Here is a 124,466-nt window from a genome sequence, read left to right on the forward strand (position 1 = left end):
ACGATGGCGTCTCTGACGTATCCCCACCCCCACCTACGCGATTTAGAACGCGTGACGGGAATTGGGTAAAGTTTGAAGAGGTGCTTTCCAAAAAGCTTGACAGGACATCTAGAACCCGTTTTCTGGACCTACACTCGGCCGCCTCACGACTGACTGCAGACATCACCGGATCAGCCGAAGCTTCACTCAGACGCTGCAAGCCCAAGCCACCAAGCCAGTCGCCGTGGTGGACGCAGCATGTTTCGCGCCTGCGTGACCTTTTCAGAAAAGCACGCAAGGCCCATCAACGTGCACGCCTGCGCAAGCAACCACCTGCATCCATCGATCCCCTTGCAAACATGGCCAAATCCACCCGAATGGAATACAAAAAAGCAATCACTCAAGCCAAGAAAGACTACTGGCGTAACTTCGTCACCGTCGAGGGAGGTTCGGACCCCTGGGGTCCTCCATACCGCGCATTGAGGCTGGGACTCAGACCGACGAGCCTGTTGTGCGGTATCGAGAAACCGGGTGGCGGATTCACCAGTACTGAGTCTGAAACGGCTGCGGTCCTACTCGAGACTCTCATCCCCCTGGATGATGTATCCAGGGATGATGACGCCATGAGGATGGCCCGCTTCGAGGCTTCTCTTCCCATCGACACGGATCACTCATCGTTGCCTTCCGAACAGGAGATCAACCACATCGTACGCACGTTGATTGTTGGATTGCCACAGGCCCGGACTGCATTGACAATTTACTTGTCAAACGCACATGGGCCATCGCCGCGCCAGAGATTACAGCCCTTTTCAGTGACTGCATCAGGAGTGGCACGTTCCCCGACTGCTGGAAGAGGGGCTTACTTAAGGTAATCCCCAAAACTGGCAGCCGAGAACCGTCTAGCCCCAAAGCCTACCGCCCTCTAACACTTCTGCCCGCTCTGGGCAAAGTGCTGGAGAAGCTACTGTGCCGCAGGATTGAAGCCCACCTGGAGACACACTCGCCGCTTTCCGATAAACAATTTGGATTCAGAAGAGGCAAATCAACAGTCGACTCCATAAAGAATGTGATTGCCATTGCTGAAAATTCCCGCCGTAAATACATCCTAGGAGTTTTGCTGGACATTGCAGGTGCGTTTGATAGTGCATCCTGGCCTCTTATACTTCAAAAGCTCCGGCTGAAGAGACTACCAGGAAATTTTTTCGCGTCAATTCAAAGTTATTTCACCAATAGATCGATCGAGTTTCGAGTTGGATCAACCAAAATAGAGAGGAACACCAGCATAGGATGTCCCCAGGGCTCAGTCCTCGGGCCCTTTCTCTGGAACGTACTCTTCGACGATCTCCTTAGAATTCCGCTTCCAACCGACTGTACTGTCATCGCTTACGCAGACGATGCGCTGCTGCTGGTCCAGGCCGACAGCAGGGCGAAGATTGAGAGCACCGTTGGCGAAGCCTTAGCATCAATTGAGGCTTGGGCTAGATTAACTAGACTATCATTCGCACTTTCCAAGACAGAAGCCATTGTCCTCAAAGGACCGAGACGTCTTAGCTGTTCGAGACTACCCACAGTCCGATTCGGTGACACGAGAGTGAAAGTGTCGAAGATCGTCACCTATCTAGGCGTCAAAATGGACACAATGTTAAATTTCCTACACCATGCCGAAACCCAAGTCCACAAGGCTGGGGTGGCCTTCCAGAGGATCGGCCGCATGGCTGGTGAAGGATGGGGCTTAAAATTAAGGGCGCTCAAGATCGCCTACGGCGCCATTTTTATGGGAATCGCGGCTTATGCCGCCAGTGCTTGGTGCCCGCGCATTCCCAAAAGTGTCAAACTTAGAATCTCTCTTTTAAGAGGATAGCGCATCGCGCTCCTGTCCATTACCAAGGCCTACCGTACTACCTCAACTGACGCGCTCCCGGTCCTGGCCGGCATTCTCCCACTTGACCTGCACATTCAGGTCAGCAGCGCTTCAATATTGCTCCTCAAGGGCGAGGAGGCCGACGTTGGTGATTTTCACCTCGTCCCCCCTCCTCGGCTAGCTGGCGAAGGAGTAGCATTATTGAGGCGCAGAATTAGACTCATGTCGCTCGATGCGGCCTTTAAGACCTAGCAGCGAAAGTGGAACGAATCGACCAAGGGCCGGCACACATATACGTTTTTTCCAGACATACAGTGGCGAATGGAGATAACCAAATACCTGACTCCAGACCATTACACCAGTCAATTTGTGACTGGTCATGGTGGATTCGCTGGCAAGCTCTTCGAGCTTGGACTTGCAAGCCGTCCGACATGTCCATGCGGAGGGGAAATACAGGATGCCAACCACATCCTATGGGAGTGTCTGAGTATGTGCTCCGAACGGGAGGAAATGCTCAGGTCGGTCCAACCAGCTGTTGGACCCATCGGCCCGTCCGACCTGGTTACTACTAAGGCCAATTATCTTGCTTTCAAAAAATTTGCGGCGTCTTACTACGGGCGTGAAGATCTCTTCACATAAATTTTGCTGCCTGTATGATTAGCTTCGTTCTTTAATTTAATAAACAAGTAGCTTCATTTTCTTTTTAGTAATTTCCATGTGCTTTTTCTCTCTCTGGCACTTTGCATTAGAGTAAACTCAGTAAACTCAGTCAGAGCTCACTTTGAGCGTAGCAATCTAAGTCTTGGGCATCTTCTCCAAGGACACTCCCAGGCCAATTCTTAGATGCTTCACATCACCAATTGACGGGCCCCGTGATACTCTCGATTAAGACCGAGGGTGGTACGGGGCGGGTTTGGTGGAGGGACTTTAACTTCTCTGTCATTGCTCGCTCATCGCTGGTCACCGCGTTTGACGTTTGTTCATACAATCAACACAATAAAAATGGCAGACGAGAGACTTCTCCTTTTTCGCGTTTGACGTTTGCCGCTAGGCAGATGTGCGAGGTTGTAGCATGCAACATTCGGCGGCGGTCTCGGAAGTTTTGATTTATGGCCGTCAGGCACACAAGGCGAGTTGTGATGTGCGAGCCGGCTTAGACACAGTGGAAAGTCACTTTTGAAGACATTATTCAGGCGGCCAAAAGCACTCCAGCCTAGCTTTACTCTGCGAACAATTTCATCAAATAATATACATCCATCTATAGACACTATTGTCCCCGATAGATGTAGTTTTTCACCTGTTCGAGCTGAGTGCCATTGATGAGGATCGCTTTTTGGCCCGCAAGGCAGTTGAACATGACTTTTGTCTTTGTTACATTTATTTTCAAGTCTACTTCGTTGCTTACTTCAGCGAGTTCCTGCATTCTAGTTTGGAGGTTTTCTGAGTCTTGTGAAAATATTACTATAAGATGACTCAGGTATTCTCCATTTATGGCGATCCCTTTGTCATTTTAGTCAAGTTGCCTGAATAAGTCTTCAAGGGTAGCTGTAAATAGTTTAGGTGAGATTGTATCACCTTGTCGGACACCTTTGCTGATATAAAATCTGCGCAATTGTTTAGGGAGATTTACAGATGCTGTTGCGCTACTGTATATATTATTGAGTATATATATATATTATATATATATATATATATATATATACTGTATATATTTTAGTATATATTATTTTAAATGGAAACTATATGGCTAATAAATGTCAGTTTATTCTCAAACGTAATGCCAAGGTCCCTTACAGATGATATTCGTGACAGAACTCTGCCATGCATCGAGTATTGGAAAAACAACACTTTTGAGGCTCTGGTAAACGACAAAAGATTTCATTTATCAATATTGAATTCTAGTTTGTTACGCCTGCCCCAATCTAATATTTATCGATATCAAGTTGGAGCTGACGACAATCATCCAAGGTGACAACTTCCAAAAAGAGTTTCAAGTCATCAGCGAAAAACAAAAATATAGCATTTTTTATTACTATGCTATGTCATTTATAAAAATCGTGAACAGCGGCCCCACGTTTGAGCCCTGAGGAATACCAGAAAATGTTTTAAATATTCGTGACTGATATAGGCCGTACGATACGTATTGTTGACGGCAGTGGCGAAGGCTCCATAGTAGGCGATTATTTGAATCCTACCTTCTAAGAAAAATAGTAAAAATTTGCGGGAACCAATTGAATATATCGTCAGAATAATAATTAATATTAAAATATATATATATAAATGAAAGCCGTCTATCGTCAGAATAATGTAGAATAAATAAATAATAAGTGACAAACCAGCGCCTCTAGCGAGTATTGAATTAATATCGATTCACTCGAGAATAATTTGCTGAGCTTATTTTATGAACTAAGTCTTAATGGCATTGGGGCAGTCTGCTTTTATTCATACGAATCTATAGGTTTTTAACGCAAAGCTTATATATTTAGTGTCGAGGACTGTCGCTTTGGCGCTTTATTTAAATAATAAATAATAATACGATAATTATAAAAAATCTATTTATTCAATCACGTCATATAAAGATAGAATATTTTTTTTCTAAATAATTAATAATCAGTTAATTCAGTCACAGAACATATAAGTATATTATTTTTTTGTTTAGTTGTTTGTCATATAATATTTACCGATGGTATATTTTTAGGCGTATGTTACGTGTAGGTATAGGAAAATACATAATTTACGTAAAAATACATAATTTACGTATATTCATCGCTATATCGTCAGTAAGCTATTGAAATTTCATCGATTTAGTGTGACGTTAACATTAGTGTGACTGTGTACCTATTCATCAGTAGTAATATCGTATTAGGTATCATCTTATTTCCCGTGAGTATACCTGACAAGTGTGCTCTTTTTGTTTGATCTCCACAGCCTACCTCTTTCCAAAAGTCACCCTTCGCCACTGGTTGACGGTTCCTAAAATAACTCCCGAATAACTTCAAACATCGATCCGACAATCCAATAAGTTGGCGTTTTTCCATCAGGATGTCATGGTTAGGGAATCCGATCCCGAGCCAAAATTCTGATCCCGGGAGTTCGGGATTACAATTTAACAATCCCGGGATCCCGGGACTGGTCCCGGGATTGGCATTTTTTCCATTGTTAATATAAAATTTTTATATTTACAAATAACATTGATAAAATCGGTCAAAAATAAATCTAGTATAATTTATAGTATTTAAGACATTTATTGTTAATATTGTATACGTTCAATCTTGGAAATACACAATTTTAATGGAGTAAATAATATTGTGATATAAAAAATAATGTGAATTTAATAGGAGATTGCTGTTTCTTATAGTAAAGACTTAACGAATGGATTAGCGAGATTTAAAATAGTAAAGCAAATAATCATGGCGTACTTATGGCCTTTCCGCTACATTAATCTAATTAGTCAGCCAAATATGAAACTGCCGTAAAACGTATGATATCATGGTGGAATTACTTTGTTAAAAGTGCGAAGCATTGTTTTTTTCCAATCTTTCCATTTTTAATAATTTATATGAAAAAGTAAAATGAATCGGCAACCTACACATGGGTATAAATCAAACTTCATTCAAACTCAGTTTATTTCTAATGTAGTTATTTTTTATTAAAAGTATTTTTTCTGATATATTTTCGCTTTTTTTTTATTTTCCATAAAAATTGATAAAGAAATCAATCCCGAAATCTCGGGATTATGTTTATCAATCCCGGGATTCATAGGTATCGAAAATAGCTCGGGATCCCGGGATTGGAATCGCTAGTCATGATCAACTTTTTCAAATGCTTTCGAGAAGTCATTGTAAGAACAGTCAACCTGGTGGCCTCTATCCAGTGCCGGTGACACATAATCGGTAAATACCATCACGTTAGTTTCCGTTGATCGGCCTGCTCTAAATCCATGCTGTTCATTTATTGTAAATGATTCAAATTTTTGAGAAATCATGTTGTGCATGATCATCTCAAGAACTTTTGCTGGTGCAGAAAGAATAGCTACTGGCCTGTAATTCTCCACTGATGACTCTATACCACTCTTATGGATTTGAGTAACCTTCAACATCTTCCACGTTTCCGGAAAGATACCCGTCTCCATTGTGAGATGAAATATATATGAAAGCGGACCTTTGATAATGTCAATACAACCCTTTGTAGCGACGTAATCAGGTCCCAAAGAGCGAGTATTCTTTAGTTTTTTAATAAACCTAAATACATCGCCCTCATTAATTGAAAGAATATCTATGGATTGGGTACCACATGACGGTTTTCCTGACGTTGAGGCAACATCCAGATTCGGAATACTACTTGCGTAGACAGACTTGAAATAATCAGCAAATGCTCCCGCCACTCCATGTCCGGTCACCTTTTCGCCTTTCCAACTCATCCTATCGGTAAACCCACCATCTCTTCTTAATGATTTAAGACATACGAATGTACCTAATTAAAAAAATTATATTGCCTTTTTTGAGATCTTCATAGAGTACCTATAGTGGCGTTTCCTTAACCGATTGCTATTCAATGGATGTTGATGTTGCCATAGATTATATTGACGACGTAAGCTTCGAATGTTCTCCTCACTGGAAGAGTAAGCTCCCTTCATCACCATGCAGCGGTGGTACAAAAGCGATCTACACTCTGCAGATCTGGCATGGCGGGGGGCGCGAAAGTTGGCGATAGACCGAGAGAAGTGGCACAAACTTTTGCGTGTCTTATGTCACAATTCTGGGGCGTGACAGGGTGCAAGAAAAAAGAAGAGTAAGCTCAGCACCGCGATTTCCTAACTATCGTCTCGTGTGGCACCAGACGACATGACGTAATTGTGACGTCACGCTCGAGGCATGCCGCCCGCGCACAGTGCCACCATAGAAAATATTATGATAAAACACCTATATGTGTATGGTGACAATGAATAGCGCCACTGTCTGAGTAGCGTTATATTCTCGAGTGCTATTATCACTCCGGTAGTACGTCATAATGATGTCATATGACGTCATGTCGACCCGGCAGCTGGCACTCGCAAGTTCGAACATAGGGGGCCAGGTGTTTCTTCGTCTGAATCCATATTAAATATTTCACCTATCCTTGGAGAAGCGCTTCTAAAATTGCTAGTTTATAAGGGCTCTAAATGAACATTATAATTATTGCAAATTGGTCCTACACATTTTTCAAGTCACAATGTTTCAGTCGTATACTAGTTGTAAATGAGTAAATGTTGTAAAGTACCAAACAATGATCATTGCATTTGACTGCGCCTAGTGACATAATAATATCTTGGGTGAGAAAATTTAATAAGACGTCATGTTATAGCAGGTACATAATTATTTTTACAAATAATAATTATAAGATATTGTGTTGTCTTGTTACTAAGTTTTATGCGATCTTAATCGGTATAACATAAATTTTGGATAATAAGAATTTGGTACCATTACATTATATGATTCGGTTTTAGTATTCTAGGATTCGCCCTTCGACATTTTCGATGTGTGTGGATATCGTATGATATTACTAATTGATATAGTGAAACGATCGTGAATAATACATTATTTGTATGAACAAAACAATAAAGTCCTGCGGCGCTAGAAAAACTATGCACTGCTTAAATACGGCAGATAAAGGAAGGGAAATTCTAATATCATTTTTACGGCATATTTCGTATAAAAATTAGTATTTTCGTCTGTGGCGCTAAAAAACCTTGCCTTCCCAAATATGTATCAATAGTACGTATCAGATGTCATCGCATAGACTATTATTGTTTGTCCGTCTAAGGTAAATGCGTGGATATAAGGTATATACAAAAAATCGTGTTGGAAAATTATCCAGCGCTCCGGTTTAAAAACTTTTCAATTTCGAGCGCTGGAATTATGTAAATAATATAAAAATGTAGTGGCACCTTATGGAGCGATTGGAACTGTATGATGCCAAATTTCAGTTCAATATCTCGGAGCGAATTTCGGGTTGGAGAACATGGCGAATTTAAGATTTTTTTGAAATGAACATTTAGTTTGTTTCGTTAAGCGTTCACCTGTTGTTTTGTCGGATAAAAGCAGGAGTCACCCGATGTACCGAATAATTAATTCAAACAAACAAGTCGCGTCATTTGTGTCAGTATTGGCCCAGCAAAGATACGGCCAAACAAAGAGAGTAAATAATTTCTTAAGGGGTTTTTCTGGCTTACCGTTTGTTTGCACGAGTCAAAATGTGACGAGCGCGCTATCACAACTATTATTACGGAGTGCAAATTATTATTTTAAAACAGAAAGGGGAAACGAAAAATAGATAATATATACTTACATGACTTGGAAAACTTGGTGACTCTTAAATGGATGTAAATATGATATTCAGTTTTAATAAAAAAAAATAGGGACGTTCATTTCACATGTCTTCTTGGTGAAAATAGTGGACATTATAATTATAAATAGTGGTCATTTAGTAATCCCAGACTTCGGTGGTTGGACGGTGATAGAGTAGAACACCTGATAGGGTAGGATAGGAGAAGATGTAAGAAGTTGTTGGCCCTTCGGGGAGGCAAAGACCCGCCCTGGGTTTTTGAGCGTTTCAACAACAGATCGATCGAGTTTCGGGTTCGATCATTTGTAGACTGTCCTTCGCACCTTCCAAAACAGCAGCCATTGTCCTAAAAGGACCAGTGGGTTTATTCTATACTTATCTACCGCTAAAGTGATAAAGTGATAAATATTATCAAACTTAGGGTAGGTTTGTATCAAAATATTAGCACTTATTGTAACAATTACACGAAGTTGGTTTTTATTGTTGCAATAAGTGCAATATTTTGACAGCACCTATCTTGCTGCTGTTAAAATATCGCACTTATTGCAACAATAAAAACCAACTTCGTGTAATTGTTACAATAAGTGCTAATATTTTGATACAAACCTACCCTAAGTTTAATACTATTTGTCACTTTAGTGTTCGATAAGTATAGAATAGACCCAATGTAGACTTAAATGTAGGTGAAGACCCACAGTCCGCTTTGGTAAAGTTCAAAGATCTCGGCATTCAATTGGACACTATGTTGAATTTCGATCACCGTACCGGGACCCAGGTCTATAAAGCTGGGATGACCTTCCAGAGTGTCGGCCGTATGAATGGTTATGGATGGGGCTACGATTACGTGCCATATTCATGGACGCTGCTAGCATTTGGTATACGCGTATCCACAGAAGTGTCAAAATTAGGAATATTCTTTTTAGTTGGCAGAGCGCAGTGCATTGTTATCTATCTCAAAGGTCTACCTCACAACTTCCACGAACGCGCTCCCTGTCCTAGACGGAATCTTTCCTCTTGACCTGCACAAACAGGTATGCGGTGCATCCATGATGCTCCTCAAAGGTGAGAAAGCCGTTGTTGGTGCGTCGAAAACCTAGCCACCAAAAGTGGGATGCTTCTACCAAGTGCATAATATATACACATATTTTTGTTCTTTCCGAATTTACATACCATGGCGATTGGAGATAACTAAATTGACTCCTGACCACACACCAGTCAGTTTTTGGCAGACCCATGCTCAATGATTTTGGACTTGTTACCCGGCCAACATGTCCATGTAGCGGAGAACTACGGGATGCATACCACATCCTCTGGGAATGTCCGAGAATGTGCACCGAGAAGGAAGAGATATTGTTTAAGTTGGTCCAATCAGCTGTTGGGCCCATTGGGCCGTCAGAGCTGATCGCCACAAAAGCCAATTATATTGCATTTAAAAAGTTTGCCGCGTCATATTGTGGACGTGAAGATCTCTTGACATAGTATTGTTTGTCCGTGTTGCTTTAGCTTTGTTTTTTGTATCTTATATAATATCATTAAATTCAATTATTTTTAATATCAATACTATCAACTTGGTGGAATTTGAATTTAAATTCTAATAAATTTAAATGTTGTACTATTTCTTTTGGGTTGTTTTTTGCGACCCAGATTTCACCTTTCGGCATCTGCAGGCACTATGTGTACTCACTTATTTTTGTTAAGTCTCCATGCCTTTCTCTCCTTTTCTCCGACGATGTCCGATCCTAATAGGATCATATGGGCCTCCACATAGTGAAGGTTTGTATTAACAGATTTTTACGAGAAATGGATGTCAGCCATTTACTCAACCTAGTAGGTCCATACTCTGGCTCATATACAAATTGAAAAACAATATGTGTACTTGCCAGACCCAGGATTCGAACCTGGGACCCACGACGCCGCGACTTAAGCCGCGCGGCCATCGTGGGTGTCTATGGCACTTTTATTAAATTTCGTCTTTCAGTAAACTCAATTAAAGCTCACTCGAGCTTTGAGTATCTGCTCCTTAGACATTCCCAGGCGTAAACAACTGCTGATGCTTCTCATTCAAACGTAGGGCCTCGTGATACGTTGGATTACGACCGAATGTGGTGCGGGACGGGTCGGTTTGGAGACTCCATGGTTGTGTTGTCGAGGGCCACTTATGATGATGCCCCAAAATATTTGCCACCGAATCTGTTTCGATTCAAAGTCAAGGGTTTTTTTTTAGTTTTTCATACCCAACATATGTTTACCGTCTAATTTATGTGAGTCCGTTTCAGTTCTAAGTCAAGTTTTTTAACCATTTCTCATTTCTCATTATTTCTCGAAACGAGAACACACGACACCTGTTTGCTCATGCAATTTGTGTCTCTCAAAATTCGTCCGCTTAGCTTAGACGACTTAGCATCAAAAACTTTCCAAGCCGAGTGACTTAGCTCCTTTCGTTGACGAGTTGACACGAGCCAATTTTAGTCGAAAAAGTCGGATGTCAGAATTCTTCATTTTTTAGCTACTTACTAACAGATAAAATTGCAAGACAGCAAAATAATTGGTCGCTTTTGTTCCGCACACGATGCTAATAAACTCATTTTGAATATTATTTTGTCCTGAGTATGTATCGTTATTATGATAATGTATAAGAAACATTTCAAGAAGTATAATATGCTTTTACTTCAATGAAAATATCGATTAAATTGAATAATTAACTTTTCTCTTGCTGTTTCATTATGTATTGTTTTTTTGTGACATCCGAAGTCACCTAAAGCGCAAAGACCCCTAGAATGTGAGCCCCGATTAGTACCAATCGGTCCGATTGCCATAAGACCGGGTCTGATTATCATAGGCAGACTTTGAAATGTATAAATAGATTATGTATTTCCTTATTGTATTCTAGTATCTTTTAGTTAGAGTATTTGGCGAAATATGAATATTCGATCTATTTTGGATTTTCCCGGACGGACCTCACAGCTCTCTATGGTACTGGTCGACATTCTCACACTATGGTAAAAGATGGTGTACATATATGTATACACGCAAACACCTTATTTGACATGCTAAGAAGTGTTATATACCCGTTGGTTTATGTACTACATAAGATTGACCTTGATACTACATAAGAACTCTGGGTTGCGATTTCACAAAACAGGTAAATTTTCCGCACGAACGTGTCAGTTTTAAAACAGAAACATCGTTAAAAGTAACAAGCATCCTTTGAGAAACTGCTCTGGATTTCCATTAAGAGCGTACATAAGTGAAACGGCAAATAATTTTCAACAGTATGTGGGACGTAATTTCGGGCGCGTTGCCAGTCGGAGAGCGATAGTCGACATGTGAGCACGTCAATTTGTTTTGTGATGGCGTCAGAGGAATATATTCTTAAATCGTATAAAGATGACTAAAAAACGTTCCGCATGTACTTGAAAAAGAAAACATGTCAATGAATATACTATTATTATTACGAATATAATAATAAACATAACATTAAAAGGACGCATGTTGAATTTTTATGACCAATTATATTTCGTTCGGCTCGCGTCATTTGCACAATCCGCGCATCGCCTAGTCACGATCTTTTTAGACCATGCCTCAGCTGAGGTATAGCCTTAATAATTATTTTCAAATAATTGTAGATGTTTTCTCCACACCACACTCTTAATTTCGAAGAGATAAAATAACTATTTTATATGTACTTACGGAAAATCCCATTCAACGCTTGTCAGTGTTTGTACGAGTAAATGTGCAATTTATAAATAATAAACTCTTTCTTTAAGCACCAAAGTGCATGGTTGCTACATCAGTCCCATGCGGCTTCATCTCGGGACAAGAATGTGTGGCACTAAAATCTTTTCATTGTGACACGTTTACAGTGTCATGGAAGGCGTTTTTCAAAAAAAAAACGGTTGCATATACATGCAGTAACTCAAATCATTGGGCGTTAAATTGAAGTTGTATGCCAACCGAAAATTGATGCGCCATATCGCAGCGGTTCAGTGTAACATTGAAATTTTAAAGCACACCGTCATAAACCTCGATTCGTTACATGTAAATACTTCATATTAGTCACTCTTCCAGTATTTCATTTATCTGTACGGTCCAGTTGTCCTATCGCCCAGTCAGCGGCGTCGAATCGTCTCATTCCCGATACCGGGATCCTTCCTTCACAGAGATTTCATGCATATATATTATTTTCTGAGAGTTCGAAAATCATTCGGAGTCATTCATCGCTCGGAGTATTGGTATTAAACGGTATGCAGCCAATGAGGTATCGACTGATTAATGTGGATTGGTTTTCAGTCAATGAGACTTTATATCGGGTGTGCCCAAACTGGTGGGCAATGTACGATTCTCGTTTGTGAGAACGTCTCCATTAGCGCAGTGAAAAAATCAAACCTCATCGGCCATACCCTTATAGTTAGAGCATTCCGGAATATAAACCTTCTTGTGAAGTGTGCAGATTACTTACGCTTTCCGATCAGTCGGGGCAGACTATGTTTCCCATACTTTTGCCATGATTACGTCAAGTATTGATCTCCACCGTATTTTAGCAACTCACTTCGGGTCTGGTTACACAGGGTGGTAAATAATAATACGAGGTGTCTGGAAACAAAAGTGGAAGTTGTTAAAAATCGATAGAAACATAAACGACAATATTCTGGTGGCAGCTGGTGAACAATTCCATTTTTGTTTGTTTCCAGACACCTCATATAGTCATGTGGCTTTTGCCATTATAACTCTGGACCATGTAAGTACATATATCTATTAATTAGTATCGACGCAGGGGGAAGAGAACACTATTACGTGTGGCTAATCCAAAATAGCATAATGGCACGTACGTCGTATAGGACACACTTCACCCGCATGATGTTTATAGAGTGTTCGGATGACCTCGGTTTAAATCTAAAATGTTTTGACTGTTAGTTTATTTGCATTGGTGAAAATTTTAGAACCATTACCTATGCACATAGATACTATTTATAGTAGAATGTTAAAAAATCCACGCCTAATATTTTCCATGTAAGGAGGCACTTAAAAGTAAATAAGTATAAAAATAGTCAAAGCGACAGTTGCTACTCACTGTGTTAGTTGGCAACAAGATTTAGAAGTAATAATTATCGTTAAATCAAACAAACAGCCGTCCGCTGACGCAATTTTCAACACAATCATTTAGTCGCTTTATAAAAGAGATTGTCGGAAGTGAACCATTCAGTTTACAATATAGCCTTATCGAGAATGTGCTGTGAATCTGAACACATTAATAAAGTTTGTGAACATGTTTGCTCGAATAATACTTTTTTAAAAACCAAACACATGAGCAAACTGAACTTTTCATTTGATAAGGGATTGGGAATTTCATTTCCTAATAATTTTTGAAATATCGTAGTGATTTAATATTGTATTCAATTTGACAAAAAAGTACAAGTAGGTACTCGGTTCTCCCAAAAATCAGTGCTGCGTTGTTAAATATATATTTTCCGGTACATAATATTACTGTAACGCAAGGGAAGCTTTCGAAAATGGTGGAAGTGATTAACTGCAAAGCGGGCGACGGTAACAGCGTCGCGAAAGCTCATCTTGACGACAATTCAAAAATGACTCAAGAAAAACCTGTCATTATCCACGTCGAGGATTCACGGCGAGATGTAGAAAACGGTAAGCATATTTTATTATTATAGCATAATAGATTTTTCCCTAATATAGCTTTATAAGTCAGGGTGTGTTTTGTCAATAAATATATTGGCTGGCTGAGGGAGAGGCATTTTCCGTCACATAGTTGAATGTGATGATTTAAGACAGTCGGGAGTAGGGAATCCAATCACGAGCCAAAATCTTGATCCCGGGATTTCAAGATTACAATTTGACGATCCCGGGATCCCGGGACTGGTCCTGCGATTGGCTTTTTTTCAATAGTTAATATGAAAATGTTATATACCTACACAAATAACGTTGATAAAATCGGTCAAAAATAAATCTAGTATAATTTATACTATTTAAAAAGTTTATTGTTAATATTGTATAAGTTCAATCTATGTGTACTTGCCAGACCCAGGATTCAAACCTGTGACCCACGGCCTTATAGTCCAAGTGGCTGACATCCATTTCTCGTAAAAAACAAAATCTGGCAATACAAACCTCCACTCTGTGGAGGCTCATATGATCCTATTAGGATCGGACATGGTCGAAAGAAGAAAAAAGGTTCAATCTTGGAAATACGAAGGTTTAATGGAGTAAATAATATTGTTATATAAATAATAATGTGAAAGTAAAACAGTTTTATTTATTTATGAAAATATAATATAATACGAGGGTGGGTCAATAATTCCTTAGAAAAAAGCATTAAAACAGTTTTTATTTTTGTATTTTTTTTTTATTTCTCAACATAATCTCCTTGGAGCTCAATACACTTGGTTAGACGTTTCTCAATTTTTTTTAAACCGTCAGAAAAATAAGTTTTCGGAAGGTCCTCAAAATAAGCATTTGTCCGATCGATGACTTCTTCATTTGAAAAAAAGCGTTGTCCACTTAGCCATTTTTTTAAGTTTGGGAAAAGGAAAAAGTCACTGGGGGCTAAATCTGGCGAATACGGTGGGTGGTCGACCAATTCGAACTTCAATTCTTCAATTTTAGCCATTGATCGTAAACATGTGTGAACACGGGCATTGTCCTGATGAAAGAGGATTTTTTTCCTGTTTAAATTAGGCCGTTTTTCTTCAATTTTGTTTTTTAGCTGGTCCAATAAAGATGCATAATAATCCCCTGTTATTGTTTTTCCTTTTTCCAAATAGTCAACGAAAATAATTCCACGTGCATCCCAAAATACTGTAGCCATAACCTTACTAGCTGATTTTACGGTTTTCGCCTTCTTTGGACATGGTTCGCCTTTCGCAATCCACTTCTTTGACTGACTCTCGGGAGTATAGTGGTGTATCCATGTTTCATCTACAGTCACAAAGCGACGAAAAAATTCATCCGGATTGCGTTGCATGAGCGACAACAGGGCTTTAGAGGCCACCACCCTACTGCGTTTATTGTCGACTGTGAGCAAACGCGGCACCCATCTTGCAGAAATATTTTTCATGCCCAATTTGTCATGTAAAATAGAAATGACGCTACCTTTTGAGATCCCTGTAACCTCAATTATCTCACTCAACTTTAAACTTCGGTCACTTAACACCATATCGTGGATTTTATTGATCATTTCTGGTGTAGTCACCTCTACAGGACGTCCTGAGCGTGGTTCATCCTTTGTTGATGTACGACCACGTTTAAATTCATTTAACCAGTTATAAATAGTTGCAAGTGAAGGAGCAGATATGCCGTGAACTAAATCCAACTCATTTTTTATTTCCTTTGCTGTTAACCCTTTTATATTAAAATGTTTAATAACAACTCTAAACTCAATTTTCTCCATTTTCCATTTTTCCATTTTCCACAAGCAATTTTTTTTTTAAATGTACGAGAAACACACAACAACCCGACCAATCTGATTGAAACTTCGCAGCATACTGAATCGATAGTGCCGCTGCATGAAAACAAACCGCTTACAGTACTAGTCGCGCCACCTGTCGGCTTTTCTAAGGACTTATTGACCCACCCTCGTAAGATCATTTCTAATCTATTTATATGTTATTAAAAGTATTTTTTCTGTTATATTTTCGTTTTTATTTTATTTTCCATAAAAATTGATAAAAAAAATCAATCCCGAAAGTTTCGGGATTATGTTTACCAATTCCGGGATTCATAAGTATCGAATTGGAATCCCTAGTCTAATGGAACTCCCCATATTATCAAAAACGTAAGAAGACAAGAACGTAGAGCCGGATGCTTCAGATTTTGATGTTAAACTGAAATACCTGATCACTTAGTATGACCTATTGGTGTTTTTGAGATTGAGTTGCCTCCCGGAGTCAATTGAATGTTTGCGCCTAATTGATTTACCGCCACTAAATCTTAGGCCTCACTGTCGGATACAGTGACCTATCGAAGCATGTCCCTGATGTTACATGTCATAGCAGACCTATGATATTCATTCATCCGTTGATTGGTGTTTCAAGACATATAAGTAGAACTTACTCTTGCCGTATGGTCTATTTTCTTTATCCATCATCCTTCACCCACTGAATTACTATGTCGGTTTCACAGGATACTCGAAGCGTTCGAAGGAGGCTGACTTCGAGGAGGCGATCGCTGCGGCCGGCTTCGGAAAATTCAACCTCATCCTGCTGCTGTGTGCGCTGCCTGGCTTCTCCACTTCCGTCTACGTCAGTTCTTCCCTGTCCTACATCATGACCAGCGCCGAGTGCGATCTGCAGATGGACATGGTAGACATGGGGAGGCTAAACACCATTACCTACGGTGGTAATTATGAGGAAGACTTATATTCTTTGCTCCGGGTAGAGTACCTATTGTGGACGTGGCCGCCTTCCATGACTGGGACGGGGTGCATACACTCGACCCAGTCGCGTACGGTCCGCATTCAAGAGATTAGAAGTCTCAGGATGGAGATGAGAACGACGTACAAACAAAATCTTCAGATGCACGCTGATATACAACATAATAGATGAACTCATCATATCGATGAAGATCTAGGCTAGGTCAACAATACTACTAATCCACAAAAATAACTAAGATTTTCACAAACTTGTGGAGATGTCGAAAGAATACCTAAACGAAAACTTAGACTACCTAACTTATATTACTTTGATGACCGTCATCATTTATGTTGAGTTATCATGTTAACTAATAAATAGTATTACTATTTTTATTTATATTTTAATTATTTCAAACATTTAAAATGGTACTTTAAATCCGAGCTCCTGAAATAACCATAAAACAATACAATATGTAAGCAACAAGGGATGCATTTAATGTGCACATTCCAGATCAATCGTAATAAAAAAAATGAAGATGGATACATAGACGGTAGTTGGTCCGACCACATATTCTCAGCTATGGATGCTGGAGATGACCGATGGTCGCACAGCAGTGCTGTTGAGAGAAACAAAATATAGGTACCTACCTAATACGTATTAGGTATTATTTATTATGGATTATAATAAAAATGAACCTTTTCTCCTGGCGGATACAAGGGTGCTGGTACCGATTGGAATATTATGCTCAAAAATTATAATTTGAAGCACGACTGTTTCAAAATACAGTGTAATTATAAAAAATATCCCTTCATGGTTTCATATTCAAATTATATTAATTAACATACAATGTCACCATGGATAATTATCTACTAGTCGAATGGTAACAAAAGAATGGAGGGTTCACATATTTTTTTATTATTTTTAGGGATTAATATGCTCCGCAAAGGACTATAGACATACGTAGGACTCGGTATTCCTCGGCACGTAAGTAGATTCAGTGCAATAAAATTCTTCCACCCTTCGCCCTGAACCGCAATGCGACGCGAACGTCTGCTTCTGGATGGCTTTCTCTGCAACTGGAACTACAACAAGACCGACGGGAGACAATAATATCATTTTAATACTTTCTATTTGTGAAGATACAATAATTTAATTTAATATGTTTTATTACAACATTATAATACTCCCTAAGGCAAATAAAAGGAACAGCTGGGCAGCTATAGTCTAGGTATAATTGAGTTATGCTACAATTAGGTAAATGAATAATATTTTGGTGTCGTCTTTTGTTGCAGGCATGATGGCGTCCGCAATTTTGTGGGGCTTCCTGTCCGACACGCTCGGCCGCAAGAAGATCATGGTTTGGGGCTTTTTGGCACTGTCGCTGTGCGAGCTGGTGGCCTCGCAGAGTCAAGTCTACTGGGTGCTGGTCGCCTCCAAATTCTTGGCTGGATTCATGTGAGCTGAACACTTTCTCGTCGCTAAGCTCGCTCGCTCCATAAATTGAAAAAATGTTTTTTTGTGCGAAGAGTTCTACACAACGATGATGACAGACATGAATGCAACAATGCAACAATGCAACAATGCAACAATGCAACAATGCAACAATGCAAGATGTCTATTTGGTCTATTTGACGACAGACACAAGCAATGGATAATGATATTTTGAAAAGTTGGAAACATGGCTCAACAAAACGGATAAACTGTAATTGGTATTAATATTATATCCGGATACCCTATGTCCTAGTAAGCATGTCGGTTTAACACTGGGGTTACCAACCGTCCCAGATTGGCCGGGATTGTCTCGGAGTTGGAATCGTTGTCCCGAATCCCGGATGAATGCTAAATTGTCCTGGAGATTTGGAGAAAACTATTCCAAAATTGAGATCGTGTCAATCCATTAAACGTTCTTCCAACGTACGTTCCCTCTCCCACTACTATTTAGACACGTCAGTATGTTCTGATGCTGATGAAAATTGTGTCTTTCATTTTGTCCATCCCTGCGAGTAATGCTTACCAGAAAGAATATTAGTCACATGAACAGTGTGTGGACGAAGACCAGGAGGAAATAACATGAATATCGACATAGTAAAAGCGGGATTGCAAATACGACTGCTGAATCGTGTGCAGAATCTGCGAACTTTTTAAATACGTACTCACTTGCGAAAGAATTGGTGATTGCAGCAAAAAGTGAGAAAAAATATTTCTATAATAGGTAGTTAAAATAAAAAATATTAGAAATAGAATAAAAAATAAGTATTAAAAACTGTATTTTAATATTTTCTTACATAAAAAGTTTCCTCAGAAAACTAGCTAATGGCTTGATGATGGTGTTCAGTTTTGAGCTAATTGTCCCGAAATCGTCACAGAAAAAGTTGATAACCCTTTTTGACACGCGTGTTCTTTGTTAACTATGTAGTTGTGACAATATAAGATCGTGATTATCACTAGTGTCCTAACACGGGGTAGTTCCTGACTTCCGCTGACAACTCTCCCTATCGAAAATGTTCACTGTGCTAGTCAACCATTGTTTTGTCCTGCCTCTTTCATATTTTTTGTTACCCGTTTGATTCAATTGCGTTCTTTCAGATAACGGTATGTTTTAAAGTCTCTTTTGAAGCATTTTGAATATAGTAATACAATTTGCGTAACCATTTTCAGTTTCAACGGTCCATTCGCAGTACTGATATCGTATATTTCGGAGCTGCACGCGGCATCGATGCGTGCCAAGGTCATCGTCTACATCGGCGCCTTCTATTCATTCGGCAACATGAATCTGCCGCTAGTGGCTTGGGGCATCATTCCACAGGACTTCAACATCTCCATCCTGGGAGGCACCTACGGTAACAAAACATTTTTTATGTATTTCCTAATTATTTAATGACTAACCATTGGCCAACAACACTAGGGTTTTATGCTCATTTTCGCTCGTTGAAAAGATCAAAACCGCGGCAACCTAATAATCATGATAAATATTAGAGAGCTTCTGAATAAAACCGATGAAAATTGCATTGCGGTCATTAATCTTACCCGTGACCGTTAAGACAACATGAATATTGTGCCGACAAACCTAACGAGCAACGAACCTAATGCTCCCAAATCGACTTCATCTTTAGTAAATATCCTTATCACGATCAATTCGTGATCATTTATATGGGCAGCGCAAGAAATGGACCAGAACGCACCGGAACGTAGCTCCGGTTCATAAAATTTTCGAGACTTGTGGAAAAAATAAAAATGGGGCTCCGGGTTCGGGAATTTATTTTAATAAAGTTTAATATGAAGCTTGTCGTACACACCTATTTATGCGTGTTATTAAGGCTCTTCAGCTGAGACATGATCTAAAAAGACTGTGAGTATGCGACGCGCAGGTTGTGCAAACGACGCGTGCCGAACAAAAGATAATTTGTCATAAAAATTCAACATGCGTCCATTTAATGTTACGTTTATTGTTATATTGGTAATAATAATCATATATTTATTGACATGTTTTCTTTTTATAGTCATCTTTACGTGATTTAAGAATATATTCCTCCGACGCCATCACAAAACAAATTGACGTGCTCACATCTAGACTACCGCTCTCTGATTGTGAAATTTCGTCCCACCTATTGTTGAAAATTATTTTCCGTTTCACTGACGTATGCTATTAAGTATTAATAAAAAGATTTAGACGATCTTAATATAATTTATGAATTCTGATTAATGATAATTTTGTACGATTCAACAGTATTTGGGATTACTATTCCGGGATTTGCTTTCCGACATTTTCAATGTCTGCGGATATTGTATGTAAATCTATGGTAATACTATTTGAACTAATTAAACGATCATAAATAGGCCCGCGGGTTAGAGAAACTATCCACCGTTTATATGCGGCATGCAAAGAAAAGAATATTGTATTACCATTTTTAACAGCATATTTTGTAAAAAAAATAGTTCTTTTAGCTTGCGGCATTGAAAAATTTACCTGTCTAAATCGTTAGTAGTAGTGCGTTTCGGAAAATTATCGAGCGCTCCGGTTCGTAAACTATTCCATTTCGAGCGCTGTATATAGCTGCATACCAATGCCTACTATAATACTCATGCCATGGCAGGAAACTATAAACTGTGATGGTAGTGGTAGTTATTCGTCATATTGCATGAATGAACTATTTATAGAAAATGATGATTGTTGCATATTGAAATAAATGGTAATAATTTAAACGATATATGCACTCGGAATTCTTCATTTATCTCGGATAGGTTACCGTACTGCATTCGAAAATAATAAATAACTATCACTTTCATCGGAATTCTCAATTCAGTACCATGTATACTGCCTGAACATAGTCGGCCTGCTAAGAAATTGATCACCGATGTACAATTAATACCAACGCGCGACTTTTTTGGACTCCAAAATATGATTGAAGGGGATTACAAATCCCTTAGCGCCTAGTTCATTAAAACAGTAACCAACGGCGCCAAAACGCCAAAATTTCAATCCAGTATGCTTCTTTTGTAGTACTTATAAATAATTCTAAAACATGTTATTGTGGCCTTGATGATTTTTAAAAAATGTTGTTGCCATGTTAACAGTATTCCATTCGTGGCACATCTTCCTCGCTCTGTTCAGCATCCCGCCGTTCATCAGCGGGTTAGCCCTGGCGCTGTTGCCGGAGAGCCCGAAGTTCTTGATGTCTCGCGGCAGGAACGAAGAGGCCCTCGGAGTCTTCAGGAGGATCTTTTCAATAAACACCGGTCTATCGCCAGATCAATATCCCGTAAGTGCGGCAAGCATTGATTAGAGTGAGATTTAAACGTTAAGAACATTTCTTTATGGTCGATTATTTGGAGGCACTAAATCTTGGCCAATATTTAGGTAAGATACTTTTTAAACTTGTCTACTTGAGCCTCACACGATAGGTAGCTGCTAGATACAACATGTAGCTTTATCCAACTGGTGTTCTATTGGGAGTGCGTACATAATATTATAATATGTTGTTTAAAAGAAAAATTATTTAGAGGTATGTTTTTACATTTATACGTGGTGTACATGAGAGCTCTGTCCAGTGACGTATCCTGGCAAAAAGCCACGCTTAGGCAGACTTCAAATATTGTCCATTTTACAACGTTTTTATTAGCTCGTATTCTTATTTGTCCGGTGGTTGTTTGTCCGGTACAAATCTTGCAATCGATTTTTAACTAACTTCCCGGCTAGCTAGACAGTTGAAACTTTTAGAATACATCAGAACACGATTCCAATGCATTTTTTAGCCATCTTTAAGTAGAATTGAATTCATTTTTAGTTAATTCTGTTTTGAAAAGTTATTTCGATACCATTATTGGTTGCTAGGGGGTCCTAGCAACTAAATTAATAAATAATATATACGTGCATTACTATGGAAATCAATATGGAATGACATTTCATTATTCAGTATTTCTATCGAGTACATTTTCTTTGATCGTTTAAGCTAGTCAAGTCAAGCTTATATGATTCAACAGAAAATTTAAAAACGTTTTATATAAAAAGTTCTTTTTATCTTATAATTATTTAGTCTCAAATTGTATACAAAATTGTTAGGCGAACTTACCTAATTTTAAACTGACAAAAATGCAACAAAAGCCTTGAAAAAAATGACCTACATAATATTCTGAAGATTGGCGCATTTCTGCGAAACCCTAGTACACCTAGGTACTAGTACGTAGTAAACCTTCGTGAAGGTCTCAGACACCGACACGTTTGGAGACCCCCTTGCGACTTCTTTAAACTAAGATGTCGATACTTTCTAACAAAGCGACCACATCTTCCACTCAATGGAAAACCGTCACTGTTTTCAAAAGTTGTAATGATAGTATTCTTTTTTAATTTGCCACCCGTGAGCGACGCATGGCCTACCTGCCCCCAAGAGACGACGCTGACTCTCTCATCTTATCAGTTGTTTGATGCTAATTGAGAGGTCGATAGCGATTGGCTATAGATGTATTCCACTTAAGTGACATGATTTTACTTTGTTTAAACTCACTTGATAGATTTCTCGCTTGTCCTATTGCATCTGTCACTACTCTTGCATTATATTTTATTAATAACCGTATTATTGACATTTTAACTTACTCTTTTTTGTTTTTGTAATGAAAACATCGAATGTCATATTGTGAAAGTATTGAACATGACGTATACACATACTTTGTAATATCCAAAATATAAATTGAAATTGAATATTTGCGAATACCTGTGGCTTCGGTAGTAAATAATGGATTATATTTTTCAGATTAACCATCTAGTGGAGGAGAGGGGTGAGGCGGGCGTTGCGGCGCCTAGAGGAATGGCCGCTCTGGCCGGAGGATACGCGCAATTGAAACCGCTGGCATTTCCCCCGCACCTGCAGCACATTATCCTAGTCTGCCTCATCCAAGGCACCGCCATGCTGGGGTGAGTGTTATGAATACAATTATAAATATTATTTTTTTTCACTGTTATTTCTTGTAGGAAAGATGTGACATTGGACAAATAATAAACATTGAATTGTGTTGACCACCTTAACTACCTATCACAACTAAGCGGTTTTTTTCGTAGATACCGTTACTACTTATGGAAAAGATTTTGCATACATTGAAGTTAAATTCCCTCCACCAAAACCCGCCCCGTACCACCCTCGGTCTTAATCGAGAGTATCACGGGACCCATCAATTGGTGATGTGAAGCATCTAAAAATTGGCCTGGGAGTGTCCTGGGAGAAGATGCCCAAGACTTAGGTTGCTACGCTCAAAGTGAGCTCTGACTGAGTTTACTGAGTTTACTCTAATGCAAAGTGCCAGGGAGAGAAAAAGCACATGGAATTTACTTTAAAGAAAAAGAAGCTACTATTTTAATATAACAAAGAACGAAGCTAATCATACAGGCAGCAAAATTTATGTGAAGAGATCTTCACGCCCGTAGTAAGACGCCGCAAATTTTTTGAATGCAAGATAGTTGGCCTTAGTAGCAACCAGGTCGGACGGGCCGATGGGTCCAACAGCTGGTTGGACCGACCTGAGCATTTCCTCCCGTTCGGAGCACATACTCAGACACTCCCATAGGATGTGATTGGCATCCTGTACCTCCCATCCGCATGGACATGTCGGATGGCTTACAAGTCCAAGCTCAAAGAGCCTGCCAGCGAAACCACCATGACCAGTCACAAATTGACTGGTGTAATGGTCTGGAGTCAAATACTTGGTTATCTCCATTCGCCACTGAATGTCTGGAAAAAAGCTGTATGTGTGCCGGCCCTTGGTGGATTCGTCCCATTTTCGCTGCCAGGTCTTAATGGCCGCATCTAGCGACATGAGTCTAATTTTGCGCTTCAGTAGTGCTAATCCCTCGCCGGCTCGTCGAGGGGGGGGGACGAGATGAAAATCACCAACGTCGGCCTCCTCACCTTTGAGGAGCAACACTGAAGCGCCGCTGACCTGAATGTGCAGGTCAAGTGGGAGAATACCGGCCAGGACCGGGAGCGCGTCGGTTGATGTCGTACGGTAGGCCTTGGTAATGGACAGGAGCGCGCTGCGCTGTCCTCTTAAAAGAGAGATTCTAAGTTTGACACTCTTGGGAATGCGCGGGCACCAGGCACTGGCGCCATAAGCCGCTATTCCCATAAAAATGGCGCCGTAGGCGATCTTGAGCGCCCTTACTTTTAAGCCCCATCCTTCACCAGCCATGCGGCCGATCCTCTGGAAGGCCGCCCCAGCCTTGTGGACTTGGGTTTCGGCATGGTGTAGGAAATTTAACATTGTGTCCATTTTGACGCCTAGATAGGTGACGATCTTCGACACTTTCACTCTCGTGTCACCGAATCGGACTGTGGGTAGTCTCGAACAGCTAAGTCGTCTCGGTCCTTTAAGGACAATGGCTTCTGTCTTGGAAGGTGCAAATGATAGTCTAGTTAATCTACCCCAAGCCTCAATTGATGCTAAAGCTTCGCCAACGGTGCTCTCAATCTTCGCCCTGCTGTCGGCCTCGACCAGCAGCAGCGCATCGTCTGCGTAGGCAATGACAGTACAGTCGGTTGGAAGCGGAATTCTAAGGAGATTGTCGAAGAGTACGTTCCAGAGAAGGGGCCCGAGGACTGAGCCCTGGGGACATCCCATGCTGGTTTTCCTCTCTATTGTTGTTGATCCAACACGAAACTCGATCGATCTATTCGTGAAATAGCTTTGAATTGACGCGAACAAATTTCCTGGTAGTCTCTTCAGCCGGAGCTTTCGAAGTATAAGAGGCCAGGACGCACTATCAAACGCACCTGCAATGTCCAGGAAAACTCCTAGGACGTATTTACGGCGAGAATTTTCAGCAATGGCAATCACGTTCCTAATGGCGTCGACTGTTGATTTGCCTCTTCTGAATCCAAATTGCTTATCGGAAAGCGGCGAGTGTGTCTCCAGGTGGGCTTCAATCCTGTGGCACAGTAGCTTCTCCAGCACTTTGCCCAGAGCGGGCAGAAGTGTTAGAGGGCGGTAGGCTTTAGGGCTAGACGGTTCTCGGCTGCCAGCTTTGGGGATTACCTTAAGTAAGCCCCTCTTCCAGCAGTCGGGGAACGTGCCGCTTCTGATGCAGTCACTGAAGAGGGCTGTAATCTCTGGCGCGGCGATGGCCCATGTGCGTTTGACAAGTAAATTGTCAATGCAGTCCGGGCCCGGGGCCTTGCCAGCAATCAACGAACGCACGATGTGATTGATCTCCTGTTCGGAAGGCAACGATGAGCGATCCGTGTCGATGGGAAGAGAAGCCTCAAAGCGGGCCATCCTCGTGGCGTCATCGTCCCTGGATTCATCATCCAGGGGGATGAGGGCCTCGAGTAGGACCGCAGCCGTTTCAGACTCGGTACTGGTGAATCCGCCACCCGGTTTCTCGATGCCGCACAAGAGGCTCGTCGGTCTGAGTCCCAGCCTCAGTGCGCGATATGGAGGGCCCCATCAGGTTGAAGTCCAGGGGCAGGCGCGGGTAGTAACGTGAAAACGGGATCGAAAACAGTAGAAAGCAGGGTCAGAAATAAGATATTGATAGTAAGCGGTGTGACGGCGTAAAAAGTTTGCGGAGAGAGGCGAAACACGTCTGCACTCTACAAGCAAGCGGACAGTTTTCAACTTGCATACAATTTTCAATTTTGCATACAAATCTTCTTCTATATTTGTACGTGAAGTGAAGTTGAAAAAAGCTAATAATGAATTAGGTAATATTGCAAATTCATTTGTAGCGTTCGCTGTCCACCACACATTGGTCGAACACTCGGCGCTTGTGTAATACGCCGAGTGATATAGATTTCTTAAGACGGTACTTCAGTGAAACGGCAAATAGTTTTCGACTATAGGTGCGACGAAATTTCTGACTGGCTGGCAATCGGAGAGCGACAGTCGAGCTGTGAACACGTAAATTTGTATTGTGATGGCGCCGGCGGAATTTATTCTTATATCATGTAAATATGTCTAAAAAACGTTACCATGTAAAAAGAAAACATGTCAATGAATATATTATTATTATTAGTCAATTAGAACAATAAACATAACATTAAATTGACGCATGTTGACTTTTTATGAGAAATTATGTTTTTTTCTGCACGCGTCATTTGCACATCTTTCGCGTTTTAAACCGTGCTCCAGCTGAAGTATAGCCTTAATAATTTATTTTTACATACATTGACAGGTCGAACACTTTGAGACTATGGTTTCCGCAAATGGCGACCATCATTGAGGACTACGAAGCGAAACAGGGCGAGTCGGCGCCGCTCTGTCACATCATATCTCATCACGTCTCCAACAAGACCATCGCACCCTTCCTGGTTGACGATCCTTTATTCGAGTGTGTCACGGTATAGTCTCCTCATATTATTATCCTAAGATATTTTGGAAAACGCACACATTTCTTATTTAAATGCCGTTTTGTTGATTTTTCAACGATTTCACTTCAATTTTTAGAGTCCGCAACTTAAGCACAATCTTATAAAACTCGACATAATCACAGAAAATATCACTTTTTTGATTTTGATTTGACGGTTTTTCTATCCGTCACCATAATTTTTCATGTCTTGCCGTCCATCTACCACAAATTAATTAAAATATCGATTAATACTTTATATATAATCGATATATCACAAATCACGATTATTATACTACAAAACTATTTAAATCTGAAATCGCCTCATTGGTGTGCGTGTGAGTTTTAACTTTAACAAGAAATTTTCAAATTTTGAATTGTTGAAAATCGGAAAAAACATCGAAAAATTGTGTATCATTTCTATTATCATTAACAATCAATTAAGACATGTTTGTATATGTATATTCATTACCAAAAGTAACAATACAGAATGCAATGTGCATTGAACGATGGCGGACAAAAATTGTACTTATAAACGGGATGCACTACCATACGATGATAGATAATTATTGAACTTTTCCGTGTATTAGTTGGAGACTGGCACGAGCACGTACGTGAATAGCGTAATAATCGGCGTGGGATCCCTCGTGGCTTACCTGGCGGGCGGCGTCCTCATCAACAAGGTGGGCAAGCGAAAGTTGGCGGCCATCGGACTGGTGCTGAGTGGGTTATCGGGTCTCGCGGTGTACTGGTCTGCTGGCCTGCCGGAGGTTGTGGCCCTCTTCACCGTCTGCATCTCCGTCTCCAGCGTCTCCGCCATCGTCCTCTCCACCATAGCCGTCGACATGTTCCCCACTTCTATACGGTGAGACAACAAACCATTTTCAAATCACAAACTCCAGCTAGTCGTGGATACTTGACAAATTTTGACGCACTGACAAAAGTGGGTGATAGGTATAATAAAATTATAATGGAATGCCATCAAAATGCGACATTCATTCGCTCGTGTTATGTCAATGTTTGATACAGAAATTCAATGGAAAATATACTGTTATTCTCTATGATGTATCTTCGACTTTACCATAGATAACGCAATAGAAAGGAATAACGAAACATTATTTCAATAAGTAGTAGGTATATGGAAGTCGACAGCTTTAACGTAGGCCGTAGATATTCAAATTCGGCGACCACGATATAATACGACGATGAAATGTGACACTACTGTCGCACTGACTGGATGTGGACCTTGGTGCTCAGACACACGACACTGCAATTTGCGTGCGTCGACGCAGGTTTTACTTGATTCCAAATTCATCAAATTAGAATCTCCAATTGGATTTTTTTATCCAATTGCAGGGTCGTATGTCTGAGCCCTCGCATCTCTCAGAGCAGTAATATCGTATATAGTTGTCGCATGTTTGCGTGACCGAGTTCGAAAGCCTAGCTTTATAACACAAAACACTAAGATATAATAATGTAGATAGGTAACGCTATCCGTTCGAGTACCGCGGCAGAGACTGCCGACAGCGAGTGTGCATCCTTATGCAATTATGTCTTGGCCGCAGCACTTAAACGGCTAACTTTAGGATAAATTTAAACTACATTCCTCTTAAGCAAAATAGGGGCTGGATCACCAAAAGAAGATCCCACACCCCTATAATCGATGGTGAACTTTTATGGTTCCTAACTAAAAAGGTTTTAGTAGCAGATTTAGATACGTGGAAGCCCGAGACTCTTAAAACGTGGGAGCTCCTCTTGCGAAGATTGCTTAGATTTTTTTACGCACAAGTCTGGAAAAATACGCATATTTTTAAGATGTTCATAATTTCTGACAAAGGAAAATCTTAAGTACTTAAACTTAACTATAAAACACTATAAAATTGTATAAATAAAATACTAACCTCTCCGTATATTTAACAATATGGTTTATTTCTGTATCCAGGGCGATGGCTGTGGCGATCCTGTTGATGTCGGGCAGGATGGGTACGGTGCTGGGCGGCTTCGTGTTCCCGCACCTGCTGGAAGCCGGATGCCTTGTACCTTTCGTCTTCATCGGCGTCGTCATGATATGTGAGAACTACCATTCTTTTCATTTGCGTTTTCTGCATCAACTAAACCACGATCGTATTTGACGTGGTGCACGCGATTGATGACTATTATTGTTGGCTTTCCAAGCCCGCTTGAATCCCTCACCTGTCAAATGCACACGGTGTCTTTTCAATGTATCCTCGTTTATTTTTAAATTGATTACTGATCAGTCCGAATCAAGAATTTCTTACGTTGTGGATCAGAAACCATCACACCGACATCTGTGCCGGATTGCAAATCGACGTGATGTTTTTCAAGGAATTTCATTTGGGACTGAACTGAACGAATTTTCATCTGGAAGCAAGACTGAAATGATAAGAAATGTATCTTACCATAAAGTACCAAAGCTTTACACTAGTCCCGAAGTGATTGGGCAATAGAGAAGTGCGGATTATAAAAATACACAATATTATATGGTTGTTAATCCTAATTTTTTATCGATTAAATAGATTCGTATTGTGGTTTTCTATCACTATTTCCGTGCTGTGATAAATAATGATTACGTTGGTTTAAAATCCATATTGTATAACGAGTAATTAAGTCATAGTTTATTTTACAACGTTTTTATTAGCTCGTATTCTTGTTTGTCCGGTAGTTGTTTGTCCAGTACAAATCTTGCAATCGATTTTTAACTAACTTCCCGACTAACTAGACATTTGAAACTTTTAGAATATATCAGAACACGATGCCAATGCATTCTTTTAATACTTTTAGCCATCTTTAAGCAGAATTGAATTCATTTTCAGTTAATTCTGTTTTGTATTGAAAGTCATTTCAGAAAAATCCGTAAAAAGTAAAAGACTATTATTGGTTGCTAAGGGGGTGGTCCTAGCAACTAAATTATTAATATATACGTGCGTTACTATGGAAATCAAAATGAAATGTCAAAATGACATTTCAATATTCTATATTTGTATGTTTGTTTTTTATTTACTTCATATCAAGTACAGGTTTGAGCATATTGAGCACAATAATCCAACAGAAAATGTAAAAACGTTGTATATTAATAGTTCTTTTTATCTTGTAATTATTAATTTAATAACGCTTAAATGCGTCGACCTTCTAATGTCTAATTAATCCGACTCAAGATTGAAAAGCTGATGTCTCGCGGAGTAATATTGTGTCTCGGCATGTATAATTTATATTTTAGCGATCGAATCAATAATATTATCCACATTAACACATATATCTTTCAAAAAAATCATAAGTAGGTACAGTAAAAACGAAACAATAATGCGGTCGGTCGATAGTGTGCGTGCGTATGGGGAGCCATGATAAATGCCTGGCAGTCGATGACCGCGTATTCGTACGTATACGTACATAATTATACAATCAACGAACCACATCATTGTTTCGTTTTTACTGTAAGTACCTATATTATAGATTTATTACTACGATATTAATTTTTTTATGAAAACAAGTGTCTCGAAAATTTGTTAAATTAAAAAAATTATGTATGTGTTTCACTCGTATATCCCTTAGCCGGTTCGTACATCAAAACTCGTCTCGTCTGCTACGTGTCGAATACGTCGATGTGACGTCATCATTATTCACAAAACACACGTTGCCAAATGGAGCTCCGCAGATTGGTCAAATGCGACTTTATCAACAAGTCGCATGCTTGTCGGTCTGCGAGTCGAACACGCCAGAATGCATATACATACATACGAATTGGTCATTCCTATACCGGCTCGCCGGTCACCACATCCATATATCTATACGTTTCGAGAGGTTACGTGCGACTGTCGCTAAGTAGATGTGCGCGGTCTTCATATGCAACATCGGATCGACGTTCCTAGAAAGTTTTGTTTACGGCTGTGCGGCAGACGAGGCGAGTTTTGATGTGGGAGCCGGCTTATGCTTAATTTATCTTAAGTGCTTCGGGCAGATGTACCTATATCTAATACATAAATAATTGTTGTTTTCAGTTGGAGGATTTCTTTGCTTCTTACTTCCCAAGACAACATTCAAGAAACTTGAATAATCTACTAAAATTGATTTTATGTACGTAGGTTTCTGAATACATGCGAGATATTATTTTTTTCATGTTTTTACTTGTACTGTGTTAATATAATATTAATGTAGTAAATCCTCGCACCATATGCATAAAAAAACTAGCTTTAACAGACAATATTATATAAATGGATACTCGGCAAATGTGATAGATATTATTATAAATAGTAATAATATATTAAGCCGTTATATAACCAATATTGAGCTAAAATTCAGACAAAAAATACAACGCATTGTAAGAAAGATTTAAAAAATATATAAATAGTAGAAGACATCGAATAAACGCAAGTGGACATGAATCTGTTGGTTTCAGCCACGTAAAAGTTTATACCAATCAATAGAGATAAGAACGTACATATTAAATAACGAAATAAACTTTCACGGCTCTTAATTTGTTATATTTTTTTTTTGTATTTGAGCTCATCTTGTGATCTTCCATAAGCCTTTCGAAAGAGGTAACAATAATTAATAAATGGTAAAGTGTACAGTGTACTATGTTTGGATGTGGAGATGCCCATATAACATATCGAAAAATGTTTTGACTAGGTGACGGCGAATGTCACTGGAATAAAAAGGGCTGCTAGTTCATGCCGAGCGGCTTATAATGTCGCGGATCCCAGGTTGGAACCTGGGTATGGCAAATACACATTGTTTTTCAATTTGTTTTTGGAGTCAGAGTATGGACCTACTAGGTTGAGCAAGTGATTAACATCCATTTCTCGTAAAAACAAAAATATGTTAATACAAACCTCCATTATGTGGAGGCCCATATGATGCTATTATGATCGGACATGGTCAAAAGAAAGAATAAGTTATTATCGCCTAATTAAATAATCCCGAAACCAAGTTTAGTATTGAATTGAAAAAGAAGGAAGAACACACGGTAAGAGACTGTAGTTCAAATAAATGCCTATTGAAAAAGCTAAAGATAGAGAAAAGTAGAAAGGGGTATTTTCGTGTAGTTTTAAATATGGCAGAATTCAGTGCGTCTGTTATGTTTCCCAGTAATGTATATACACTTGTGAAATATTGCTATTATTTGACTTTGGAAATTTAAAAATACCGTTGATAAAAAATGTGAGTTATGGTAAAGTTAAGTATTGTAAATAATATACCTAATACAATATCATTATCATGTAGATATAGCGTCAAGTTTTCACATAGTAGTGTGAGACGTGACTTGTGACGAATGTATTATTATAATTATTATTATGTGTAAAAATTAATAAAATTATTTATAGACAACGATAACTTAAAAAAAAATATTTGTATTGAACGCGTCGATGCATCTATTACAATATGGTTAGATTTTTTAATTTTGTCAATTTGACTTTTTATGTAAGTAACATAATAATTGCTGTATGCCTCTAGTGATTTTACAATAAAATGTGGCACGTGATATCATGTTTAAATTTAATTTAATTACCTATTATGTATGTCTTTCTTGCAAATTCTCATTAAATGACAAATTAATAATAAGTATGTATGTATGTAAATCAATGTAAATTTTGTGTTCACATGTTTAAATGTTGTAAATAAAGAAATGCATTTTATATGTAAGTACCTACTTGTTTTTTATGAATTCAACTGGCGTTTACGTAATTTGAACTCCATTGGAATGATTCATCAATTAATACTCGAGTTATGACATTTTTATTCACATAATAATATAGGGTTATCAAATTAGAATTATCGATTTTTAAAACATCATCAGACAAAAATTGATATTTGTGTTCAGTATTGTTTGGCAAATTATCATGGAAAGATACACAGTTGTACAGCGTATACATGCGGCAGCAGAGATGGCAACACCAGCGACATGCAGAAAATAGGAGCACAGGAAACCATAGCAACCAATCAACAACGATAATATACAACCATAGATAACAGACGTAGGTATCTTCTATACTATAATTTGAAGAATATATTTGGATGTTAGATTTCTGGGCGAGTTTGTCAGGAGAGTACCCCATTTTTTCAAAACAAGCTATTGTTTTACTTCCGTTTTGTACAACCTATACGCGAAGCGGGATTTTCTCTTTATGCTGCAACGAAGTCAAAGTGCAAGTACAGGCTCGACGCCACACTAGATATTAGAATGCAAATTACCAATATTGTGCCTGATATCAAGCAGATATCCAATTCAAGGACTCAAAATCATCAAAGTCATTAAGTGCTTTATTTATTCATATTTTATGTTTATATTATATTATAGTTTTATATTTAAAAATAATTACTAAATAAATTATGTGTTTGAACATTTTTTTTAAATTTTTACTAGTAGGAATTACCCAGCCTAAAAAATAAGCTAAATGTTCCGTTAAAATTTTCGGGTTTGCAAAGTGTTCCATTGCAGAAAATGGTTTGGGAAACCCTGCTCGGGATAATCGTGGTGTGTACACTGGGACTAGAGGATATACTGATACAATTAAGAATTATGGCGTCTCTGTTTTTCTTATGTCGGATACTAATTTTCGATACAGCACAGCTAATCGTGTTTATAAATCGACCATTAAACAATTATTTTATTTTTAGACAAAAAAAATTGTGTAATGTAATCATCACCGTTCAGCCAAACACCCCTAAAGTGATTTCACAGCAGTGAAATTTGGGCTAATGTTCTATTTTACTCCATTTCACTCTAACTTATATCTTTATCACCAATCGCTTCCGAAAACTTTCTCTGTCGCACTCACATGCCGATTTTAAACCAGCTGACACTTCGTCTAGATAGGTACCTACCTAAAATGTTAGATAAGTAGATATTACTTCTTTGGAGAATAAATAATTCAAAATACATACATTCAGTGGATGAGCGTTAAACGAGCATTTACCACAACATTATTTTATTTTATTTAGTACGTCCCAGGGCTCGAAATGGATCGGAGTGTACCGGAGCGCCATTCCGGTTCGTGAAATCGGTAAAATTATCGCTCCATCTCGTGGAAAAAATATTTTGACCGTCTGAGCTAGATATGCCAAATAATAGGAAATCTACTACACTTGTTTTTATAAAATACACATAAAATTTGATAACCATTGTCGAACAAGAACTTCTTTTCCACGTGTTAAAACTGTGAACTAACAAGCCCCTCCTATGCAGTTAATCGTACTTCCGTTTAAAATGAGCAACGCCCTTAAATTTATCATTTCATTTAAGCTTCCGTGGTGTACGGATCTATCAACTTACGTAATTTTATTCTTTTTATAATAAAAATATATATTAAACGATCAGAAGTGATACTAAAATTATTATTAGTAAGCTTTCGGTTTATTTTGTGAAGAATAAAGGGAGTCGCATCTAAAAAGTAAGTCGATACATTATTTAAACACGTGTTGCCGCCATGACAGGTGCGTCACTGAGAAGTCTTCCATATGCGACTACAGCGACTTCCGGTTGTCGATGAGATCTTGTTGTCGGACAGTGTGTAAATATCTTCAGAAAATGATCGAGCATTCCGGTTCGTAAACTTTTCCATTTCGAGCGCTGGTACATACTAAATCTTACTTGCCTCACTCACGTGGTCGTTTTACGTGTTCGTCGATCATCTTGTTGCTATTGATTTTGAACATTTATACGAGAGGAGAGTGGTCTCATTCGCTCACCATACATATTTTATTATTTATCAAATAATTTAATTAATATAGATATTTTAGCTTTATTTTCACTGCAGGCGTTGACCATTGTCTCTTCTTCTTCTTTCACCCTGTCACGTCCCAACATTGGGGCATAGGGCAAGCACAAGTTGGCGCCACTTCCCTCGGTCCATCGCCAACTCCTGTGCCTCCCGCCATGTCAGACCTGCAGCACGTAGGTCGCTTTTGTAGCATCGCTGCAGGGTGAGGGAGGGCCGGCCACGGCGACGGAACCCTTGAGGCTGTGCCACAAGGGTACGAAGTGCCGCACTCTTTGGCGGCATCCGGAATACATGTCCCAGCCACGTGAATCGTCTCTTCGTGATAACTTCAATCACCGAAGGCTGTTGTGTCTGCTCACGAACTCGGATATTTGTAGCGCGGTCGTACCAATGTACCCCTAAGATTCTGCGGAGACATCGATTCTCAAAGCTCAAAAGCCGTGACTCTTGAAGCTTAGTAAGATGCCATGTCTCACAGCCATACAGGAGCACAGGTAGCACGCACGCGTTAAACAAACGACATTTGGTCCTCACAGAATACAGCCTTGACCTCCATTGTCTACAACGATAAAAATGAAACCAATCAATTTCTAGCAAAAAAAAAGGTTTCATATATTATTTGGTCACATTTTATGGTGGATTTGGAAGCCTCTTGCGAAGGTAATCGTCAGTAATAGAATGGCTATTGTGCTTTAAATGGATACTACGAGTACCACCACTCCGGTTATCTTTCTAGACTATTAGACGGAAGTAGGTACATCTTATTCAAAATAGGTACTGACTAACCATCTCAAAATTAGGTATGTTACCATGCTCACTCTTATGTGAAGCAAATGGACCAAAACTGTTGAAGATTATCTTATATCTATAGAGATGGAGCTTAAACATTGTACCTACTATGAAAATGAGACAAAAAAAGCACTATCTTTTACACAAACTCTGAAAAGAGAGATAACGTGACAAAAATTGTAGGTATCTACACACACACGTCGAGTACATGATTCATAACTTTGCACTCCGGCACTAAGATGAAAATGATGTAATGTATTCTAAGATTTTTGTATTTACATATGTATTTATCTATTTATTTATTACTGCATATATTAATACAAATGAATAACATTTCATCTTATTGTATATTATAAAGAGGCGTATCAATGGCATTTGATATTATTGCCAGACGCGGAATTTAATCTGCCACAGTGTATATAGCTACGTACCGGTGGTTCAATGAAAACAAATACGCATGACTGACAAAGTGTAGTGTACTCTGTTTATATCGAATCTCCACAACCTACCTCCATCCCTCGCCACTGGCTATGTGTCAACTCATTGATACACCTTTACCCGTACGTACCGATAATATTGGATTTTTTTTAAATTCGGTGTGAGTTTAGCCCGCATTCCCCCGTCGCTTAATTGGAGGAACACGAGCCGAGAGATAGTTAATGGGTAATGTATGCATGATTTGTGTGCCAACTCTAAATATGTACGTACATAATAGTAGGCATCACTTATGTCGGTCTCTGGAGGACAAATTAAGAGCGACGCGTCTACCGATTTTCAGTAGCAGAAAGTCACCAAGACCTGTGCCGTCGCGAGTTCATAATAACATAACAGACAATAATTTAATTGTACCTAATCACCTAAACTTAATGTCAACCGATATGGCAATATTATCATAGTGGTGTGATCATATGTTCCACAAATATTTATAATATAGATATATTCCGCATCCCGCTTACAATAGTTGAAGCTGCAAGAGACCTTTATCAGATTGCTGAGTAGCTACTCAGAATTTAATAGCTGTCAAAACGTAGATATTCTATCTAACAGTGATAATTATTGGTTAGTACGAAATAATAATTCGGCCGTGTCCACGTGATGATGAAAGGTGGTGGTACCTACAAACAATTTACGGACAAATATCTTCATTCAATACATTAATTATTTTCCTAAATAGAGACAATATTTTGAACGAAATCCGTGGAAAGTTAACTCCGTTGAAGATGGAACTATACGGAATGTGCGCCGAAATATTAATTTATGTTATGTGAGTATAATAATAATTAGTAAATCATGTTTCAAATTTCATAAGTTCGAGGTATTGTTTCAGTTAAGACAACAGTATAAAGTATGGTGAGTATTTTTTAGGGAAAATCAGCGTGAAATAGTGATTGAAAATTCAGTCTGTGAATGCATTCCCTAAGTAGGGATGTCACAACCAAAAGCCTACGGTATTCCGATTGCTACTCATACCGAATGGTATAGGTTCATCCGGGATTTATAAAGTTTCTAAACCAGGGCTGTAGTGCCAAAATGATGAAGTCAGTAGGAACCTACAATGTACGTACTGTGGTTTTAACATTAATATACTGATAGTTTCAAATATACAAATAAGTACTATAATACTTAATCCTCCATATGTTGCCCCTTTTGCTGCTGACTACACATCCCCAGCCTTTACGAAACACCTCCAGTCTCTCTTTGTGCTAATCTACACGTCCCCAGACTCATCTTATGATAACTCTATAAAACTGGCGCTGAAAAGGTGGTGTGACGCATCTGCATGACATAGGTCGCCACGCATTGAAATTATTTTTAAAACGGTTGGTAGTAGAAGAGCAACGTAGAAAATGAGAAGGAAGGGAAAGGAAAGAAATAAAGAAAGACAAACGATCGAGCCGACAAGAGATGAGATCTTTTCGCTCTCCATATTATGACGCCGCATTTTTTTAAATTCCTACAGTAAAAGCAGAATAGTTATTTCCTTTCGGTTCAAGCTTTTAGTTATTTCCAGAGAACGTTATTAACATAATGCACTCTTTATATAGTCGCAGACTCACATAGACTTATAGGCCAATCTACAACGCCAAGCTGGAATATTTGACCAGTGAAGACGCCACTGCCACTCGAGAATAATTGACTCGTACGGTAGTCCAAAGTCGTAGCGATTATTTGGAAAGAACACGCGTCTTTTTAGAAGGCATACTCTATCTTCGCATACGAATGAGACGAAGCATAATATCTAACGTAGATAAAGCACAGTCTTGCACAATACACATTTCCCTACAATTGTTTCTATTTTCTTTGATTGACCCACAAAGGTGGGGGGGGGAGGTTTTCTTTCGAAGAACATAAAGTCGTGCTGGCGGGAAATTTTACCAAATTAATTAATAAAATATAATAATTATAGTAATATAATAAATATGCGCACTTTAATTATAACAACACTCCACGAGACCACGCGGCGCTAATTCGGGTGGAAGATGAAAAATTTTTCCACAAGGATGTCCGCACTTTTGACATTTTTATACAACTGGGTATTTTAAATATTTTTCTAGGAATGATTGCAAATATACTTTTTATACAGTGCTTATTTATTTATAGGCATAAATGCATGTTGGTCTATAACTAGGCTGTACTGTCCAGTTTTCGAATAAATACGTGGGTAACCTAAAAGAAATTAAATTCTTATTACAAAATATCACCTTTTTTATTTCAATGCTTAATTGCAAGTCACTAGTTGAATTGGTTTTACAGAAAAAACTAATATTCTCTGCTTTAATATTGTTTGTAAAAAAAATAGGTGGCCTAATACTGACGATTTGCGTTTCGTTACTTACATAAGTTTGTTGACCATGTCCGATCCTAATAAGATCATTTATTAAAACGTTTTTATTAGCTCGTATTCTTGTTTGTCCGGTGGTTGTTTGTTCAGTACAAATCTTGAAATCGATTTTTAACTCATTTCCCGACTAGCTAGACATTTGAAACTTTTAGAATATATCAGAACACGATGCCAATGCATTCTTTTAATACTTTTAGCCATCTTTAAGCAGAATTGAATTCATTTTCAGTTAATTCTGTTTTGTATGGAAAGTTATTTCAGAAAAATCCATAAAAAGCAAAATACTATTATTGGTTGCTAAGGGCGTGGTCCTAGCAACTAAATTATTAATATTATATACGTGCATTACTATGGAAATCAAAATGAAATGTCAAAATGACATTTAATATTCTATGTTTGTTTGTTTGTTTTTTATTCACTTCATATCAAGTACAAGTTTGAGCATATTGAGCATAATAATTCAACAGAAAATTTAAAAATGTTGTATATAAAAAGTTCTTTTTATCTTGTAATTATATTTATTTTATATTAACAGATTTTTGTTTTACGAGAAATTGATGTTATTATGATATTGATATATATATATACGTCCATACTCTGACTCTAAACACAAATTGAAAAACAATATGTGTATTTTCCAGACCCAGGATTCGAACCCGGGACCCAAAATATTAAGTATATACCGACATGTAAGCCGCTCGGTCATCATGGGCATTAACTTACATGACTGTCCGTCTAATTAGTTGTGTATTGGACTTTTAAATCGGTATGTGTACATTAATGTCTTTATGGCTGCGAATCTGCTCTTCTCTTCCATGACCATGTATTATAATTAAAGTCAGTGAAAGCCCACATGGGAGCGGACCTCAATGTTGGGTGACTGCTCCGGGGAGACATTCCAATGCTTATAAACTACAGATTCATTACGTCCCATATTTGCGTCTCATAATTCGTCCGAATAAGACCGGTTGTGGTAAGAAATGGATTGGTCGTTGGCTTCTATTAGGTGCACGGTGCAAACCTGGCTAATAAATTATGTGGGATGTTTACCACAAATTAATTAGCATTGCGAAATTAGATAATTTTATCTATAACTCTAAAAATCTTTTTCAATATCAATACATATAGGTATAAACGGTCCATTTGCATATATGAAAAAAATACTCGAACTTGCATCTAACTAATTAATATTATTGGTGTGTGTAGAGTGGCGTGCTCAATCACCGGTTCGCGAGCCGAAATAAATGCAATTGATGGCGGCTCAATTGCGATATCCAACGACAATGGATTGATAGAAATTCGCGGTCCGCAAATTTCACGATTCACCAGGAAAACGATCTCCAATTACACCGCTTTGCTTATAGATTTGTAAGTAACCTACATATATCATTTAATTTATTTTCCATATTATTATATACTATAACAGTGCTTCCTAACATGCTATTAGATAAGGTTATACTATTTCTCGTGACATATTATATTTTATTCAAACAGTTTAATAAATATATTTAGCCTATTTCACAATAATTCCTTGTTAGAAAACTTTCTAGATAATTTTTTTGTACTTTTAACAGTGAGCGTTGGCGAGAACGATAGCTTGCTGTTGGTGTGTATTTGGTCGATACAAAAGATACAAAGTAATTAATTGTAATGCCATTGGCATTGCTAAACTCATGAAATTCACTCGACATATTATTATGAAACCAATATCTTGCAAAAACTCTTCCCAATTAATCACGGTTGCTGTCGCGTGGCACACCGGTTAGAAAGCTCTTTACTATAAGCTCATGATAAGATATTCCAATGGGATCAAACCTTGGCCCAATTATATTATTATGTATATTATTTGTTGTTGTCGGGAACCAATATCTCCGAAAAGGACAGATGAAACTCGAACTCACCAGCATGACTGAAGAGTTTTTTCGGGTCCAAGCTGTTAAAAATTATGAAATTGAGAGTAGATAACGTGACCGTGAAACCAATAATTATATTTGAGCCTAAAACCTGGAGCCTAACTGAGAAACCAGAGAAGGCTATTCAAGTATTCTTAAATAAAACTCTCAGAAGAAAACTAATTCCGTTGAATAAAAACAATGGTGAAGCAAACGTAAAAACGCTGAGCTTTTCGGGAACTTTCAATCTAATATAATATATTGAGGGCACGAAGACTCACGTAGGTCTGTCACGTTGTTAGATGCGATGGATTCAAAGCTCTCCATAATGTATAAAGGCAACCCTACTGGTCACTCGGAACTAAGACCACCCGGAAGAGATCAATGGTTAACTTCAAGAGAGACGCATAGAGGCCGAGTGTGATCGACCGGAGAAAGAACTCAGAAAGTTATATAGACACCTTAATTAAGTAGAATTTTGTGTCATAATCTGAAATTTGGTTATTTAAATAATATAAAGTTGACTTGAATACTGACCTATATTACCTTATCAATATAATTATATTATAGTATATCAAAGCATTCGTTATAGCGTTAATCCGAGATGAAACTCTCACATCACTCTTGTGCAAGTAAATCAGGAGACAAACTCTAAGCCATTTAAAGATTAAAATACACGCTACGTCTCGTCATCGCGCAGTATTTTTGAATGTGTGTTCAGTACCTGAATATCCTTATGAAGTACCTAGCCTACAATCTTGTTTTACAGCTAATCTAGAAGAAATTTCTTCAATGTGTTTAATTTAACATTTTAACTATTATATTCATTATGTTCATTTCGAAATTTCGTCATACGACAGCCCTACGATGTAATATAATTGCAACAATATTTATTTTTATAGGTCTCTCCTGAACGTCCCGCATTTAAAAGAAATGGGAACGGATTGTTTGGCAGACTTATCTATGATGCGATCCTTGTGAGTAATTCGACATTATTTCCATGCATATAGCGCGTAGTTGACCATCACTGCCGTCTGACATTTCAAATCTAAGGTCACGGCCGTAATGATTTTTTTGTTAAATTAGATTTGTGACTGACTTACATAACAGTTCCTAATATCATTAGTATTTTGATACGCTAATTCATCATCAACATTGGTACTACAACCTAATGCCCCGGTCCAGGAAACGTCCCCCTCCCCTCTGGCTGCCGCAAGTTCCCTGTACCCCGCTAAGCCTCAGGGATGCTGTGTCTCTATATACACAAGCTAACCACCGCAGTCTATATTTCCCGACCCTTCCGGTATAATGATGAGGATGAAATTTGGCCTGTCCAATGAAGTGTCACCCCAATTTTACATGTCACGTGACGGGGGGGGGGGTGTGGGATCCCTGTACCTTCAAAGCGTTCGTAATTATTGTACTAACCTTTCCAAGTGCCGTCTTTGGCTTAGCTATCACGTCAGAATCATTGGGGCTAACCACACGACAGACATAGTGCCGGTCTAACGACACGGAGATCCGACCCACTGCCTGGTTTTGAAGCATCATGCGATAACTAATAAAATAACAACCGTAAATTCCAATTTTTTATTTTTATAAAATTTGATATTGTTGCATTTTTTTTTCATAATAGTACCTATAGTCTACTTTTTTACATTAATTAAATCCCCCCCCCCCCGGCCATGCCCGATCGTAATAAGATCCTTCAGATAATAAGGGCCTCCACAGGGTGGAGGTTTGTATTAACAGATTTTTTTTTACGAGAAATGGATGTCAGCCACTTGCTCAACCTATTAGGTCCATACTCTGACTCATACACAAATTGAAAAACAATATGTGTACTTGCCAGACCCAGGATTCCACCATGGGACCCATAACGTTATACGCCGACGCTTAAGCCGTGCAGCCATCATGGGTGTGGATCGTTTAAAAATCGTTTTTTCGGTTAGGTACATGTTCAAACACGCGCGTTAACATGATCTTACTCCCTACTTCAGTTATCGTTTGTCAATTTATGGCTACGGCCATATGTTGTAGCTTAGCCACTGGGAAATGCCAAAAGAAATGGCGTATTTCAAAAGAAAAAAACTACCTTTTTCTTAGGTCAATAATTATTATTATAAAACAATCATTATTCGTAGAATGTTTTATCACATTTGAATGGTCAAAGACATAGCTTATAATTAGTATCCTTATAATAATCTTCAAATGTGTTAATCGTTCCCATTTTTTTAATAATAAAATGCCTAATTCTTGTCAAATTTGGGATCACAGAGATTACAAATATAATTTTGTATCGTAAATATTTCACCATATAATGTTAACAACAATTTTACTAATGGTTTTATAAATGCGTTTAAAAATTATTAAATCCAAAAATCTTAACACCACTGCACATGGATGTACTAAAATATGACTATATTCTACAACATTAGATCGAGAGGTTTAAAAGAATACTATTTTATGTAATAAAAATACTTATTGCAGTCATCAAATGTTTAAAATAAATTAATATATAAGGCTTCAAAATTATATTAATAGACTATCTACAACGTTTAAGGGATGTCCAGGCTTGAAAATACCATAAAAGCTCCATTTTGACCTACGTGGCGTATGTGGGCCGTTACTAAGTATGTTTTTATTTTTAGTATTATTTTATTATTCTGTTCTTTTCTCTCTTTTGAGGGAAATATTTGTTGTAATGTAAATTTCATATTGTGTACGTCTTCAATTTTTGATTTTGTTATGTCCACAATATTTTGTTTTCTTAAATAAATAAATACAATGTGTGATATTACCCTATGTTTCATCTGATGACAAAGGTGTGGGAAGAAGAGCGCTGTCCAAGGGACTGGGCGAATGGTGAAATCATCACACTTCACAAAAAAGGTGATCCTCTTAGATACGACGATTACCGAGTAATTACTCAGTGCTCCGGGAAAGATTTTGGCAAACATCCTGTTTATGAGAATAAGGGACTCAAACATGCACGTCCTCTGGAAAAACCAGGCCTGGTTTCTACTAGGACGAGCGTGTGCAGACCAAATCCACAACCTACGATGTCTTCTCCAGAGACTCCAGCAGAGCCATGAGCTGAATAGTCCGATGGCCTGCTGCTTTGTGGATTATGAGAAGGCTTTTGACAGTTCGCACCGCCCCTCCCTCTGCAGGATACTGGGAGCATACGGGATTCCTCCCAAGATCATTGCCATAATCAATTGCCTGCACGAGAATAGCGAATGCTGTGTCAGAATTAGTGACACTGTCATGGAATGGTTCGGGGTCACGACCGGAGTCAGACAGGGTTGTGTCCTTGTTCCGTTTCTCTTCATCATCCTCTTTGACTTCATACTACGGTAGTCAATACCGCCCGACTGAGTCATACCTGTTACCCCCACGGTGAAGCTATGCGACCTGGAATACGCCGATGACGCTGTCCTATTCGACAACTCCATCGATGGCATTGAAGAGACAATCGACAGTTTGCAAAACAACTCATCTCGCGTTGGTTTGAAAATCAACGCGAAGAAAACCAACGTTTTGTGTAATAGCACCTGTCCTGATCCAGATTTCTCACTGATTAGCGACGGACAAAACATCGAGTGCGTCGACAGCTTCAAGCACCTGGGGGTACACATCACGGGAGATGGCATTTTGCAGAAAAATCTCGCTATACGAATGGGAATGGCTGAAGCAACATTCAACTCGATGCGGAATGTCTGGGACTCACGATTGTACTCGGTCAAAACCAAATGGCGCCTATTCGACGCTTGCATTCTGACGGTGCTGCTTTACGGTAGCGAATCATGGCACCTTACGACGGCTCAGAGCAACGGTATACTGAGCTTCGAAAACAGATGTTTGCGACAGATACTGGGTGTGCGGTGGTATGACTTTAGGAGCAACGAGGAGATAAGGGAACGCACCAAGCAGCCTCTCATCACAATGAGAGTGAAGAAGCGACGTTGGACCTGGCTCGGCCACGTGCTGCGGATGCCAGAAGAGAACCTCAACCTGTCCATATGCTCCAATTAAGGGGCGGATATTGCCGAAGAAAGAAGATATTCATAATAATATGACTGGTTTAAACTGATTCGAGGCTACCTTTAAAATCTTTTCACAAAGACTACGATGGGCGGGATATGTGGAGAGAATGCCTGAAGTTAGAGCGCCAAGGATCATGACGAAGTGGCTACCCCAACGGAAGAGACTCAGAGGCCTTCCAAGAAGGAGGTGGGCTGACGCCGTAGAAGTGGACTGGCTTCATATAGGAAGACCCGGTAACTGGAGAAGTGTGGCGAGAGACCGGAGTGAGTGGAGAGCGGTTGTGGAGGAGGCCAAATCCCACCCCGGGATGTAGCGCCGTGGAATAAGAAGAGGAACTCGGTGTAAATGAAAACTACGCCATTACTGGTAGTGTTAACCTGTCCCTGACATATTTCTTGGAAATCTGGAATATCAGTTAATTTTTCTCCCAAGGAGCAGACCTAACCTGCCATTGGAAATGCCGATTCGGCAGGATAGCGGTTCAACCAAATCTCTTCGGATACCTGAAGATGTGTTTCGATGGACGCTGTTTTTTAGATTCTTAAAAAATGTTCTGTTTAATTTATTTGATGTACCTACTTCGGTCAACTACTTTATAATTTTTGTATTTACTTTTTATACTGTTTTTTTAATACTGCTTATATGTTTTTGTTTTTTATATCATTGTGTGAACGTGTCGAATTTTTCATTTGGAAAGTTTACTTATGTAAATAAATAAATTTATTTTAATCGTATTATCTCGGCCAGCGTGTGATGCCCACGATGGCCGAGCGACTTACGCATCGGCTTATAATGAAGTAGGCCGCAGGTTCTAATCCTGGGTCTGGCAAAATACACATATTGTTTTTCGATGTCTGTTTGGAGTCAGAGTTTGGACCCAATAGGTTGAGCAAGTGAACAACAAAAATCTGTTAATACAAACCTCCACTCTGTGGATGCCCATATGACCTTCCTATATGACGATCCTAAGATCGGTCAAAAAAAGTCTACTTATATAAAATATATTATTAGAATAGGTAAGGGACTGTCGTCAAAGATTCGTGTTTATATTTCAGGTACATAAATAAAGCACCTCTTTTGGAAAGTTTGCCTGACGATCTCCTCGATCCGGCGCCTTTACATTTTCACTCATTGTAAGTATCAAAAAAACAACAAAGTATTTAGCTGAATAATTTTTATTTTTGCTTGTTTCCATCTACGAGAAAAGGTTGACAACGTTATGGTAATTTACACTTAAATTTCTGAGAAATATAATAGAACCATTAGAAAAAATCTTTTTTATAAAAAAGTAACAATTATACCAATAAATAAAGCAGTTTAGAAACTGCGTCAATGCAACTATTCTAGACTGCTTTTGCCCGCTACGGCAGCTATCTAGGGTAGGTTTATATCGAAATATTAAGGTGATTCATCAGTGAAACGCCAAATAATTTTCTACCATAGGCGCGACGAAATTTTGCACTCGCTCCCATTCTGAGAGAGCATGTAGAGCTGGAAGGACGTCATTTTGCTTCGTGATGGCGACGGCCGTAATAATTCCTAAATCGTGTAAAGATGACTTAAAACGTTACCCATTTACTTTAAAAAGAAAACATGTCAATGAATATATTATTATTGTCACTGATAAAACAATAAACAGAAAATTAAATGGACACATGTTGGATTTATAAGACAAATAATATTTGGTTTGACATGCCTCATTTGCACCCGCGACCCGCAAACCGCGCATCGCCTAGCGACGATCTTTTTAGACCGTGTCTCAACTAATGCATGGCCTTAACACTTATTATAACAATTACAATAAGTTAGCCGTCTAAACAGTCAAAACTGTTTATCTCGCTCTAAAATTTACCACAGCCAAAAGAGGTGTTGTTAAAACCTAGCACTTATTGTCACAATTACAATTAACTTATTGTAATGTTACAATAAGTGCTAATTCTTCGATACAAACCTACCTGAGATAGCTGCCGTAGCGTATGAAAGCAGTCTTGTGTAGATGCGCAGAGAGTATTGTAAAAACTATTAGTTAGTTTCGTCACAATTAGATAAGATACATATAGCTTAGTGATCAGATCACATGGGCGGGAATCCCGGGGGGTGTAGGTTGGAATCCTACTGGGTGTCGTACAGCGCTCGAAATGGAAAAATTTACGAACCGGAGCGCTCGACAGTTTTCTGAAGATTTTCAGATAGTAACGTTTTCAAAGTATATGTGTTTTTTTTTCATAAAAATAAGTGTGTTAGATTTTCTATTATATGGCCTATCCAGCTCAGACGATCAAATTATTTATTCCACGAGACGGAGCGATAATTTTACCGATTTCACGAACAGGAACGGCGCTCCGGTGCGCTCCGGTCCATTTCGAGCCCTGGTGTCGTATTAAAAAAAAACTTTTCAAGTGGTTATATATTTATCAGAAGAATTTTCAAATGATAAATTATATTTTATACTTAATATGTTTAATCTCCCCATTGTAGACTAGTCCTGCTATTAAATATTATCATGTTTTTTTTTCTGTTCCAGCCGTATTATAGAAAGTGGACTAAGGAAACTTCCAAACCTTGGGCCACTGGTTGACGCAGGCCTAGTTTTGCATATGGTGTAAGTATTTTGATTTTGTAATACATATTATAAGCAAAAGGTATAAGATATAAAAGTAGGTAGTGTGACGCCCCCGTATGGTCCCCATTTGGGTGTGTCTTTATGTACCTGGAGACGCCCGAATCGGTATCAAAGCCAACAAATAATAACGGCTGATTGCGAAAATAATTAAATAATGTATAATACCACTAATAAATAATATCTGACCGGCAACATTGTCCAAAAAAAAAAACACGTATGGCAACGTCGCATTGTGCACAGCTCGCGAGTCCAACGGTTTTTTTTTTTTGGCGCGGAGAACGCTGCAAGCAGCTAAATCGAGAACGCGTACATTTCGCCCTCCGTAGAATAAAATTATTAAAAAATGTAACCATATAGTATATTAACGTAAATAAACTCGCCGCTTTCCATCATAATTCCGGTGTATCAATTATTTACCTCCAAATCCTAAAACGCAGACGATAAACCAGAAAACAAAACAAAAAGTGACAGTTGAAAAATTCACACACACACGCCAAACGCCACGTTGGGCGCCACTTATCAATTCCCTCCATTTTGGCGTGTGTGTGTGAATTTTTCAACTGTCACTTTTTGTTTTGTTTTCTGGTTTATCGTCTGCGTTTTAGGATTTGGAGGTAAATAATTGATACACCGGAATTATGATGGAAAGCGGCGAGTTTATTTACGTTAATATACTATATGGTTACATTTTTTAATAATTTTATTCTACGGAGGGCGAAATGTACGCGTCCTCGATTTAGCTGCTTGCAGCGTTCTCCGCGCCAAAAAAAAAAAACCGTTGGACTCGCGAGCTGTGCACAATGCGACGTTGCCATACGTGTTTTTTTTTTTGGACAATGTTGCTGGTCAGATATTATTTATTAGTGGTATTATACATTATTTAATTATTTTCGCAATCAGCCGTTATTATTTGTTGGCTTTGATACCGATTCGGGCGTCTCCAGGTACATAAAGACACACCCAAATGGGGACCATACGGGGGCGTCACAGTAGGTATACGTTAATACACATTAAAATTTTGCGATATAGGTATCTACTCGAGAATAATTCATTTTTGTTTAGTACGTCTACATAAATATGGTGGTGCATGGTTTATGGGATGGACGGGTATCGCTAGAGCTAGACAACTAACAGAGTTAACAAAGGTTAAAGTCTACAAGTGTGACAAATTGCAGTATCCCACTTTAGTAATAGTAAATGTCCGACCTTCTTTTACTTTATTCAACTGTCACACAGCAGAGAAGTGTCTGTGTCATGAAACTGTGCTACATGTACATCACACATACAACATTTTAAAGATTGCTACATTCACCATGAATGTGAATGTAGACGAACAATAGCTGAGATCCTGGGTGCGCTGTGAAGAGATTCTTGGATTCATGAATTTTAGGAATTTTACGTCCTTATGAAAAAACATTTCTTTTAGTTAGATAATTTGTAATTTCGGTTAACCTAACCTTAACCTATATTTTTTCTGCGATAACTTTTATTGCGGAGAAATATAGCCTCTATTTTACTGGATCTTGACTAATTGGCGGTATATTTTTGTTTGTTTCAGAGACCTCGAGAGGAATATGATTAGAAAATTACCCACCAGAGGGTTGCGCGTGAGATCAAGTCAATTGTAATAGCATTATTATTATACTAATTACATAGTTTGTGAATAATATTTTTTTTATCATTTAAAAAAATAGAATTCGAGCAGTTATCTAGTGTGTGTACACAGCTTCGTTTGAAGGTTTCACTAAACTTGGTGGTTGTCCATTGTCATATTTGTTTTTCTGATGTCAGTAAGTTTTTTGGTTATCTCCTTATTACATTGTGCTATAAAATTTACCATGGGAGAAGCGTTCACTACGAAAGTTATTATTCCTAACGCATTAAACAATTGACCTTATTACTTATTGTTATATTACTATATATTATGTTATTATCAGCCCAACAATCTTTTCTGGTATAGATATAAAAAAACAATCACCAGTTTTGTTCTCCACTGATATACCTAGTTTGTAGACACCACTCTTATGAATTGGAGTACCTAACTTTTGACATCTCCTGTATGCCTCCTATTCGACTTGCTTCGCTTGCATTCTGACGGTGCTGCTTTATGGTAGCGAATCATGGCACCTTACGGAGGCTCAGAGCAACCGTATACTGAGCTTTGATAAAAGATGTTTACGACGGATACTGGGGATGTGTGTGACTTTAAGAGTAACGAGGAGACAAGAGAACGCACCGAGTAGCCTCATCACGCTGAAAGTGGATAGGCGACGTTGAACCTGGCTTGACCACGTGCTGCGGATAGAAGATAACTTCAATCTGGCTTGCCTATGTTTCAATCCAACCTGATTCCAGCGTCCTGTAAGGCCGCTAAATAAGAGTGTATACGGTGGAGCTACAAGATCTTGGTATGACTTGCAACGATGCAAGAAGTCTGACTAGCGACAGTGATTCTTGGAGGCGTCGTGTTGTGGCCATGTGTGTCGGTATTCTAATTGCATATACATACTTAACGTGACTAGCAAATGAATCTGCCGCTCCATGACTGTTCACATATGTCCACTATCCTTTCTTATTGATTTAACATAATACCAAAATAATTTGGGACGGTTTTAAATTATTAAGAAGGTTCTGACCTAAATTAGATAACTCGATGCACACTTATCGTCGACCATTTTAACTGTTGGCAATTTTGGCAATCAGGGTCGCAATATGTTGTCCGCCTAGTTCTAGTAGATACAAAAGTGGATCATACCCAATAGTTTGGGTCAGTCGAACGGTTTTAAACAGAAAATCGCTTTAAATACATCGTTCAAGATCTTAGTTTTTCTAGTTTTTTGTTCTTAGAAAGAGATAGATAGAATTTCGAGAATATTGTCACCCATCATTACTTCGTTCTAAAATTGTAGATACAGACCTACAAACTTATCTGAAATAATTATAAGATAAAAAGAACTTTTTATATACAACGTTTTTTAAATTTCAATATCAATATGCTTGTTTTCAATATGCTCAAACTTGTACTTGATATGAAGTAAATAAAAAACAAACAAACAAACGATACGAAACGAAACAAACAAAATAGGCATACAATACTGAAATGTCATTTTGACATTTCAATTTGATTTCCATAGTAACGCACGTATATATTAATAAATTAGTTGCTAGGATCACCCCCTTAGCACTCAATAATAGTCTTTTACTTTTTACGGATTTTTCTGAAATAACTTTCCATACAAAACAGAATTAACTGAAAATTAGATTCTGCTTAAAGATGGCTAAAAGTGTTGAAAGAATGCATTGGCATCGTGTTCTGGTATATTCTAAAAGTTTCAAATGTCTAGCTAGTCGGGAAGTTAGTTAAAAATTGATTGCAAGATTTGTACTGGACAAACAACCACCGGACAAACAAGAATACGAGCTAATAAAAACGTTGTAAAATGGGATAGGGGAGCCACTGTCGAAAACTACCCAATCAAGACTCGTAACTGGAAAAAATCTGACATTCGAATGAAATTTTCAAAATGACGTCCTATGGTAGTTTGTAGTTCCATTTTTGCCATTCTACAGATACGTTTGTAGGTCCGTACTACCGGTAAATTCTGAATTTAAATCGATATAATATTCCAATGTCGAATAGTAATAGGTAGTGTCTTCAGATATTTGTTTTGTTCCGTTACCCGTTAAGGTTACCGATTATTAAAATGTTTACGAATTAAAATTTTGATAATGTATGGGGAATTCAATCAAATATTTTTCCTGTGTTGATCTACAATCTTCAGTAAAAATATCAGCGCTGTTTCCTCGGAGCCTTTAAATTCCGGACAAACGTTGTATTTTATAGTATACATCTCTAAATGTGGTCTCTCAATATAATAATATGCTCTATGAGAAAAGTAACCAATCTACATAATTACTTCCATGTTGCAGGATTTTGGATTATAATATCATTGAGGAAATCGAAGAGTTCGCGTTTGAAGGATGCGAGCTTGCTAAATTGTGAGTATAGTTCAAAATATATTTAATTTAACTAAATAACAATTCTTATGCAGGAAATCTCAAATCTTATATTATGGTCGAGTATATTAGTCTAAAAATGAGGTTGAAACCGACATACCTACTGTCATATTCATACAATTGTCGTATTCTCATACAAACAGTCGTGTCTATTGCGTTTTTCGGCAGTGTTGGATCACCCGCATATCTATAAAATAATAACTTACAGCCGAATACAATATGAAATGATCTGAAGATGTCACCTTATTATATAGATGTCACTGCATGGAGGGTCATGTTTTGTGACACTTGTTGTTGTATGTATATTGTTTGATATATTTTTCATATAGACAGCTATTTAGCCTACGCGCATCGCAGTTGATTGGTCTTGTTTTCATCGAGCAACCTGCTCGAGCATGCCGACACTTCGTTTTTACTACATTTAGTGCAGTGATATTAAATTTAGTTCCAAATGCTGCTGTAATGCACATTGCCAGTCGTTTTAATTTTGGAAATTTATCTTTGAGGATAGTATTCCCTTCGAACATGCACTTTAACTCTATGCTTGATTGCAGTTCTATTAGCTCCATTTATAAATTTGGAGGCCCTGATTCCACCTCCACGTTTAATGGAATTAAGAATATTTTGAACATTTCCTCATACTTATACATAAATGCGAATCTGGTATCGAATTCTTTAATTAATATTGTTACTTCATTACAATATTTAAAAAAAAAAAACTTTACCGTTACTATTAAGTACAGAGTGTGTGGAGGCGACATATGCATAAAAACAGGTACTATCACGCGGCATAAACAAGATAGATCTAATTTCACATAATTTAATATAAATGTGGTAAATTTACGAAAAAAAAAGTCAATGTATGTAGAAAGTTGAAAACTTCAATTGGATCTTGGGCCGCAAAAAGTCTTCATTTGATCCGCGGGTTGGCCATGCCTGCACAAAATCATACTGGTTATATTTTCGGAGCTCTCATCAATATAAAAAGTGCGATTATCCGATATATGACCCGGGGCTAGACCCAAAAATGTTTAAAACTATTCTTCTATACAGATGGAGCCTACAGTATGAAATTAACGCAACGAATGACCTCTGGTCTACACATTAAATTAGTGTTACAAGTGACTTTTCCTTTCAGTTCCATTTGAAGACACCTACGTACTATTATGAGTATTATGAAACTCCACTCTTATTTCAGATTCCCCCAAATTATTTATCTAAATACCTAATTAATATCTAAATTTATGGAATCGGATAGTATATTATAATTCTGTACCCTAGAACCGAACTGTATTAACTCCAAAATTTTCAAAAGTCACTTTATTGCACTAAACTTCATGATTATGCCTCTTCTTTCCCATGGTAAACAGTATTAACTCCTATATCAATTATTTCCTGAGATATTGCGTTTTAAAGAATATTAAGTGCATCTTGATTTTGGAATCAAAGAATACTTAAGTCTTTTAATACTCTTTAGTTGTGGGTGTTTTGTTATTTATTGATATTAAGTCCACTCAGTCAAAACAACCAATACAATTAAACAGTATTAGGTGTTATCTTGCGGAGTTAGTACGAACAATGTTTGACACTTGACAGACGACCGCACATTTTTGTTGTATTAACTCCTTTGTGCGAATGTTTGAAACAGTTTTGCATTGAAACATTTATTCCAAATAAGAAAAGTTAATTACAATAATGTCGGAGAGAAGTAAACGTATTCTGGACTTAGTGAAAATACAAACCAATAATATTATTGATGACTGTGATGAATTACTACCGCAGTATCAAACAACGATTCAGAAACGAAAGGTAGGAATTTATAATCAGTTTTATGAAATCAAACAATGTTATTAAATTATATGTTAAACCTGGCTGATATGATAATAGTGTAGCTCGATTATTCGAGTTTGGAAATAGTATTGTTTAATTTTGTATGAGCCAAATGTCAAAGTATTAAATCCATTAATTTTTTAAGATTGATAATGGGTCATTTTCGTTTTCGATGCAGGGAGTTCATCAATTGAAAGGCAAATAAATGCACCCCTAGAGGACTTGATTTATGTCGACAAAACTGTGGCTGGTTATCAAGAAATAAGCCATAGTGATATTGTGTGTGATGATAATCTGTATGCATTTGGTCAGAGTGGTAACATCGTTTACTATGAAGTGTTGGAAACATCGGTTGAACCAATACAACCCACTCTAGCTTCCGAGACTTCAGATCTTCTCCAATGCGATAACATTAATATTGTACATGAAACATCTACATATATCGATGAAGATTGTATAGCTGACGATCCTGATTACCATCAAAGCGAGAATGGTTCTGAATCAGATGTATCAATATATCAATTTCGTAAATTTCAGATACAGATAATCAAAATTTGACTGATATCGTGGTCGAAGCACAACTGAATGTGAGAAAGGGAAAAAAAGATAGAGAAATACATTAAATTGGAAAAATAACATTAGAAAACAATAAGTAGCAGCAGGAGAGGAACGTACGACTAAAACACAAGCTATCCCAGCACAAAAAGTTCTTGCACCCCGCAAGACAGAATGTCGCCTTAAATGTTCCATACATTTTTCAGCTCATCATAGAAATGAAATTCACAAGGCATTTTGGAAAAGTGAAAAATTATTGACCACAAACGGCAATTTGTTGCGTTAAATGTAAAGTCCATACCGATAAAAAGGAAGACAAATGATAAAAGGATCGATAAAAGAAATCATACACGTCAATACTACTTTGAATTAGATGGTCAGTCTATCAAAGTGTGCAAAGTATTTTTTTTAAATACCTTAAATATTTCACAAACATTTATTACTACTGCACTATCTAAAAAGTCTGTTGGAAGAAATGTTGAACACAATAAAAGAGGAAAGCAACCGCCATCAACAAAAATACCAGAATTTATTAAACAAAATGTTCGAGATCATATTAATAAATTTTCAGTTTTGCAACCCCACTATTCGAGATTATTATTAAAACATACATTATTTTTGTAATATTATTAATTAATATACATTTTTAAATCAATATTGAGTGTACTTTATTCAACATAATATATCCCTTCACTGAATGTCAATGACACATAATACTATTTGAAGCAGTACTAAAAGTAACATAATATTTTTTTCTTAAAGCTAAATAGTATTAAGTGATTATTTTCTATATAACTAAGTTAAAACACTGAAATATGCACATAGACTGTGATAAGTATATAAAATAATCAAATGTCTTCTCAAAAAAAATTAAGAACTATAAAACTTTTGCCAAAACTTTAATACAGAAGAAAAAATACATTTCAATAAACTTAAAATGGCTCTACTGAGAAATTTTGGATATGGCACTTAATATAGTTCAGTTCTAGGGTACAGAATTAGATTTGACATTTCATGCATCTCACATAATATTACTGTATCAAAGCAGGCATATTATGAATAAATACAATTTAGCTATAAAAACCTGTGAACAGACACTTCCTGCTCAATTAATTATATATGTAGGTAGCTATGAGCAATATATTGACTATTATTTTTAATTTTTAATTTAATTTACTATGTTATGTAAATAAGTAACATAATTTCAATCAGAACGCGAGCCACCATGGAGCTCCCAATAAAAAAGAAAATAATGAACTTGTTACCAATGCAACCACAATCGTTCGATTCGAAAATCTAACTGCCTCCAAAATTCCTACTATGAAATACGTACACACGTATTAGTAACTAGACTAACTAGTAGGGAATCCAATCCCGGGATCTCGGATAATTTTCAATACATATGAATCCCGGGATTAATTTTTTATCAATCATAATCAATTAGAATGCGTACAGAATTATGTTAGTGAAGTGTATGAATGTACCTGCACATGTCACAGAGTGAATCGCCGGATGCTCAACGTTAATAAATAACCATTTTTCGTTGTCATACGCAATCGTAAGAACATCATAAAAATAATAAATTTGTTCATTTAACCAGCTAGACGCCACTGACGTTCTGGCACGCAAATGGCGTCTAACCGCCAATGCCACGTACGTGCAGGCAGGCACTTGTTTCTACGCCGAATTTTATGAATGTTATCTTTTTTAATAAATTTTAAAAAAACCTTTACTTTCACATTATTATCTACATGTATTACAATATTATTTACTCCATTAAACCCATGTATTTCCAAGATTGAACGTACACAATATCAATAATATTAAATGTCTTAAATAGTGTAAATTACAGTAGACATTTTTGACCGATATTTTTATCAATGATATTTGTATAAATAAAAAAAATATATTAACTAGGTATCGAAAAAAAACTCCAATCCCGGTACCAGTCGGAGAGAGATTGGATTCCCTACTAACTAGAGTCAAAATTCATTGGCTTGGCCCCTATTCAGGATAACCGCTTTCCAATTCAATACCACAATAACCTCATCGACATATTATTATAGCTTTTTTATGTACGTTTTATTTTATTGCTGTCTTCACCAAATTATAATCGCCACTGATTTTCATAGCACCCTACTCTTGGACATTCGTTCGAGCGAATGAATAATCTGTAAATTTATGTTCTCCTGTATAATGTTTTCCTGACAGATTTAGTGAATGGTATCTCGGATTCATTCATTGCCTTTTCGTTTGTAGAAGCCTCAGGGGAAATAAACTCCTGAAGACAATCCATCCGAACAGTTTTTCAGGAGTCATCGGAATTCGAGAACTGTGAGTAACCACAAACTTATTTGTTTTTCTTCTTCTGTGTAAATCGGCGATCACTGTTATAAAAACTTCTCTATCAGGGTGGAAAGACCTGCACAACAAATTATGCTTTATTTTTATAATATTAGAAACTGTCATTGGATTATCTTCTGGGAATGTCCTCTAACTGTGTACGGACAGGGAAGAGCTACTCAAGTCGGTTCCACCAGTTGTTGAGCCCATAGGACCGTACGACTTGGTCACCAAAAAGGATAATATTGTTGCATTTTGAAAATTTCTTGCGTCATATTGTCAATGTGAAGATCTCTTTTTTAATTACCTAACTCTTATGTTGTCTGGCACTTTTATAATAGCTTTTGTTATTTACCATTTTTTTTTATTTTTTCCTAATGTGCTCCTATTTACCGTGGGTACTTTTAACTTAAAGCCATGTAAATTCTGTCAAAGCACATTCGAGTGCTTGGCGACATAAATCTTAGGTAACTGCTCCTGAAACATTCCCAGTCCTTAAAAAATACTGACGCTTTACATCTAAACGTAGAGCCCCGTGATACGCCCGATTAAAACTGGGTGTGGTTCGGGGCGGGTATGGTTTGGTGGGGTCATTAATTTCAATAGCTTAATATATACTTAATCTTTCGCATACATACCTACATGCCTAATTATTGTAATCTTTGAAATTAGAAGCATTTGTTGTTGCAAGGTACAAGGTACAAAACTGTCATTGGTAATGCCAATAGAGAGGACAATGAAATGAATAGCTATGATTAGCCGAATTTTGGATATATTGATATTATACTCGACTTGCGTAAAGATGAGTTTATTACGCTATTTTTTGTGTTGCTTAAATCTTATTAATAAACGTCTTTGATTTATAACTTGCACCTAATGTTCACTTCATATAAATTAATAAAATGATAGTGTCATAATAATATGTATTTTTCTCATTTTTCAAATGTGAGCCAATTGGAATTTTCAGAATTATCAACCTTACCTACCAGTATACGTTTATTATTGTAAGATGCAAAGCACGCTGACCGCGGCGCACGTGTTGTGCGTGCACACAACTGTGTGCAGAGTAAATGCCGGGTAGAGCTCCCCACGCCCTTCCCAGTGGGCATTGCACCTAATACTCCACCGCGTAATAATTTTCAGGGATCTGAGTGATACTTCGATTTTGTTCCTGCCAACTGCTGGACTCGCGCACTTGGAAATTCTTCGGATTGAAAATGTTATCTCCATGAAAACCATCCCTTCGGTATACAATTTTCAGGTATGAAGATGTACCTATATTTATAAAAGAAGTATAAAATAAGGAAAACTATGTTATTTGTTTAAATAACCGTGTTGGCTCGGAGACCTGGTGCATGACCAAAACCATGGAAAGAGTTTAGGGCTCATTTGGGCGGACGGCACTGCGCGGTATCTTTGCATCCATCATTGCACACAGATGGGGTGGTGAAGAAGATACAATTAAGAGCTGTACGCTTCGCATGGGGTCCAAGTCCATAATATTGGGCCGTCTTTGATGGCTAGGCCATGTACACAGGATGGATGAGTCACGCATGACATAAAAAATGATATTCGGGAAGCCGGAAACCAAACCTGGTCGACCTCGTGCAAGATGGAAGGACAATTTCAAATTGGATTTAATGACCTTGGGCGTCCTTAATTGGGGAGAGCGGCTTTTGACAGACCTGGATGGAGGCAGATGCTGGAGGATTGTGGTTCCAGAAAGAATGAAAAGACATGTGGAAAGTGGGTGTAACTAATATATATATATTTGTTAAACTAGTCAGCTTTGTTCAGAAAATACGTTATTTCGGACTAAAACCATACAAAAGTTTATTTTGAAACCCGAAATTTCAAGAAAATCGATTGGGATTCCTGGTTTGCAGGTATTTATTAGCATTTCAATTGTGCTTTCATTTTGAATAAAATAGAAAGGCGAGCTGTAATAAAATTTCATTTATTTATAGATTTTATTGAATTTTCGTTAATTGTAGCACTTGCAGAGAGCTTTCTTGACGCACCATTTCCACTGCTGCGCCCTCAACTCGCCAGAACTACACGATCCTCAGGGCTACGCCCATTTCTTACACCAGCTAGAAAAACAACGAAAGGTGACAACTTAATACTACCCATGTCATCCATGTTCATTCGTTCATTGTCCATTCATCTCTTGTACTCGTAGGTATTAATGTGGATGGGTTTATGTCGGGTAGGTGAGGGTTTGTTTCACTATAATTAAAAACGTGGATTCGGGGAAATTAAATATTAAGTATAGTTCGCTTTTCACACGAGATACAAGATATTGAATTAAGGAGGTACCTAACAATTATTATCAATACTTCATGGCCACACACACTTGGCGTGTAAAGGTGGCGAATTAGATTCGGGTGCGCCGGAGCGACGGTCAAGCTCGTGACTAGGGATTCCAATCCCGGGATCCCGAGCTATTTTCGATACCTATGTATCCCGGGATTGATAAACATAATCCCGGGATTTCGGGATTGATTTTTTTTATCAATTTTTATGGAAAATAAAATAAAAGCGAAAATGAAACAAAAAAAATACTTGTAATAAAAAAAAACTACATTAGAAATAAACTGAGTTTGAATGAAGTTTCATTTATACCCATGTGTAGGTAGCCGATTCATTTTATTTTTTCACATAAATTATTAAAAATGAGAAAGATTGGAAAAAAACAATGCTTCGCACTTTTAACAAAGTAATTCTACCATGATATCATACGTTTTACGGCAGTTTCATATTTGGCTGACTAATTAGATTTTGCAGGTTGGTCGGACATGGTCGAAAAATTAGATTTATGATGCGGAAAGGCCATAAGTACGCCATGATTATTTGCTTTACTATTTTAAATCTCGCTAATCCATTCATTATGTCTTTACTATCAGAAACAGCATTCTCATATTAAATTCACATTATTATTTATAAAACAATATTATTTACTCCATTAAACTTGTGTATTTCCAAGATTGAACGTATACAATATTAACAATAAATGTCTTAAATAGTATAAATTATACTAGATTTATTTTTGACCGATTTTATCAATGTTATTTGTAAATATAAACATTTTATATTAACAATGGAAAAAATGCCAATCCCGGGACCAGTCCCGGGATCCCGGGATTGTCAAATTGTAATCCCGAAATCCCGGGATCAGAATTTTGGCTCGGGATTGGATTCCCTACTCGTGACCGACTACCTACTCTCTATCTTCCCACCCCCTCCCCCCGACTCAAAACAACGATACTTTTTTGTTCACTATTTCTATTTTCACTTTCTCACTTTGTTTCGTTTATTTAAAAGTTACAACTGTACTAACAACACACGAGTTAAATATAATATTTTTCTTCCTAATTCTGTCGATTAGAGGATTATTGATGACGGATTTAGGCATTTAATGCGTTATTTGATATCACTATGTTGATAAACTCTTCAGTTTTGAATCTGGGACATATTAACACGATATTTCAGACGATGCATCCATCGGTGGAGGTTTATCTTGGAAGCGCCACCTGTATTTTTCTGTGTCTCAGATAACAGATTCGACATATTATTATATTTTAATAATAATTTAACTTGATTAAACCCGAAGATGTTGAAAAGCGAAACCAAATTCAATTTAACAAACATTTATTGTACTCCCTATGATTCATTAAATTTGATTTAATTTTAATTTTAATATTGTTATTTTAGAAATTTCCGAGATATACCTACATATTATAATAATTAATTTTGTTTTTAAAATTTAAACATATTTATTACAAAAAATATAATAAACGTCATAAAAAATATGAAATATATTTTATTGTTTCCGTTAGTAGCTAATTCTGATAAATACAAAGCTTATAATTAATTGTAATTTTTAATATACTAAAATACTTTATAGGTAGGTATTATGTATTGTTAAAAATCTTATCGCTTTCTTTTACATTAATTAAGTATTACCTCTATACGGAAGGGGTCCACTTTGAAAAAAAAATCCATAATATTTTTTTATTGATTTTGAAGGCGGTGGGAGGGGGAAGGGTAATAAAATCTAGTACATAGATGCCACTGACCTCACTATTTACACATAGATTCTAGTCGCTTCAATCGCGGAATATTGCACTTTTCCAGGTACAATATTCATACCCAGGCACTGCGCACTTTGACAAACAAATAAACATCTGGCCTGCAAGTATAACTAAGAGTGTTTACCTACGAGTTATTGTGACCTGTTGCATCCGCAAGTGGTTGTCTAATGCGCATGGCCTAATGTTCATATTTTTTAAGATCGTTAGTGTCCATTTGTGTCGTCGTTTTGTATTTTAGACATGCCGCGTTAGTATAAAGCAAGCATTGGATGCTTGAAAAATGGTCGCATCAATAATTATTCGTGAATGACATGGGTCTTCCACTGACAAAGACCTTGCATGTCGTAAATACCGTGAACAGATGGACCAACCCGTTAGAAGGGCTATTTAACTACTAAATTATCTTAATCACGATCCTCAATCACGAGATCCTAACGAAGAAGAAGTAATGTTCCATTTACCTAAATAATTTGAATTTTTCCATTCCGTAGCCGAACCTTACTTTGTGTGCGCGCCTGCGTAGAAATAAACGTATTACTGCTCCAAACGTGTAGATATAACTTTGATTTATCAAAATCTTCTTACCACCAAATTTTTGAGAAAAAAATTGTTCGATCTACTTAACTTTTCAAATTGAATAAATAAATAATCCACGAGTAAAATAATATTTAAAAAAAAGCTTCATCCGAGCCTGCATAACTTTGAAGAGTGACGGGCGTGTAATTGAGTTGAGCCCTGTTTTGAAATCTGAAATTTGCGAGATTGACTTGTTGCTAACTTAATCATTACCTAAACTAAATGTCTTAGTGGCCATCATTTTCATACACTTGGGATCCATCTCTATAGAATAATAATTTTCTGCAACATCTTTGTATTTACACTGTATAATTGATTTAATATAAAAAAAAATAGTTATGTTTAGATATGATCCCGCCGAACAAAAGAAAGAGACGAGAATTCCCAGATTCAAAAGAACAAACGGAAAATGATTTCTTCAATCTTCAAGTTAAGCATACCAGTGGTACGTATACTAACAAAATGCATAGACTTCCAAGTCTAAGGTATTTTCAAAAGTAGGATTGGTACCAGATGAGGGCGCTCCTTGGAGACACTAACTTAATTTTAAACCCTATAAACAATATTACGGGTGATCCTTAGTGGATTTTGATGGGTTTCTTAGTTAGGCATTTCTCGATTTGGCTGGATCATGTTATAATCTTCATCGTAGCCAATTTGTACTGATGACAAAACTACGAATGATTATTTTCCTTATAAAATTGATTTCCAGTTTCATTCAGGCTCTACAGACCTTTTCGTATTTCTTATGAAAACCACCCTTGCGACAGGTATTTCATGATTATTCGTGTTAAATAAAATAATTACAAGATAAAAAAAAAACTTTTTATATACCACGTTTTTAAATTTTCTGTTGAATCATATAAATATATATGTAGGTATTAATGCATACTTTGTGTGTACTTGATAGAAATACTGAAATGTCATTTTGACATTTCATATTGATTTCCATAGTAACGCACGTATATATTAATAATTTAGTTGCTAACGATTTTTTTTTCCGAAACATACAAAACAGAATTAATTGAAAATGAATTCGATTCTGCTTAAAGATGACCAAAAGTATTAAAAAAATGCATTGTCTGTATGGATGTATTCTAAAAGTTTCAAATGTCTAGCTAGTCGGGAAGTTAATTAAAAATCTTCAATCTTCCAATACAAATCTTGGACAAACAAGTAAAAATATGTACTGGACACACAAGAAAAAAATCTGTACCGGACAAACAAGAATACGAGCTAATAAAAACGTGGTAAAAAGGGGTAATGGACTTCCGAGGAATTTTGCGTCCCGGTTGTGATTACAGGATACCTGGAACAGGAGAATGTTTTCCAGTAGTATCCTACTTATATGTAGGCAGCCATATCACTCGCAATTTTAGGGGCCTTCACCTTTGGATTTCACGATCGGAGATGATCAGCGTAGATGGGCAGCGTGAGAATCTTCCAGTTTAATTTAGCCTTAAGACGTATTTTATGTATATCAATCCTGAGCCGGTCAGTATTCCGATAGCGATCAGACTAACCTCCATACTCATTTGATCAATCTGGTCATCTCGGAGAATGATACGTATTCCTCATCATTCAAAAATGCATTCATGCAGTTGTAGTAGGTGACCGGGAGGGGAGTTTTTACTTTCTACGATGAATTATTGCGATCACATACCAAAGTAAAATAATAATCATTGTTTTTTTAAGGAAATGGTAAAAACAGTCAAGAGCTGAATATGGAGAGTGAAACCAGTTTTGAAAGAAATGAAATTATGGAGGCGGATGAATATGATGAATTCCTCGGCACGTTCAATAAGGAGGCGACATATCCGAACAAAAAATACCACAAAACTAACTTCTGCGGCAATTTCACAAAAAGGTGAGAAGACGAAATCACAGAGGTATTGACTGTCATAAAAAAAACATTTAATGGCGATTTTCTACGAAGCAGGAATTTAAATGTCCAGTGCAACTATGTTCCGTTGACGATTTATTCACAAGCTGTGTCTAAAATCAATAAAAAGAAATAGAATCAATCAAGGTGTAAAAAAATCGGTATAGACCTACAAACTTATCTGAAGAATGGGATGGGGTAGCCACTGTCGGACACTACCCAATCAAGACTCGTAACTGGTCAAAATCTGACATTCGAATGACATTTTCAAAATGGCATCCTATGGTAGTCCGTAGTTCCATTTTCGGCCATTCTACAGATAAGTTTGTAGGTCTGTAAAATAAATATTGCTCCAATTTTAGCACTCGATAGTGGTTTATCAAATGTGCAAAAGTTCACAAAGTGGGCTTTAAACCTGTCAGCGTCTCCACTCAATGCCAACAATAACTGTTTTCTTATTTGATAGTCGCGCGGCAGTCTATTGTCGACCGCTGGCGGACGCCTTGAACCCCTGCTCAGACATCTTGGACGAGACGGGGCCGCGCGCCGTGGGCTGGTTGACGGGCGGAACCGCGCTGCTGGCTAATTTGGGCGTCGGGGTAGTGCTGGTGTGTCGCGGCGGTGGAGCTGGTGGATCTCTGGCGCCGCAGCCACTCTTGCAAGTGCAGCTGGCCGCCGCGGACCTCTGCGCATCCGCCTACATCCTGCTGATCGCCGCCGCCGACGCCCACACCGCCGGAGAATACTTTAACTACGCCTACGATTGGCAATACGGTGAGTTAGTAATCGGCCACGGTAATCTCACCGCTAAGGTCTGTCAGCTTGGTCTAATGGAACTCTATACATGATTATGTGGCGAATAGCAAAATGCTATGTGAATGTCCAAAAAACTTTGTTTCAAAACATATCGGTTGGCATAATATTTATTAGATTCATGAGGTGAAGAGAGCTGTGACATTTTTCAACATTTTTGAGTTTTTTTGTGCAAATGATAATAGGTAATTAACTATGTATTATAATATCTGTTTGGCTTACCAGTCCGTGACAGTTTTTTTTTCAGTGAAACTATGAATTTCTATCATTGTGAACCTTTTAGAAAAGTGTATTGAACAGACGGTTTCATTTTTTGTTTTTCATTGTCAGTCTATAAAATGAATACAACAAAAAATGAATGGTGTGAGTAGGTACTATATGGATTTTTTTTGCAAAAGTGTTTGAAAACGGATGCACGCTCGGCAATGGCTTACTTAATCTGGTTATAAATTTAGGAACGAAATAATATTATACCATGATGGAAAATGGCGAATCTATATGTACAGAATCCAGGTCTAAAATAACTTCTAAACACCGCTAACAATGACACAAAATTCGTCTAGTTATTGATGTGACCCCACGGTGAGACCTCATTGGCACGCACGATGGCCGTGCGGCTTAAGAATTGGCCTATAGCGTCGTGGGTCCCAGGTGCGAATCCTGAGTCTGGCAAGTACACATATTGTTTTTCAATTTGTGTTTGAATCAGAGTATGGACCTAATAGGTTGAGCAAGTGGCTGACATCCATTTCTCGTAAAAAACAAAATTTGTTAATACAAACCTCCACCCTGTGGAGACCTATTATTATCTTATTGGGATCGGACATGGTCGAAAAAAGATTGATGTGAACATGCACTTAGGCACAATTGTCACATTGATATTCGGGTTATTACTATGTTTATATGTTTTTAAGTGATAACAACTGGTACAACTTAAAATTTCATATTATTGTCCACGTAGCTTAGAATAATTTGTCGTATGTACGTCGGTCACACTCTAGTCAAAACGACCATCAGTTGGGTCAATCGGCTACCGCGACGTGGTTTCCACAACCGGAGACTTCGCAACTCCCAGCACAACTTTGAAGGGTTCATCTAATTCGTTACGCCAATGAAAAGGTGTGGAGACATGACGGGTGGTGGAGGTAAACTATGAATGTAGCAGTGTGATAAGGTCATATTATGACATCCGGTTAAATTTCCGTCCCAGTAATCTGATCGTATGCTGTCATTAAGCTAGAAATGACATTGCAGGATTCGGTTGTCGCATCGCGGGGTTCCTGGCGGTGGCCGGAGCGCAAGGGTCGCTGTTGGCTCTGGCGGCGCTGACGCTGGAGCGATGGCTGGCCATCGTGTTCGCCCTCCGCCCGCAGCACCGCCTCTCGCCCGCGGCTGCTCGCATCATCGCCCTGGCCGCTCTCGTCTACGCCCTGCTCCTGGCTTCGCTGCCCCTCTTCGGCGTCAGCGACTATTCCTCTACAAGGTGAGGTTACTTTTGTTATTTATTGATTTCTCATTATTATTATGATATCAAACAATGAGTGATAAATTCTATACGATATGTAGAACCTCAATAATGCGGAGTAATGCTTTCCCACGTGCATACCGATTCACCGGCGGAAAATTTGTAGAATTTTTGGATAGTGGCTTGGTTCAATCTGTATAGAGGAAACCAGCATAATTTAAATAGAATCGCGGTAGCAGAGATTTTCTATTAATCAGGATCGTGCCCCCCACGTCCTGAAGCGAGTTCCCAGACCACATTTTTTTCTGGGGCCCCTACCCATCGCTAATGATAAGGGCAGTGTATACTCGCTAAATGATATTCGGTGAATCCCAACAGTAAAATTAAAGGTATTCCGTGTATATTTAGTGTTTTTTGTACTTTCAAATACCTAAATCCCACAGAAAAGATAATAAATAGAATTCCCATCCCAAATACGGCAAATGCAAAAATATGATGCCGGATTTCAGAAGTGTGAGTAACTATGTGAGCGCATAAAAAAATGAGCGTAGCAGCAGTATTATACAGTGCCGCATTATTGATGTATACCTACTTTTCATTAGAAAGATTTTATACGAAACATACAAATATGACTAATATTGGTATTTTAACGGGTTTTTTTAATTAACTTACATTTTTACACACAATTAGTTAGGAATATACTTTCTATAAATTGAAAAAAGGTTACAAGATTGGATTTTGTAGTAAATATATTTATATGAAATGAATGGACATAAATAACACATTGTGCAGAATAATTATGAAAAATATTAAATAATATAATCATAAAAATCTCATCAAACTTATACATGACATATTTAAGGCACTATGTGCCTTTTCCAAGCACTGCTGTACGAGAGGAAAATATGCAACCGGTAATTTCTAATTGCTATTAATTGATGCAAAGTTCCCAGATAAATCCACTTGAATAATAATTGAATTGTTGGCACTCGGCATCAAAATAATATGAAGCACTGATCGCGACCCCCTTTTGTGGTATCCAAGTAACATACAACCCCTCGCCATATTGGATAAATAGCCTTTTTTATAATCAGGAAACACACTTAAATAACATTCTACGCGTGAATTATCATTTAATAAATTATATTATCACAGCAAATTGCATCGCACTGCCACATATTTTAAAATATTAACCTTCAAGTAAAATTGCGCCTTTTCTGACTTTTTTGCTATTGAAGCAGATTTGTGGTATTTGTTTAACTCACTTAACTAGTCGAGCCGCCACACCAGCCATACTAAGTCTGAGCCCCTAAGTTAGGGCTCTGTCAGCCCCACCCTTGTGTCGGGCATGATCAGGATATACATTCGTAACGTCTAAGGCACTACGTGCCTCATAAGCGTCACTCTAACTAATCATAACTTTTTCAGCATCTGCCTGCCTATGCGCAGCCGAGACTGGGTGGACACTCTCTATCTGAGCGTGGTGCTGGCGGGGGGCGCAGCCTCCGTGCTGGCCGTAGCGCTCTGCTACGTGCACATCTACGTCACCCTGGCGAGGGACTCCCGCCACTGCGCCGTCCGTCGCGGCGAGGCCAGCGTAGCCAACAAAATGCTCATTCTGGTCAGTAATAAAATAATTACCTCTCACTATAAGGCTAGATTTATCACATACAGATAAATGTGAGAAATCTTCCAGTCATACGGTGACAATATACTTACCTACTTTCCCTGTGCATCAATTTAAAAGTTTTCTCTTAGATTTTCCGATCACTTTATCACGAATTTTCCGTTCGGGTCGATGTCTGTTTTAGCGTTTTGCTGTCCATGTGGCTCCAGCGTTTGGTGTTCACGTATCCATAAAATTGTGAGACTTACAGGGCGTTTTATGTGGGCGAAGTCGCGCGAAGCATTGAGCGGCACGCGCAACTCAAACGTATTACCGTGTGTGAAAATGTTCGTAAACAGTATTTTTTTGGTTGTACGTTTATACAAAATTTTGTTATATATACACTAGAATCATTTTTATTTTTATAATTTCCCTGTGCTCTTCTCTCCCCGGCACTTTGCATTAGAAAGTAACTTTAAACTCAGTCAGAGCTCACTTTGCGCGTAGCAACCTTAGTCCTGGGTATCTTCTCCTAGGGCATTCCCGGCCTAAAACTGAACTAGATGCTTCACATCACCAATGTAGGGCCACGTGATACGCTCAATTAAGACCTAACTTAATTAACTTCAATGGTTCGTAAAATCTTCCATTTCAAGCGCTACTTTACATTTATAATTTGCACATTTGTTTTTAAATTCGAATGTGATTATATTATAATGCACGGCATGAATTATTGATAATCGATGGGTATTGTATATGATAATAGTATGTTAAAACAAATGAAATGAATCTCATCAGATAGTGACGCACATGGCGTGCTGCGTGCCGGTGGGAGTAGCAGGAGCCTTCGCGCTGGCAGGGCGGCCGCTGGTGGACGTGCACGGCGCCAAGGTGCTTCTGGTGCTGATATATCCGCTGAACGCCGTCGCTGACCCCTTCCTCTACGCTATTCTCACGCACACCTTCCGCAGGGACCTCTTCCTGCTACTTGCCAGGCAATCACCTCTTCTACCTTTGATACAATATTTAATTATGAGTGGCGCTCAGTCCTACAAGTTTCTCACATACCAACTTGACTCCTACCCGTCTCAATGATTTCATCACACCCAATAAATAGTATTTACATAGTTCACCACTCACCTGCACGCCGCCTCCACAGTTTCAACCGAGTCAGCATGACGCATAGTTTATTAAAACCCGTTAAAATTTAGTGACGTGCCGCTCTTATGCAGACTTAGAATGCCATCCCCTTTTGTTTTTAGTCTCAAATTGTACCTATGCAAAAAATTTACACACATATCCATTTATGTAATTATCATAAACAGACAAATGTGACAAATCCAACAAAAACATGGGACTAAAATATGCATATCATCTACTGAGGATTAGAGCATTTCCACGAAACCGAATCTAAAACAGTGGTGATTTTAAGTACGTAGAGGTCTGAGTCACTGACAAGTTTGGAGGCCCCTTGTGATTTTAAAATGTGATATGTCAGTACCCACTTTCTAACGAGGTAACCGCATCATCTGTTTCATGGAAAATCACCACTGCTTTCAATTTTTCAAAGTTGTAAAGATCGTAATATTTGTTCCTTCACTTACCCCCTTTATAATTTGCCGCCCCTAAACAATGCCTAAGTCCTAAGCATGTCACTGTTTCTTAGCAAATCAAATTTCATGACTGACGCTGGACCGAGATTTCCACCTTACATCCCACCCACTCCTATAGACTATCAGTCACATGCTACTGGTATAACTTAGGTACCTACCTATACAGGTAGATGTATGCTATCTACCTGATATGCAATTAATTAACATAAACTATAATGCTTTAGTCATAGGAATGTTAGTTGTATGCAGGGCTTTTTTTTCCATTTAACGCGGTGGAACGGCGTTCCGGCACCTTTTTTCACGGTTTTATTTCAAAATCAATTAAACGAAAAAATATTTGCGCTTAAGTAATTACAATAATAATTCGTTAAAATGATAAAATAAGGTACAGGTGGAAGCCATTTTGAATGTTGGCGTGTTAGTGTTAGTGAAGTAACCGTATAGTTTAAATAGCAAACATGCGTATGTAACTAGCTTCATACGTATGCTGCGTATTATGATTTTGACAGTTTGACGTTTATCGCATGGCAGCATCTGCGTATATTGTTATTTACGTTTGTTTAGTCAGTTTGTGTTACGATTACGTGTTGTGCAACTATTTTATATATTATTTAGTGCAACCCCAAGTTTAAATATGAAAAAAATTTCCTGTTACTTCTCAACCACCGGCAGCGGCGCCGATTCCGCAAATAAAAAGCTCAAAACAGAAACGATGACAGAAGATATGGAAATATCGGTACATGTAGATGTTCCTGAATCATCTCTAGCTGATCTCGGGCATCAAGGTCGAACTCAAAACGATTGGCCAGACTGCTGGTCATTAGATCAAAAAAACGATTTTTGCTCAAAAAACGAATGGTTGAACGTACACAAAATGAAACTTGGCTGCACAATTTGCAGAAACGTTGGAACTCTTGGAACTGAAACGACAATGGGAATGAAAATATCCAAAGAATGGGCCAATAATGAAATCACGTATTCTGGGAAAAAGAGGAAGCTACAATTGGGGTCACTTCGAAAAAAAATTTTCGATCACAGAGGATCTATTGCACACAAAGCAGCGTTAAAAATCATTTCTGAAGCCAAAAAAAAGCAGATTGAAAATACTTTTTTAAAATCGTTATCTCGCGAAAAAGTAATAACAGCAAACATTTTTCGAACTGCATATAAAGTAGCTAAGGAAAATCAATCATTCAATATGTTTGAAAGTGAAATTAATCTCCAAGAACTAAATGGGATCGAAATGAAAAAATTGCTGACAGAAAAATTTCCTTCAATTATAGTTTGGCATTGTACTAATCACAGATTAGAATTATCAGTAAGTGATGTTGTAAAAAAAATTTCAGGGATCAATAGATTCAAATCATTTATTGATAAACTTTATGTTTTATACCACGCGTCGCCGAAAAATAATAGAGAGTTGCATTTATGTGCAGAATCACTAGGCGTTGAGGTACTGAAAATCGGAAGAGTTTTAAGTACCCGATGGGTGGCATCTAGTTTTCGTTCAGTTTCGGCTGTGTGGAATAATTATGAATCCCTTGTGCGTCATTTTGAAGAAGCGATGAATGACCCTACAAGAGATAAAAATGACAAGTGTACTTACAGTGGCTTAAAGAACAAAATAACATCAACAGCATTTTTATTGGATCTAGCATTGATGTGCGACGCTCTCCAAGAATTGTCGGAACTTAGTTTGGACCTACAAAATCGCAATGTGAACCTTTACATTGCAAATCGAAAAATAAATGAACTCGTTCAAGTTTTTGAAGAAAGAAAACAGAATTTTGGACCCTATTATAAATGTGCTGCAGCTGCTATAAGCAATCTGCATTTTCGTGGAGTTTTACTTCACGAAAAAGTTTCTAAAAATGATCCTCCTATTGATCCGAAAATATTTTATTCCACGTTGAAAACGTCAATTGAAAAAAGGCTGCTAGATAATAAAGATGTTGAGTTTGCACTTTGGGCTCGCGTACTTGACCAAAAATATTGGCCTGAAGACATTGATAATCGGTTGACATTTGGAGAGATGGAAATTAGAAACATTTCGATCAGGCTACAACTAGATGAACGAGAAATGATTCGTGGATTTCGCGAATACATTCTCGAAAAGACATATTCTGAAAAACTCTTGCGTTTGGTATATGCTCTGAATTCTATTCCCATTTCTTCAAGTGAATGTGAACGGGGGTTTTCGCAAATGAATCTTATTATTACCCCAACAAGAGCTTCGTTAAACACTAAAACAGTTTCGGCACTCTTGTTCATCAAACTCGTGGGACCACCCTTGACACTTTTCGATCCTTCAAAATATGTTGATAGGTGGTTACTTAAAGGAAGACATTCGGCCTTAGACTCTAACACTAAGAAAAGGAATCGAGATGATGTATCAGACGAGAATTGGAAAAAACTTTGGAAATCACTCTAAACTTTTATTCAAGTTCATAAATAAATACATTACATATGTATTTACAATTATATTTTAAAGTTAGTCTTATTTAGTCTTATTTGTACAATATATTTCAAATATAATGTATGTATTTTATTGTTTATGTAGCTTTGTTTTGACTAAAATAAAAAATTATCGTAAAAATCAACCTTTTTTTGTTCGCTTCGTGGCATAGCTCCTTTAAATTTCATTTAAGTGACATTTGAATATAATTTTATTTAGTAAAAAGCTTGACATGAAGTGAGTTCCGGCACCTTTTTTTTTTAAAAAAAAGCCCTGGTTGTATGGAAGGTTTATTGTACATCTAACCAATGTTAATACCATCACTTTTAACGCAAAACTGAAAACGATGATTCTTATTTCTTGTCAGGTACGGCATTTGCACGAATCGTGCTCATCGATACAAAATGCCGGGTGGAGGGCACGCTCAGCGGCAGGGAAACAGAACCCCCGTCAGCGCCAGGAGGGGGCCAGGATCGCTCACTACTGCATACGAAGACTTGCTTTTATAACACATCATACAATAATCTTTCCCTGTGTCTTCTGTTATCCGTCTGATGTCCGCTATTATATTCGAATGAGCTACAGGATTCTAGAAAACCTGGGTTGAAGCGAAAAAATGCAGGGATACCTCGGAGACCAAATGGATACCTCCAGTTTATTATAATATTGTAAAGTTGCCACAATATAATATAAATATCAAATCACAGTTTACTAATATATTACTATCTATTGCCTTTAATGTAGGGGTGTCTAATCCATGGATCCCGATCCAAGATTGGGATACATACTGCATTTATCTATCACTATATTCTGCAAGGACGCCCCAAGAGGGAGTATTAGGGGTGCTTAGCACTCGAAGAATAAACTTTTTTGGAAAAAATACAAAGAAAAAAATTATAGTAGTATTATAGATATATTTATTTCAATTAAATAATCTGAATCTTATATTAAAATATAATATGAAGTACTTACGTATGTTGCGCACTAACGAAAGGCGGTACTTACGAGTACCAAAGAGATTTTACGAAACATTTCAAGGGCTCCGTCAAATCAAAAAAGTTGGGAAAAACGTTTTTCCAAAAACGTAATTCTTTGTACGGTAGTGTGCGATAAGAAGCGTCGAGTTGTAACGCTGTAAAGTTTGAAAGGCCTTTTCCCATGAATTTGATTCATGAATAGTAAAATAGGCCCCTGCGAGGGTCTAGGACGATTTGGCACCGCGAACTGGCCTCCGGCGATTGGCCTCCGCTAATTGACCGCCGGTACAATCGGACGCCGGCCCAATTGGACGCCGACCCAATTTGACACCGACCCAATTGGCCTCCGGGAGGATTGGACGCCGCACAGTTGAATTAAATGCGCAAAGGAATATACGTACGTTACGATTTGTTGGAGTAAATAAGCAAGTCAGTTTAATATGCTTCTATCTTCTCAGTAGTTGTACCTTATACATTTCGCGCTTGACACATTTGTAATATAGATTGAGAATAATTATTATGCCTTATGATGTTTATTAAAAGAAAATAATTCTTCCCTCGCTAAAACTTAAAGATGTGCATAATCAATTAATTTATTGTCTATACATGGGTACTTATTTATATTTACAACAAATATTAAAAATAATGTTAGATGTTAGAATGAAAATAACATTATATTTCAGCGTTTTATCGACTTAATAATATAATAAAGCTTAAACATGTATAGTATTATTCATAAATGCGTATTTTAAGATAGTATGAAATTACAAACAAAATATTAAGTAAGTTATCTGCTAAGTATAAATGTTTCAGTAGTTTGATTGATAAACTACTTAGGTACTGAGTGCTGGACGAAATCCCGAAGGCCGAAATCCCGAAAGCCGAAATCCCGAATACCGAAATCCCGAACGCTGAAATCCCGAATGCCGGAATCCCGAAGGCCGAAATCCCGAAAAATAAAAAAATACAAACATCAATAATTGCGCAATTTTTGCAAGAGACACAAAATCCATTCGTTCAACAAAATGGTCTCGTGAAAAAAAAATGCGCAATCGGATAAATTGTCTCTCTTACAAAAATGCGCAATTCACGATTGCGCAATTATTGATGTTTGTATGCTACATTTTTTTTATATTTCCACAAAAAATAAGTTTTTGTCTCTCTTGCAAAAATTGCGCAATTATTCATGTTTTTATTTTTCGGAATTTCGGCTTTCAGGATTCCGGCCATTCGGGATTTCAGCGTTCGGGATTTCGCTATTCGGCATTTCAGCATTCGGGATTTCGGACTTCAGGATTTCGTCCGGCACCCAGTATCTAAGTAGTTTATCAATCAAACTACTGAAACATTTATACTTAGCAGATAACTTACTTAATATTTTGTTTGTAATTTCATACTATCTTAAAATACGCATTTATGCATAATAATATACATGTTTAAGCTTTATTATAATATTAAGTCGATAAAACGCTGAAATATAATGTTATTTTCATTCTAACATCTAACATTATTTTTAATATTTATTGTAAATATAAATAAGTACCCATGTATAGACAATAAATTAATTGATTATGCACATCTTTAAGTTTTAGCGAGGGAAGAATTATTTTCTTTTAATATACATCATAAGGCATAATAATTATTCTCAATCTATATTACAAATGTGTCAAGCACGAAATGTATAAGGTACAACTACTGAGAAGATAGAAGCATATTAAACTGACTTGCTTATTTACTCCAACAAATCGTAACGTACGTCTATTCCTTTGCGCATTTAATTCAACTGTGCGGCGTCCAATCCTCCCGGAGGCCAATTGGGTCGGTGTCAAATTGGGTCGGCGTCCAATTGGGCCGGCGTCCGATGTACCGGCGGCCAATTACCGGAGGCCAATCGCCGGAGGCCAGTTCGCGGTGCCAAATCGTCCCATTCCCCCCCTGCGACGCAATCTTTATCCGTGCTATTGTACATTGTGTACGAAATAATGTTTGTTAAACATATTAAGTACCCTAAACCAAAACAATTGCCCTAATATGGGTCGCATCCGAAAAAAATTAAGAAAGTCTGGTTTCGGGCCCAATCTTAGAAAGTGTGGATCCTCATAGGTTTATTTTATTCCTTTTCCAAAAACATAGGAAGGAAAGTTTGCTTATCAGTATAAATAGTTCACTTGAAAAGAAAATTCTTTAGTATTTTATAACAATACAACAAATTTACCAGACATTTTGATAATATTATAACAAAACTAGTAATTTACTGATATTTTTGTTGCACTATTCAACTACTGCACTCTACTCGTAAATACAATAAAAATTAAAATATAAAAGTTAATTCGAATAGTCTTTTTACCTCATCAACACCTCAATTCGGGTACCCAAAATCTCAGATACCTACCTACCTAAATGAACTTTTTAGTTTGTTGAATACTCAATTTTACTTATCTTTCATAAATTTCTTTTATGATGTTAACATAAATCAATTCTTGGTGGAAATGCATTGTATTAATTCAAATAAAACACAATGTGGGTCCGTCCATATGTGATATTACGCTCTAGTGGAGGGTCTGATGTAATGTGATGATTTCGACGAAGGGGGAGAGGGGTCAGAGAAAATGTGAAGTCACAAAGTAAACAAAAAATACAAAAATATAATTTATAATACTGTTTTTTAACGTTTAGGGGGTTTCAAAAATGTGACGTAATAGACAGTCGGGTTAAAATGTTATATGACAAAATGTGAAGATGGGGGGGGGGTGGTAAATATAGCTGAAATCGTGTGACGTCATTATGTGGACTGCGCATATAGGTATTGTTGTAGTTACACTTCTTCTAGTATGTACTACATAATATATATTGTGTTCTATATTAATTTACATTTCATAGTTTTATATTAAGATAATTTTATTTTATTGTACTCAACTTTTTAATGAGCTGCTCCATATTACCTATTTAATTGTTATATTTTTTGATTAAATATGTAAAATAGAGAGGTTGCAAATAAATCAAACACAAGAAAAAGAAAAAACCTCTTTGCTTGTAATATTATGTTGCTTGTAAATTAGCTTGTAATATTATGTTGAGTTCTACGCCAAGAAATAAACTTTAAATATGAATAAATAAAATACATTTAATAATGACATAAAGACATGATAGTATGCCTACCAGTGGCGAAGGGTGGAGGTAGGCTGTTAAGATTCGCTATAAAGAGTGCACACTAAACTTTTTTAGTCATATGTATTTGTTTTTATTGAACTAAGACTACAATTTACAGATGGTGTTAGTTAGTTTTTAAAAATCAATTAAACCATGCCTAAACGAAACCATTATAGTTTTGGTCTAATTTGGGGAATACGACAAAATTGTGGGTACTTTTTCATTCATAGTTATTTGTTTTCGTTGGATTAAATATACATATTACACATATTGTTGGTTAATTTTTTTAATTCATTAAGCCCTGACTAAACCAAACTATAATAAATAAAAAATATTATTCTATTTATAAAATATTCAAAGTTATGTATGATTTAATTGTATAATTTTAGATATTTTATAGATACACATGTATTTTTTGGACTATTATCTATTATGGCTTGGTTTCTCAGGGTTTAATTGAATTTTAAAAACTAACCAACACTATCTGTAAATTGTAGTCTTATTTCAATGAAAACAAATATGTATGTCTGAAAAAGTTTAATGTGCACTATTTATGGCGGATCTTAACAGCCTACCTCCACCCTTCGCCACTGATGCCTACCTACTATACTTATAATCTCCTACTATACCTGCTTATGGGGATGTATGAAAAACATTATTGTATTGTTTACAAATACGATAATAATAGTACACACTATTACATGGAAATTGCTACCCCTGCGTGGATGAAAATATATCCATGCAGTTATCATAGAAAAATAATGTCATTTCATGATGTTGGTACCTATCGTCTTATTCCTAAACTTCTCTATTTAAAAACTACAAATAAACAAAAGAAAAGCCATTTCTGCACCTAACGTTAATAATATTCATAAAGTGAGGTTATTTTCTAATAGTCTTTTGTGAAAATCTGGTTTGATAATTATCAACAAAATGGATACACCATCAGAGAGTAATCAGAGTGTTTCTGAAAATAACGAAACACTCGTACCAAGACTGCAACTTGCATTAGAACAAGTAATAAAATTATAATTTATATCATTACAATAACAATCACATCTCTCGATGCTATATCCTCGTCTGGCCTATCAATTTTTTAATACAAAGAATATTTCATTGTCAGAAAGTTATATTAAATTTTATGAGTCGTATCCTATTAATTATTGGCGTAGCTAGATATCCTCCCTTTCAAATAATTGTTGATTGAAATAAACAATGATGTGAATATGTTTCGGAGAACGCGATTCGAATTTGTGTCTCATCAATCAGGAGATGATTGTTGATTGATATTATTATAAAGAAACAGTATAAAACATATCGAATTAACTATTTCTCTTATTCAACGAATAATTTACAAGATTTTAAGAATGTACCATTCTAATTATTGAACATACATAATTCTGAAAACACTCATGAGAAAATAATATAGGCAATTTTGAAAAAATCTCTTTTGAATATTGATACCAAATAGACGCATTTTCTATTGGCTATATTTTCTCATGAGTGTTTTCAGAATTATGTAGGTATGTTCACAACAGGAAATATTGGAGTGATCCGAGACGTCGGTTAGCAATTAAAGTAATAACTACTTTAATTTAGAATACAAAAACCGATCGCCTACCGTAACTCAATTTGGAGAGCGCTTATGAGCAGGTATTAAAAAGGCCAATAGTTAAAAATTTGTCGCAATTAAGCATGGCAGTCGTAGCATAGTGGTAATGCACAGGGCGCGATACCCAAGAGACGCAGGTTCGATCCTGCCGGGTGTCTTACTTTTTTCAAAAAAGATTTTTTCTATCGGCTATATTTTCTCATGAGTGTTTTCAGAAGTATTTAGGTATGTTCAATATATTGATTTTTTAGAAAAATGACATAAAGACGACATTTGATCTATTGGATGACAGTGGCTCTGGAATGATCGATGCTGATAAATTCAGAGTAGCGGCTTCAGCTTTGGGTGAGCGCTTTTAAACATTATGAGTAGGTATCTTCTTCTTTTTAGTCCATGTTCGTTCAGTAGGTGTACTAACTTCACCCTGGCACGTCACATAGTGCAAGCACAAGTTCCGCCACCTCTCTCGGTACATTTTTACGTCGCGCGCCTACAACCATGTGAGAGTTGTAGCGCGTAGATCGCTTCTATTGCACCGCTCCAGGTTGAGTGAGGGTCGGCCACGGCGACGGAACCGTTCAAGTTCTGTCACAAAGGTACGGAGTGTCGCACTCTCTGGCGGCATCTGGAACGAATGTCCCAACCACGTGGAGCGTCCCTTCGTGATTACTTCAATCATCGATTCAAATATAATTTGTTCAACGAGTGCATGCTGCATAATTATGCTCCTGTACGACTGTGAGACATGGCATATTACCAAGCTTCAAAGGTCTCGACTTATGAGCTTTGAGAACCGATGTCTCACACAGGAACAAACACTAAAACACGTACATTAACATCATTTTACTCCCTACTTCAATTATAGTTTGTCAATTTATGGCTACGGCCGTATGTTGTAGCTTAACCACTGGGTAATGCCAAAATAAATGGCGTATTTCAAAAAAACACTACCTTATTCTTAGGTCAATAATTATTATAAAGCAATCATTATTCGTTATCACACTTGAATGGTCGAAGACATAGCTTATAATGAGTATCTTTAGAATTATCTTCAAATGTGTTAATCTTGCCCATTTTTTGAATAATAAAAAGCCCAATTCTTGTCAAATTTGGGATCACAGAGATTATGAATATAATTTTTTATCGTAAATATTTCACTATAATAATGTCAACATAAATTATAATGATGGTTTTATAAATGCGTTTAAAAATTAATAAACTTAAAAAATCTTAACACCACTGCACATTTATGTACTGAAATATGACTATATTCTAAAACATTAGAGCGAGAGGTTTAAAAGAATACTATTTTATGTAATAAAAATACTTTATGCAGTCATTAAATGTTTAAAATAAATATAAAGGATAATAAGACTTCAAAATTATATAAATAGATTATCTACAACGTTAAAGGAATGTCCAGGATCGTGATCGTACTTTGAAAATAGAAAAAAAAAGCTCCATTTTGACCCACGCTGAGCACGTCCGCCCTTAAGCTATATAATCTAAACGCCCACGCACATAATGGGCGCGATACCCGAGAGATGCAGGTTCGATCCTGCGGGGGTGTCTTACTCTTTTCAAAAAAAGATTTTTTTATATCGGTTATAATATATTTTCTCAGAAGTGTTTTCAAAATTATGTATGTTCAATAATTAGAGTGTTACATTCTTAAATCTTGTGAATTAGGTACTCGTTGAATAAAAAATATACCCAGTTAATTAAAAATATTTTTTTATTTGAATTTATGAAATTCTTAAAAGGATTCCGTTTCCTTTTAAGAATTCGTGTTGTTTTCACTGCTATAGGTATTATTTTATGCAAATCTACATGTAAATAACACAACATTTCAGAATATTACAATAATTACAACATTGGATTTTTGACAGCTCGATTTTTTTACTCGTTCGTTAATCATCCGTTGGTCAGTAGCAGAGTTTTTTCTCCTCATACTTTTGGCTCGCCAAAGGAGCGTCTGCATCGGCTCTTTGCCTATGGAAGTCTCTGACTGTCACGGTTGAAATCCATAGACTGAATGGAATTAAACAACTTAACACGGCCTCTTTTGGCATCAAAATAAATTTTACAAACAAATTGGCCTAAAGCTTGATATTACGTACAACGCAGCGCTCGAAATGGAAAAATTTACGAACCGGAGCGGTCGACAGTTTTCTGATGATATTCACTATGTGAATATCTTCAGAAATTAAATTGTATGTGTTTATATAAAAAATAACTGGTACAACGTCACTACTAAATTTAAAATAGGTAGGTAAACTTGAAACAGTCATACTACCCCCAAGATTACAACATCACTGAATTTATTTCGAATGCTCGTATATGTATTTTATTTGTACCATCACCAGTGTTGATTCGTCTTAATAAATAGATAAATATTTATATTTTGTTAGGTTATGAGATGACAAGAGATGCGCTGAAAGCCAGGCTACGACATGTCGGCAGCGACGTGACTGATAAATTGTCCATAGAAAAATTCACCACTCTTCTGATGAGAAAAATAGCCGAGAAGGATTCTCATGAGCACATCTACAAAAGCTTTCTATTATTCGATACAAACGACTCAGGTTATCAATAATATTGTTTTTTTTCTTTTAAAATTCAAACTAACGAAATATTTTCACAATTATTGTGAATCAAGAAGGTTGTGGCGAGTCGGGATATCTCTCACATTTCACTCACAACACCGCTACGATAATTATAATACATATTACTTGTATTTGTAACATTGGTCCGCGTACTATGTAACTATAAAAAAAGATAATACGCCTAGTACGCCCAAAATACTATAATTTTAAACAATCGGAAAAAGGTTCGAAGTTCTTTTTGCTTAAATATTTCATTTAAAAATAAAAAATTACAAGATAAAAAGATTTTTTTATATACCACGTTTTTAAATTCTCTTATCATATAAACTTGACAATTCTATGTATTAATAAATACTTATGTTGTACTTGATAAAAATACTGAATAAATATTATAGAATACTGAAATGTCATTTTGACATTTCATATTGATTTCCATAGGAACGCACTATATATTAATAATTTAGTTGCTAGGACGCCCTTAGCAACCAATAATAGTGTTTTACTTTTTACGATTTTTTTCCGAAATAACTTTCCATACAAAACAGAATTAACTGAAAATTAATTCAATTCTGCTTAAAGATGGCTAAAAGCTAAAATTATTAATGCATTGTCGTCGTGTTCTGATATATTCTAAAAGTTTCAAATGTTAGCTAGACATGCAATGTTAGCTAGACAGAAGTTAGTTAAAAAATCTTCAATCGTCCAATACAAATCTTGGACAAACAAGAATACGAGCTAATACTTACTTACTTATCGTGTCCGGGATCACACCGCTCCTTTCCAAAACGTTGCAGCGGAGACCGCCCTGTCATTGGCCTTCAACAGGTCCTCCTCAACAAACTCAATCCCAATTCGAGGGCAAACCAACATATGCTTCGCATCCTGCACCTCCCCACACTCGCATGAGACATCCTCGCCGGTTAAGACATCCCACTTCTTGAGGTTTGTCTTGCACCTTGTGACACCGACTCTTAGTCTGTTCAGTGCCTTCCAGACATCGAAGGGGAGTTCGTGTCCCGGCGAGGGTTCCTCTGTTGGCTCTATCCAAGGATTGCAGAGTCTTTCTTTCCATTTCTGCATACGACTCTCTTCTGGGAGGCAATCTACTTCCGAGCTAATAAAAACGTGGTAATGTGGTAAATTACACCAAAAGTACAGTGGAGCCTCGATTATCCGGATTATTTAAAATAAGCACAAGTTAGTTTTCTGAGACGTTTATTTCCGCGATTTAAATAATATTTTGAATACGTATAATCGATGTACCATTGAAAAGAAAACATCTTGTACTTACTATCATTAAAAGACAATCAATGCTTTAAAAAGAGGTACTTACCAATCTCAGGACGTTTTTGTCTAATAAATATAGCGTCGGCACCTCAACAATCTCAGATGAAAATCTGGACAGCCAATATTTATGGACCATTATTATGTGAAAAAGCGAGATTGAATGGAGATAAAACTTTAAAACAAGTTCGGATTGGCTCGAAAATTTTAAAGGGCGACATGGTAGGTATTAGAAAAGTGAAAATTCACGGGCATCACGAGGCTTTTACGTATATTATCTATGGCAGTCAGCACACACGCGCCTAGTCAGTACGCCTCTCGCCCGAGGCAAATGCACGCGCCGCCTCGCCCGAGCGTTGCCGCGACCAATCCAATCGTTGTCGGTATATCGACGCTCAAAGGTGCTGCGCGCGGCTGTCTCGCGCAGTGATTTTTGCAAAGCAAATGCCCGAGGTAGCCTCGCGAGGCTGATCGCTCAGTCAGTACGCGGCTATTACGTACTCACGGCAATTTAATCGCCAACCTAAAAAAGAAGAAGAATTTAAATTAAAGGCTGCAAATGTTTATGTTTCTCACCAATATTATTGAATAGTTTGAACAATAATTCCTCTATTTAATTTTAAGGTGTGTTAACTATGTCGAGCATTCGGATCATTGCAGAACAATTAGGCGAGCATTTAACAGATGAGGAGATAATGGAGATGCTCGATGAAGCTGACAACACAGGCAGCGGTTCTGTAAGTTATCGTATAAATCCATGCGCAAATTGTATTGTTTCACAACTAGACCAAAATGTGCATCTATAAAAACACTGAATTGAACTCATGACTCAAAATTAAAAATCCAATATTTTTGTAGGTAGGTACCTACCTATTCATCAAAGATGTTGGAAAAACCTTATTCTATAGAAATGGAGCCTAAATTGTATGAAATTGTAGCAAAGAATAAACCACTACACTAGTCTACTGATTAAATTAACTACAAAAAATGACCTCGCATTTTAGGTTCATTTGGGCTTCACATTATTGCTATGATATTTATTTGTCAATTTATAGGTCGTATACACCCACGGTGGCCGCGCGGCTTAAGCGTTGGACTATAACGCCGTGGGTCCCAGTTCGAATCCTGAGTGTGGCAAGTACACATATTGTTTTTCAATTTGTGTGTGAGTCAGGGTATGGACCTAATAGGTTGAGCAAGTGGCTGACATCCATTTCTCGTAAAAAAACAATAATCTGTTATTACAAACCTCTACTCTCTGGAGGCCCATATGATCCTATTAGGATCGGACATGGTCGGAATAAAGAGACGATTCGTCTATATGAGCAGATAAGCAGCCAATTATATTACTCTTCACTCAAGTAATAAATCACGGCGAACATTTGAAATGGCCTCCATTATGTAGGTATATAAGAAAATCGGAATGGCAACTGGGCGATCTTAATATATATGGAGTTTACCAACTTAACCATGCTTCATGCCCTTGCAAAGTAATTTCAAATGTCATCACAGAATTAACGTTTACAACTCTTTCTACGTATAGTCCAAATTCTTGATGATGATATTAATATATTATCATTTAAATAATTAATAATATATTTTTTCAATTGATTACAGGTCACATTGGATCAATTCACAAAAATGATACGTAAATCCGTGACTTTGAAAAGATAATGAAAAATGTCTTGCAATGAATTCGAAAGTTGATAAAGAAAGTGTTCTCGAATTTAAATTATATACCTATGTTTAAATAAAATAATTATTTTTAATGTGGTTGTTGAATACTTATAAGAAATTGTAAAACTAAATCTAAAAATATTGTTAACAAATAATAAATTGACAAAACAAAATTAATTTATATTTTAAAAGACATTACTCTCTTTGAATTGTGATGACAACATAGTACCTACCTAGTGCTAAGGCAGTAAAAAAAGTCCCACGTTTCTATATTTTATAGCAACAATGAACGGATAAATCAAATAGGCCTCTCTAGATCCACAGAGACATCCCCAAATGGGGACCATTCGGGGGTGTAAGAGTAGGTACTGACATATCTGGGGGGTGTCGGGTAGCTCAGGTGGTAGTTTTATCACCCCTCGATAGTACAAAAAAAATAAAAATTGATGTATATTGTTTGTTTTCTTTATTATTTTCTTTAGTACATTGTTGCTTATCAACGTCTTTTATTGTTTGTTACATTTCGGCACCTCCTACGTATAATATTGTAACTATTAAAATTGAAATCAATAAATAAATAAATACATTATTTTTTATTATAATGATGTACTGCACTGGTAAATTTGAACTACTTCTTAGTGACGTCATCCACAATTGTTTGGGATCAAATACAGAACGTTACACAACCTTGGTAACAAAGACAGAACTGTATACTATGTGAGTATCAAATGTAGCACTCTTCACTTTTAAAACATGTATATTTAATTATTTACAACAATCAGAATTCTGACATACGTAAATTCCGTTGTGTATTTCCAATTTATTGCATATTATTATATCTCCAACTAGCTGAGCCAGCTGGCTCTCGCCAGTCTGTCTCGCTAGGTCTTGCAGACGGCTTGGCGGTATTGTATATTAATATAATTGTGAAGTATGCATAAACGGCGCCATAGTTTTCCCTTCGGGATGGATTTTCATTTACGTCAGACATTTTGACATTTCGCTGATTTGTCAGTTTTACAATTTGCATCTCGTCACTGCCAATACAAATTCGGAGTCATATGCGTAGTCTATTCTGGAGTCAGGCCTTCACAATATCACCTGACACCACTTGTTTTTTGAAAGAACTGAAGATTTTGAAAAATGTGGTTTATTAGATATGATATAAACTAATAAGAATAACAATAACTAATAATATTAATTTACTGTAAACAATGATGATATTAATGGGTAAAATGGCGCTCTTGGGTAGAGTTACAATGCTTTTTATGTCAATTTAGAAGTGTATAACATCAAAAAAGGTCATGCGTAAATCATTTCAAGTTTATTATTGAAAGAATCATCAGTTAATTTACAATTATGGAGAAACACAAATATCAGTAGATTTCTTGAATTTCGAAAAAAAATCAAAAATTCAGTATATTGGCAAATTTCAGTAGACATGGCAACACTGCTGGGTTGATCGCATAGTCAGTGTTGCCATGTCTATCTACTGAATTTTTAAATTTTGACTTGGCAACACTGGGTTGATCGCATAGTCAGTGTTGCCATGTCTACTGGAATTTCATTAGATCTACTGAAATTGTTGTCAGGAAAAGAAGAAATAATGATATTTGTGATGAACAAAAGTCACTTTTTACATGATTTTTTAAAAGACACTTGTGAGATTATGTCAATATGCACGCTTTCACCAAACACAATCGTTGAATTTCATACATTTTTGTCAATCAATGGTATTTTGAAGAAAAAATCAAAAAATCTACTGAACTTTGAAAATGTTAGTTGGCAACACTGGTTGATACCTTTTAAATATTTTTGGGTTATAATGAGCCAATTAAATGTATATAAGTTTCATTGGTTCAAAATAAAAATTGATTCAACAGCCTTACAAAAAAAAAAAAAAAAGTGACATCATATTTTAAAATTTTCCTTGGTGTCGTAAAACGCCGATATGTCGTACGCCCGCGTTTCAATGAAATGATCAGTTTTAATCGGAATTCGTATAAATGTTATTGTTTATTTGAATATTTATAGTTATCTATGGGTGCTTGTCATAAATGTGAGTTATTATATAGTGCTGTGCATTTTTAAATCATTAGGAGACGTAAATAATATCACCTGTCGTTTTTTACATAAACAACAAATAATGACGTATGTTACCTTGTTTTTAAAAGTGATTTTTTTGTGACTGTGTTAAGTTATATAAAATTGTGCTCACTTCAACTTACAGTCACTCGAATGCATCTCATAAGTAAATATGTGGTCAGTCAATTGAAATACCGTATGTTAGTATACATAGCGTAATAAATTTATAGTGTCAAAAGACTTGATTTCCGTTAGAGGTGTAGAAACTTAACTTAAACAGAGAACTTAATTCATAAAAATTTAAATAAATCAGTTCTAATACGTTTATCGATCAATCTTATTATGATTAGTTTGTGAAAATTGATTGTATATATCGGTTAAAACGCATTTTAAATTTAAAGCGGCCATCTTTGTTTAGTCGGTTCGAGTGTTGCAAACATTGTGAAAAAATAAATTCCCATATTGTCAATAATGTGACGTATGTGCCGGAAAGCTTTAGAGAAACATCAATATTATATCGCAAGATAACTTAAATTCGGAAAACCCTTCCTTTCATACTCTATATGACCTATTTGAATTTCGAACATTCCATAAGTGTGTTTGGCGTTTTAACCCATCGGACGTGACGAATAAGGCACACAATCGCTCGCAAAAACGGGCAAATCTGTAGGATAATAATATATAGGAGATTACTTGAAATTATTTTCGACCTGAAGTATGGTAACGTATTTAGCGACACTTGTTACTGCTTATTATGATCAGTGTTGCCAACCGTACTATAATTATAGTATGTGTACTATAATTTTCGTCAGCGTACTATGTACGATATAAAACAGGTATAGTACGCCCAAAATACTATAATTTTGAGAAATCGGAAAAAAAGTTGCCAATAGAAGAAAAACAACGCCAAAATAATCCGTAAGAAGCAAAAAAATAGTCCCCATGTCTAAAAAAGGTGACGTTAATTACTTAACAGTGATTTCCAAACTGGGAGGCGCCGACTGTTGCAAAGGGAGGCGTGAAAAGTTTAACATAATAATGTAGCCACAGGTTTGCAGTTTGCAAGTGCATAATAAAATGGCAGCTAGTTATAAACTACATAAAAACAGTCCTAAAAAGTTAGGTTGTTTGCAAACCTGTATGACAATATGGAGACTAAATTTATTATACCTCATTTCTATAAGTACTAAATTGTGCATGGCCCCCACAAGAGGGGGGCTGACAGGTCTCCAGCCTGGGGGCTCGGTGTTGCGGTTTGCGTTAAGGTGACGCATCAGTGAAACGGCAAATAATTTTCAACTGTAGGCGCGACGAAATTTTGGACTCGCTCGCATTTAGTGAAAGAACGTCGAGCTAGAAACACGTCACTTTGCTTCGTGATGGCGACGGGCCAATTAATTCTTAAATCGTGTAAAGATGACTAAAAACGTTACCCATTTAATTTAAAAAGAAAACATGTCAATGAATATATTATTATTGTTTCTAATAGAACAAAAAACAGAACATAAAATGGACGTATGTTGGATTTATATGACAAATAATATTTCGTTTGACAGGCGTCATTTGCACCCGCGACCCGCAATCCACGCATCGCCTAGCAACGATCTTTTTGGACCGTGCCTCAACTGATGTACGGCCTTAAGTGAGATAAACACACACCACAAGTTCGTTCTATTACTAAAAAAAGTCGCCTGCGGCGCTGTTTCAGTTACAGGATATTAACATTTTATAATATTCCTATGTGTTTGTGTGATACAATTTGATGTGATTATGTGGTGTGTGCGATTGATGATAATTCACACGTAGATTTTTATTTTATAATTATTTGTAGTGTATTTCCTTACTAATAAAAATAACTATATGGAAACAGAAACCTATGTTAAATTTTCGTTGAATCGAACTGAAGAATAATAATATAATACTTTGTCAAGAAAAGCTATGCGAGTAGGAACTACTACCATTTCGTAACATCATAATATTTATGCGAAACGGAATTTTCTGCATTAGATGCAATGAAATCCAAATTATATCGAGCCCGTTTAGTATAAAAAAGCGCTTTGTGTAAAAATGTATTTAATGAAATAAAAGGTGGGCCAAGAATATATTGTTTTAAAAGTGAGGCGTAGTAACGTAAAGTTTGGAAACCACTGACTTAAAATTTGAATTTTGTCTAAAAAAACAAGACGTTAATAACCCTCCGGAGGAAATTTTGTCTAAAAAAACGATACGTTAATTACCCCACGTTTAATTTTTTGAAAATGCAGAAAATTATTGGTCGCTCAACGCGTACTATATTTTTTGCCGAAATACTATAATTTTGGAGGCACTGTACTATAATTCCACTCTTAAAATATGGCAACACTGATTACGATACTTCACTTCGGACCAGTGTTGCCAACCGTACTATAATTATAGTATTTGTACTATAATTTTGGTCCGCGTACTATGTACGATATAAAATAGGTATAGTACGCCCAAAATACTATAATTTTGAAAATCGTACTATAATTTTACATAAAAGTACTATAATTTTGCACTTGCCATTTCGCAATCGAGTGGTCTTCGGACTATGCAACAAGCCGACTATGAAAAATTGGGAACCTGCTGCCCGCGACGAAATATTTCACCTAATAAAAACGAGTCGACTGTAAAAAATTGGGAAAATTTTCGTTTTCAACAGATGACAACGCGTACTATATTTTATCCCCAAATACTATAATTTTGGAGGCTTTGTACTATAATTCCACTTTCAAAATATGGCAACACTGCTTCGGACGGGAGGCGACACGACCACCACAATAAATTAATTATCTCGCGGCAAGTGTGCAAAATGGCTACGTTTTATTTATCTTTATTTTTCCCCGAGACAACATAGATACGTGGTGTCTCTCCGAACGGGAATTTCTAACTAATTGTTATATCCCGGGACCTGGTGGCTAGCTCGGGATGTTGGTGGGACCCGGGATTCACAAAAATTAAAAACTAAATTGGTATTTCTCTCGAATTTTAGTTGTGTTACTCCAAGCATGCTCCAAGCTGTGAGGACCGGACGTCAACTCTTTAGCTCGCTGTCATCGACTGACTATTATCTATGACCAGTGTTGCCAAGTCAAAATTTGAAATTTCAGTAGAATGTGTAAAAAAAATTCAGTAGATTCGACAAAATATCAGTAGATTTCTGTTTTAGGAAAAATATTTCGCCGCGGGCCGCAGGTTCCCGATTTTTCGTAGTCGGCTCGTTTTTTTTAGGAAAAATATTTTGCCGCGGGCCGCAGGTTCCCAATTTAATATACACGTTAAGTAATTAACGTCTCATTTTTTTATTGAGTAAAATGCCGCGTAATGTAATTATTAACGTCTCGTTTTTTTAGACAAAATTCAGAAAGTTCAAAAATAATTAGCGAGGGCTTATTTTTTAAGAAACATTCCATTGCAAACTTATTTTCCAAATTTTCAGGCGTGCATTAATCATGTTAAGTTTACTTTTAACATAATCATCATTTTGCTCACAAATATTATGGAAAACACAAATATTAGTAGATTTTAGAAAATGCAATATATTAGATATGATTTAAAAATAAGGAAAGAACTCACCTTGTGCAGATAACAAACAACCTTGATGCACTTTAGAATATTATGGTCTTGTAATAATAATTATGAAATAAAATAACAATAATAAAACTATTCATCACTATCACTATCATCTTTGTACATATTCACATTCATTTTATTGAGGAGATTTTCACCGGTGGGAAAGTTGAAACATGTTTTTTCGTGTAGAAGTCTTTTCGTATGAATGAGTCCTACAATAGTTTTTGTCGTCAGCCTATTTCGTTGTTTTGTTTTCAATAAATTCACCGTTGAAAACACACGCTCCACAGTGGCACTCGAATGTGGGAGACACAATAGACTTGCAATAAAATCATTAACTGATGGGAACATCGATTGGCCATCTCCCGTAGTCATTGATCTTACAGCAGTCCAAAATTCTTCTACCGCGATGGTCGGTATCACATCTAGTTTGGTATTTCTTAATAACCTCCACTCAGTGTCTAAATCTTGCAATTTATTATTACACACGATATTGGGGAAGTTGCTCGCAATGCTGGCTATAGAATGGTGTTTTCTTTCCATGACTGGGCAATCAAACGGGAATCTTTTGTAAATCTGATTTGAACTCTCAATAAAAAAATCTAGGCATCTAGTCCTAAATTCAAGCAACTCCACGCCAGATAAATTATGTTTTCCATCAGATAGCTCAGCACTGACTTTTGCTCCAAGATACATTTCTTCTAAAGGCAAAAAATGTCTTGGGTTTCTGAACTCTATTTTATCTAATGGGTTCCCATTTACATAATTACTTTTTAAATAACACTCCAGAAGTGTTTTTAATACTGAAGAGACTGACGAGTGTAAATTGTGAATCTGTGGAGACTCACTTTGCATCTGTTTATTTAAATTATTGAAAAACGGTAAAACAAATTCTAAGAATTGCAAATATAATTTATTTACAGGATCTCTAAGCATGCCTAGTATTGTCTCCGCTGCCCTAACACGGTCATTTAAGACAGCACCCGTGAAAAACAACTTCAATGCATCCAATTGTTCCAAAAGCCGAGTTACCACAGCCTGAAGGGATAGCCATCGCGTTTGACTCGGGTGGAGAATTTTATGCGGCTTTACGGATACAAAACTTTGAAACTCCTCTAAAATTCCAATACGTTTTGGACTTGATTGAAAATAGTTATGAACATCTCTCGCCAAGTCTTCAACAGTATTTGGTAATTTCATGCATGCGTAAGATGCACATAAGTGAAATGAATGGCATATACATTTCATAATAAATAAATTTGGTATGTCTTTCTTAAGTAATGATGAAAGCGAGTGATGTTGTCCCATCATAGCGTTGGCACCATCTGCAGCAAATCCAATCAGGTTATCTTTATAGGGTATATTTACTGCTGTAAACGCTTCAACAACATGTTTATGCAGGCTATCTGCAGATGCATCTTTAAGGGGAACAAGGTCAAAAAATGCATCTACCACTTTACCATTTTCCATGTAGCGTGTCACCAAACAAAGATGCTTAATACAGCCTTTATCAGTACTCTCATCAGCAATCAGAGAAAATTTATTCCGTTTAAGAATTGTAATTAATGATTCCTTGCTGGTTTTCCCAGTAACATTTTTTAAAATTGCCGTGGTTTTTGTTCTGCTGCATTTTATACCTGACGCGATTTTTGAATCGCTGCAAATGGTTTTTATAAGATCAGGTAAGTGCTCCATAACATTCATGGGAATATTATGTTCAGCGACGAAAGCTGCCAATCTAATTTCTCCTTCCGTGATTTGCTTCTCAGTTGTATTTCGGCCACTTATTGAAGGCATGCTGAGGAGGGTCTGTTGGGTGGACATGCTTTTACAATTAATTATATGTTTTTTTTCCTTTCGCGTGTTTTAACAGGTCCTGCTTGCCAGCATTACAAATCGACAAATCGCAAGAGCAAGCCTTGCAGTATGCAAAATTAACACCTTTTTTTGTGTTTTTTGCCAACCACCCGCGAAATACTACGTCCTTTTCCCATGACATATTATATTTTTGCATGTACTTTGATTTTTTGTTACCCGATTCTTTAGTCGGTGTTGCATATCCACTATTTTCGCTGTCGCTATCCATGATCAATAATACCTATTAAAACGTAGGTATAGATACAACTCACCCAAAATAAGTTACAGTCCAATCACACGATACGTAATCTTCAGACACTTGTTAATTAAATTATTTGTTGACGAATTCATATAAACTAACACTTGCCTACTTATAAATTTCTGTATTGTTTAAAAGTTTAAATAGAGAATTAATAATTTTAATAGGCATTAAAATGTTAATGAAATAGACGTAGTAGGTAGGTAGCTAGTTTCTAGCTAGTTGCACATCGAAAACTTAGTTCCTAGCGACACAATGAATTTATTGTTGGTTTTCTACACAAAATAATGTTAGTTTATAATATGATTTATCACTAAATTTAAATAGGTAAGTACCTAGTTATTTTTATATCATTGGTTTCACGATTACTACCAAGGACAATTTAAAACGTTTTCTGAATAAAAAATGAAACAGGAAAAATATTTCAAGATGTTCAAAATTAATAGGTATCAATAATTAAAGATCCTTAAGTAGTTTTAATACCGAGTCTTAGTATGTAGAGTGAAACTTCTGCTATCGGAGAATGTTAGAATAAAACTGATGAAAATTAAGGGCACAGTAGAAACCATTTTCAACACTGTCTAAACTCTAAACAAAGTGATGAAAACAAAACAATAAAAAGTAGGTACTAGGTAGGTACCCACTTGTCCCTTGTTCGAGTTTCGAGATCCCATTGTTTGGTGTAATTAAAATAATATCTGATTATAGAAAGGAAATCTCTCCATTCGCGATGTTTTATTCAGTTTTATTTTCATTCTAAATATCATGAGAAAGTTTTAGTTATAGATAATATGCCACCATAAATTGTCCGGTTTTCGAATTTAGTACTAAGAAGCGAATGATATATCAAAATCAGCATGACATGTGGCGCTCTCACTAATCGGACTAATAAGACTTATACATTGTTATAGGTATCTTTATAATTATGTACCTTCACCTTTACTTACTGAAAGGTTCTTGAGAAACCTGACCTAAAATTTAGAATTGCTATCCAGTAATCAATACCTAACCAAATTAAATGTTCAAATCAACTGTATGTATCCTGAGCCGGAACCAAAAAGTATCATTCATTCGAACTTATGAGCATAAGAAAAATATTTCAAACCAGAAAAAAAAGTTTTTCTTGTGTTCTAAAAAAAATATTTGTGGACAAAAGTCCTTTGTACCAACAGTGATTGAAATGTTTGAATAATGTCTCTTGTTCTTTGGTTTCCTTATCATCTTATCAACTTATCATCAGCCACTTAACAATAATGCAATTGTTCATCCCCATTAAATTTTATTTCTGCTGGTCACACATAGCATAGCATTAAAATATAATGATTTTTGAGTCATGTTAAATTATGGTGTGAAGTTTTATAATAATAATAAATAATAATAGGTATGTATTAATTTATTATTTTCTAAGCAATGATGATGTCAGTGGGTTAAAATGCCGGTATTGGGTAGCGTTACAATGCGTCCTTTGTTAATTTAGAAGTGTGTATCCAAATACAAATCAACAAAGGCGTGCGTAAATCTTTTCAACTTTATTAATAAATTCATCATCAGTTGACTTAAAAATATGGGAAATAGCCAAATATCAGTAGATTTCATGGATTTCGAAAAAAAATCAAAAATTCAGTATATTGGCAAAAAATATCAGTAGATCTACTGAAATTTCAGTAGACATGGCAACGCTGTCTATGACTGACTAGCAGTGTTGCCATCCTCCCCTCACATACTCCTTATTATTAATTAAATACAATAATTCTTACGTGCTAAGTACAATTTTGACAGTTAATCAAGGAATAATGGAAGTACGTACGCCCATTGTTGATTAGGAGGTCAGATGACATGGTTATACCTAATAATTAATTTTATCTATCGGGAGAGGCCCAATGATCATGGATATGACAGTACCCTAGTATTTTTAAATGAGGTAAAACCCTGTCATAAATTAATGTTACCTTTTGAAAGAGAAAACAGATAGGCAGGTACCCTGATCAAATCCAAGCTGGATACAGTTCTAGGCAACTAGGCAAGTAGAGCTTGTGAATTCTCGAGGTATTTCGTTTCTCGAGATTCTACAATTTTATTATTCACGAATTCAAGATATTTTTGTTCTCTTAAGTGTCGTAAAAATATTTTCACGCTCCATTGGTCAGGCTTAAACTTTAAAAGATTTCTGACATCCTGTAATTAGGAATCGAAACTTAAGATGAAAGACATTCCAATAAACGGTAGGTAATGTTATTTTCATAAATTGAAATTTTCGTCTTACATGTCGCTCTAATAATGAAGAAAAATATAAAAACGAAATTTTTCAAGTAATAATTATTCAAGAAAATTTATTTTGTATGGAATTTTTATATTCAAATATTCACACTTGGCAGCATTTATTCTGGCAAGTGGCATCACTAATGTTGTCATCGCGACTCGCGTGTTTTGACTGTCAGTGCTGTCAGTGATTCATAATTTAAAAACAACGTAGAATAATAATCTTACTTATCGGTTCTCGATGCCGTGCCGGAGCTCTGTATTGTAATCAACAGTAAAAAATAACGATGAAAGTTAAGCTGACAAAGATCGACGCACTGTCATCTTCGTCTGTCCAAGAAGACATCCTCTTGGAGACCGGCAAACATGTCATCGGTCGTGTTGACTTCAAGGTTAGACATGTCCTTATCTAACTAATGAATTATTATCTTTGTAATAAATAATACGTCTATTATTATCCTTTAATTCACCTATTAGTAAGATTTGCAGCTTCTACGATTTATAGATGATTTCTATAGGCTGAAATTCGATAGGTTAATCACGCATTCGACAAGTCTTTACTTGTCGCAGTTTCACTTATTATAATCTACCATTGACTGCAAGCCTCTTTCTTAAACAAGTTTATTTAATTGCTTAATTAATCAAAATTCAAAATATAGTTAAGTACCTACCTGTATAATACTATTTATTACCATTTTTACCGATTTTATCTCTCCGAAAATGTGCCGCAGAGGTGGACATGAGATTTTACAACTTTCTTTTCAGACCAAACCTAACCTACCCCAACCTAATATTACCTCATATAATCTTAGTTTGTGATAATGGTGTATCAAAATGTATGAAAATTTCAAATTTTCAATTAACGATTATTGGATCGAAAAGCCGATGCGCCGACAGAAAAAGGTATTAATTATAATTGTCTACATGGAACAAACTGTTTTCGTAAAAAAAATCTTAAAAGCTCGTGTCCACCTCTGCGGCACAATTACCGCAAGCTATTATAATATAATATTATTTCTTATGACATGACTTTTCGAAAATTTCTAAACATTTGATAACTAACCGCTAACCGAAAATTTACTTACTTACCGTAACTAATGACGAGGAATGCCCGACAACAAAACAGAGAATTCCACGAATTTTGAAATAGTGGAAGAAGTACGGTTACCTTTACCCCTGCGGAGCTTGGAGAAAAGAAACGTTTGAAACCGCTGCCGCTGAGGCGTGTCCGAACCTAATTCCCCACTTTTTTCACACCAAAGTGTGCGTTCCTACCTTAACACCTTTAATAATAATTTGTAATCCAAATGTTAAGTCCGTAATTAAGTAATATAATTAACCATTGCATAAAAAAATAAAACAGTGCTTCATCCCTAATAATGACAAAGTGGCCGTGACATATTGACAATAATTATTACGTACATAAATTTTCACCTATGTTTTTGTTACTTCCATCAACATCTATGTACTATACCCCGAGTGAAAAGAAAATATTTAATTGCATTTTAGTCACAGCAATAGATTATTCCGTAGATTCCTGACTATAAAATCTTATTATAATCATAGCAATGTATATAATTTGAATATACTTAAGTACACTAAAACAATTATTTTAAGAAATATCAATATTTTTTCTTGAAATAGTACTTAGAACATGACCTCTTTTACAGAATGTTGACAACAGTTATGTAGAATTTATCATCACATATTTAATTTTGAATTCAATTTCCTTACTCAATTATGTCATAAGTGCACTTGTATTATATCAATCCTAAACACCTCAATAATTGAGGTAATTATTATGACATTACATAAACTCGTACGTGTTGTCGTGTCACCTCACCAGGTAAACAAGAATGAATCTCTTATAAATGAATGAATCAATATGATATTATGTTGTATTGTTCCAGTGTGAAGACAAACGTGTACCTCGTGAACACATGGAAATTGATGTGCTATCCTGTGGATCGGCAACTATAACAGCTGTAAGTCTACAATCTACAGTCCACAGCAATCCACCACATATTACTATATTTAGATTGTGTAATGTGTTTACAGTGCTGTAATCAAGGTGCTATGTTCCAACACATTAAACCAACACTTCAATACGACCTGTAGAGAGTGCTGACAAGACCAGTTGTCTTGTATGGCTCAGGACACTGGTGCATGATCAAAAACATGGAAAGTGGTCTCTAAAATTTTCATATTCACCACGGCTTCAATGATGTAATTGGTTGCGCACCCGGCTATCAACTGAAAGATTGGTGGTTTGAGGTCGACAGTGGACGTTTTTTAGTTTTTCGTATCAGCAAGATTCAATCTACGGATAAATTCTCTGCACCACATGTAAAATTGTTTCTTTTAAAAAAAAAATTATCAAATTAAGTACCTACTAATTCTCTGGTTGCAGGGTAAAAGTTCTTAAGTCGCGTTTTTACGAAAATCAAGATTTTAATGCTAATGTGTGTAAAAAATTGTGCTCTTTTTTTGTGTATCATAAATTTTGTGACATGTAAAGTCCCGTTTACATGATTCATTTTTGACAATCATCGCGGAGGAATCATCCCCAGTGACCCGTGTAAATGCACATTCATCAATGAATCATCGAAAGTGATCATCCAAAATCAAAAGTGAATGAAGTTCAACTGGTTCATCTTTTTGATAATTTTTTGATTGCTACGGATGATTCCAAAAATGCTGCGCTCACGCGCCGCTGTCCATGCCGCGCACTGCGCCCCTGAGTACTGTCATCATACTCCCCATGATATTACGTCGTATTACCCATGGTTTTATCCATCAACGCTTCTTTTTCCTATTCTTCTTTCTCTCGATGAAATTTCTGCATTCATATAACAACAATCACAAATTGTTTGAATTCCAACCTGCACCGCAATTTCACTTGACACACCATTTTGGAATGAAATGAGTATTTCACTTTCGGTGAGACGTGTAAACAAAAAGTGAATGTATGCATTCAATTCACTGCGGGTGATCATCTGCGATGATCATCCGCAGTGACTCGTCTAAATGAGCCGTAAGCAAAACAAATAGATATTTTTATTTGTAGAAATAGCTTAAATTGAGAAAATCATTTTTAACTCTAAGTAAAATTATTATTCAAAACATTGAACACAATATCAAAAACTTAATTGGATATAAATAATGTAAAAGAAATAGAAAAAAGATACACCAATTAACTTCTAAGCAAGAGTATTTTGAAAACTGCGATTTATTTCAAAATCAATTATCTCAGCTGCAAACCAACTGACTTCTACACTTTTACCCCGAAACCATAGAATTGACCTTTGGATATCGAAAACTGATCAACTGTACAATCATAATTTAATATTATTGTTTCAGCTCCACTCCAATCCTGTTTTCTACTGGTCATCGGATTCCGGTTTCGAAACAACAATACCTTTGATTAAAGGTGAAAGCCGAGCCCTAAACGAAGGAGACCAGATATCACTGTTGCCGGAATCTTTGAGATTCAAAATCAAATATATTCCAGACGTTGATTTAAAAAATATGGACCAAAATAAGGAAGTGTCGACGGCGATTGACCTGAAAGATAAAACCCTACCAAAGAACAAAGACGTTGACCACAAATGCAACGATCAAAACGGAAACACGCCATCAGATATACCACCTACCTCTGCCGCCCATGAAACTTGCCCCGCCGATACTTCGGATGATTCTGTATTGATCATAGGTATACGGCGACTTTTATACCTTACTTGATAGTATACCTTACGTCAGTTATGCTCCGCGAGACAATTTAAAATAAATAAAAGCAGATTTCCTATTCACAGCACTATAAGCCTCAGCCAAAATAATGGACTACAAATAAACAAAGCAAAATTTAAATCCAAATTCAATATTTGTGGTAAATAAAGTTTTTGCGTTTCAAGCTTTGGTTATTTTTCCATTGTATCCAGGCCAATCAGGAGCCCTTTTCACAACACCAAAATGGGAGCCCCAATTAAAAAATATTTAAACAATATTTAAATTACCTAAGATAAATGGCAATGGGGCATTGACGCAATGAGCAAAAAAATAACCATCATGTATGAAAATAATGTATTTAAAATCAGTCAATCATCGGGTTACATTTGAAATGTATCTTAAGCTTGATTTGTCATATTATTATGTGACTACAATTGATTGACCTATTGATTCAATGACCGAAGGTTTTTCTTGGCTTACAAATTTTATTTTCTGATTTTATAGCTTCATACATTTCTTTTCTTATTTAAAAAGTCCTTATTTTACTGTGTCTATACCTACTGCATTTTACGTCAATAATTAATATGTGGTTAATTATTCAAAATCATTTTACTCATATTAGATCTGAAGCAATATGATATTTTGAATTCTCAATTTAATAGATAGGTACGAGGGTGGGTCAATAATTCCTTAGAAAAAAGCATTAAAACAGTTTTTATTTTTGTATTTTTTTTTTATTTCTCAACATAATCTCCTTGGAGCTCAATACACTTGGTTAGACGTTTCTCAATTTTTTTTAAACCGTCAGAAAAATAAGTTTTCGGAAGGTCCTCAAAATAAGCATTTGTCCGATCAATGACTTCTTCATTTGAAAAAAAACGTTGTCCACTTAGCCATTTTTTTAAGTTTGGGAAAAGGAAAAAGTCACTGGGGGCTAAATCTGGCGAATACGGTGGGTGGTCGACCAATTCGAACTTCAATTCTTCAATTTTAGCCATTGATCGTAAACATGTGTGAACACGGGCATTGTCCTGATGAAAGAGGATTTTTTTCCTGTTTAAATGAGGCCGTTTTTCTTCAATTTTGTTTTTTAGCTGGTCCAATAAAGATGCATAATAATCCCCTGTTATTGTTTTTCCTTTTTCCAAATAGTCAACGAAAATAATTTCACGTGCATCCCAAAATACAGTAGCCATAACCTTACCAGCTGATTTTACGGTTTTCGCCTTCTTTGGACATGCTTTGCCTTCGCAATCCACTGCTTTGACTGTTCTTTCGTCTCGGGAGTATAGTGGTGTATCCATGTTTCATCTACAGTCACAAAGCGACGAAAAAATTCATCCGGATTGCGTTGCATGAGCGACAACAGGGCTTTAGAGGCCACCACCCTATTGCGTTTATTGTCGACTGTGAGCAAACGCGGCACCCATCTTGCAGAAATATTTTTCATGCCCAATTTGTCATGTAAAATAGAAATGACGCTACCTTTTGAGATCCCTGTAACCTCAATTATCTCACTCAACTTTAATCTTCGGTCACTTAACACCATATCGTGGATTTTATTGATCATTTCTGGTGTAGTCACCTCTACAGGACGTCCTGAGCGTGGTTCATCCTTTGTTGATGTACGACCACGTTTAAATTCATTTAACCAGTTATAAATAGTTGCAAGTGAAGGAGCAGATATGCCGTGAACTAAATCCAACTCATTTTTTATTTCCTTTGCTGTTAACCCTTTTATATTAAAATGTTTAATAACAGCTCTAATCTCAATTTTCTCCATTTTCCATTTTCCACAAGCAAATTTTTTTTCTAAATGTACGAGAAACACACAACAACCCGACCAATCTGATTGAAACTTCGCAGCATACTGAATCGGTAGTGCCGCTGCATGAAAACAAACCGCTTACAGTACTAGTCGCGCCACCTGTCGGCTTTTCTAAGGACTTATTGACCCACCCTCGTACCTACATTGTTTTTCTTCATACAGAACAAGACTTGGGCCCGCCGTGCGTCATTGATGACGATTCAGCAACTGAGGAGATGGATCGCAAAGATTTAGATGCGGCAAGCAATGCGAGGACGAGTGATGACCATCAAACCGTTGCAATTAAACGTGAGGCTGAAGATGAAGGCCCCTCAGCCAAGAGGCGGCGCTCAGCCACCAGTCCAACACATCCGCAAGTGAGTTTCACTTGACAGATTTGTTTCCTCATGCATTCACTTTGTAAAGGCTTTCCTCACTTTTTTGAGGATAACTAAATCCTACAACCACTTCACACCAACCTTCAATATTACATTTTCTTCTTCCTAGACTACAACCCTATGTGGGTCTCGACCTCATTTAACATCTGCCTCCATCCAGGCCTTTCAGTTTTGGATATCCAAGTTTTCTAAACATAATTCAAACACTATCCCAACATCTTATACGAGATCGATTAGCTCTTTGTTTGGCTTTCAGCTTCTCGAATGTAAATTTCTTTGTCGGGCGTAACTCATCCATACTGTGTACACGATCCAGCCATCTAAGGCAGGCCAATTTGATGAACTGTACAAAGCGTACAACTATTGTATCTCCATCTGCACCCCGACTGTGATCTCATGACTAAACCCGTTTCAAATTGCACCTTCCTTTTTTCGAAAACTTTTACGAACACTCGCGGATTACTGTACTACATATTATATCAACAATATACAATACTCTTTGAATGTGATTAAGGAGGATATTAAGCCTGAACCTGTGGATGTGGATGTGAAAGCTGTGAAGATGGAAGCACCAAAAGAGGAAGAGGAAGCAGGCGGAAGCGGAAGCGCGGATCCTGTCGCTCCTCCAGCCCCTCCCGTCCGCCCCTGTTGCATGTATGCCGCCACCTGCTACAGGTAAAATTTTTCAATACCTCTTTTAAAGCCCATTTTACATGAATAGATAAAAAGCCTCAGTTTTGCCGCTACCGACTGCACCATCAGACAGATTCAATGGTATAGAATTGGCATGTACAGACAGGCTTACCTGATACCATGGAAAGAGACAAAACGACAAACTAAACTACACGAGGCGAAAGCGAGCAGTTGCCTCATCACCATTATTTTGACAAAATGAGTTCCTAACCAAAATTATGGGTTCCCAACCTATGGATCCCAACCCTGAGTGGAGTCGCCGAGGGTTTTCTGTGGGGTCACCGTCTGAAACGGTAAATTTTGAATCGTGTGTTATGTATCTTCTTCATTTGAAAACCAAAACAAGAAACAGATTAAATGTTGAAAATGACATGAGGTTGGCATGAACGAAAACTCAACCGTAAATTATAAAGCTGGTTAACAAGTTACAATTTCAACCATCGCATTAAATATGTCTTAAGTTAAAATCAAGTCTATTGAATTATATTATACTGCAAAATCTATTGTCAGTGCGTTTTCTTTACTCTATTAAAAAGGCTTTTTACAATTTATCGGAGTCGCGGGTCACTTGGCTTCTATAAAATGGGGTCACGACTTGAAAAAGGTTGGGAATGTGGGAAAGGTGGAAAACTTTAGAGGACGATGGACGCAAGTTGACTGCTTATACCACATTTTCACGGTTCTGCGTAGTTTGCCAAATTTGAAACAGTCGGTAGCGATTGAACTGTGGCATTTTACCTGCTCGTGTAGAAATTGAAAACAAAGAAGATTTTAGTATAATTTTTTTGACTGATTTATGAATGATTGATCAATCTGATCACAATATAAGAATGATTTGATTACTGAAGCGACCAATGGCAAGCTCACAATGTACTTCCTGAGGTTCGGCAAATTTTGGAAACAGCCAAAATGACAGAAATGATTTAAATAATTGCAGGCGGAACCCCATTCACCGGATGGACTTCTGTCACCCGGGTGACGCAGACTGGCGCACGCCCCCCGACTGCAGCTACGGTGCTGCCTGCTACCGCCGCAGCCAGACCCACCGTGCCAAGTATAACCATGTTGGGCCACCCGCACCCCGCCCTCCAGGTCATACCGTCTTCTTTTTTTGTCACCGAGAACATAATTATAGGCAACGTGCAAGCATTCCGCAAATGCATTGTAGACACTGTGTAAATGGTATTTAGCGACTTTTTAAGATATCAAAAAGGCCAGGTTGACTCATTAGGCATTCGCAGCACGTGTTCGAGCCAGGACCAACGTCGCTTCTTCGTGACACAAGTGATGAGAGGCTACATGTTCAGCCTTCTCATTGCCTCGTTACTTTTAAAGTCATACCGCCACACAATTAGTATCTACCGCAGGCATGTGTAGCATACGGTTGTTGTAAGTCTTCGTAAGGCACCGTGACTCGCTACCGTTTAACACAATCTCTTATCAAAAAAGCTACAGTTTTGTTCTCAACACTGATTTTGTAATAACCTACGAAATAATCCTCATCTATAATTACCAACGGTCAATTATCATTTTACATTTAAATTTGATCTCAACTTTTATTCACCTTATTCCCAGATGATCATCATCTATCGATTTAATTTGCAAAGAATTCTGATAGCACAGAATAGTAATACTAGACTGGCGTGGCTACCACATTGTATGAGTATGCAGAGCATTAGGGCCCAACTGCACAAGGGGTCCTAAATCTCAGTCCGATAGTTGTCAATGAAATTTCTATTTTAAATCAGCTAGTTAATTTATTTTATCTTATAATGAAATAAATAATTTATTATGAATGTATATATTAATTTATAAATAGCAACTTAAGGGAAAAATAATACCATTTCATTTTTAGGGCGGCCCTTGCCATACCACTGAGGTAGAATTCATTATTAACATCTGATGGTATAGCTGTAGATATGTACGTTAGCATAATAGAATAATAATGACATAATATACAAATTAACAGATTGAAAATCCATACTTATTACAAATGTAGGAAGTGTTCGTTTATCGTCCACAATATGTATATATGTTAACATAAGAACGAAATGTGTATAAATTGACTCTAACGCACTAGTTTATGGGGGATTTTCTCTGTTCTCCAGTTATTATTATTATGTTGTTGTTTTTTAAAAATATTGTTTTCATTTTCTATTATTGTAATAATTAAGTACTTACTAAACTTTTAAAATTTACTCATGTACTTATGATGTTTTGATCTAGTGCAGGAGTCCCAAAAAAGCGAAAGAATAATAAAAAAAAAACGGCCGGATCTCCAACGCAACCCGGAAATGACTCTCCAATAGGTACAATGAATTTCATCCACCAAATGATTTGTTACACCTCTACCTGTCAGAAATGAATCATTAAATTTGCATCAAAAAACTCTGCCTAACTTGATCTCTCGACTTGAATATTTACCTCTATATATTGGAAGAACATTTCGTCAGCTGAATGCAGAACTATTCTTACTCACATTCTCTTATATTGCTCGGGACTTTCACGGTTGGTTGTTATTGCATGTACTTAGTTTTTGGGTTGTCACACACACGATATAGGCCATAGATTTGACTTTGATTCTTCGTCAGAACAATGGGTGTTTTCCGTTCTAGGTGAAGAATAACTTACCAAAAGCGTGATTGTGAATGGAGTTCTCTCGGATATGCAGGATTCTTTAATTGACTACTATTGTTAGCCCTGATGAAAGGAGACTTTATCTCTTGTTGTATGCTAATTTTTGTCAAATAAAGAGTAGAAATTGTAGAATAGCTATCGACCGAAGATTTGTCTTTATTTTTTCTTGTGTTCATAATTATGAGCGAAGAAACAAATCACATTCCCCGGCTTTTCCCCTCTTCTCTTTCTTTTGTGTCCCTCTCTGTTGAGGATCGTGAGTCCCATTCGTATGCCGTCCGTATAGCTGAAGGTATCATTAGAGCTGGTCTTTCATGTTGTATTTCTTTCAGAATAAAAATATTTATCCTCTTTTCTGTCCATGGAATACATAGCATGTACCTCCGACACATCTCAAAGGCAAATACAATATTGTAAATCATGAGAATGACTCTGTCGGTTTTTATCGGCACATTTCAAATTTCGATAAATTCATGATTAGGTCTATAAGTGGTATCATTGGGATTGCAGATTTGGCAGGTGCGGGGGAGCTGATGCGCGTGGAACGTCATGGCAATGTGTTTTACGTTCGCGCACAAGCTGTCAACTTTTACGATGATCACTTCGAAGCCGTGGACTCGGAGGGAGACAGCGCCGACCACGACTATGAATTCTGATTCCTCACACCTCCATCCATTCCTCGTATACATTAGCCCGGCAGGTGATTTGCATTTATTTCTTTAAACAATTTACCCGGCCGTTTATACTGTGATACCATTACTATCTAGGCGTGGATCTTAATCTTAGGGCTATGAACTAAATTACGGAAAGTATGAGTTTGAATCTCATCAAAATGACATGTTGCTATTTCAATTTATAACCAACCATATTTGAATCTATGGCATGGTTATTTTTATTACCTTCTCTTTCCCCCTAAATTGTGATTGTTGTTTACGAAACAAGCTTGTTGCAGCCGGAAATATATAATAGTGAGAAGTAATAGCTTCCCTATCCTTACCATGCTTCTATTAAAAACTTCAAAAGCCAGGCTTAAATGCCATACATCAAAAATACTACCAATGCCATAATCAAGTTTAAATTTGGCGGGTGTGTATCAGATACGCTGTCACGGATTTCCAAAGACGTGACGAAAAACAGTAAAAAAAGCGTGTGAATAAAACCGAGAGACTATATCGATTAAAACTCAACACAATGTCAGCGATTGCCAAACAATCGACGGGCACAGTCCGCAGGTCACAAATTTGACATAGAAACCAGGATATCTAAGAAGACCTGAATAAGTGATATTTTTTGATTCCTGACAATATTAATAGTTTTGATGGGCCATCTTTAAAAATGTCACAGTGTCCAGAACATTCAACAAGATCCAATATCCGATCTGATAATATCTCCTGTTGTCGCAACTGACACCACTCCCTTTATTACATCGACGAAAGTAAGATAAAGACAACCCAAAAATCTAATATCAAACAACCGTGGAAGTCTCAAACAATATAGTATTCTCTCCCTCCACTCACAACTGCTACTATTCTTTGTAACTGTACATATTTGATAATGTCAACAATGTAGACAAAACATATGTTGTACATAGATGTAGCTACCTAATAATACATATTATCATAATCATAATAATAAGGGCCGGTCTATAGTGTCGAGGGTCCTAGGTTCGAATCCTGGGTCTGGCAAGTACACAAATTGTTTTTCAATTTGTGTATGAGTCAGAGTACGGACCTAATAGGTTGAGCAAGTGGCTGACATCCATTTCTCGTAAAAATAAAAATCTGTTAATACAAACCTCCACTCTGTGGAGGCCCATATGATCCTATTAGGATCGGACATGGTCAAAAGAAAGAAAAGAAGATTATTATGTGGTAATTATTACATCAAAGTCCACCATTTCATTATGCCAAAATATACTATGTACTAATAATCCTATTCTGACAGCTAAAGGTGTAACGTGTACATACATTGCATTTTAAGCCTACTTTTTAGTTTGTTTGAAAGTTGTCTAAGGCTACCCTAAAGTTACATCTCAAGAGAGCGTAAATATGCAGACAAATGACTCGGTGCAATAAAATACGTCACAATAATATAATATATTATGGGATTTTCCATGCATACCAACAATGCTATTTGTACATAATAATTTTAACATAAAAGTGTTCATATTTTACAATACTTATAAGATTATCATATACCTAAAAAATGTGCGATTTGTAACGAGTCATGTTAGGGTAGCCTTAATAACTTAGGACTGGATGCAGAGATGTCACCGTTAAATTAACATAAGTGACGCCGGCACCGAATAGCGATAGACTAGTGAAACACATTTGGAATATGTCAAAATAGTCAACCTTATCGAACACAGAATTTTAGTAATAATATTGGATTTGCATTGCACCTGAATTTCGATTGAAATTCATACTAAAAACACTATTATACACGCCTGAATTCTGTGCGCGAAACACCAGACTGTTCTGCATTTTTCAATTCTTATTTATTTAGTGGTGTCATCGCTCACTAAACAGCTGATTTCGGCCATCTACTAATTAAACGGCTATCAATTATGACTTAGCATCCGGCACTTTCTTCGTAGTCTTCCTTATGTAAAATGCATTTTGAAAATGAACCACGTTATACATTCGCGGATCAACTTACAACAAGACTGTGACTGTATACAAAAGGTAAACTCGGGGATGTCCATGTTACTAACTTTATACAGGAAGGGCAAATTAGTTTCAAGATTTAAACATCTGATATTTGTTAGTGATAGGATTTAAACTACCTACATACATTTCTTCACTTAGATTTTATATTTTTCTTTTTGTACTCTTTCTAATTTAATAATGGTATTTTTAATGTCCAGAATGCACTCCTGTCTGTTTGCCTCTGAAGACATTTTAACATTTTTTTAAACACGTGAGTTACTGCCGTGGGAAACACCATGAATCTTCGATCATAGTGTATATTAAGTTATCATCATAGTTTGTTTTGTAGTAATAGTATAGTATATAATAGTGCATCTCCAGGTCGTTCGCCTCAAGCTAACGTAGCATTTCTTTTGTCTCAAATCCGTATAAAAACAGGGGAACGAAAGACCTGGACACACAAGTAGTAAAATCATTCTATCAATCAGTCGAATCCACGATCTAACGATTAGTAATTTTCTCACGACGCATCTTCATAATAGTAACTGTCAAACTCATTTAACTATCATTGTAACTATCCGTAATAAATTGTATCATTTATTGTTGAGGGAAATATACTGGGTATTACTTTAATCACACAGAATCCTTCTATTCATTGGAGTCAACCTACCTACCCCATCATCATATTCCCCTTACAATACTGCTATTTATCACGTTATATAATTCACAAAATTTGGACTTCACTTCACATAGTTTACATCTCACATACAGAAGAGTGAAAGAATGAGTTATGAGTGACTATGGATAATAAATACATCATTGAATTAAATAAAAGAATTATCAGCAATCAAAAAAATAGATTGATGTTTCTTTCGGAGAATTTGGAGCATAATGCCGATTGCGTGCATATTTAAGAAAGAAAGTATTCCATGATGAGAAAAGAAAGAACATCATAATGATATTTTTGAAATGCATTTGGCACGTAGACTGTTAAGTAACCTCGTACATTCAAATTTATTCACCTTCACTGTGTCTGTCGTCAGGGAAACGGAACCGGGCTGCCAAAACGAAAAAGCGGCGTCCCAGTTGGAGCGAAAGCGATTCGGACAACGAGTATGACCTCACGGATCCCTTCATGACCAACGACTCTTCTGATGACTACCAGCCTTCATCATCCTCCTACACTTCTGACAGCTCCGAATGAGACAGTTCACTGCACCTGGCACTGCTGACTTTGCTACACTTATGAAATATGAAGCGCTTACTTTCAAAAGCGGCCAAAACGATTTTATCCAAATTTGAGATAAATTGAAAAATAACATAATATATCTTTTACTACCGTTTTAGCCGATTTTGAAACTAAGCTAGATTTTTAATAATCAATATTGATGTATTTAGCTGAGTTTTGAAATTAAAACTCAGACCATACTATGGTAGACAAATATATTTATCAAAAATATATATCTAACTCGAAAAACCATTTTAGCCACTTTTGAAAGTAAGCACTTCATATATTGTTCGGTACTTGTCAAAAAGGATGGCGATACTCAATGCAAATCTGTAGGATTCCACGCTGTATGGTCATTTAAAACAAGTGCCATGGAATAACAGAGATATATTTTTACTAACCGTTACTTGACAGTACAAAACTTTACCTCCTAAAACAAGCGTTTTGATATTCTCATACATCTATGGCTGCAATTACAATTCAATAGGCAAGACATACTGGTATACTTACTCCGATGTGTTTTTTTTTCATCCATGGCCGATGATAAATGCTATCGCAACATCATTATACAAAATATAAATATGTATGAATAAAATTCACTTCGATCCGCTGCTAGATGAAGGTCTCTACTTGTTATCTGCACTCTTCTGTCTTTATGCATATAGTAATACATATTTAAATATGATTTTCAGGTCAACTAACTAATGTCTGGACCGAGATACTAATATACATTTTATCAAAACTGTTGATGAATATTTCTATCCAAACAGTTATGTACATTAGCATTTGCAAACATGTTCTGTTGAAATGTCCGTTTATCTTTGTATTCCGCTGCAGATGGAAAACATTGACTGTGTACAGATCTTTTTGGACTGGACTCGGCTTAAGAAATGGCAACTGACACATAACGATAAACAAGTGACCTCGTGGCAAAGTTGAAAGAAGAGTGATGGCTGTCATGTAATTAAGTATTCTACACAGGAATCGAGTAGATATAATTTGGAATATCCACACAAACACGAAAGTCCAGCTATATTAAACATTTATTGTATGCATGCATCAACTGACAGATGTTTCAATTCAAGAAATATTATCCATATACTAAGGAAATCTGTCTCCACAGATCGTTTGACGTTTTGATACTTTAGCCGATTAAAAAAATATTTATATAATTTACAGAAAATCGGATTTTGAAAATGGCAATACTAATGTAGTAGTACAGGTAGTAAGTTTTCCATGTTAGTCAGTATTTTGCTATCATTCCACTTTCATCTGTGTTTCATTTCTTTTTAATTTGTTAATTTTACTTAATGCTGTCATTATATGCGTTGTATTTTGGCCGGCTCCATTTGTATGTTAATTCGCTATATTTATACATAGCATAAATATTTATTGTATGCAATGTTCATAATATAATTTTACATATTGTTGACGTTGACTACATAAATATAACGCATACTATGTACACCCGATCCTCTTTTTGTGATACATTCCAAAGACTATCGTGCAAAACAAAACTGTGTAGAAAAAGATAAGGTACCCATACAAAAATGGTAGATAGGTTCCATTACTTAAAATCAACTCAAAATATAAAATTGTTGAACTCAAAATTAAATTTAGTATAGAGAAATATATTTATTCAGTGTCGCTACTTGACAATAAACGTGCCCGTTTACTGCTGTTTTTCGCCGGCGAAAAATCACTCATCGCTGGAAATATTTAATGGCGCTAACGCCGAACCACGCGGCGCGTCTTTCGTATCGAACCCGAAGTGACTGACTAATGTGGCCATGTATGTACGTATGTATATCTGGGCGGAATCCGGTGACAACATATGTATGCATCAGTGGCATGCGGTCCATTGCAACACAATATTTTGATAAATATGTACATACATACGTATTTTTATTCTTTTTAGTTTTTTTAAACCATGTTAAAGCAAAAAAATCAGTGTAAATAAAAAATAATCACTACTTTTTTTAAACCGTGTACATTGCAATAACAATATTAGCTTCAAATCTGATATCTACGTATATTGTAAAGCAAAGTAGAACTCAACGAGCTTCTGTATTCTAGTTATAATTCGTAATCATTCATCGTAATTTTGTATGATAGTTACTAGATCAGTGTTATCCAATTTTCACATAGCTGCGAGGTGATATATCTCAGCACAATTATCCACGGTCCATCAAAAACGAATAAAACAAAACACATAGTTTTGAAAACAGCAAATGCGTTCAACAATGGGGTAGGTAGTAGAATATGTAGTTGTTTTATTCACTTTCATCGGGTAAACCACTTGTAGTTGGTTTATAATCAAATCTCTTTTAAATGACTTATCTTTAATGTTGACTTTAAGTGTCCAAAATACACAGGTATGCTGTGTCTATTGAATTGGGTTGCAGAGGTGATCAACTACATTAAATTTTCATTGCTACAATGTCATAGTTATGTAACCATAGTTAGGTAACTAAATTTTATATTAAATATATTTGTGCCTTTTATAACACAATCAAATTATAATATACACGTTTTTTATGTATTATTTCTATTTCCCATTTAAATACTAATTTCCTACAGTATTGCAACTAAATTACAAGCCGTCCATCATGAGTTAGCATAAACAACTAACCTGAAAATTTACTATAATATTACTATTAGCTATTCAAATAATGAATAACATCCGAGCAACAATTTGCGGTTACAGGGTAAAAGTTCTTGAGTCACGTTTTTACAAAATTAAGATTTTAATGTACTGTAACGAAATTGTACTCTTTTTTTGTGTATCATAGATTTTGTCACAAAATTTGTAAGCAAAATAAATAGATATTTTAATTTGTAGAAATAGCTTAAATTGAGAAAATCATTTTTAACTCGGAAGTAAAATTACTTATTGAAAACATTGGATAACACACTATCAAAAAATTAATCATACATAAATAATGTAAAAGAAATAAAAAAAAAGATACACCAATTAACTTCTAAGCAAGAGAATTTTGAAAACTGTGATTTATTTCAAAACTGATCATCTCAGCTGCAACCAAACTGACTTGAGCACTTGTACCCCGAAACCACAGAATTGTGAAAATAAACGCCAATATGATGCCTTCTGAAGCGCTCAGGTCTGACAAAAATAGAAATTTAAAGTGACATTTTCATGATGTAGACTTGTCGGCTGGTATTGTGTCATTTCATATAATTTTAGTATTATGTTAATTGTATTATAGTAATAATAAATATAAAATGTTCTCTAATAAAAATTAACAATAAAAGCATAATTTGTGATACCAAAGTAACTATGATAATATACCTATATGCATACATAAGAATCAGCGTTGCAAGATCTAGGGTTTTTGAATAGGGATCTAACTTTCAAAATGTACACCGGGTGTATGGCGATAAATCTATTGTTTTTCGATACCGCAAACTCCAGGCCAGGATCTTTGGTGGGCCCCCTTACTTATCGCAGACGTTTTTTTTTAATTTTGAGAAAATCCAACATTTTTTTCTTTCTAACCTATCTGCCATATTTTTGTGAATGAAGTTTGGCAACACTGATAAGAATGTTACCACAATCCAAAAAGATTGAATTGTTGTAACAGAGAGCAATACTGACTTTTTAGATTTGTAACACATAATAGCATTTCCAGAATAAAATATTGAATATTTTTGATAAACATAGAAAAAGAAAATAGTGGCATGCCATTAACGACTTGCCATTGTTACTTATTTACGCACGTTATTCCATTGTATATGTATAAAAAAAACTTATTTTAAGCTCGTAATTCTAATGCAAAGCGTTTTTATCTGAAAAGTAAATCTCAAAACACATGTGTGAACTTGCTACAGTCGAATCTGCAATGTGAAAAGGCTTGCAGCTATTTTAATTATAATCCATTTCCAGCCTCACATTCATATCTGTGGTCTTTACCCTAAGAATTGTCGGAGAACTCACATCCCAAATTTATTGCTTGGGGGGGAGGATCATACACCATACAAAGGAATAGAAAATACATAGCATTTAGCCAACCGTACCCTCAGGTCCAGGTTTAAAACTATGCTATACTATCACTATTTTGAGCTGTATCAGCAACGAAGACACCTTGGGCGCATGACAACTTCATTTTTAAAACCACATTAAGCATCTTAACAAAATCTTTGATGAACTTTAGTGTTTGTTAAGTTTAGTGACTATTTTTGTCAAAGTTTTTGTATTTGGCAGCGTCTAGTGATCAGTAATTCACTACCTTTTTATGGTATTTATTTTCACTCAAAGTAGAATAGGTCAAATGATTGCAGGTCGTAGTCAAAGCCACGGTGACATAAAAAAATATATTAATCAAATATCTAACCAAACTAAACTTTCTAAATTTAATATTTTGTTGTAATTATTTTTTTTAAAACCATGTTCAATCCTAAGATGATATGGACTTCTACGGAGTGGAGGATTTATTAACAGATTTTTGTTGTTTTATTTTTTTAATAAGAATTGGTTGTTAGCCACTTGCTCAACGTGTTTGATCCATACTCTAGATCCAAACACACATTGTAAAACCATTCGAGTTTGCCATACCCGGGGACCCACAACATTATAAGCTGACATGGCAATCGATGATGGTTTTTTTAATATTAGGTTTATTTTTGCAAATTCCCGCGGATCCTGGATTGGAAATTACTAATCCAGTTTAGGACATGTTATTACCACGTTTTTCTTAGCTCGTATTTTTGTTTGTCCGGTGGTTGTTCATCCAGTACAAATCTTGCAATCGATTTTTAACCAACTTCCTGACTAGCTAGTCATTTGAAACTATTAGAATATATCAGAACACTATGCCAATGCATTCTTGTAATACTTTTAGCCATCTTTAAGTAGAATTGAATTCATTTTCAGTTAATTCTGTTTTGTAAGAAAAGTTATTTCGGAAGAAATCTGTAAAAAGTAATATACTATTATTGGTTGCTAAGGGGGTGGTCCTAGCAACTAAATTATTAATATATACGTGCGTTACTATGGAAATCAAAATGACATTTCAGTATTCTGTTTCTGTTTGTTGCAAAATAGCAATAGCATTGTTCACAATTGCCTCATTTGTCCTATTTTTAATTTAATTAAGGTTACCTGTTTTGATGTTTGTTGATGAATGATTTTAAAATAAATGAATGCGTTATAAAAAATATATATAGTTGTTTTAATCTACCTAATGTGATGACTAAAAACAAATTTTGTCATTTCAATTCAATTTTTTCATACGCCGCAAGAAGTAAAACTTATAAAGTACCTAACGCCATTAGTGCAGAGATGGCAAACAGTTCATAGAAATCTTAACACAACACAATCTAATAATGAAACAAATGGTGTATTATAACTATGATATAAATATTCTGGATTGAAATTGACCAAATATCTTGGGAACTCTGCATCAATTTTCGTAGCAGATCTCGTGGATAATTCACCCGTATCATTAATAATTTGTAAATTAAATTTCTTGTCAAAAAAATTAACCAGTGCCTGTGCCTACCCCCGATGCAGCTTTCCCAACCACTCTGCCCCTCTCCTTAAACATCCCTATTCAAGTTCAATGTAGTTCACTGGTTAGATGTTGTAAACCTCAGGTTTGTGTTACAACATTTGCATATTTAAATGCATTACGAAACAAAAAAATACTATAAACAATTTTTAATTCAACAAATAATTATTAATTTTTAAAACACTTTTTTATTGAACATACGTAATTTGAAAACACATCAGATTTATATGGTAGGTGTATAATATTTAAGTTGTTTTCAAATTACTATGAGAAGTTGTTATTAAAATCATTGGTTATTCCCTCTCTCTTTCTCTCTCTTCAAAACAGACCTCAACCAGCAAAACCTCATAAATGAATGTATTTGAGTAATCGGCTGATTCGGTGAAATAAAAATTATCACCTTTTTCGAAAACCAATCTAGCTGCTCAAACTGTGTCATCAATTCATTAATCTGACAGGAAAATTCATGTGGTTTGTTTCGAATGTTCTATATTAATTTAAAAAATTCTTTACACCTTTTGTATGTAATCAAACACTTGGCATATCATGCTGCCCGGATTTCATAACGAATTTCCGAAGGCCGCCTCTGCTTCAATAAACCAAACATGTATTAATCATAAATATATTTGCTTTATGATACAATCCATGACATTTGACAAAGAATTTAGAACAGTACTTCCCAGACATTATGAGATTTTTATCTTAATATATTTAATTCTCATTCATGATACACTTGACATTATGGAAGTATTAGAATAACAATTGACTCAAGTGGAGGGGACTTCTTCAGGACGATTGATGGTGAGCCTTCCATGAAGTTTGAGGTCGAAGCAGGTGGTCTCCACTTTGAGGACGCTCTGCAGCATGGTGTTCATTTTCTGCGCTGTGTGACGGTTGCTCTCCATGCTCACACCTGACAATCACAACGACATGCATCAACTGTGATCGTGAATTCGTACTTAACGCGATTTAAAAAAATATGTATTTTGTGCCATTCTACGATTAGAACAATTAATTATACTCAATAAAGTTCGAATCATGGATCACGTAAAAAAATCAGTACCAATGCATTTTAGGATGATTACCAAGAAAAGAGGAATATTGATAGAAGAAATTATGCTGCAACAACAAATTCCAATAATACCCTATCCATGGAATAAGCCAAACCGAATCGTTTATTACCCTCCAAACTTACGCTGTTTCCGTTTACAACCATTTACTAACTAGTCGAGTGTTCATGGAAGTGCTTGCGAAACTGTATACAGACATTGCTTCGTGTTCCGTTATGCTTCACTCAAATCATGGTGTTCGGGTATGCTGGCATATTTGGATCAAGTATTCATTCTACCAAAATCAGAGGAATATCTTTCTCTATGGTCACTTTTTAACAAGTTTGATGTCTATGGACGCTTAAACGTCAAAAAAAAACGACACAGGACGTAATTTTTGCATTATGCCGCGAGATACCTCTAGTAGTAATACAATGCCAATATTGAAAATGAAAGATGTTAAAATCGCTACGTCATTTACATACTCATTATTTCTTATATTTATTGATTTATATTACATTATGGCCGGATAATCCGAATGCCGAATAAACGTTATTGAATAAATATAATCATTATATCATCATCATAATCAAATATAATACTCTTGAGAAGTAAGTACATGATTACTATCGCGGAAGGTAGGTACCTATCTAAACAAATGAAAGTAAATGCTGATGGTGATAGTATACCATGTATTATGCATAAATCGTTTCCAGCACAATTATAATATGAATTGAGTTATTAAAATATATATATATATATTAATTAGATTTTCATTCATCTGCGTTCAGACGCATTTACTAACGAAACTTTTGAATCCGAAAGCATTATCGCTTTTACCACCATTTAGCACCAATTATAGGATCAATTGTAAAATAGATAATACCATTAGATAATAATCAAAATAATTCACTGAATCATAATGAAATATGGAAGAAAACAAGTACGTATGACAATTATTATCAACAAACGCGGGCTGTCAGTTGCAATCTGTCAAACATCGACTCTGCCATATTTAGCAATCGGTTCGCTAAACTTATGGTAGAGGGGCAATCTGTGTACGGATTCGGCGAGATGCTTATATACAAAATCTGGATGAACGCAATTATACATTTTGTACGCCATCTGGCGTAAAATCGCATTCGAAAATATTGCATGAACAGGGTATAAGCCTTATGTAAATACAGGAGAAAGCCTAGGGTTTGAAGACCAACCAAAGTGCAAAAATGATGATACTGTTGATACTCATACATTCAATGAAAGCAACGGATGGTTTCAAAAATTGAAAGGTCTTAATAAATTACACAACATCAAAGTAACAGGTGAGGCCGCCACTGCAGTGCAGATACAGAGGGAGCTACAAATTTTATAGAGTCTAGCAGAAATCATAAAAAATGAATTCTTTTCTTATGTCTGTACTTATCTAGGTCCGTTTTATTTTCACCTATCCATTGAAACCAACACATTCATTTAAGTTTTATTCGACTTACACAAAATGGACACTAGCGCTCCTAATAATTATGACCGTTATGCCACATGCAATTGATAACCGTTTGTGGATGCGACAGTTCACAATAATTCGTAGATGAACACCCTTAAGTCGGCTCGCACATAGGAACTCGTCTCGCCTAAAAACGTGTAGAATACGTACATCGTTATTTAACGAAACAACATAACACGCGTTGCCAAATGGAGCTTCGCAGATTGATCGAATGCAACTGTTTCGTCTGAAAAAAACATTTGGCTGTTGCATTCGACATGTTGCATCCTTCTCGGGCTCCGAGTCGGAGGGTCGAAGTCACAAAGAAACACCTACGAATTGGTCTTTCCTATACCGGCTCGCAGATCACCGCATTGAAATATCAATACATTTCGAAGGCTATGCGCAACTGTCACTAGATAGATGTGCGAGTTGTGAATTGTGATGTGCGAGCCGGCTAATTATTATGCATGTGTGTCTGGGTATGGGGAATGTACCTGAAAAAGTGCGGTATTCGGCGGTGGAAGCGACGAGGAGCAATAAGACATAAGTAATACTTAGATGGGGTAAATGTGGAAGTCAGTGGCATCTGCCAGAATTCGTTAACCCCGCCGCCTTAAAAATTAATAAAAAAATTATTATGGAGAATCTTTCAAAATGGACCCCCCCAAACAATTGATCTGTGTGGGCGCCTGTAATAAGGAATACAATGTTTTCATTATACACGAGTACTGTAGACTTGTATCAATAAACAATGACATACCGAGGAATCCCGTGTACAAGGCTTGCATGAGACTCCTGATGGTGAAGCACGTGGAGATGTTACCGCTTGACAGGCTGTTAATGCATAGTCTCATCAGCTCGCCCGTGTAATCCGCCACGCCCAGCATAAAGTCTTTTGGCAAAATTGTCATCTGCACATTCTTTTCGCCCTCCTATTGTCGAATAATAACCATTTATGTAGTCAATACTGATGTTTGCGTATTCTCAATAAATAATTTATTTAATTATTATGATAAATTTCTTTTATGGTGTTAACTGTCATGCATAAAACTATGCATATGCACTAAAATGCATTGTATACCCAATTTTTTTTTTCCGACCATGCCCGATCCTAATAGGATCATATTATAGGTAATAATCATGGTATGGGTTATAATGGGAGGTTTGTATTAACAGATTTTGTTTTTAGGAGAAATGGATGTCAACCACTTGCTCAACCTATTAGGTCCATACTCTTCATTCATACACAAATCGAATTATTTTCATATTTTAGATTCTCCGCCCTAGTTCATTGTCTCTACGTCTGATCATAAATCCACCCGTCTGCGTCTGCGTCTGCAAGATGAAATGGTAAGATGAAAACGTCTTGAAATCGAATTGGAAACTAAAAGCAATTTTAAATGCAATGGGCCGGTCATATCGAGTGACTGCCGGACAATGAACGGAACAGGCTAGACCTAAAGAGAGGTGAACAGACATCAAAAATGATTTGATCAGAATGTCAAGTCTGGGAAATGGAAAACGGCTGTCCTTTTAATGGACAATGTTGTAACAACGCTGTGTGCGGCAGTATATTATTAAGTTACATATGTTTTACAAATTACATACGCAGAGTCGTACTGAGTTTGTATGTGTACATGTACCTGCTATTGGGCTTGAATATAATGCGAAAGCTTTTTACAGAAAAATTTTTTGGTAAAATACATTGCGACATATCCGACATAATAATAATATATAGATATACAACGGCTATTGTGAAGTGGACGAATTCCAGTTATGAAACTGCTTTGATTAAGCTGTTGACATCAGACAATTTAAGAAGTCGGACATGCGTGCGTGCATATTTACAATTGGCGCGTTGACCATGTCTTGGAGGTGTTTCCAGGAAGGCAGTTGATGTTTAAGGGGCTCTTCCATGTGGCGGAGCAGACAGAAAGCCTCGGCGAGCTCCTGCAGGCCGAAGGAGAGGCAGTAGGGCGCCGGGGATCCCGGAGGCAACTCCGCCGCAGCCTTTCTTAGAGGACCCGAAACCAGCACGTCGATTCGCTTCGACGCCTTTTCCAAATTCATCTTAAGCTCTTCATCTTTCATACTGAAATTAAATTACCACTTTTCAATAGTGAAATGAGAACATTGAGCTAAGTAATAAACCAGTCTTTCTCAAAGTAGGCGATAACGCCCCTTTGTGGGCGCTGGAGGCTTTCAGGGGGGAAGTAGAAGGCTCAAAGAAAATTAGGGGACGTTAAGGAAATCTAGAAGGTGACGGCAGACAAATTCTATCTTTAACAACGAAGAATTAAATTCAAGAATGGCTACCAAGAATTTTGGCTGCAGAAGCAAATCTCTCAACTGTACCCTGGGTTATGGTCGGTTGTTCAACGATATCTGATAGCATTCCCATCGTCGTATTTGTGTCAACGTGGATTTAGTGCCATAGCAACGTTGCTAACTAAAAAGAGAAATCGGCTGCAAGTTACTGAACGCGGCGGCGACTTACGGCTGTTTTTCAGTGTATTCGAGCCTGATATTAAACTCGTCGAAATGCATCAGATTCATCCTTCACATTAGATAAGTTTTAAATTCAAAGCCCCCTTTTAATGTTAATAAAAATACTTCTAAATATGATTAAGTATGAGTTTTATTTCCTCTCATTCAAACATTCTTTGGTCTCAGAAATAGGATATGGGTCACACCCTATCTATCTTATCCATATAATAATGCATGTTTAAAAATTATATTTGCAATAACTGTTTTTAAGATATGATAAGATGGCAATGTAGAAAAATAAGTTAAAAATATGGGGGGCACTAGATTTTTTTTAAATATCAAAGTGGGCGGTGGTTGATATATTTTTGAGAATTATTAAATAAACAATGAGCTATGTAATGCATATTCCAAATGAAAAACTATCATCCAATATAACAAAAACTGCAAAAAACTGAAAAATGTTTTATTGTATTATTTGTCAAGACCTCATGACTGAGGATCACAACTCACATGATTTCTGTCCCAAGGCATGCTGGAAATTCATCTTTCAACGATTAGCAGCATGTTTCTCCGAATAACAAATAAATAACCGTGAGCTTATCCAAGATTTCGTCCTATCGGACTTTCTGAACTTTGTACCGTGTTCCATATGATCATCAATGCTATACTGTGTATGCAGGCCTACCATACAAATAACATGTAATGATTATAGTGCTGTAAATATCTTTGGCTATAAGTCTGTCAATGCAAGCGGATAATACTAGGTGTAGAACTCACTTGACAAGGGAGTGAAGGAAGAAGATGATCCTTTTGCTTTCAATGGTGACATCTCGACTAATTTTGACGAGTCTCTCGTTGCGATCGTGCCGGGCGTCCAACTCCTTGGCGTACCCCCGGAAAGCTGCCTGCACTCTGCTATTACTCCCGGCCCCTTCATCTGTGTACATCAAATTTATCATTAATGCAATCTCAAAATGGTATTCGGAGGTCGACATATAAGGAGCTCTATTCACTTTACGAGGTGAGAAATTATTACATGGTATATATGTAGGCTTACCATACGTCCAGGTTTCGCATATTGGTCCCGGCCGTTGTTCCACGTATGAATGATTGTCAATAATAAATTGTCATGATTGGCCGTAGTAGCGTATATGTGATGAGATAGCGGGGAAGGGGGCGAAAAAAGTTCATTCCAGCGAGAAGTACGACTAGTACAATAAATAAATAAAATACTTAAAATTTCTGTAGCAGACCTTCTACATTCTTCTTTTGTACATACTTTTAATAGGTAATAAAACAATTTTTTCAATTTTGGTAAAATTTGTTTCTTTGTCCTTTGTCCTGTCCCAGTTTAGAGTTTCATAATTATGGTAAGCCTATATACTTATATGGTATAAATTATTACTACGCTGGATACATAGAATGTCAAAGAGGCTATATACACATTACTACTGACTACGCCTCACAGTAGCACTAGATCGTCAGGGACGGAGAATGTGTCTGAAAGACTTAACGAGGGTTGTAGAGCCAAGAATGGTGACGGTAATCAGAAAGATAAGACAACCTTTTTTCATTTTATTTATTTCTTGTATACATTGTTATGCTTTTAGACAGAAAGTTAGAAAATACCTCTTATACATTAATGTCTAGGAAACATGTCTACATGCCCCAGACCAATGACATTAATATGGACGAATCATCTGGAAAAGAAAATGACACTCACTTTATTGTCGGGTCTGCCGAATGGCATAATATGTTCTAACGCCATTATAATAAAGGTGATATTGCTATAAATTCCTGTTGGGTCTGCCGAATGGTTCGGTTTGAACGGGTTCGCTCAAAATAACATTGACATTAGAAGCACTGCTCTAAGGCCGTTACAATAAAGGTCATATTGCTATAAATTCCCGATGCGTGATATCGCATAATGGAAATTGCGTGACGTCTACCTATACATGCGGATGCGCGAATTTACTTGCTAGCTACTGTATTGAGTGCGTCGTCCATTAATAATGTCATTGCCCCAGACAGACACAAGACACAAAAACATGTGGGTAGAAAAACAATGTTTACTTGAAGTCAACTAAATAAAAATATCAGAACAAAACACAGTACACAAAATATTCCTTAAATTTGAAAGATACCAGTAAAACATCCAGTAGGTAATTAACACAAAGTAGATAGGTATTATAGTACCTAATCCAAAACATTATATGTGAAACATTATGCACATATTCCATTAAAAGCTTTTCAATTTTATTATTTTATAAAGAACGTGTACCTCTAGATTCAGCCTTTTCAGGCATTGATGAATGTGACAAACAAATCTATGAAAATAACACCAATTTATTTATTTTTTAGTAATATGTAGTACTTTATGAACCGGCGAATGTTTTGAATACTGAGTTTTTTGAGTTTTTGACGTTGTCAAAATCAGTCTATGGTGTTTGGTGTAGACATGTCGAAAATAAAATATACATTTTCTACAGTGTTGCCATAAGTCATATTTTGTCACCGAACGAACTAAAGTACACAGACAAAACAAAATTATATAGTACCTATTTCGGCAACAAAATGAAAGGAGTTTTACCTACCATTAAAACTCTTATTATTCTTGTTGACTCTGAAGTCCCTTAAGTCCCATGAGATATTGATCGTATTTTTTACCTTGTGTTCTTCTGCGCTGGCCCTTTTTTACCCCCTTTTCTTCTCTATTATTTACCTCTCTGGTTGCTCATCTTGTTTTACCGGCTGGCAGGACTGACGCTTCTATCGTGGCGTGCTTTGTCTTTGGTTATTCAATTTGATATGTCTCAAGGAAACCAGGTAAGTGTTCTCTGGGCTTCAGAGTCAACAAGAATAATAAGAGTTTTAATGGTAGGTAAAACTCCTTTCATTATTCGCTATTGACTCTGAGATATCTGTTTGTTATCACCTGGTAAAGCAAGATAGATCCTGCAAGATAAGGTGGATGAACCTAACATGAGAATTAGGTATAACATCTCCTTGCTTTTAGGTTCAGTGCACCGGGCTGAATAGAGAGGTCAACATATTTTGTTCCCTCGCTGTAGAAGTCTGTGTGTCTATCGGTCTCTGGTAAAATGTCTTAAAAGTAGCTTCTTGGCGCCAATTACCTCTCTGCAGGATGTCATCTATGGGGTAGTTCTCTAACCAATTTAGAGAGGCGACTGCTGATCGAGTACTGCCTGGTGATTCCTGTACCCCTGCGTCAGCGAGTACTGACTTCACCCAATTTCCAATGACTGCTCGAGTTGACGGTTTTGGGGGGCCTCTTGACGAGATAAATAATGCCGGAATATTACCACCCTCTTCTCTTCCCTCATTGGAAACGCAGATAAGTTTTCGTAGCCAAAATACTGGATCGATGTTTTGGCAACTGGAAGCGCTTAATTTCCATCCAGATTGGCGGTGCCTTGATGTGTCCGTCTTGGAACCAAACACTGGCCATAGAATTATATGGTCGCCATTATCGACTAGGCCATTATCCGCTACACTGAGTAGGGTAAGGTCATGAACCCGTCGTCCCGATGCGAGTAATAATAGTATAGCTGTTCTGCGTGAAACTTCATATAGGTTGTATAAAAAGTATATTAGTCTATGGTTGTATACTAGTGGTGTTGTTTTCTTGAGGTAGTCCACGATTATTCTAGGATCCCAAATCGGTGGTTTTGTAGGTCTAGTCTTGCGGGTGGATATGGCTTTTAACATATGACGCACTACTATGTTACTGCTGATGTCTTTACTGATCATAGGTTTGCAAAAGGTAGCTATGGCTGACTTATGTACAAGAATAGTGTTATATGAAAGACCTTCCTTATTGTATAAGTGACCCAGGTATCTAGCCACTTCAATCGGCTCGGGGGTATTATAGCTTATTGTGTTGGCCATGCACCATGTCTTCCATTTGTCCCATGCAGGTCTATAAGTCTTCAAAGTGGATGGTCGCCAGCCGGAAGTGAGAAGTGATGTGTCCTCTACCGACCAGCTAGAAACTAACTCTGTCCACCCAAAATTATCCATAACTGGAGTGATAGGTCCCGGACTTGTGGAGGTGGATGGTTTGTCACCGTATCCACTAGAAATGACTCCAAGCGCGGGATCGGGTAGGGGGGTTCCAGTGATCTCTGCTGTAGGTCTGCGCTCCAAAAACACACTTCTTCCACCATGGGGCCACTAGTAAATATTTTCCCCTTGCCATGTTCAGGTGTGCCAATACTTGTGGAATTAGATTCGATGGCGGGAATATCCAGGCTAGTTTGAAGTCCCACTGTCGACTGAAGGCATCGTGGAACAGTGCAAGGGCGTCGTTCGGATTTCGTGAGACATATGTTGCGACAACATGGGCTGTGTTGGACGTGAACAGGTCTACGTCTGGGAGTCCCCATCTTTGAAATAGGGGAACTGTAGCCGCCATAACTAGGTGCCATTCTGGGATAATTTTGCTGCGTGAGAGATGGTCTTCCACGCAGTTGTATTTTCCTGGAAGGTATTGCGCATTCAATGATATACTGGCCTAGTTGGCGATTTCCAGGATCTGTCGGCAAAGACTTAGTAGGGTTGCGGACTTTGTGTCCCCCTCGTTGTTGATGTAGGCCACCACTGTCTTGTTGTCGGTTTGTATGAGTAATTTTGATCCCCTGAGCGTTTGCTCCCGGAGTTGTATGGCTGAGAGTACTGCATACAGCTCTTGTCGGTTGGAGTGCCACGTGGATTGGCGTTTTGTCCATGTACCTGATAGGTGGCACTCGTCTCGTCTAACTGCGCTCCCCAGCCTGAATCGGCTGCGTCTGTGGTGAGGAAGTGATTGTAGGTTGCCCTGTGAATCTTTCCTGAGGAGCCCACCGCTCGAATCCACCACATGATGTCCTCTCGAGCTTGTGGTGGAATCGATGTTGATTTGTGAGGGTGGCTCCTTGATAATTGAGCGCTCGCAAGTTGTAGACGTCGGCAATGCAACCTCCCCTGTGGAGTGACGAAGGTTGCAAAGTTGAGTCGCCCGAGGAGGCGTTGGGCCTGCCTGAGCGACCAACTGCCTTTTTGGATCAGCAATTGCAGGTGGTGACGAAGTGATGTGCACTTCTCTGTTGATAGATATTTCCGATTGTTGTGAGTATCCCACGTGATACCCAAGAACTCCCGCTGTTGGCTTGGAATCAGACAACATTTTTTCTTGTTGATTATCCAGCCTAGCGCCTGCATGAAATCTATCATATAAGTCAGTTGCGACAGAAGAATCTCTCTGGACTGATTTGCCATCAGAAAGTCGTCTAAGTAAGTGACGATTCTCATACCCTTTCCCCGGAGTTGTTCGGCCACCCAGTTTGTTAATGAGGCAAACAGTCTTGGTGCTGCCGACAGTCCGAACGGAAGGCACGTGAATTGAAGGAGTTCTCCTTGGTAAACTAGCCGAAGAAATCGGTGATGTTGTATAGCTATAGGTACATGTAGGTACGCTTGGCTTAGGTATATTTTTACTAACCAGTCTTCCCTTTGCAGGAATGTTGGGACCTTGAAATGGTGGAACAGTTTGAACGGCCTTGGTTGTTGGAAACCGTTTAGGCGTTTTAGGTTGAAGACGGGTCGTTGACTGCCGTCTTGCTTCCTTACTAGGAACAGGGTTGAAAGGAAGCTCGGAGATGGTTCTGCCAATTCCAATATTCCCGATTTCTTCAGTTCCGCGATTTGTGAAGTGATCTCCGGTGATTGTCGCGTTTGGAAATGCTTCTGGAATTGCACGGAAGGCATTATTAGAGGGGGTTTCTTTATAAACGGAATACGGGTTCCCATTATTATTTTTAATAATGGTGGTGGTGCACCCTTGGCCTGCCAGATGTCCTGGAAATGCTGGAGGCGTCCCCCTTTGAACGTGGTGAGGGAGACCCGGTCACCTGCGTCTAGGGTAAGTGCTCCTCGCACCACCTCGGTTATCTCTGGGAAAACCTCGGTTGAATGGGCGTGGGCCTCTCGGCAAGCCACCCCTAACCTGGTCTGGTATCCTCCTCGTATATCCCTGCCTCCGAAAGGTGTCCTTGCGTCCACCTGACGAAGTGCTAGGTTGACTCTCCTTACCCTGGTCAACCACTTTGGTGATCTGATCGAAGACCTTCTCACGACCCCCACCTCTTTCTAAGAATACCGCCAGTTTATCTTTATTGAAGATATGTTCGGCGCTAGGTGGGATCTTGTTAAGAGCCTCTCGGGTGAAGGTGTCTGTTATACCGGAGAGGATTTTCTTCCGCCTCGTCTGAACTAACTCTGCCCGTTTTCCACAAAGGATTCGGGTGACGTCCTCAGACACTTTGTTGAGTGCTGAAGAGGGCCCGAACTCCTTTACGACCGTCTCAAAAAGAGCCGTACCGATGCTGTGGTCGCTGACAGAGTCGACCACTCGCTGTAGCGCGTCCCGAATACACTCCTTTTGAGCGAGCATCGCATTTTGGAGGCCGGCGATCGTACGCTCCATTAAATGAATCGTTTGCGATGAATGATCGTAGGGACGTAACTCATCGTTGAGTCCCAACTCAACGAAAGACGGGGCCGCCAAATATTTCGCTTCCGAACAAAGAAACACAATCAAACAATTGAATAACCAAAGACAAAGCACGCCACGATAGAAGCGTCAGTCCTGCCAGTCGGTAAAACAAGATGAGCAACAATAGAGGTAAATAATCGAGAAGAAAAGGGGGTAAAAAGGGGCCAGCGCAGAAGAACACAAGGCAAAAAATACGATCAACATCTTAAGGGACTTAAGGGACTTCAGAGTCAATAGCGAATAATAATAATTATAGTACACGTTGAATGATTTTTTATGTCGTCTTCCAATGTGCGACTTTTTGCGAATTACAGCTACTGTCCAAGATCTTCTTGTCAACGTGTTAAAACTGTGAACTAATAATAATAATAAGCCCCTCCTACTTTTAGCCGCACTTCGACTGCAACGACTTCCGGTTATCGACGAGTTGTCCACGTGTTAAAACTGTGAACTAATAAGCTCCTCCTATTTAGTTAGTCGCACTTCGACTCCAGCGACTTCCGTTATTGCCTTTATTATCTTCTTGTCGGACGGTATAGTGATTAACGAAAGCTTTTTTTTTAGATTCCCCCGAATTCAAGTAAGGTGAGTCGGAGTAAGTGTGACTTTGGGGTAAGTGTAGCTACTAAGATATCTCAGTATCTACTACAAATTGGATGATGCCATCTATGGAAAGGTGGTAGCAAAGTCACTGATTTATAAAAATAATCAGAAATGGTGTCGATACCATGTTTTTTGAGGTGACTACATTGATTATTCTCCAGACGACATTTTGAAGTCGACGAGTGAGATGGTAGCTGTTACTAAAATATTTTTTTTAACACGGAAATCTTGGTGAGTATATGTGTTTTGATACGCTGCTTCACGTTGTGTTATCGTTTTACTGAATTATAAGCATTTGAAACCTTTAATCAAGTAGACACACTTCCCCCACAAAAGTAAACACGTGGGGTAAGTGTGCCTTTGTATTGTGTCACACTTCCCCCATATATTTTCTATGAATTTGCAAAGTCAATATTTTAACTAGTGATGGAACATGGCGCATTATTTATGTCGATCGAAGTATCGAAGATCGAAAATGTTCGTTATTGAAATAGAATGTTTATATGTAAGAATTTGTATACCAGTATAACCTAGATAATTCAAAATCCAAGGGACTCTGAAAATTTGATTTTGAATTCGCGAAAATCGCTATAAATCGAATTTTCTGAATAAGACAAAAAATTCGTCAATTTTTATGGGGACTGTTCGACTCAAAAATGTTCTACTAAGCCTATAATTCTGGATTGCAACGTTGTTCAATTACCAAATAAAGAAGTTAGCGAAAGTTTAATGGAAATACCACTGTTACAAAAGTTTCCTGCAGAAAATATAGAAAAAACTTTGTTTGAAACACTTTTGCTGAATTCTATCAGTAGTAAGGCGCCTATAAAGACGAGAAAAATGGTTGCCCCAGGAGCAGAAGTGATTACAGGTTATGATGTTATAGAGCGAATGAAAAATAGTCTCCCAATAGAAAAGAAAATAAAGCCATTGCAAGACAAAACTATCATGCAGAAGAAGGTATTGAAACCGATAAAAGTACACCAACACAAAAAAAAAAAAACACGAACCCATGTCATCGGAAGAAGATTTGTCATGGACATCAAGTGACGAAAGCGAAGATAATATACAAGACTATATTAATGATTTGCTTGGCGATGAGGAAAGCGATCCTTCAATTAATATGCTTAATATATCAATGTTTGATCAGTTTGGTGATACTGCAGTTGCATCTAATTCATAAATGTTAGAGATTGGAAAATGGATTGTAGTACAATTTGCTACAAAAAAAAACTGTGAAACATTTTGTCGGAGTTATAATAAAACTTGAGCAAGATGACAGAATTCTGACAAAGTTTGCTCGAAAACTTAAGACGATTAAAAAAGAAAACGAAACTATGTTTTCAATTCCAAGAGTAGAAGACATTTACGAAGTGAAAGAAGAGGATGTCATCTGCATATTGCCTCGACCATCAACTGGACGAAGAGGCGAAATAATTTTCAATACAAAAAATCTCTGGTTACAATATTCAGTAGGTACCTAGTCATGCAATTTCAAATATTGCAATTCGAAATAATTAAGTTAGAATAAATAGTTTTGTAAGTAAGCCCTTAACTTGAATTGTAAGTACAGTAAAAACGAAAGAAAGATTCGAGAATGAGACCCAAAACGTTACTAGAGATTTTATGTTTTTGTGTATTAATTATTATTTTTTCTTTTATATCTTATTCTCTATTTGTATCCACATTTTATTTTTGATGATTGTTATTTAATTTTGTAAGAATACGAAAATAATCATATTAGGTATATTAAATTTCATCAACTGTTTGTTAATGCTCACTGATTCGAGCTAAAAAAATAAAGTTTTACCCTGTTAATTCTTGGTGAAGCTATTATAACATTTCAAATTTAACATTATTTCGTACACATATTCTCACGCCGCACACAATCGACAAACCTCTTTATCGTTTTGATTTTACTGTAAGTGCTTACGTCTTTGTCATGCAAGTACTGACTATTTTTAGGGTTACTCTGCATTCCTGTATTGTATACTTTGTATTTGTGCTCTTTCGAGACGAATAAAATTATAAGTTAATCTTCAAAAGTCTTTGATTGATTTACCTACCACTCCTGTTGCTGAAATAACCACATTAAATAATTAAGTACCTACCTTATAAAAACGTCATTTTTGTTTCGGGACATCACTAGCTCTACATACATCAGTATGACACACTTACCCCAAAAAAATGATAGAGATCATTTTTGTTGAAAATCTATGCAAAAATTTTAATTTAATAATCAATATCCATTAAATGATATATTAGCTTTCTATGCATGTAATACGTTATGTTTTGAAAAACTTTTGGAATAATGGTGAATTTAGTTACACTTACCCCAATATTGGGGTAACTAAATTACTATTAATCAAAAAATATTAAAATGTCGTATTATAGTACGATATACAGTAGGTTCCTTCTGTACATATTAATTGTAATGATATTGTAGATCAGATGGTAAAGTTTTCGACTGTTTAAAACATACCTATTCATCATGAACCAGGTTGAAATTCAGCTCATTAAATTCTATGTCACACTTACCCCGACTCACCTTATGTAGGTACCTACCAACCTAATTTGATATACGTATTTTTGTTCAAGATTTGTTTACCAAGTTATAAATTAATAACAACACAATTTTCTATATTCATTTGATCATTGCCAACTCAAGTACCTAGTACATATTTATCTAAAGATGGCGGTGACTTGATTCAAGATCTTGTATTCAT

At 36.9% G+C, this 124,466-nt stretch overlaps 4 protein-coding genes across 6 annotated transcripts; 3 read left to right on the forward strand and 1 right to left on the reverse strand.

Moving 5' to 3' along the window:
- The first annotated feature begins 13,365 nt into the window (after positions 1 to 13,365).
- LOC147071016 (synaptic vesicle glycoprotein 2B-like) lies at positions 13,366 to 30,697 on the forward strand. Its single transcript, XM_085948405.1, has 10 exons — positions 13,366 to 13,810; positions 16,301 to 16,516; positions 17,823 to 17,985; positions 19,189 to 19,370; positions 21,106 to 21,290; positions 22,779 to 22,939; positions 26,189 to 26,354; positions 26,950 to 27,224; positions 28,302 to 28,429; positions 30,376 to 30,697. Exons 1-10 carry the CDS (start codon positions 13,675 to 13,677, stop codon positions 30,429 to 30,431), a joined length of 1,668 nt encoding a protein of 555 aa, XP_085804531.1. The 5' UTR covers positions 13,366 to 13,674; the 3' UTR covers positions 30,432 to 30,697.
- A 4,966-nt stretch (positions 30,698 to 35,663) lies between these two features.
- Lgr1 (Leucine-rich repeat-containing G protein-coupled receptor 1) lies at positions 35,664 to 70,417 on the forward strand. 2 transcript variants are annotated; one of them, XM_085948013.1, is made up of 17 exons: positions 35,664 to 36,151; positions 38,936 to 39,097; positions 40,524 to 40,598; positions 44,727 to 44,804; positions 46,196 to 46,273; positions 47,853 to 47,918; positions 50,225 to 50,293; positions 54,956 to 55,030; positions 56,183 to 56,300; positions 57,034 to 57,150; positions 60,046 to 60,154; positions 61,405 to 61,576; positions 62,058 to 62,365; positions 63,659 to 63,887; positions 65,298 to 65,490; positions 66,274 to 66,470; positions 69,911 to 70,417. In XM_085948013.1, exons 1-17 carry the CDS (start codon positions 36,108 to 36,110, stop codon positions 70,050 to 70,052), a joined length of 2,232 nt encoding a protein of 743 aa, XP_085804139.1. In that variant the 5' UTR covers positions 35,664 to 36,107; the 3' UTR covers positions 70,053 to 70,417. The 2 variants fall into 2 exon arrangements, with proteins under 2 accessions (XP_085804139.1, XP_085804140.1); XM_085948014.1 differs by lacking the exon at positions 66,274 to 66,470.
- A 20,646-nt stretch (positions 70,418 to 91,063) lies between these two features.
- LOC147071018 (aprataxin and PNK-like factor) lies at positions 91,064 to 106,983 on the forward strand. Of its 2 annotated transcripts, none has more exons than XM_085948624.1 (8): positions 91,064 to 91,292; positions 92,811 to 92,885; positions 94,261 to 94,612; positions 96,617 to 96,810; positions 97,346 to 97,506; positions 98,462 to 98,616; positions 100,672 to 100,861; positions 103,853 to 106,983. In XM_085948624.1, the coding sequence occupies exons 1-7, from the start codon at positions 91,188 to 91,190 to the stop codon at positions 100,815 to 100,817; spliced, it is 1,188 nt and encodes a 395-aa protein (XP_085804750.1). In that variant the 5' UTR covers positions 91,064 to 91,187; the 3' UTR covers positions 100,818 to 100,861; positions 103,853 to 106,983. The 2 variants fall into 2 exon arrangements, with proteins under 2 accessions (XP_085804750.1, XP_085804749.1); XM_085948623.1 differs by lacking the exon at positions 100,672 to 100,861 and adding an exon at positions 99,756 to 99,833 and having other exon boundaries at positions 103,853 to 105,615.
- Positions 106,984 to 110,173: 3,190 nt separating this feature from the next.
- On the reverse strand, positions 110,174 to 117,029 carry Trax (Translin associated factor X). Its single transcript, XM_085948625.1, has 5 exons — positions 116,866 to 117,029; positions 115,362 to 115,521; positions 113,946 to 114,189; positions 112,858 to 113,029; positions 110,174 to 110,478 (listed from the first exon to the last, which is right to left on the reverse strand). Exons 1-5 carry the CDS (start codon positions 116,888 to 116,890, stop codon positions 110,333 to 110,335), a joined length of 747 nt encoding a protein of 248 aa, XP_085804751.1. The 5' UTR covers positions 116,891 to 117,029; the 3' UTR covers positions 110,174 to 110,332.
- Between the last annotated feature and the right edge of the window lie 7,437 nt (positions 117,030 to 124,466).

The sequence above is a fragment of the Rhyacophila brunnea genome, unplaced genomic scaffold (genome assembly GCF_057557595.1).
Source record: "Rhyacophila brunnea isolate RB1 unplaced genomic scaffold, BYU_Rbru_1.0 scaffold_20, whole genome shotgun sequence".
NCBI lineage: Eukaryota > Metazoa > Arthropoda > Insecta > Trichoptera > Rhyacophilidae > Rhyacophila > Rhyacophila brunnea.

Coding starts and splice junctions, on each gene's coding strand:
- LOC147071018 (XM_085948623.1), top strand. CDS start 91,188: ATGAAAGTTAAGCTGACAAAGATCGACGCACTGTCATCTTCGTCTGTC. Junction 92,886..94,260: donor GATCGGCAACTATAACAGCT/GTAAGTCTACAA, acceptor TTATTGTTTCAG/CTCCACTCCAATCCTGTTTT. Junction 96,811..97,345: donor CCAGTCCAACACATCCGCAA/GTGAGTTTCACT, acceptor AATGTGATTAAG/GAGGATATTAAGCCTGAACC.
- Trax (XM_085948625.1), bottom strand. CDS start 116,890: ATGCCTGAAAAGGCTGAATCTAGAG. Junction 115,522..116,865: donor TGAAAAGGCTGAATCTAGAG/GTACACGTTCTT, acceptor TGATGTACACAG/ATGAAGGGGCCGGGAGTAAT. Junction 114,190..115,361: donor TTCCTTCACTCCCTTGTCAA/GTGAGTTCTACA, acceptor ATTTAATTTCAG/TATGAAAGATGAAGAGCTTA.
- Lgr1 (XM_085948013.1), top strand. CDS start 36,108: ATGGAACTATACGGAATGTGCGCCGAAATATTAATTTATGTTAT. Junction 36,152..38,935: donor GAAATATTAATTTATGTTAT/GTGAGTATAATA, acceptor TGGTGTGTGTAG/AGTGGCGTGCTCAATCACCG. Junction 57,151..60,045: donor AGCTAGAAAAACAACGAAAG/GTGACAACTTAA, acceptor AAAAAAAAATAG/TTATGTTTAGATATGATCCC.
- LOC147071016 (XM_085948405.1), top strand. CDS start 13,675: ATGGTGGAAGTGATTAACTGCAAAGCGGGCGACGGTAACAGCGTCGCG. Junction 13,811..16,300: donor ACGGCGAGATGTAGAAAACG/GTAAGCATATTT, acceptor TCGGTTTCACAG/GATACTCGAAGCGTTCGAAG. Junction 21,291..22,778: donor TATCGCCAGATCAATATCCC/GTAAGTGCGGCA, acceptor TATATTTTTCAG/ATTAACCATCTAGTGGAGGA.